The sequence below is a fragment of the Equus quagga genome, chromosome 8, assembly GCF_021613505.1.
Source record: "Equus quagga isolate Etosha38 chromosome 8, UCLA_HA_Equagga_1.0, whole genome shotgun sequence".
NCBI lineage: Eukaryota > Metazoa > Chordata > Mammalia > Perissodactyla > Equidae > Equus > Equus quagga.
The window spans coordinates 62,865,745-62,984,942 of NC_060274.1; the positions used below are offsets into that span (position 1 = coordinate 62,865,745).

At 38.0% G+C, this 119,198-nt stretch overlaps 1 protein-coding gene and 1 long non-coding RNA gene across 2 annotated transcripts; one reads left to right on the forward strand and one right to left on the reverse strand.

The window, feature by feature from the left end:
- The first annotated feature begins 17,838 nt into the window (after window positions 1–17,838).
- COL1A2 (collagen type I alpha 2 chain) lies at window positions 17,839–52,950 on the forward strand. The gene is made up of 52 exons (XM_046669132.1): window positions 17,839–18,111; window positions 20,666–20,676; window positions 21,275–21,289; window positions 21,930–21,965; window positions 23,106–23,198; window positions 24,481–24,528; window positions 27,427–27,471; window positions 27,560–27,613; window positions 27,705–27,758; window positions 28,072–28,125; window positions 28,357–28,410; window positions 28,932–28,985; window positions 30,534–30,578; window positions 30,871–30,924; window positions 31,021–31,065; window positions 31,430–31,483; window positions 31,999–32,097; window positions 32,220–32,264; window positions 32,378–32,476; window positions 32,914–32,967; window positions 33,090–33,197; window positions 33,577–33,630; window positions 33,728–33,826; window positions 34,741–34,794; window positions 35,259–35,357; window positions 35,752–35,805; window positions 36,261–36,314; window positions 36,466–36,519; window positions 36,783–36,836; window positions 37,816–37,860; window positions 39,025–39,123; window positions 40,325–40,432; window positions 41,099–41,152; window positions 42,092–42,145; window positions 42,853–42,906; window positions 43,004–43,057; window positions 43,154–43,261; window positions 43,628–43,681; window positions 44,513–44,566; window positions 45,547–45,708; window positions 46,438–46,545; window positions 47,271–47,378; window positions 47,778–47,831; window positions 47,919–48,026; window positions 48,171–48,224; window positions 48,613–48,720; window positions 49,192–49,245; window positions 49,365–49,472; window positions 49,802–50,060; window positions 50,468–50,652; window positions 51,342–51,584; window positions 52,482–52,950. Exons 1-52 carry the CDS (start codon window positions 18,042–18,044, stop codon window positions 52,626–52,628), a joined length of 4,095 nt encoding a protein of 1,364 aa, XP_046525088.1. The 5' UTR covers window positions 17,839–18,041; the 3' UTR covers window positions 52,629–52,950.
- A 15,350-nt stretch (window positions 52,951–68,300) lies between these two features.
- LOC124244148 (uncharacterized) lies at window positions 68,301–105,044 on the reverse strand. The gene is made up of 4 exons (XR_006889893.1): window positions 104,950–105,044; window positions 104,635–104,783; window positions 75,061–75,206; window positions 68,301–69,220 (listed from the first exon to the last, which is right to left on the reverse strand). It is a non-coding gene; the product is annotated as an uncharacterized LOC124244148 (long non-coding RNA).
- Between the last annotated feature and the right edge of the window lie 14,154 nt (window positions 105,045–119,198).

Sequence of the window (119,198 nt, forward strand, 5' to 3'; positions counted from 1 at the left end):
ACAACCAAAATGGCACTTTAGGAAGATAATTCGTAACACCGCAAAGGAGGGATTATTAGAAGGAGAGAGAAGTAGAGGCTGAGAGACAACAGTCACTGTAACTGTTCAAACAGGTGATGTGACCAGTCAACAGGATTAGGCTACCTCAGCGCTTCTCAAACTTGAGTGTGCGCCAGAAGGCCTGGAGGGCGTGTTAACACACAGATTGCTGGGCCTGCCCCCTAAAGGTTCTGTTGCAGTAGGTCTGGGGAAAGGGCCGGGTCTATTTCTAACAGGTTTCCCAAGTGATTCTTATTTTACCAGTTTAGGGACCACACTTTAGGAATCACTGGGCTGTACCACAAGTCCCACTTTTTAAAAATCTTTTTTTTTTTTTAGTTTGGCTTATGGCAAAAACAGGATTTATTTTTGCTTTTGATTTTGTTTTGGCCTGAATTATCCAAGATGTTAAATACACAAGAGGTCCAACTCAATGATTATTGATCATGCAAAATTCTGTCTTATTTGAGGCCATGTTAACCAGGAATTAGAAGCCTCAGAACCTAAAACTGAGGAAAAAGATTATGAATTGGTGTCTTCAAATCTGGCTACCATCTTCTTTAAGTTAAAAACCTAGGTGACTACCAACCTGTTCCTCCAACTTTCCCGCCCCAGCGGAGAATCATTGATTTATAATTTGCAAAGCCTTTCCACTTGATTTTCAAGAGCACTTGGTGAATTAACAAATAATAGTTTTCAGAAACCATTATGTAGGCTGAGAAAATATTACCCCCAATCTACAGATGAAAGAAATGAGGCTCAAAGAGGATCTTACCCCTGTCTCAATTTTGGTCTTGTCAAGATTTTAATAATTTGCCAAAAAAGCTCCAGAAGTTTCCATAGTTTCCAGAAGTTTAACATACATGATAGGAACAACATTACACTGATTATTAAATTCACACAACCAACTGAAAACAAATCACCATGGAATTAGAGTGCATTAAAAACAGCCAATCAGCCCTAACAGACTTCTCCATTGGTAAATTATGGATTCTGCTTGAATATTCATCCTATAGAATTGATCAAATTTCTGTTTCTTTGTGTTCTTGGAATTAATTTTATATAAGGTGACTTCAAGTCACAGATTCAGCAAATAGTCCCTTGCTAAAGGAGGAGAAAATAAGCTTCATGTTTCTGATTTCCTTCAAGTTCACAAAGAGAAAAATCCCAAGAACTGTACTTTCTATTAAATCAAGAAGAGAGATGTGTAATGAGGAAAGAATTTTGTTCAACAATAGCAGCAGTGCCACATAGCTGACCAGCTGGAGCCTAGCCTAGCTGTGGCCCCACAGCCCTCCCTTCCAGAAAGAAGCCAGCGTGGCTCCACAGAGGTGCCCTGACCGAGGGCGTCTGCCCTCAGCTTCCATCTGAGAAACTAGCTATCCTTCTTTGCAGCAGAATTTCTGCGTTTATAAAACTTTCACCATCTCTCTCTCTTCCTTTCTCTCTCTCTCTCTCCCTCTCTCTCTCTCTCTCTCACTTTCCAACTCTTATCTTTTAAATCAGTTTTGTGGCTTTCACATGAGCAGTTGAGTGTATTGGGTCCACCAGGCTATCCTTGGATTTCAATGAAAAATGAGTTGCTTTTATTTCCTTGGGGACTTAATTTTACTCAAAAGATGAAGGTTACACACTCACACTTTATCTTCATGAGAGAGAGACAGAGAGAGAGAGAGAGAGGCTGTTCTGAAACCAACATTTCGACCTTTCCTTCCTGATTGCTATTTAAAGCACTTATTCTGACTCGGAGAAAATGTAATATATAGTTCCTTAATGTGTTTAGTTAAGGACCTCATGAATCATGTGGATATCTCCACAACCTAAGTGGTTATTATGCTGACCCAAGGGTGTGCCATTTTGGGGACACTTCATCTTTGTGTCCCTGTTTATTTGTAGCGAGCAAGCTCAGTTCTGTAAGACACTGATTAGAGGGACAATGGAAGTTGTTATCTACTGTAAGTTTCGTACAGCAAAAAGCTGCCAAGCAGTGTTCACATAATTGAAGATGCCGAGCTTTCAGACTTGATTGTGATTTTGGTTTGGGGCTTCCAATTCTAGCTCAGGCTCTCAATAAGGCCAAGACTGCTCCTTACTCTGAATTATTCCTTTTCAGGAAAAACACTCTAACCATGAATCTTGCAGACTGCATAGCGGTTGTTGCATTTAAAACCTTCTTTTTTAACTACAAGAATCTCATCCTTAGTCCTCTCAAAACTAATGAACCAAAGCTGCTTCCTTTGCTTACCACTGGATTTCAACTTGGTAAGGAATTTTACTAAGTGGAGAGAGGCGGTGGGGGATGGTAATGGCGGGGACTTACACAGCTCCGGCGCTGTACTTTTTTACCAGCTGTTATAGATCAAGAAGAGACAGGATTCTGTAACCCTTTCCTGGCACACTAGTGCCAAACAAAAGCAGGACACTCGGTTTTGATAAAGATTTTTCTTTGAAAATACACACACAACACACATTAGGAATTGATTCATGTCCAAACATGATTAATAAAATGTAACACTGTGTCTGTGTTTTGGATTGTCACAAAAAAGTGTGAAAACACAGAGACATTAAACAGTGTCGGTATCATTGACATCCCCAAATGGCACCGCTATTTGCTTCTTTCTCAAGGAAAGCCACTCTTTCCACTGAGGTGGAGGTTAGGAAAACACGAATCTGAAAAATATAAAGCAAAAGGCTAGGGTTGGACCTGCTCTTGGTCAAATCCCAGAAATGTATTGAAATATGCTTCCCTTAAGGGTTAAGTAGAGGGCGCCTCCCAGGAAACGACAAATGGTTCCACAGCCAACGTTTTGCTCACTCCCCTGCCCCCAATATCCAGACTTCCCAGACTTCAAATAGTTAGAAAAAGTGTTTGGTTTGAAGCAATTCCTGAGGTTTAACTTGCTTCACAAACCACATTCTTTTTACTCTCCTCCCCCAGACCTGGAAAAAAAAAGAAGAAGAAGAAGAAGAAACGGAAAATGGCTTGGAATTCTGATGATATACTTTCGTAAAATTGTCCACGTTGCTTGTTGAGGGAAAAAAAAATCTACCTAAAGATTATGACTTCTTCTGTAGTTACTAAAATGTTTGTCTTCAATTAGAAATATTTAATTGTCTTCTATGTTTATTTCTTTACATTTTGCATTCTTACTGTAGTTTTCATTTTGCAATTTTCCATTTTAACAACTTAATTCCATTTTATTCCTATCCCCATGAAGACATCAACTATTTTGTGAAGCCCAAGGTTCCTGGATATACCAAAACCCTTAAGTCAGTGTCCGCGAGCTTTTTTTAACTTGCAGATGCCTGGGGCACATTCCTAAAAATTCTCATTCAGTGAGTCTGGTTTGGGGCCTTAGAAAATGCAATTGGTCTTCCAGTGATTTTTTTTTTCTTTTGATGAGGAAGATTGGCCCTGAGCTAACATCTGTTGCCAATCTTCCCCTTTTTTTTTTTTTTTTTGGCTTGAGGAAGATTGTTGCTGAGCCAACACCTGTGTCAGTCTTCCTCTACTTTGTATGTGGGAAGGGCCACCACAGTATGGCCTGATTAGTGGTATGCAGGTCTATGCCCAGGATCCAGGCTGGGGAACCCTGGGTCACCAAAGTGGAGTGCACGAATTTAACCACTACACCACCAGGCCAGCCCCTCTCCAGAGATTTTAATGCAGAGCTTGGCTTGGAAAACACTGCTACATAGTGTATACTCACACACATATCCTTCTTCCACTTAATGACTACCATCAGAGAACAACAGTCATCATCGAGAGTTCTGTTTGTAATTCTATTGTAGAGGATACCCTATTTTTCCTTTATTGCTAAACTTCTTGAAAAAATGGCCAGCCTTCCCTCACTACTACTTCCTAACCGCACCACCCACTTACACTGGGTACAATGTAAGTTTCTTCCTAATGATTCCTAGATCAGTGGTCAATGACCTCTTAATCATAAAGTTCAATGGTCTTCTTTGGTCCCCTGCTTCTTAAACATATTTTCAGCCTTAATACTTGACCATCTTTGCCTACCTGAAATTCCTTCCTCCTTTGGATTAAGGAGCTCTGCCTTCCTTCAGGTCTTTTCCTATCTCTTTCTTTGCTCTTTTCTGGATCCTTATATTTTTCCTGCTGCAAAAATTCCCCCCAAATCTGCCCTTGGCTCTTTGTTTTCCATCTCCACAAATTCTCCTCTGGCAAGCTTATTCAACCCCCCAGCTTTAGCTAGCACCCCCTCACCAGGAAGTTCCCAGGTCTCTCTCTCTAATCCTGACCTCTCTCCCAATCTCCATTCTTCTCCCTTTATTGTTTGCAAGACTCCTTCAGCTGGCTCCTCCACTACACCTCTAAAGTGACATGTTCAAAAGGGAATTAATCTTATTTCCCAAACCCACTGCTCATGTGGCGTTTGGTGATTCTGTAAATAGTGGCTCAATCCTCTCATCTACTGAGGGCTGAAGCTCCATCATCATCTCTGATTGATTTCTATCACTAGCCCACCACATTCAACCGGGTATTCAGCTCTGTTGATTCTTCCACCCAAACGTCTCCAACCCAGTCTCCTCTTTTCTACTCCTACTGCAAGACTATAAATGCTATTCTATTTTAAATATGGTTCCCTATATTTTTTGAGAACAAAAGTATTCAGAGAAAGATTCAAATGCTCAAGATGAGACTTGAATGGTCACTGAATGACAGACAGGCTTTAGTTAAGTTAAAGGAGAGGTAGAATGGAATCTGATGGGAAGATCAGCCTGGGTAAAGGCCCAGAAGCAGGAATAAGCATGGCATGTGCATGCGCAGTGAGAATTCATCTGACTAAAGCCAGTCATGTTTATTAGTCTCCAAAGCTTGCTCCCTCATAAACCCTGCTTCTAGGTAATGACAGCCTGTGGATTCCCATCCTCTGGAATCTCAGCCGGCACTAAGGCTCTCTTTGTGATTACAGAACGTAGTGGAATTGACACTGTGTAACTTCCACGGCTATGACAGAAGCAGTCTTGCAGCTTCTGCTTAGTCTCTTAGAACACTCTGTGGGAGCCAAATAAAAAACCTGACTGCTGTGCTAGAGATGCCACATGTAGGCATTTCTGTCAACAGTAACAGCTGAGCCCAGGCTTTCAGTCATCTCTAAGGCAAGATATACATATGGACAAAGTCATCCTGGACCTTTCAGACCAGACTAGCTGCTACCTGAACCCTGAGCGACCTCAGTCAATACAAAGTAGAACGGAATGATCACCTAGCTAAGCCCTACCTGAATTACTGATCCATAAATAAGAATTTGTTGTTTAAAGCCACTAAGTTCTGCGCTAATTTGTTAGGCAGCAATAGATAACAAAAGCACAAAGGCAAATTTTGTTGAGTAGTAGAAAATAAGATTAAATATGATGGTTCCAAATCGTAGAAAACCTTGAAAACGTCAAGCAGAGAGGTTCTTCTTGCTAATATAGGATAATAGGGAGCTATTGAAAGTTTTTGAGTAATAGAATAATCATCACAGCGTTGAATGATAGATAGTTTGGCAGAAATACATAAAATGCATAGATGAATGGTAAGCATCTGGCAATTTGATGCAGAATATCTAGGGTCTAAACTTGGCTTTACTGACATTGAGAAAGTTATTAACTTGAACTTGCTACCAACTTAAGGGATTGTTGTGATGGCTAAACGGGTCATATACATAATAGTACTTTGAAAGCTCATTCTAAATACCATATGAAGTAAGTTCTTAGTCAGATGAGGGAGAGACTAGAGACACCACAAGTTGGGACAGTAATCTGGGTGTAGTGTGATGTATTCCTTATTTAAGATGATTGATTTGGTCCCTCTCTAGCCTTATTTCCAGCCATTTTCTGCTACATAATTTGTGCTCTAGCCATACTAACCATGGAGGGCAGCTTCAACATGCTATAGGTTTTCTAAGCTTCAGCTCTCTTGCTCATGCTCTGCCCCCTCCCTCTGTCTTTCTCTTCTTTATCTACCCTGCCATCCGTATTCATCCTTCAAGACTCAGCTAGAGTTTTGCTTCTCTTGTAAACTTTTCCTTGATTTTCATAGTTTGAATTAATTGCTCCCTCACTGTGGCCTCCACTATACATTGTACTCTATAATTAAATGGCATTTGTTCATTTGTGTATTTGTCTCCTCAGTGGTACTACACTCTGAGCACCTTTGATTATCTGACACACAGTACGGTCTTAACAAATGTTTTTCTTTTCTTTTTATCAACTAGAACATTAAGGACAGCAATATAAGAAGGACTGAAATAAGTAGCATCTTCAAGGAAAAAGATAGGACTTTATGATTGAATTTAGGAAACAAAGACTATGAAAGAATCAGAAATGATCCTGAGGTTTCAGATGTGTATGACAAGGAGAACATTATTGCACAAAGGGACTCCAGGAAAATGATAAGGATTCTGGACATAACGGAAGAATCCTGGAAAACTTAGATGAGAATATGTTGAATTGAGAAAATGTCAAAACATCCAAATAGAAATATCCAGAATTAGTTGTACATATAAGGCTAACACTGAGTTCATAGAACAAGAGTCAACCTTTAGTGGTCGTGCTTACATTAGAGTGATGATATCCAGTTACCTCCTTGATAAAAGGTCTTTTCAGAGGAATAGTGTACAGAGAGAAGAGGAGCCCCATCTTTACGGACCAAGAGAAGGAAGTGAATTATAGAGGGAAACTGAAATAGGTCAGTATTAATAAGACTATCAATGGTGATGTCACAGAAGCCAGCAGCCGTTGCTTGCTACTCAGCAGCAGATGGATGTCCTGTTCCATCTCAAACATACCGTGTGCAAATCTAAGTGCGCATTCACGTCTGCCTTTCCCTCTATTTTTCCCATCTCTGTTAATGACACCATCATCCACTCAGTGTTCCAAAGAACATTTAGGAATCAGTCACAATGCTTCCCTTAATCCCACGGAATTTAAAGCCACTAAGCCATTGTTGTTCTCTCAACAAATTCTATAAACCCGTCCTTGAAATACGAGTCTCCTCCTCTTCTGCTATCCAACTCACCACCACCATGTTATGTGAGATAATTGCTTTTTAACTGCTCGCCTCCAATCTCAGGTTCCTATGATCCAAGCTTCCCACTGCTGGAATAATTGTCTAAAACCCAAATGAAGCCACAGAAGTGCCCTACTGAGAATCCCTCAATATCTCCATCCCTTACAAGATATACCTTTGTCCTCCACGACATGGATGTTACCTACTTCTCCACTTCTGTTCTGATTCTTTGCCATAAGCAGCCCCCTTGTTCTAGCTGTAGGAAATTATGTGCAGGTATTTCAAACACAACATGCCTGAAAGGGAATTCATGATTTTGTCAAACTCAGCTCCACTCTTCTGCCAGGATTCTCTTCCTCAGAAATGTTACCACAACAAGGCAGAAACCTGGCAGTCATATTTGATTCCTCCCTTTTCCTGATTCTCACATCCCAAGACCACCTAATTCTCTTCATCCCTAATGTTATCACCCCAGACCTGGCTACCAAATATCTCTCAGCTGGGAGAGTCTCAAAGGATCATGTTCCACTCACCTCTCTCCAATCTATTCTCTAGACTCCAGACAGTTATCTTTGTAAACAAAATCTGAACAGGGTTAGAGTTAGAGTGAGGATTAGGGTTAAGGTTTGGGTTAGAGTTTAACACTCTTCAGTGGATTCCCACTGGCCTCCATCCACTAGACGCCAGTAGCACACCACCCCCTCCAGTGATGACAGTCAAAAATGTCTCCAGATAGTGCCAAATGTCTCCTGGGGGCAGAATCATCCTGGGTTGAGAACCACTATTCTAGAAGGAAATTATTACAACATTAATTATTTTAAGTACAAATTATGATAAATGTCACCAGCCTGTACACATGTTGTACCATCTTCCTAGAAAGAGTTTCCTCTCCTTTCTGCCTGGGGTATTCCTCCAAGATTCAGTTTCAATGTTCCCTTCCCCTTCTCAACCTTCCCAAGCAGAAGCAGTTACTTCTTGGTCTTTAATCCTCCTTATGGACTCCCTTAGACCTTGTTAATACATCGTTCACTGAATAAATGCAAAATATCTTTGTCTGCGTCTACTAACGTGTTGCTTTCTCTGGTTAGGTAAAGTAATCTCTCTTCATTAGTGACTTGCCCCTACTTCGAATTTTAGTAAACAAGGAATTTCAGTTTATGCAGATTTCATTTTATATACTTTTTCCCAACCACAAGAATTTTAGTTCCAGCATATAAGAAATTATGAGTCGCTCCTGTTGAGGATAATTAGAAAAAGGAGAAACTGGGTGTCAGGAAGAAAAAAGTAAAGTAAAGCAGATGGCATGGCAGTAACAGAGGTTTTTGCCCTGAGGCTTTAGGGAATAAGAGAATCGGAGGAGACATAAGGCAGCACCTTCAAATGGCACTCCTGCAGCTGCAAGGAAGGAGGGAGGTGATGTTTGTGTAAGAGGGGCCTGGCCGCACACGCTGTGGGAAGTTATCTCTGGGACTGAGGATGCAGGACTCAACAATTCCAAATCATGAAATCAGAAAGGCATTGCACATTTGGATGGAGAACTAGATACAGGGGAGAAAAAATCCTTTCATATGCATATTATCTTCAGCAAAGCAAAGAAAATTTATGGGCATTTCATTGAAATGGCAGAGAAGAAAGACCCTGAGAAACTTCTATTGAGCAAAAGATGATAAATGGAAAGCAATTGTACCATAACCATTATTAGTGATTTAAGATGTGAAAATGTCACTGATACTCTATTTAGCATGCTCTCTTGATGGTTCTACTTTAGAGATGATTCAAAGATTTATAAGGGTTTGCACTTAGTTATTCTATAACCTTACTTCCCCCCTAAAATCTTAAGTGCCTCAAACTGAAATATCTCCTTGCCCTCACAACTGAGGAGGACCTACTGTATTTGTGACATCTCCTGAGACTGGAATCTGTATCTTCTCCCTCCATCTATCCTTGCATCTGCACCTGGCATACCATTGGAATTCCATCATCGCTTGCTGAGAATACAATCCAAAACAAGATGTGGCTGGAGGAACTGGCAAAACCATTTCTCCTCTCTCAGATAGAGATTCTGAGAGAAAAGTGGAGACTGGGAGTAGGCACAGTAGAAATGACCTCCGCTGCAGGCAATAGCTGGAAGTCAGGAAGCAGGGAAAGCACAGAGATGACTAGTATGTGCTTGGCCAAGCCAGGACTGCCGTCAGTGAGGGCCTGCAAGAAGGAATGCAGGTGTTGCAACAGGTGCTGGAATATAGAGCCCTGGGGAAGCACTACTGCAGATCCAGGCAGACGGGTCCGCAACAGTAACAGACATAAACATAGAGACACGGTGCTGAAGTTTAGGGGCAGGACTCCAGTCTCCAGGGTGTCGGCAGAGGGAGGTGAAGGGAGGGTTGCCAAGATCATGTGTCGGGCCCAGTCTCCAACATGGTATCTTACATAGACAGTAGTAGATTTGTTGAGTGAGTGAATGAGTAATTAAAGCCAGTGATAGAGGAAACAGATAGATGACGCCCAGACAAAAGAACAGTGCCACAGAGTCAGATCCGGTGACTTAGAAAATGTCAGAAATGTTAGAAAATGCCAGAACTAGAGCTTCTTAAATTCATCTTATACAAGGATAGGCCCTGTCTCCAGAGTCTGCGCAGGACTGAGTCTGCAGGTATGTATAAGTGGTCACTGTCGTAAAATAAGGACCCTGTTGGAAAACCCAGCAAAAACTCACAGTTAGAAACAATGACTTCTGTGATTGTTTTAGACCAGCATCTTTGACATTCTGAAGTTCTAAATAGGAAGATCCATTCTCTTACTTACTCTTTTGGGTTCTTCGGAAGGAAAGTCCGTTTTTTAAGTCTCTGGAGTCCTATTTTTATTCAAGTATTGAAACGTGACATGGGAATTACAGGGAAGAGAAGCACATGTCTGTGACGTCAATATACAGATAAACTATTTCAAAACATCATCTGGACCTTTGGGGGCATTTTCTAGAATGAGTAAGGGATTTGCAGTAAACCATGAATCTTTCCTGTCTCACCTGAACTGTTTAGTTATCCAGGGAATTACACCCCTGGTGCACAGAGTGGCAAATTCCAAGGTCCTGTAACAGGGAGAGGTTAATTGGTCCATAGAGGAACTGAGGCTACAACCCAGACTTTATTAGCACCAAGTTCTAACCATCAGGCCAATCACACTCAGTTTTCTTGAAGAGTTGATGTATATTCTTCAGCACACATTTTTCCAGTGTAAATGTTATGTTACCCACATAATCTTAAACAGACTTTGGATCAAAAAAGGGTTAAAACAATCTTCCTTTGATGTTACAAATACTGTAAATAAAGAACAATTAATAGATTTTCAGAATGTTCAGCTACCCAAACACTTGAACCAAGGAGAATCAAGGAAAACAGCAGTAAGTCAACAGATATATTAGAGAGAGAGCAAAACTGGATGGATGTGAAGGGGGCTTTTTGGAGTGAAGGAGAATAGAGAGAAGGAGCTAACACTTCAACTGGACCTCCCGCTTTTCCATCTTGTCATGCTCACAGCTATTCTCCCTGAGCTAGTTTTAGACCTATTTAATTCTATTCTAACCACAACAGTCACATTCCTCAATTCTAACTCACCTGGAGAGCTGTTAAAACATAGATTCCTGCTAACGCATGTCCAGAGTTTCTGATTTAGTAGGTCCAACATGGGTGCATGTGATTTGTATTTCTAACCAGCTCTAACAGGTGATGCTAATATTACTGGTCCAGGGACCACACTTTGAGAACAACTGACCTGGAGGAAAGCTTTAACTTTGTTGAGTCTCAATTTTCTCCTCTGTAAAATAATAACTAATCTTCAGAATGTTGTAAAGCTTAAACATTGCAAAATATTCCAGACGAATCTAGATATTATTTTAATCTAAAGGAAAGGGCAAGAGACTGGGAATCATGAGAGCCCCTGGTTACAGGTCTACCATAAGCTAGCCAGGCACAAAACCTCTCTAGGCGTGTTTTCTCATTTATGAAATGTATTAATTCATTCAACTAAAACTTATTGAATATCTGTTGTGTACCTAACATTTGCCAGACATTAGAAATATGGTAGAAAAATGAATCCTGGTTCCATACATTTATAATTATAATTATGATTTGGATAATATCTAAATTACCTTCCAACTCTAAAATTTTGTGACTTTATAATTAGTAAAATCAGCTTTTTCCTATTCTTCAATCACTTCATTCCTCACTAATTTGACTTAATAAAATTAAATGCTTATGGGATATCAAGGAATAATTAGGTGCTACTGTTGGATGAGTTGGCTAAAATACATTCATGTATTCAAGTAAATCCAATTTTCAAGTAAATTTCATGTGTTAACTGACACTCTTACCTATCGATAAAAAGAAATTTTAAAATATGTGGATTAAATAGTAAACCATTAATGAAGATAATAACCAGAATTTACACTTAAGTTCCATAATCTTCAGTTGTGTCATGCCAAATTCATCTTCATTTATTGAGAAAATATTTGTTGAGCAGCTATCATTCAGCAGGCACTACACTAGGATCTAGGATTGGAAGTGTGAATAAAACAGGCATCGTCTCTGCTATTAAAGACCTCACATTCAAGTGAAGCCAGTCAATGAACAATTAACTCTTTCAACTAATTTATCGATTATTGTTGTGATAGATAGCAGATATTAGAAGTATAAGGGATTTTGAAAATGTGCAACAGGGGGACGTGACCCATTCGAGGACACCTGGGAAGCCTTAGATAAGTCACTTCACCTCTTTAAGCCTCAGGTTTTTAACTTGTAAAATTGGAAATAATAAAACATACCCCACCAGGGTTTAGATAATGATTGCTAGAGGTTTGAGATAATTTATGTAAAATTCCTAGCACAGTACTTAGCACACTATATAATAGGTAGTTATGATGTCACATTAACTAACTGGAAGATCATCCCAGCAAGTAGAGAATTCCAAAGGTCAAAATCAAATTTTAAATTCTAAAGAGTTCATCAGTAATATCATTAACTTAATTTGCTAGTTATTTTTAACAGATGAAATGTAAATTATATAAATTCTCAATACAGTATCATATACAACTGTTCATAACTTTTTTCTATATGTAATGTAGGAACCAAAGAGAATGTATCTCAATTCAACTTAATGGGTGAATCAATCGATTACTAACACCCAGAATCTTTTTTGCAACTGAAGTAAAATTCTCCTTATTTTTTCCAGCCACTTGAAAAAAATTGAAAAATATGAGCCTGGAAACCAAGCCAACCAAGGTTCTAATAAGCCAGAGTGGACTTTTGAAATGCATCAGAATTCTGGTGCTCTTCAATTTAAAGATGGATTTGGAACTAGCTGAAGAAATGTAATCAGCATCTTCTCAAAGAAAAAGGTGGATTTAATTGAAAGCTGAAATTTGCGTGCCCTAATACATCCCTCTGATTTATGGAATTTGGAATAGTCAATAGCAAGATACCACAAAACAACTATGTCCATACAATCTGTACATGAGAATACTCAGAGTCATGTGTGAGCAAAGAAGTGACTGTCTATTCCATATTTCTAAACTTGAAAAATGAGGCACGGAATCCCAGATTAATCCCCCAGATTAAACTGAGGATTCATAAACTATGAGATAAATTGATTCTGTGTACAGATTTTATTTTATTTTTTTTTTTTTGAGGACGATTAGCCCTGAGCTAACTACTGCCAATCTTCCTCTTTTTCTGAGGAAGACTGGACCTGAGCTAACATCCATGCCCATCTTCCTCTGTTTTATACGTGGGACGCCTACCACAGCATGGCTTTTGCCAAGCGGTGCCATGTCTGTACCCGGGATCTGAACCAGCGAAACCCAGGCCTCCAAGAAGCAGAACGTGCAAACTTAACCACTGCGCCAGTGGGCCAGCCCCTGTGTACAGATTTTAAAGGGACCTCCTGAAAAAAAATTAGTCATTCACTACCAAGTGAAAAAAAAAAATCTGCAAGCATTTAAGTGCTTCTTGCTTCAGTAATAAAAAGCAAATGAGGAAGGCTATAAAGTAGGAAGCTAAAGAAGAAGAACATTTCAATGGAAGACTTCAAAATGGGATTCATGTTAAGATTAAACATGTGCTTCGAACAGTCTCATTCTGATGTACATAATTCTCTTCCATGTTAATCCTAACATCATCCTTAAGCTATATCCCAGCTCTCTCTCAACTCCTCTTATACTCCTGATATTGCTTACATTCTCCTCTAGATGTGTGTATACCTCACTCTTCCATTTTCTCTCAGCTAGATTCCATTCCATTGAAACCATCCTCACCAAGGTCACCAGTGACCTCCAAGTTGCTAATTTAAGTAATCTTTTTAGCCTCACTTGACCTCTCAGAAACATACGAAACTTTTCAGCACCCAGAAGGCTATGCTCTCCTCCTCTAACAACTGGTTCCCTTCTGTGACGGAGACATTGTGGTTTTCCTCCATCCCATGTGGCTGCTCCTTCTCAGTAGTCTTTATGGATTTTGTTCTTCTTCTGTCCATTGTTTGCATGCTGGAGCTCTTCAGGGTTTTGTCCCAGGCTCTACTATTGTCTACTTCCAGACACAACCTGGGGGATTTCATCCAGTCCCATGACTGGATCAATAATTTGATGACTCCTTTATCCAATATCTAATCATCTATGAGACCTATCCACTTGGAAGGTCCACAATCACCCAAAACTGAACATACACAGATAGACCTCTTTATCCTCCCCTCCTTCAACCCAAGCTGTTCCCTCCTCAAATGTTTCCAACCCAACGGGTGATACCTCCAGGCAGCCAGCTGCTAAGGCCAGGAACCTGGTGATGCTCCTTGAGTCCTCCCTCTCCCTCACTCCCCATAACCAAACAACACAATCTTTTTCTTCTACTTCCAAAATATTTCTAAAGCCCACTAACTTCTCTCCAACTCCACTAGAACTACCCTACTTCCGGCCACCAGCTTTTCCTATGGAATTACTGCTGCAGCCTCCTAACTGGTTTCTCTGTCTGAACGGTGTCCCCCTTCTAAGCAATTCTCTACACTGCACCAGAGCCATCTTTGTAAAAGCACTCTCTCATTACATAATATCTCTACTTAAACTCATCCAAACACTCCCCATAGCACAATTCAGAAAACACAAACACCGGAATACAGCTTAAAATGTGCACTTTGATTTGGTCCCTGCCAAATCCAGCAATCTCATCTCTAGCTCCTTCCTCTATTCTCCCCTCTTCCCTCCACACTCCCACCATGCTGAAATGCTTTCATTCTTCACAATGGCCACGTTTTCCAGGGCCTCTGTGCCTGCTTCTCTCCCTCATCTCTACTAAATCCTATTCATAGTTAAAACTTAAGCTTGTTGTGTCCACTAGAAAGCCGTCCTTGACCCCACCCACCTAAATTTAGATGAGGTGCCTATCCTAAATCCTCATAAACACACAAGCAGCCTATACCGTCCCCTCCCCCACCCCGAACTACTGCAGTATTCCCCACACTCTTCTCTACCTTCCAATAGACTATAAGCCCCCTGAGGGCAATGACCAGGTCATTCTATTTCACACTTATATACCCAAAAACTAGTACAGTGTCTGGCACAACACTAAATATTATGGGAGTGAATATAATCTGTTCTCATTTAAATAACCAGCGGGAACTGAATAACCCAACTGACATGATGCAGAGCAGGAATCTCCATGCCTTCCAAACTAATATCACACAGAGTTGTCAGCCCTCAGACCTTTTCAGTTGCCACTTAATTATCAGCTAACACCTTCTTAGCAATTGTCTGACAAACAACTCAACTAGAACTAGAATGAGATAGTGTAATATTAGTGCTTTCCACAGAGTGGCTCCTCAAAAAATGTTTAAAAGGAGATGTCAGTCAGATGCTTACTTTGATCAAGGAAAAGAAAGAAACAAAAGTATAAGAGGACATAGCCTTATCAGGCTGTTCTCTATTCCTTTATGAGTCAGACTCTCAGCCATTCTCTTGCCATACTTAAGTTGTGGCCCAGCTTCTCATTTGTGTGTTGTAGGGAGCTAAAGAGATCATCTTTTTTCAACAGAGAATAATTTAGGTGTTAACTGTCTAGCAACAAAATGCAGAAATCTTTGATCTCCACCTCCCTTTTCCATGCCTCCACTCCTCCACTCTCACCCTCTACCCAATCTACTCCCTTCCTCCTTTCTCCTCCCACTCAGTCTCCAACCCTCCTACCCCCAGGACCAAGGTTTGCCCTGCACTCACACACATCATCACAGCCATCACCAGGACGCTCAGTCTAGGCTTTGGGTCAGCTCTCTTCCCAGCCCCACCCCAATCCACAATAGAAGCTTCTCACTGTTTGGAGACACAAAATATTTAACAGAGATCTAAATGTAAGCATTAAAAAATTCCTCCTATAACACAAACATTTAATTAACTATCTTCCCCAAAGAGAGAAAGAGAGGGTCAACATAACGTGTAAAAACTGCTAGAACTGGAATATGTCTCCCACTTAAAAAGGAAAAAGTTCTTCGGTTTTCTCCATTTTCATTGTTCCATTTAGACCCAGGGCCTCCCACCAAACGCTGATGACGGACTGCCTGCTGCAACCCTGCCACATCAGCAGGGAGGGAGCCCGCCCGCCCGGCAGCATTTGGTATTTGCATCAGTTTTCAGGAATGCTTTTTGAGTTATCAGTTTACTCTGCAGAGATGTTTTTCCTTTAAGTTTATAAATGTGTGCTTGAACTTCAATTTTTCTAGTTCTCAACAACTAACTGAATGTTTTTTTATGCTAAAAGGGAAATTATAATCGCACTTCCAAAAAATTTAAACGATCAGATTTGACTGCAGATTCCTCCTTGTAAACACCCTCCGAGAACTGACCACCCTTTCAAATTCCTTCATTCCAAGTTATTTCAAAAAGTCTTCTAAAGTTATATCCCAACTCAATGCCTTTGATTAGGATAAAAGAAGAGTTTATTATAGTTTTTGGTTGTTCTCTATTTTCATTTACACTTTTGTCTGTTTGTTTTTAAGTTTAGAAGAAGTAACCAATTTAAGGATATTCAATCGCTTTGGTTCATAGCAGCTGCTGATGGAGTTAACTTGGGCAGAAATTCCTCCTGAAAGTATAGGGAAAAAAAGAGAGAGAGAGACAGGGCAAAGAAAGGAAAAAAGATTAGCAAGGAACTACAGCCCACTCATTTCTGTTTGGTGGAGTTAGAATTGACCTAAAGATGCCCCTTTTGCGTTAACTTCGGGGAGAGGATGGCACTCTGAGTGGGCCATGGCTACTTCATTGGGGGTGCTTGGCAAGCAGAGATGTAGTCCCAGACCCAAGCCCTTGTCTGCGTGCCTAGAATGACTTCTCAGGAGGGCTGGGAAAAGGGTCATCCACTGAAGTTGCCTGCACTCAGTATTTCACGATTCTCAGGAGCTCTGGCCTCACTCCCAATGCATCAGGGTCAAGGTCTCGGCTCCTCCTCTCCCCTAGTGGGGAGTAGAGAGTGGGATGGGGTGGCAAGAGGAGAAGGAGGTTGGGTGTTGGGGAGAGAGTTAACATCCAGGTTGGTGGGGGCGCTGTTTGGGGTGTTACCAGAGAAGACTACAGGTTACCCCAAGCTCTAGTTAGAAGCCCCTCTAGATGGGCTTGGCGTTTTCCCCCAGGTGTAGCGAGGAGTCGGGACACAGGCAGGAAGGTTAGGGCGTTGCCTGTAAGAGAAGGGTCAGCGAATGGGCAGCGACATCAAGAGGGATTAGGAGGCTCATTGGAGGGTTATCTACGTCCAGGCTCAGGATGGAGCTGGTAAATCCAAACAACGAGTCTGCGGAGAAAAGGGGGAGACTGGAAACCTGAAGGGGAGGGGGCGCATTCTCCACCGCAACCTCAGAAAGGAGAGACCGCGTAAGAGAGGTGTCCAGGTCGGTCAGTTGTAGTCATTTCGCAGGGCCATATAATCCCCAAAGCCTCAGTTTAGAATCAGCCTCAGCAGAGGGAAGCGAGGAGGTCGAAGGACTTGCCCGACGGCTTGGTCCAGCCTAGCGCGCGCAAAGCATATCCTCCCTCATGCTGGGTGCCACGCCGCCCCTAGCCTGCTCCCCACCCCACCCCCCAACAGTAGGCGTCCTCGGACTCCAACCCAATCCTCCACAGACAGAACCCCCCTCTCACCCTCTTCTGGAACCAGAAGAAAGAGAGAGGGTTACTGCTGAAAAAGTAGGCACACACACCCCCCAAAGCTGGAGAAAAGCTAGGAGGGGGCGGGGTGGAGGGGGCGGGGGAGGACGGCCTCGGGCTGCGCCACGCTGTCGACTCCTCGCCCCTCCTCCCCTGTCCGCTCTGCGCCCGCCGGACCCCCTGCACCCTGCCCGTGGCCCGCAGGGCACAAGGTGAGGCAGGGCTGGACAGCTCCTGCTTTGATCTCCGGGCTTTCGTGCCCTCTACAGCTGCCCGGCCGCCCCAGGATGTGCAAACTTTGCCCACGTCGGTATCTGCAGAGCGTTCCGACGTGTCCAAAAGTGTTTCCAAACTTGGAAAGGGCGGGGGAGGGCGGGGGGATGGGGAGGGCGGAGGTATGCAGACAGCGAGTCAGAGTTTCCCCTTGAAAGCCTCAAAAGTGTCCACGTCCTCAAAAAGAATGGAACCAATTTAAGAAGCCAGCCCCGTGGCCACGTCCCTGCCCCCCTTCGCTCGCTCGCTCCCTCCTCTGCGCCCCCGCAGTCTCCTCCCAGCTGTGGCTGCCCGGGCCCCCAGCCCCAGCCCTCCCATTGGTGGAGGAGCTTTTGGAGGCACCCTCGGGCCAGGGAAACTTTGGCCGTATAAATAGGGCAGATCCGGGCTTTATTATTTTAGCACCAAGGCGGCGGGAGGTTTCGGCTAAGTTGGAGGTACCGGCCACGACTGCATGCCTGCGCCCGCCAGGTGATACCTCCGCCGGTGACCCAGGGGCTCTGCGACACAAGGAGTCTGCATGTCTAAGTGGTAGACATGCTCAGCTTTGTGGATACGCGGACTTTGTTGCTGCTTGCAGTAACTTCGTGCCTAGCAACATGCCAATGTAAGTGCCTTCGGCTTCTTTGGGGCAGACGGGGGAGAGACGTTAGATGGGTGGGCACCATGGTCTGAAAAAGGAAAACCTAAACTAAGTCCGAGGTACAGCTCGAAGGGAAGGCTCTTTGGCATGTGGAGAAACGCCAGCATTGATAAGAAACATGGAAATTACTTTAGAAATGAAAGCATAAAAGGCTCAACTCTTGCCAAAAGTTGGGGAACTTTTCTCTTAACTCTTAACTCGGAGTGAGACTGTTAACTTGATCTGGATCCTCTGGTTAGTGAAGCTCAAGGGAAACAAAAAGTCTTTTCCCTGAGAATGAAATATTAACTGACGTGATGAAGGAACATAAGGGCCTCCGTCTAACAGGCCCCATCACTACACTGATGCCCACCTTGTAAAATTTGAGGCCTGCTTTAGAAAGCTCTTTAATTTGGTAATATAAAATTCATCCCCTAAGGGCTTTTCTCTACTGGACGTTTTAAGACTTGTCCCGATGGTGATGATGACTATGAGGCGCCCTCTGGAGGGAGGACAATGAAAGTACAGGGGACCAGGCCTTAGGCTGATTGACTCCCCTTTGAATACTCCACACGTTTATACAGGGAAGTGATCTGCACTCTGATTGAAGCTATTCCCAATAACTAGTCATTGTATCCTGGGAAGGAAAATGGATGCTACGTGGAATGGATACATTCTGAAAAGTAAAATTAGCCTCTCAATTCCTTGCCTGGTCATGGAAATGGTAACATTATTCAACTGAAATCTGCTCTGCCCTTTGGTGAGCCTGAGAGTTACCCCTTCAGCATGTTCTCAAGGACAATCAGACATTCAGACACAGCAAGTTGGGAAATATCAACACTGATCTGAGACTCAAGAGGCCCGGGTTTTTCCCATGACTTTGCCACTAATTTACCATGTGACCTTGGGCAAGTCAGCCTTTTCTAAAATGCAGAGATTAAATAAATGGATTCCAAGGCCACTTTCCAGCTGTAGGTTTTATAACCAGACTTCCATGCCAAGATAGAATAAAGAAAATCAGTCCGTTTTTGTCTTGAAAATGGCTGCCTAATTACAAGACAAAGATATTGAATTGATGCCGTATGAGGGGTATCTGGCCACACCCAACACTCCAAGGTTTGCTCCACCCACATGCCACGGTGTCTACCATTGCATCATTACTGGTGCATTTGTGTGTGTGTGTTCTCTCCCTTCCTCCACTTTGGTATATACACTACTGTGGACACTAAGGCATAATTGCATTGAATAAATTCCAAGTTTACCAAGTTCTTTTTTATGAGATCTGAGGGTGGGGGCAAAGTGTTGATTCCTAGAGAAAAGATGAAGACAAACCTAGGGAAGTTTGAAGGTACAAAAGGCAGCTCACCTTGTGATCGACAGCCAGCCAGAGTCTGGAATAAAAGTTACCAAACACACATTCTTCAAAATGGCTCAGTCTGAGTAATTAAAAGGCAAATTTCCAAAATCAGAAGGACTTCCGTTAATCAAGTCCAGGCATAATTATTCTTCCTACTGATGGACACAATGAAGTAAACATATCATTTTCCTAATTTAAAAGTAATTCTCATAAATTGCCCTTAAATGTCAGTGCTGGATGTGGTCCACCCTTCTGAATTGTGACTGTGGCAACAGATGTTCCCACTCCAAATGACACACTTCTCGGCCACCTAATTAAAGCAATTTTTAGGGGTGATTCATCTTGTTGCCAGCTTGGCCACATGTATATCTTTTGTTAGCCTATAATTTTTATACCATAGGAGAGGAATTCAGTCTTTAAGGATTTATAGCAATTATGGCCAAGGGGGGGATATTACTTTGGTGTTATTTTTTCCCATTATTTTTCAAGATCTTTAATCCACAGCTTTTCCATTTATACAGAGCAATTCTTTCTCAGGAACAAAAGTGATACATACTGGTAAAATGACCTTACCCAAGTGAACCAATTTAAAGTAAAATTTCAGATGTCCGAATGAATCCCTTATCATAGTGAATAATTTGCAAATTAGACCTTTTGAAAAAGGACATTAAAAATGGTACAGACTCAGTGAAGTGCTAACTTTAATGTTTTATGAAAAACAAAGTCTACTTTAGGTAACATACTTCCCTAAATTTTCTCTTTTTTTGATTTTTAAGTATCAAAAATTATCTAAACCATAAATTATTTCCTCATTCCGCCTCTGGTCTTGCTCACTTCAACGATCCACTTGTGCAGTTTATCGGCTTAATTACTAAATATTAGAAATATCCTTCAGACACATTAATATTTCACAGCATTTATAAAATAGTAAATAATTAACAATTTAATTCAAATTATATTTACGTATTAATATTGTAAACGAATCACCCCTGATCCCTGCCATGCTTTTGACCTGCATAATTTCCAAGTCATTAGAATATTCTTAATAAAAAATTGAAGAACAATTGGGCCTTCAATTAGGTGAGTCAATTTTGTAGACTAATATATCTATTTGTTAATTAGTGCTATTGATCAATAAAATGATACTAATAATCATTTCCTACTTTCCTTTTTCTTCTGCAGCTTTACAAGAGGTAAGAGAAATTATTTTTAGAATTTTTTTTTTATACTTAGATTGCCTTGGCCACAGTAATACCCTCCCTGGGGAAGGAAGGGGAAACTACATTGGTGTTGACCAACCTGGATTTCCAAGAAAATCATCAAGGGTTATGGTAGTCAAACCTTTCTGGCTGCGTAGAAAGTACCCACCCCAATTTCCAAAATGGGCGGGGCTACTGAAAAAGCCCACCCTCAGAACACTCATAAGAAATAGACAGTAAATATTCCAGGGGAAGTTTGGGGTTAGCATCAGCTACTACAAAGCCCAAGACTTCCCAGAGCTAGAGAATCCTGTCGTTCCCTTGGAATCATTTGCAAGAGTATTATGAACAAATTGTTAGCTCATGAGTTGAATTTGAGGCATAATTACAGATAAGTATATATTTCAGTTCTGTACATATTTTATTTGATTTATTGGTAAAATTTTAAATTGTACTTTGAACTATTAAGATATAGTTATGCACAATATATATACTCTGTAGATATATTTGTATACTTCTCAGAAATGGGAGCTATTTTAACCTATGCATATACAATTTTCCTCATAATCATATTTTTTTAATTCTTTTCTAGGCAACTGCAGGAAAGGTAAGAGTCTAGTACTTCTCCATAATATCTAAAATGATCAGAGATAAGTTATAATTTAACTAAATTTATAGTATACTATAGAAGGAAAATGCTTTGTCAAGATTTTGCCCACATGAATATGCATTAGTTAAACCATAAAATAAAGTAGCTTTGATATTTAAGATACCAAAGCTTTATTATCTTCCAGAATCATCTCTGATTACACTTATATTAGGCAAACTGATGATTTACATACCAAAGAAAAAACAAACTTGTTTTTATTCTGGAGATAGAATGAGTATTGTGTTAATTATAGGTAGTAAAAGAAAGTTTATTTTACAAGGCTTTGACTATATAAATATGCCATTAACGATGTAACAAAATAGTAATTTTATCCACAGAAATCTTTCTAAGAAGAGTAGTTATAATATTGGCCTAATAACTGGAGACCATAGCTTCTAGTCTCTGAGTTTTAAAAAATTACATTTAATAATAATAAAAACAATATACTTTTATCTATTATATGGTACCATTTTTATAGCTACTATCTAATAGCATTGTTAGATCAGTCTTACCGACTGATTATTATCAAGAATGCATTGCTCGTTCACTGGAAATTGCTTAGACATTTATGACTGTGCTGCTTGCATCTTCCCTGTAGGGCCCAACCGGAGATAGAGGACCACGCGGAGAAAGGGTGTGTAATTTTTGAACTATTAAAGGGCTTCGGCCTATATTTAAATAACTACATATTAGAAACTACAAGAGACTGACAATTTATAATAATATTGTGTATCCAGATAATTGCACCACCTTTTCAGCAGATAATACCCTACAGAAGAGGCGACTGGGCATTATTATATATAATCAATATTCTTTTTCGGTCAAGATTATCCTTTTAAAAAGCAAAACTATTACAGACAGCCATATTCTTTGCATGTTCTATCTTTCTTTGTTTTTAGTTGATTTGTCCAACACGTACATAATAGAAATGTATCTACCTACCACCACCCAGTCCTTCTCTTGTTAAAATATTTTGTTTGCTTTTCAAGTAAGATCTCTACGTAGCCTTGAAATGGTAGTGAAACAGCAGTCAACAACATCTTTCTGTCTACATTCATAATTGTGCAGGTTACACTTACGTTTTATTCATGTGTTTTTAGATCTCTGTGCTTATATGGCACGTATAACTACATGGTTTGCATTATATGACACTTTTGCCAAAATATAAATACCCATATCTTATATCTATGGGAAAGTGCAGATGTAAATGTACTCGGCTCACACAATCTATTAGAGGTGGTGTAATGTCAGTAAATTACTTTAACAACATAAATAATGTTAATGGTAGGAAATCTGCTTTATTATCATTTCAGTTAATCTGCTATTCATACGTAACATACCAAAACAATTGAATAAGTTCATCCCAGACAAATTCTGACAGTCAATCAATACACATAGTACATCACTGTGCACTGTTAACCATATGAAGTTTGTAGAATAATAAATTTTAGGTATAATTTCTATCTTATTTGAATGCTGGAGCTCCCTTATGAATTAACATTCATTGGCTGAGATATTCTTCTTCCTAGAGGAACTATCCAGTCTTATGTCTTTCTTCGAACATCACTTACTAAACCTCCTCCTAAAATAGACCCATATCATAAGTGAATTTCAATCGGTGACAAGTATGACATATTACATTTCCACACCACTTGCACATTTGAAAGGCCTGAACAACTGATCTTACCACATGTATTCTTAGGTCTCCTTTTTTCACGTATGGGTTTCTACAGGGTCTGTCTAACCCTCACCTAATTCACTTTTTACACAACAGGGTCCACCAGGCCCACCAGGCAGAGATGGAGATGATGGTATCCCGGGCCCTCCTGGTCCACCTGGTCCTCCTGGCCCCCCTGGTCTTGGCGGGGTAAGGTTTTTCAAGTATTGTGAACTTTCAGCTAACTTTGGTTTCTTATACCTCTATTGGAAGAAGGCTCATTGTGGAACTTATTTTTAGTAGTTAAGGGAGAGTCTGCTATTTGGATATTAGTATATTTTATTTCATTACTTTGGTTTCTTCATTCAAGATTCTGCTTTGCCCATTCTCTTTGTGAGCCCTTGTCAATTACAGGACTGACCTTTGTGTTCACTGAAGGTAGCTGCAGCCTTCGCAACCATTATTTAATTTGGGGATTTAATATCTTTTATCAGAAGGGCACAAATAAGAGGTGTTGCATTATTAAAGGGTTTGATTAGATTGAATTATAAGTGAAATCCCTGATCTTAAGCAATTTCGCAAACATCCTACTCTTTCTATTCTCCTTGGCTTGAAGTCTGCTAAACCAACATTCAAAGCAGATTTAGGCTTAATTTGCTTGAAACTAATTTGAGAAAAGTACATTTCCCTTTTTCATTAATATCTTCTTTTAGCTTTATGTCTTTAACAATGGTATGAGCGCCAAATGGCCTCGCTGCAGGAAGGAAAACATATTTGCTTAATTGGTTAGCACTATGAATCAGAAGCCTGGTTCTCATACCCCACTGTATGCCTGTAAAAGAAGACCTTTCTGCCCCAAAGATCTTATTATGATTGCTTATCTACTGAGTGTATTAAAAAGCACCTTTTTAAATAGATCTACCGCTATAAGAGAGATCTTTAACAGTAAAGTTATTACTGTGAAGTATTTTTTAAAAGTTTAATCTTCCAAGGGGCATTTTAATTTAATTTTCCTCTAAACTTGAAAATTCTTTGTATCTTTTTTGAAACTCCAGCAAGAAAAAGGTCTCTTAGTCATTTTGTGTAGTTCTGGAGGAGCCGGGCAACAGGTGGAGATGCAAAGTTGTCCTCTTGGTCTCTGCTTAATTTATAAGGAACGCTCAGCGACTTCTAAAGTTTGGAAATCTCCCCTTCCTCAGTGTAGAGGGGGGGCTTGGGGAGTGGAGAGAGAAGGTTAACAGGGCAGGAAAGGGTTCGAAAAATAAGGGAGGGAAGCTGCCCACCTCAAACTAGGTGTGGACTAGTTTTAAAACTTGTGTTTCTCCTGACCTTTTAGGAATTTAGCTGAATATAGAATTCTAAACTCATAATTATATCAAAAATATCGCTCCTTTTTAAATAACAGAAAAGTCTTTACTAGGAGAATGAGAAAATGAACTACATCAAGTATAATTATGATATATATGTAATATATGGGTTTTTCCCCCTCTAGAACTTTGCTGCTCAGTTTGATGCAAAAGGAGGTGGCCCTGGACCAATGGTATGCTTATCTTTTTTATCTTAGCCGAAAAAAATACTGAATAGAGAACTTATTTTATGTTAAATTTCACATTGCCATTTATTTAGCTACTTAGATTTACACTCAGTACTTAGATCAGATAAAAGCAGCAACTCTTTTTGTATTCAAATCTATGAAAATCTAAGCCTAGGTAGGGGGGTCAATTTTCTCTACAAAGATGCCTCCTTAGGATAGATTAGATATTTATATCCAAGAAATAATCTCTGGACATAGGAACTGTAACTTAGGTAAATCAATTAAGTTCAAAAGAGTGATCAGTCTGATAGTTTTTTTACTCTTTAACGTTGCTTAGAATTTTAAGCAACCCTTAGAGATGCAGAACTATTAAATCCTGTGAACTTGCTAGAAAGGATCAACCAGTTCTAGTCCGGTCCGTTCATTTTATAGCTAGAATTTTAAGCCCTTCCCCAAGGTCATGCAGGTCGTTAATGACAGAACTAGGACTAAGCGCCAGGCAAGATGTCTGAGATTCAACATCATGGCTCATGTGTCTAGGACTTGAATAAAACATTAATTTATTTGACAAATATTTATCAGTTGTCTTCGATGAGCCCCAAACTGTGTTATGCATTGTGGAGATAGCAGTGAATATTCTCACTGATTCTTATCTTCTCTCAAGGAGTTAACAGTATAGGAAATGTTTCTTTTTATCTGTTTTGATAAAAATTCCTTTTTTAGTATATTAATTATAAATCAACATAAGAGAATATGAGGAAAATTAAGCACTTAAATCACTCAGAACAAATATTAAGCAGTATATCCTATAATTTGAATCACATTTAGAAAAGTTTCATATGTGATTATGATCACGATGGTCTATCTTTAATAAGCAAACCTTCTAACAAGCATTAGTGAGATGTTAGGAAAGAATTGATATGAACATGCAAAATATTTACTAGTAGGTATAAGATAGAAGGGAAAATTGCCAGAAGTAAAAACTTTAAGTTAATCAAACACTGCAGTTCAGTACACATGCACACACAATTTAGTGATTTTAATTAATTACTTCCAAACAAAGGTATTTATCTGCCCGAAGTTAACATGGTCTTGAAAATACAAATTTTACCTGGACCATGCATTCAGCGCTCTATCTTCGAAAGAAGATGTTCTGCTGGAGCTAATGGTCCGCAATAAGCTAATACACTATATGGGCAAGATAATATTTTCTGTAAATTAAAACTCTCACTTGAGAAGTAACATGCCTTTAATTGATGATTTCCAATTTCCTGATTTTTCCTGGTAATTTAAAACATTCGTATGAAATGAAGAAGTAGTGATTTTCTTTTGGCTTTGTTTATATTGGATGTTTGAAATTAGCCATTTCAGCTAACGCTGGACATTAGTCAGTTTTAAAACAGTACCTATATTTCAAGAAGAAGCTAAAGGGAAAAAAAAGTAAAGTGTTAATAAAAAAGCCTACATAAGCCCAGAAAATTAATATGGATTTCAGATTCCCCTGACTTTGGAACATCTCTCTGTGAGGCCTAAAGCAGAGTGTTTTACTTTTAAATATTGGTGAAATAGAGTTTAAGCTTACACATCCACATAAATTCACAGACATATGTAATCAAGAGATATGTGTTTCACAAATAGCAAATATAGGCAGCAATAAAGTATCAAAATAATTTTCCATGTTGAAAAATCAATAACTATAAAACCCCACAGGGTTCTTCCCTGAATTAATGAGTAATCATCATCCATCTCACAGCCTCCACAAAATAAACTGCCTTTTATGTAAATGAAATTGTTGCAAATACACGGAAGAATGAATAAATATAATTAAAAATTCATGGTGTCAAAGAAAATTATTTTTAACGTATGACTAAAAAAATTATTTTGATTGAAAAGTGACAGTTTCTTTTAATGTTGAAGCAATTTCTAAAACCAAATAAGGAATTCTTATAATTAATATGATGCACTTTTTAATAAAATCCTTATTATTTCACTCTAGGCATTAATACAGTGGGGCAGGCTTGACTGCGGAATACCATGGTTGATGTGTCATGAACAAATTTCTCGAGACCTGTCTGTGCAATTTTTCAGCATTAGAGAAACAGGCCCCTACAGAAGAGCTTGCACAGGCATTGATTCCTGCAAAGGGGAGTCAAGAATGTGTACTTAGCTTGCAAACTAGTAACGCTGTTTTTCTCTACTTGTGTGCTACAGAATGAAGGACAAAAGGGAGAACAATATGCTGACATTTAGGCCATATTTTCAGTAATAATACCATATAATAGACTCTTCCAGTAGGATATTTCAATAATATTTTATTTTTCCTTCATCTCTCATTGCATTCACTTTTGTTTGACATTTGCATCAGTCACCAACAGGCCTTAAAGGAGCTGTAAGTTTATAGGAAACTTCCCTCCAATCACTAAGAAGGACTTTTGATCCTTTTCAATTTATGCCCTTTGTGGCAATAAAAATATCAATTTCTTGGCCAAGGATGACATAGGGAGATGACATACAACTGAGGGAATCCAAATGGAAATGCTTCATCAGCTGCATACAAGGTAGTTGTATATTCTGTACCGTGCAAAGACTGATTCACTTCATCGCATGAGAACTATCTCCACGTGTTCACTGTGCATGACTTTAAGGAACCACCTCATCCACTTCTCATTGAGTTCTGCTGATTTGGGTTAGGAGAAAACGAAAAGCAAAGACAGAGAAATAGTGAAGGAAACTTGGGTCCTTAAGTGTTTCCTTGGGAGGGACAAAAACTATGACAAAAAACCAGAACAATTCTATTCATCTGTCCATCACAAAATGTCTAGGGCACTCCTAAGCTAATCCTTTCTAACTCCAGCCAAGGCCATGACAGCTCATCAGCTCTAACTGTATCTGTGCTCTTTACAGGGTTTGATGGGACCCAGAGGCCCTCCCGGAGCATCTGGAGCCCCTGTGAGTACCGAAAGCTTGTCATCTCTCTTATGTAAAAAGACAGAGAATTAAATAAAAGCTTGGGGTATGACATATTATTTTCTTTTAGGGCCCTCAAGGTTTCCAAGGACCTGCTGGTGAGCCTGGTGAACCTGGTCAAACTGTGAGTACATTTTCTCCCTTTGTGATAAATTTTTTTTCAAGAAATTTATTACTATAGCCTTAACAAAATGATGCGTCTCCTCTTTTCTTAGGGTCCTGCAGGTGCTCGGGGTCCACCTGGCCCTCCTGGCAAGGCTGGTGAAGATGTAAGTATTTACTCTGACGCATTTCCAAAACACCCTTTAAACAGTCCTGCCTCAAGGAGAATTTCTAGATTCAAACTAAGTCTTCTGCCAAGAGGTGAACATGCCTAACATACTGTCCTCACGTGGAAAATATTATTTTAATGAAGTATTCATTAATTTGATTGTATTTAAGGAAATATAATTGTTATTTAAATATATATTTGCATCCGCATTTTTATGTGATGGCTTTTTCCCCTATTGTAAAAACTAAGGTGCCCCCACTTCCATCTGTTTACCAAGAAGAGCTTTCCCCTGTGACTCTTTCGTGTTTTAGGGTCACCCTGGAAAACCCGGACGACCTGGTGAGAGAGGAGTTGTCGGACCACAGGTAAGGCTTTTTACAACAGTTTATAGTCCAAACGTCTGAGGCATCTCAAATACCATAGTATTAGTTACTCAAATTAGAGCAAGTTAATTTATTGTTCTGTGCTTAAAAACATACCAGTCTTTGATTCCAAGTTTAAACTTTGATAAGAAGAAATACTTTGGAGGGAAGAAATCGTTGTATTTTTATTTACAACAAACACATTATTCATCTTCTTCTGTCTTACTTTTTAAGGGTGCTCGTGGTTTCCCCGGAACGCCTGGACTTCCTGGCTTCAAGGGCATTAGGGTAAGCACATTCTTTACCCCATGAGAGAAAATGTTGATTATTTTTAGGAAAAACCTCAACTATATTTAAACTTCTATATGATACTTACTTGCTTCCAAATTTCTGGGGTTCGCCAGAGTGGAGAGAGTGTTAAAGAGTAAGATCGCTGGAAAGTAAAATGGGGTGGAGGTTTTCCAATCTGTTCATAAACTTCCAACAGATGAGGATCCCCACTGAGAAAATGGTATACAGTGCATATAACTTGAGATGTTTACAACCATCTGAAAATCATAAAATTACTGAAGATGGAAAGGATGTAAGACAGCATCTAGTCTACATCCTTCCCTTTCAAGTCCAGGGAGGGAACAGAACTTAGCTAGAGCAGTGGAGCGAGTTTGCCTGGAGCTGGAGCACGGGGCTTCTTTCTACTGAAGCAGTCACAAGATTCACCCTGGAGATTTTAACTGCAAATAAATAAGATGTGTGATTTGCCCAAGCTGTCTAATGGGACAACATTTTAACAATAGGAATTTGCCTTTTAGGGACACAACGGTCTGGATGGATTGAAGGGACAGCCCGGTGCTCCAGGTGTGAAGGTAGATACTAAAACAGGAGCATTGTTTTTAAAACAATTCTTTGTAATTCTCTGTCACCATCAGGAAGTATGTTTTTACTGAAGGTACTCAAATTCTGAAGAGTATCTTATTTCCTCTTCTGTACTTCAAATCCCTCAATGATGGGGACTATGGGATTCTGTGACCAAAGGCCAACCATTAGTAATATTTATTTAATTCAATATCTATTAAACAATTGAGATCAAAAATAATGCCAGTAGTTTCTTTCTCTATTTCCTTTTGTCCTATAATTTCCATTGTTCTCGGCAGCCAAAATGAAAGTAAATAAACATATAATCAGATATTAGAACACTGTGTGTGATTTTAAACTGTAAATTCTCCTTTGCCATGCACTAATTAGATACATACATTCATGTCACAATACACTTTTCAACCTCTTTCCTGTGATTTATCTGTGCACACTCAAAAAATTTTTAATTAGGTAATTAAAGTCTCAGAAGTGTGTTATCTCTTGGCTAGGCTCTTCTTTGACAGCGTTTTCAACTATAAAATGTTCTCTCTCCTATTAAGGAGATAATGTGATATTAAAGTGAATACCAACGTAATTACAAATTAATGAGTAAGGAATACTAGTGGGACCAGAAATGAACATGAATATGGAGAATCTGTTCTAACTTTCCAGCTGCCACACAAATGGATAAGGTCAAACTCATTCTCCCAAGAGCCTAATATAATAGCTCAGACTACTAATCACAGCATCATAAAATGCTAGCACTTGCGAGGAGCTTTGGAGACTTACTCATTTTGCAGATAAGGGAAACCGAGGCTTAGGGAGAGTGAATGACTTGCCCAAAGTCAAACATCTGGTAGTTAGAAAGGCATAGGCTAGAATTCCTGACCCCCATGCTAGAGCTTCTGCCCAAAGAATATACTTCACATAGGATTCTAGAAATGAAGGGTCCTTAAATGGTCTCTCAAACCATGTTTCTTCTGTATCTAAATCAGATTATCTTGAAGTTAAGTTCTTTGACATGTGCCATTGTATTAAATTACCCCACCACTACAACCACTGCCATGGTTTTTACTCAAGAATATAGATTGGAAATAAATAAGACAGCTCTAAGAAATATTATGAGGCTTGAAATTTTCATGCATATTTTACAAAAATGAAAATATCGTGTTCAAAATAACTTTAAAGGGGGTAAATATGGTTATTGAAAGCAAATTTACCCTCTGCCATAGCTTTTTATGATATCATTCCTGATATATAAGCCTAATGTAAATGATATCCAAAATCTAAGGGGAAAATTGGGGAGGGGGTAAGTAACACTCAATTTAACCACATCTCCCTAGTACCGTGATATGTGGTATTATCCAAATATCAACCCTTACTTTAGAAATTTTTTAAATTTATGTGTTTGGCATAATTGAGAAACAGTCTATATGTGTAAGAAATACTACAAAATGTATGAATGGTTCAAATGGAAATAATAGGATAAAAATTATCCAATCAGAAAAAAAAATCAATATATGTAATGAACAAAAACTCAATCCTTCTTTTCCATGTAGGGTGAACCTGGTGCCCCTGGTGAAAATGGAACTCCAGGTCAAGCAGTAAGTACGGATTACCTTATTGTAAATCTAAATGTGTACACTCTTTGCAAGCTGGAACTTCTTTAATGTTTTTGCTAATTACTCTTTCCCTCAGCCTTGTATTCTTTGCAATTCTTCTAATAGCCTTCTGCATACTTAATTGAAATCCATTGCCTTTTAGTTGGAATTAGAACAAGACCTATTTATTGCTAGTGGATTCTTGCACATGTTGGAAATTGGACAAAGTAAATGATGCCTGTGCCTTTTGTTAAATGAGCATTCTGGATTTCATTGAAAATATTTCTGCTTCTAGGGAGCCCGTGGGCTTCCTGGTGAGAGAGGACGTGTTGGTGCTCCTGGCCCAGCTGTGAGTGCTTACATTTTTATCCATTTTTATACCTTTAAAAAAATCTTCTAATAACTTCCATTTAACTTCCCACTTGACGTCTTATTTTCTTTATAGGGTGCCCGTGGAAGCGATGGAAGTGTGGGTCCTGTGGGTCCTGCTGTAAGTTTTGACACTGAAGAATTTGGGAGGGGTTGAGCCTGTGAGATGGGAGCTATCTTCTTTATTAATTTCCTATGGAATAATAACGTTTTAGACACCTTACCAAATGTTTTATGAGGTATTTCGAAGGTTTCATTTGTAAGGACTACTATCCTTGGGGGTTTTGATTGATATATGTAGTAAAATCTACCCTACCTTGGACACCTTCAATGTCTTCCCTTTGATAAGATACTAATAACGGCATATCTGTCAATTTTTCCTTTGCCCATATTAAATAAGGTGAAGCCACTCTAAGCCATTTTGATCCTCTGTTGTTGCTATGTTAATTTACTAAGATTCTTACCACTCTTCTACTTGATTTCAGGGCCCCATTGGGTCTGCTGGCCCTCCAGGCTTCCCAGGTGCCCCTGGCCCCAAGGTAAAAACACTGATGACCATTGTCATTACCTTGATAAGCTTTTTATTGTGCTGTGAAAGATAGGGACTGTGTTTGCAGATAGAGGGATAATTACAGAACAGGTACTTTAATTAGTCCCTCCTGAAAAAAGGATATAGAATGACCGGTTTTCTCACTCCAAGCTTGAGGTAGATCATCTCTCTGCATTTGAGCATCGTGAGCATAGATATAGATGGCGGCGTGGAATTTGATTCCATGGGATCCCTCTGGGATGTACTCCCAAATGAGTCAGGGCTGACCAACTGAGGACCAGAGTCTCTACCACAGGGAGACAGAGGTAGGTGAAGATAGCAACGTTGCCAAGACGACAGAAGCAGGCCAGGAAAGCAGGAACTCAAACCTAAATTTTGTGCTGCCAAACCAGATAAGGGAAATGATTACAACTGAAGAAATTCGTACAACTTGGTGTTCTAAAAACAGAGATACGTTGTTTTGTTGTTTGCTGGCTAATGGCTCAGTGTCGTTTCCTCTTTTAGGGTGAACTTGGACCTGTTGGTAACCCTGGTCCTGCTGGCCCCGCGGGTCCCCGTGGCGAAGTGGGTCTTCCGGGTCTTTCTGGCCCCGTTGGACCTCCTGTAAGTAGCCTTGTCTTTAACCTTATTGAGTGAAAGAAAGTTAAAAAAAAGAATGACGATGAGGACAAAGAAAAGAAATATTCCTGTTAACAGATATCCTTCTCCCTTCCTTTTCCTCTTAGGGTAACCCTGGAGCCAACGGCCTTACTGGTGCTAAGGGTGCCGCTGTGAGTATATGGGGGTGGCTAAGATGTGCTGCTGTGGTTTTAAAGGCATTTAAATGAGTGCTGCCTCTCCTGCCGATCGCCTCATGATGAATGATGCTGTGTTTCCTTCCCAGGGCCTGCCCGGTGTTGCTGGGGCTCCTGGCCTCCCTGGACCCCGTGGTATTCCTGGCCCTGCTGGTGCTGCTGGTGCTACTGGTGCCAGAGGACTCGTTGTAAGTGGTCATGGCAGAGGCTTTCATCATCCTGAAGTACCAACTCCACCTTCATTTCAGCACTATCTAGACTTCCTCTTGTAGTTTTATCATTCTTATTTTCTCCTTTCTTAGCATTTTTGGTTTGTATTTCTCCTATCAGTGCATATACATACACGTACACTCTCTCCCTCTCTAACCTCCCCCCACACACACACACCCCTCCTGCTATCCTATACTATTACCCAAAAGTCAGTGAGGCACATTTCTACAGTATCGGTCATGTCCTTTGAACCAAGACCATTTCCCGATAAGTCACTTAAATATGAACTGGGTACATCTTTTAGAGAACTCGAGCTTCTCTTTACCTTGATCCATAAGTATTTCAAGATGTTTGCCTGCGAGAGAGTTGTGACAGATGTTAGTCATTTTGACCACTGTTTTGTCTTGGGCCCTAGGGTGAGCCTGGTCCAGCTGGTTCCAAAGGAGAGAGCGGTAACAAGGGTGAGCCTGTAAGTAGTTCTAGAATCACAATTTTACGAAATTATTACATTTTCAATCCATTTTTCTCTAGCTAGATATGACAAAAATTATTTTTCCTGTTTCCTCTTCTTTTGTTTTTTTTATTAAACAGGGCGCTGCTGGGCCCCAAGGTCCTCCTGGTCCCAGTGGTGAAGAAGGAAAGAGAGGCCCCAATGGTGAACCTGGATCCACTGGCCCCGCAGGACCTCCTGGACTGAGAGTAGGTTCCAAATGCTCTTGACACTCAGACACACCGGAGGCAGATGATGACACCCCTTCGCTGGGAATTGGTCAGAATTACTGAGTACATTTTCTAGAAGAAGGAAGTATTTGCTTTCCATCTGCTTTGTTAAATCAGTGACTCTCGACTTGGTGTGTTATAAAATTGGCCTGGAAACAATATTGACCTACTTTTGCAGAATGCCTCCTCCACACATTCCTTTGGGGTTTGGGTGAAGTTTTTTGGCACGGTTTGTGTTTATATCTCCCTCTTAAGGGGATCAAGATTTCTTGCATACGTGCCATGTTTCAGTAACCTCGGCACTATCTGATTTAAGCGTTTTCTCCAATTCTCTTCTGTTTCATGTACTTTCTTACAGGGAAGTCCTGGTTCTCGCGGTCTTCCTGGAGCTGACGGCAGAGCTGGTGTCATGGTAAGTTGTCCGTTACTCATTTGCTGGGAAGGAACCTGATGCTTCTGGTGGGGGTATCATTTGCTTTGGGCTCCCTCCTCCGCCTTCTTTTTGATAGGGCCCTGCTGGTAGTCGTGGTGCAACTGGCCCTGCTGGTGTCCGAGGTCCCAATGGAGATTCTGGTCGCCCTGGAGAGCCTGGCCTCATGGGACCCCGAGTAAGTTTCAGATTGATTCTGAGCAAGTCACACATGGCACTGTTTCCTTTTTTAAAAGGCCTGATTAATATTTGAAGACAACAATAAAAAACATCAAAAGTAAATTTGTTAGTAGGCTTGCTAACAGTTGCCTTTTTAGTTTAACTTTATCAAAGCCCAGTAGATATTTTTACAAATTTGGTGAGTCCATAAATTTCCTATTTATTACTTGAAAACAATGGCTGTGAGGTTTTTGGAAGAATAAATTTATTTTAATATATATCCAAATTAGGTTGATTCTCCTATCAGCATGAATCTTTTATCTCAATTTGTGAGTTTTATATAAGGTGTTCATGAAATGTATTAGGACTATATATTATCAGTTTATTAGATTCATAGGAGAAATCATTTTTCCAGCAATCACAAAGTGCTGTAATGTATTCAGCATCACACTAGCTGTGGAGAAATGACCTTTAGATCTGTAGACACTCTAATCCATTGCAATAGAGTAATTTTTTTGCCTCCATTATCTCTTATGGATGAATATAAACTGTAATTGTACCATAAACAAGTAATAAAGACACCAAATATAGCAATAAAAATTCCACTTTGAAAATTGCTTACTAAAAGTATTTGTTTTTCTATTATGAAGTAAATAACATGATATGTTTTGCCCATATAGTATGTTGCTTAACAGTTTCTTGAGATATCTGTAAACAGATCAGTGGCACAAAAATTCAATAAGAAAAAAGGCATAAAGAATAGAAAGAAGAAAGATTTCATACCTCCCAGCTAGTGGCTAATACCCCTAATGATTTGCCATAGGCAACAAACAAAAAGTGGAGGAAAAGTGCTTTTGTGGGATTTCAATTAATCAGAGCCTCGAGTATGTGTGTGAAAGTGCCAGTATGAAAACATCCTCGCTTATTTTATAGGGTTTCCCTGGTTCTCCTGGAAATATTGGCCCAGCTGGAAAAGAAGGACCTGTGGTAAGTATGGCCCATTTTCCATTATATTTTCAAGGACACTTATTGTGCCTTTATCAAGTCTGTCCTGCACCCCATTTATACATGAACACATTGAAAATAAATATCAGCCACATACATCATCTGGGAGTGCAAAATAATAGATTGTAATTATGGAGTCCAAATGAACACAAGGACTGAAAGAAAAGAAGGAAAAAGAAAAACATGGCAAAGAATATTGAAGACGGTGACAAGGGTATGGAAAGAGAGGGGAGAGGGAAATTGTGTACATATGAGATTGACTTGGCTCTGTGTGTCCTGACATTCTGTTTAGAAAAGGAAAATGTATTCGTAATTTATTGACACTTTATACAGGAAGCTCTATGCATTCAGAAAATGATTCTGTTTCATCTCGTGGCAGCATCACAAGCCTGAGGTTGTGAGACCCTGTCGATGCTGAGTAAACCTTAAATAAACTCTGGTTTCAGGGCCTCCCTGGTATAGACGGCAGACCTGGACCAATTGGCCCAGCTGGAGCAAGAGGAGAGCCTGGCAACATTGGATTCCCTGGACCCAAGGGCCCCACAGTAAGAATCACCACAACCTCCTTTCTCTCAGCATTTTTTTGCCATATTTCACCAAAACTCTAGTATTTCTCTCCTGGCTCAGTTCACTCTACCTCAATGGAGCTCTTTTCAACACTGGAAGACTGCAAGCCACTTAGTACGTTAACGGCTCATCTCCAATATATCATTGTACACCTGCTGAAAATCCCTCTCCTGAGTCATATGCTTCTGTAGACACAGGTGTACCTTGTTGTACATGGAACTGCTTCAGGATGGATTATGCCTTAGATAACAGAATTCAAGGACTAGGAATGTCAGAGAAAAAAAAAAAGCAAGCAAGCAATTAACATTTCAAAATTGTCGTGGTTAATTTGACATTAAATGTGTAAGGTGTTTTTTTTAATGTTTGTTATAGGGTGAACCTGGCAAACCTGGTGATAAAGGTCATGCCGGTCTTGCTGGTGCTCGGGTAGGTGATGACTTCTGTACGTATCCATCCACATAGTATTCACCTAGGAAACACACACCCTTTGAGGCCATCTGATGTCATTCTTCCCAAGATGGCATCCCCAAGGCTCTTTTCAGCATCACAAATGTCTTTTTTTAACCACACTTACAAGGCAGTCAGCTATAACAAATCAGAATTTATATTAAGTCAAAAATATTTATGGACTGGTTTAGTTTTTGTTTAATTAACTTTGTGATTAAAAGGCTATGAATATGCTAGTAGCATTCTCTGACCTTCATAAATTGCCCTCCGTCCATGGACTTCCATGAGCCATATTAAAATTAGTAGGCACTATTTGGGCATTGGCAGGGAATCCACAGTGAGTTTAACTCATGTTAAAATGACAAGCTGGTTTTGAAGAAGTAACACCTGAGGTTTTGAGGCATCTTAAACTGCCTTTCTGTTAAACATTTTAGGGTGCTCCAGGTCCTGATGGAAACAATGGTGCTCAGGGACCTCCTGGACCACAGGTGCGTATTTCTCCCACTCCTGTTCTTTTCTGCCCTAAAATGAATCTAGTCTCGCAAAAGGACCATCTCCTTTTTCCAGTCTAGAAGTTATATAGCTAGACAGAAATGGTGGCATACGTTTCTATTTATGCTATCTTTCTCTCACTTTCAGGGTGTCCAAGGTGGAAAAGGTGAACAGGGTCCCGCTGGTCCTCCAGGCTTCCAAGTAAGTCAACTAAAACATACAGAACACTGCCTTTGGTCAGACCATCCAGCTGTATGTCACCACACCACTCTCTGCCGCCACACACAACATGACTTCAGAAATGAAGCAAAGAAGGGTGCAACAGGCAAACTTTTGTGTAATCCTTCAATAACACACAATAGTTAGTGATCATGTTGCTATTAGGTAGTTCCCCCCAAAACCCAGTGATTAGCAAATTCCCTAAATATAGCCATAAGATTGAGATTTGTATTTCTTTCATCTAGGGTCTGCCTGGCCCCGCAGGTACAGCTGGTGAAGTTGGCAAACCAGGAGAAAGGGTGAGTAACACAAGAGATAGTAAATTCACCTAAAATTGGAACTTTCTCCCTGTTTAATACCTTACTGCAGTGCCATTATAATATGCAACAGGAAATTTCATATTTCATATGTTTGTGAGACTCTTTCACATATGTTGGTACTGATGGAGAGAATGAGCCAAGTTACTCATTTTCATTCACATTCCTTTGTTTTAAGGATTGAGTGAAACATCACATTATGGAAGTAAATATATCAATGAACATTCCATTTAATAGCCTTACTTTTTGTGCTATTCGTGGTAATGTTAAAATACAAATTATTTCCTTCCCCATAGAGAAAGTAAATGCACTGATTTTCCACCAAACTAGACCCTGAAAAATTGCTTTTAATGTTTTTCTTGGCATTCAGACATGACACTGCCATCCACAATCAGGGCAGGAGTTCTGAGTCATTTTCTCTGTAATTGTGATGAATGTGCCTCAATTCAGTTACATACTGTGGCCTGGTCTCCTTTGTCAACAGTGGGGCACATTAAGGAGACAGCTGGTCAGTAATAAAGGAGACACACTTGGGTATACAATTAACTAGGTAATGTGCAGAATATGATCATTTCTATTAAGAAAGCAGTCTGTTATATAGCTAAAAATAGGCAATGTCTCATATTGTTCATCATTATTTTTCATATTATCAAGGGAGATAGTCTGTTTTATCAGTTTTTTTAAAAGCAATAACTAAATAATGGGAAACTTAAGTTTTCTGAAACCAGTTTCTGGGATAGATGCATCTTTGATACCAAGAGAATTCTCACTTTTTGTATCTTTCCATATGCAACTGAAAATTCTCTTATTCCTAATAGCCTGAGTACTTATACACTCATGTAGGTAGAGCCTATCCGGCCTTATTTCACTCTTTCAAAACCTTTCTAAATATCATAATTATAAGTGGATTTAGAGAACATACATAAATTTCATGCTTCAATTATTTTCGTGTTTTTCCTAGGGTCTCCCTGGTGAATTTGGTCTCCCTGGTCCTGCTGGTGCAAGAGTAAGTGTTACTTGATTAACCTTCATAAACTTCTGGTGATGTGCGTTTAAAACAAGGAGTACTTTGTCCTAAAAACCATTGATCAAGTTCCTGACACTCTTCTGTTGTCAAACATAATCTCTAGAAAGCATTTGATTTCTAAATTGATAGTAGACTATTTTACTTAATTGCTCATATTTCCTATTCAAAAACCACATGATTATAAGAAATATAAATGAACTAATATATGTATTATATTCAGTGATTTATGTAGACAAATATGAAGTATTTATGACAGTGGCTCAACCTGAGCCAAAGAAAAGTAATGACTTACTAAGATTTAAAGCCAATTTATGCAATGTATGTTGATGTTCAAAGTCTAAAGCTGAAATCTTGAGTCTGCTCTTATAAAGAAAAATAAAATAGATTGTTTGTCTGTTGTCATTAAAATAACTGGAATGATCAGTTTGTCCTAGAGTGTCCTGTTATGTGACTAGTTACCGTATATCTAGGATGCCCAAACAAGTTTAGTACCATAGTAACAAGTTATAACAAGGACCTTTGAAACAGTTGCAATGTGAATTTCCATGTTAAATATTCTGGGCCATCAAATGCCATGCCATAGTGATATTTACATGAAAATTTGGAAATATTTAGATAGATAGATAGATAGATAGATACACATATATATACAAATACACAGATATATATATATATGTCCTGTGTTAAATATTATAATTGCTGTATCATTATTGTATGCAATTGTAAAAGGAAAGCACAGATATGAGAATATATGATCTTATCTACACCTGGCATTGCTATTCACCTAAAACGACACAATCTTTCCCTTTGAATACTATGCATAAGTGGCATCTCTATTTTTACCTATAGATCTATCACAGAAAAGACCAAAAAGGAAATGAGCTCCCAAGTTGGAATATTATACTCTAGCAGCAACAAATTTTGGATTTGTAGCCACAGAACGTTAGACCTGAATGAAACTTTCGAGATTATCTCATCCCATCCTTTCATTTTATTAGTAGAGAAATTAAGGCAAAAAAAATTATACTTTGCTAAGAAATAGCAGAACCAAGATTCAAAAGCTCAACAAGCGTGAACTCTGAGGTGTAAAGTGTCTCCACAGCGAGGAACAGTAGAACACTTCTTCTAATCCCTTTTTTACAGGGGGAGCGTGGTCCCCCAGGTGAAAGTGGTGCTGCTGGTCCTGCTGGTCCTATTGGAAGCCGAGGTCCTTCTGGACCCCCAGGGCCTGATGGAAACAAGGTAATATGTTCTCTATTGATGTTTTAGCCCAGGACGCTCTAGAATGAGTAGATCCTTTACAATAGTGCATGAATTATTTTTTAGGATTTTAATTTATTTCCAGTTCTTTGATGATTTCCATCTCAGTAAATAATCTGATTCCAGTGGACCTGAATTATCCCAAAAGAAGGGAAATCCCAGTGTTCCAGCCACATAAATGAATTAGTGTGGGTGTTCGCTCTTTTCTCATCAGACCGCTCATACTTTTGTTTTAATCCAGAAACATCATATACATTTGGACACTATTTGTAGAGAATAAACTTTTACCTTCTCAACATCCTACTTAGTAGAATAAAATTTCAAAAAGTAACCTAAATTTTAATAATAAGAGAATTTATGCTGATAAAAATTAAATGAACAGTGTATTCACCCCAGAAACATAAGCCTGAAAACTTGTGTTTCGGAATAGAATCTGTGGTTTCAATTTTAGAATAGATGGAATTACATACTTCTGGAAAACAAATTACTTTAACCACAATAAAGAGAAGGCAATTCATGTGACTTCTTATTCTTACCCTTAAGAAAAAGAATTTAAAGATTAGCTACAAAAAGCTATTTTGGTATGTGGAAGGATATTGGAAAAAAGTAAAAACAAGTTAAGAGGGAGAAAGGAAATAAGAAAGGAAATATGATTCTATTAGGTAGTACTTTCAAAAGGTTTTATATCTCAGAAGCTAGTCAACAGATTTTAAGTATATGGAATTGTAGGGTATATATAAAAATGGGACCTTTAGTCCCCACTCTTAGGGAGATTAAAACAGAAACATCTCACCAGTTGATGAGGTCTCTTTCTGTATTTCCTGTCTGGGCTAAGAGTCTTATCCTTGAAAAATATTTGTGGGCAAATATTTTTCATTCTCTGCCTCCCATTGTCCTATCCTCTTCTTTTTCCATGCCTGCCTGCCTTAAAAGAATTGGGAGCAGACTATAGAAAAAAAATCACGGCCACCCACTCCCACTACCCTCTTCTCTTTTGTCACTGTGTCATTAATAGCATCTCCCTCTGTTATATTCTCCCTTCTTTCAATAGCCTTCCTTTGTGTCTCTAAGCAGGCAAGAATGCTTTCTATTAAATGTTTAAATTGGAATCCTTCAAGAGTTTGAGTCTTCGTTTTCTTCTTTTGCCATTGAAATAATTGATTTCACATGTCTTTGATTCAAGGGTGAACCTGGTGTGCTTGGTGCTCCAGGCACTGCTGGTCCATCTGGTCCTAGTGGACTCCCAGGAGAGAGGGGTGCTGCTGGCATACCTGGAGGCAAGGGAGAAAAGGTACCCTCTCAGTGTTGGACCCTGATACACATTGTTGATGAACTCTAGCAAAGAAGGCTGCACAAGGTTGTCCAACTTTTACAGTTTTTGGCAGGTGGTCTGGTAGCATTTTGATATCTATCTATATACATTTCCCTCTGCCACCTAGCACCTACGCATTTCTAAACTCACTAATCTGGCAAAATTCCTTGCTACCATGGAATTTCACACAAACAGATGGTGTTGAGTAATACATGAGGCTCATTTTAATGCCACTAACAATAATGCCTCATCCTGCCCTAATTAATGGGAAGAAGCTATATTGAACAGCTGTCATCCGTGCTGCTGCATTAGCTATGCCGTAAGAGCCATCAGGCACTGCAGCCCATTGTAGTGCTGCCTTATAATTCTGTCCACATGAATTTTTACCTTGCTTGATTATGCTTCAGGAGGGTGTATGGAAATTGGAAAAGAATATTGAACGATAATCTGGAAAGGGCCCTGAATGATTTTTTCCTTATTTTTTTCCTCATTCAATGTCCTGTAGAATGGTAGGGAATCCAGACATTTCTAAAGATCTTAAATGACTGACGGTATTATAGCATCTTCCATAAAAATGCTTCAGAATGATTTTGACTCAAAAATTTGGCCAAGAAACAAAAAGTTGCTCTTGCTTTTTACTTTCAGGGTGAGACTGGTCTCAGAGGGGAAATCGGTAACCCAGGCAGAGACGGTGCTCGAGTGAGTAGAATTTTCTTTGTTTATTTGTACTTAGATTGTTTTGTTTTTATGTTTCACTCAATTTGAGTGGAGAAGCTTTCCAAAATAGAACTGATGAAAGATGGATTCAGGTTTAGTAAAAGAGTTTCCATTCCTTCCTGGACCTATGACTAATAACAGCATTTTACGTGTTCCAAAAGAAAAATTCAACAGGACTTATCCCTTTGAAAATCAGAGCCTGAATTTTCTACCTTCCTTAGTGTTAACTCTTCCAACTACAAGCTGCAGACCGAAAGCCCTAGGTTAATAGAACTTTAAATGATTAAGTTATTGTGGGACTTTAGAAAAAACACTAATTCTTACATTTGAAGATGCCGGAACCTCTAACAAGGTCCTATTTATTCAAATGTGTAAATTCAAAGAATTTACCACTCAAAGAGCAGTCCCAAAGATGGGCTGTTAATGCCATGGAGATGCCAAAGATAATCCCATGCAGGTGTCACAACCGTACCTAGAGTATTGGCTTCATGACTCTTCAGGGTCATGAGCTGCCTTGGTTCTTTCTCCTCACCTCTCCCTCAGAAAGGATAACTTGCTGTGGCACATTCGTAACAGACCTTTCTCTGAACCACGCATCCTAAGAGTTCCAAACAAGGCTACTCATTTCTGCTCTCCAGGAAATTTTACAAGTGCAGAGACTTCAGATCTCCCCAGTTCCTAACCTGCCCCTGACTTACACATTTCCGTAACCTTTGTCGCTGGGGTACTGTCATCCTGAGAGTGGCTTCTAATAGTCTTGGTAATTAGGACTGAAATGCAGCAACGGTTTTCTTGATGTCCACCCAAAGTGTGCTGTAAAAGCGTTCAGTCACTGTAGAAGCGTAGCAAGGGGAATGGCAAGGTTCACTTTTGATGGCATGGGGGTGTCATTACTAAGACTTGTTTCCTTTTTGGTACTAGGGTGCTCCTGGTGCTGTAGGTGCCCCTGGTCCTGCTGGAGCCAATGGTGACCGGGTAAGCACTCATTTTCACTGAGTTGCATCTCTTTGAACCGAGAGCAGTATCTAAAATTTCCTGCTTGCCCCAAAGAGGCCCAGCAATTCATTTATGTGGCTTGGTATAAAGCCCACTTATTTAAAAACCTGTCTGTTGTGATGCGGCAGCAGGAAACAAATGCTGCGTGTTTAAAGCTGCCTTTCCCTTCCTGTAGATGTGCCAGCCATCTGATCTATACTTTAATCCCTATCATTTGTTTTAAAGTCTTTCCCTGTTGCCCGTTAACAATATCCTAATGCACTGAGCCTTCTGAAAGCCTTCAATTGTAAAAAAAAAAAAAAATCAATAAAATACATAGTGTGCCCATTTCACATCGAGCAGTCCACTTAAAATAGACCTTATTTATTGTATTGCACAGATTGCAGCAAACGTCTCAGCCCTGTGTCCATCTGAAAATTAAAATGTCCTCCCCCTGGTATTGTGGGCACTGATTTATAGTGTTTTTGCAAGTATGTGACAATACCACTTCAGCCCCCAAAATAAATGCAACATAAGGCAGAGTAAGAATTCACTTCATTTTACTCAGTGAGATGTGTATTCGTTATCTCTTCCCGTACAACTGCAGGCTCTGACAGGAGCCCGCTGTCTACCACTGTTCCTTCTTGCCTACCTCTTTGAGGATCTGTGTGAAGCACATTAACAAACTCATCTTTGGTCCATTGTAGGGTGAAGCGGGTGCTGCCGGTCCTGCTGGTCCTGCTGGTCCTCGTGGCAGCCCTGTAAGTAGAAACCTGGGTCATTTTGGACACTCATAACTTTGAGATATTGATGAATCCAAGATTGCTAAAACATTTTTAAATCTCTTCTCCCACCCAGGGTGAACGTGGTGAAGTTGGTCCCGCTGGTCCCAATGGATTTGCTGGTCCTGCTGTGAGTATCATGTAATGAAGGTTAATCTGAAAACATCTCAAGTTGGCAAGTAGAGCGACGTGGAATACCTGAACTATAACTGTTCCTTTCCAACAGGGTGCTGCTGGTCAACCTGGTGCCAAAGGAGAGAGAGGAACCAAAGGGCCCAAGGGTGAAAATGGTCCTGTTGGTCCCACAGGCCCCGTTGGAGCTGCTGGCCCATCTGTAAGTTGAATTCCTTGGTGGTCAACACAGCCTGTGAAATCTTATAATTCAACATAAATCAATCAAGTGCCTGCTGTACACTAGACTATGTACCAGATAGGAGATGATTGAAAAAATAAGAATTAACATTTGCATACTGCTTTACAATTTATAAAATTTTCATAAATGTTGTCTTATCTTACTTCAGTAACCCCATAAGGATGATAATATTGAAGTAAGGACGTTTATTTTATGTGACACAGATAGTCATTTTAAATTTCTGGATTTGCTTTTAATGGACATAAGAATGATCCCTTTGAAGAAAAGAGTAACATTTGTAAGAATTGTTTTGTGATTTGATCTCATCTTTTTTTTGTTTCCATTTAGGGTCCAAATGGTCCCCCTGGTCCTGCTGGAAGTCGTGGTGATGGTGGCCCCCCTGTGAGTATTTACAATGGACTCTCATAACTTTTTTCTTCAGACTCTATTAGGGACAACTTGAGAGTTTGGAAATTTTTGGTAACTTTGGACTGTAAAAAGGATACTCTTGAAATTCAAGTTGACTCTATTCAAAGAAATTCTGCTATTGAAGTTAAGGTCAAGTTCACGGGATGTTAACTGAATTCCAGTGCAGTGTATGTTGCTACCACCTCACTTGAGGAAATAATCAAAGATAATCTCAGGTAGTTTAATTGTGAGATGCATAAAATATTTTTTTGGTGCCCTTTATCCTTTTGTAGATGCCTCCCTTCTGCCTGATGAAGTCCTTGCCCTTGGCATACTGACTTTTTAGAGACTCAGAGCTCCCTAGGAATGAACTCCACTGACTCCTTCCTTCTTTCATTGGACAGCAATTAATACTCTTCATCTTTTGTTGTACCTTCCTCTGTAAACAAAATTACTTATTCAGTGTCCATTCACTTAGCACCCAGCCTGGTTAAGACAGTTGCTAATGTCCACCCATCAATGTGTAATAAGGGCCTAGTGTCTTATCTTCTTGCTCTTACAACCATCGGGTAATATGTTAGCATTTCTAAAAGGATCATCAGAGCCTCACTGCAAAATATGGTATTGCAACTGGGAGCATGCTGGTCAGGAAAATGTGTAGAGGTGGAGGGTCTTTGGGATCCTGGTTAAATAATACCATATATGAGGCTGCCACTAACTACTCTTGGTCACGTGCTTGAGGATTTGCCAGAGGAGAAATTTCTGTCTTACCCAAAGCCCTGGAGTTGGTGTTGACTGTGGAATTTTAATGTGCTTGGTTCTTAGGGTGTTACTGGTTTCCCTGGTGCTGCTGGACGGACTGGTCCTCCTGGACCCTCTGTAAGTAAATCACTTCAAAATACGTTTTCATTCACTCTAGCCAAAAGATCTGGCCTTTAGTAGGAAACCGCTCAGAAACTCTATGAAAACATGCTCCTAGTACTTTGCTATTACTTTCCTGATCTGAAATCACTTTTTCTGAACCATTAAGGCAAAATCATCACAAATTATATTTTATAATATCAATTTAAGAGGTTTTTTATTCATGTGAACGTAAGTCCTCTTTTAGGGGCAAGTCTCTCTGTTAAAAATAAAAACCAAAACAGTTTTAGTCACATATCAGATATTTCTATATCTAATTACCCTTTATGGCCAACATTCTGCCTCCATTGTTAAGGTATAATTGTTCCTGAATTTAAAGGTGGTTTGGCCTCTAATTTAATTCTGATTCAGACTCTCCTGTCAGGACTCAAGAGAATTTAATTAATTACCAAGGATTCAGTCTTCCGGTTAAGGTTTCAGAGGAAAAAAATGGCAAAGATGTTGATTTCTTGGAATCCTTTTACAGGTTCGTAACAGAAAAATCTTCATCCCTATAGGCATTTAATTAAAGCTAGTTGAGAGCATATGTGATTCCTCAATTATGAACAAAATGCCAGTATTGGCTTTCTTCGAAAAGAAATGAGCGGAGTCCTCCAAAACACAATGTCTCATTCATTTACAATTCAGTCTTAGAACGCTACACAGTTCTGATTCCAATATGCCAGGTTACTGGTGGCACAGCATTGCTTTCCCTCACATTTGCCATAGCCTCTGTCTCAGCCGTTCACTTTATTACAGCCTCATAAGAAGGAAGACAGGAGTTGCTTCTTTCTACAAGACAGAATGTTAAAAAGTCTGAACATTTCCCCCAAATGGCCAGGATATTATTTTGTTGCTTCACACTGTTTGCATCTTACTACTAAGTAGAACCTCAGCATCTGTTTTCCAGGTCCGTGATGATTAACCAAAAGTAAATGACCTTGTACGTTTGCTCACAGGGTATCTCTGGCCCCCCTGGTCCCCCTGGTGCTGCTGGTAAAGAAGGACTTCGTGGGCCTCGTGGTGACCAAGGTCCAGTTGGCAGAGCAGGAGAAACAGGTGCATCTGGCCCCCCTGGCTTTGCTGGAGAGAAGGGTCCCTCTGGAGAGCCTGGTACTGCTGTAAGTGATTTCAAAGTCCTCTTTCCTAATACCTTGTGTTGAATTAAAATAAAGCTCTTCCACAAATCTTCAAGTGGCATATATTCATTGACGAGTATTGCGGGCTCTCAAGTAGAGCTCAGTTGAGCCAGGAAATCCGCCCAACAGATATTGAGGTGTCATAGCTTCAGCAGATGCTCAGCAAGCACTAGATGGGGATGACAATAAATGAGAGAACTCATTGTTTTATCAAAATGGCCCTTTAAGCTGTTGAAGGCACCTTACTGGTACTGGGATTAGAACAGAATCCCATTGCTGTGCTCATCCTACTGTAAATTAATCAATCTCAGTGAGTACCAATTCCTTAAACATGTGCTGTCGATATTATTGCTACTCTGAACATGGCTTTACTAGCCCTGGTAGAGTTAGAGGCCAAGATTGAAATTTGCTTCCCAGTATAGATTCCGTAAAAACTATTCCATGACTCAAGATGGCTTCATTAATCTCAACCACATACTTTTTAATGCTGTTCCACTGGTCTCAAGGAGGAACTATGCACAAAGAAATATACATGCCAAGATGTGAACTCATTTTCATCACTAGAGAAGATATCCAAGGATATGTCCTGCTAATAGGAGGTCACTAGCCTTTTTGTAAACTGAAGATAGCTCATTCTCACAATCCTCAAGCCAACCTCTGTTATCATCTAGGGTCTTATGAGTAATACTCAGTATTTTTCCTCTTGTTCAGGGACCTCCTGGCACCCCAGGTCCTCAAGGTCTTCTCGGCGCTCCCGGAATTCTGGGTCTCCCAGGCTCTAGAGGTGAACGTGGTCTACCAGGTGTTGCTGGATCTCTGGTGAGTGTGTGACACCATTCTTATTCTCCTTAACATAATAAAAGATTTTAAAAGCTGCCACTTCAAATCTGACAGATTGATCACTGAATAACTCCACTTAAGATTTTCTTATTCATGGCATTTTCTTTATACAGATCACATGTCACTTATCTAAGAAGCTTTAATACCACCTTACTTAGACACAAGCTACAAAGACACAGCTTAACATTATGCAGAATGATTTTTGTTCCTTTTACATGCTTAAGAATGATATAAACTCTAATTGCATTTACTCCTCTGCACTATGAAATGCTGGCATCATTTATCCTGTAGGAAGAATGAAACTCTGGAAGTTCTGAATCATTCCAGTAAACCTTATATGTGACAGCAACTAGGTACCATCTCATCTCCATAAACTCTCTCAACTTTGTGAATTCATTTCACTTGGGATATGGAATGAAACTAGCCTCACTTTGTACAGAGCAACGTTCTAAAATTACCTAAAGCTGACCATCTCAAGTGTGTAGGAGGAGGGCAAAGATGACACTAATGACACTTCTTATCTTTGTGCCAATTAAGGCACAGGTCAGGCCACAATGGCCAACCTTACCCTACTTTGTGGCCCATTCACTTGCAATTTCTTCTCTCTTCAATCTGGAATCTCTTGGCTAGGTTTGTTTTGGGAAGATGATATTATCATTCAATCCAATGAGAGAAATGTTGTTTTGTCTTCTCTGCCTCTTTAGGGTGAACCTGGTCCTCTCGGCATTGCAGGCCCACCTGGGGCCCGTGGTCCCCCTGGTGCTGTGGGTGCACCTGGAGTTAATGGTGCTCCTGGTGAAGCTGGTCGTGATGTGAGTCTGACACTTGGTTTGTAAAATAAAACCTAGGAGTATTTCACTATTTGAAACTTTATGTCCTGAGCTGAGGTTCTCTTGTTCCAAGTTTCTGGACAAGATGGTCTGTTTTTCCATAATATCAACATGTACTGACCACTCTTAGGATTGAAAATATGAAAAATTACTTGGGCTTGGGAATGGTTCTTTAACTAGCGTACGTTGAAGTTGGCCAAAATATTAGAAACACCTCTAAGAAAAATCTAGGTTACCAAGTTCTTGTTCCTATTTTTTAACAGTCTGAAAGGGGTTTCACTATTGAGCACTGGGAATGATGAAGGCAAAGTAGCTGAGCTATAGGGGCTGATGGGCTACAGCGCCTCACTAAGTTCCTTAATTGGCATGGTGTCTTTACAGGGCAACCCTGGAAGTGATGGTCCTCCAGGCCGCGATGGCCAACCTGGACACAAGGTCAGTACATGTCGTCATCTCTCCCTAATTTCAAAGCAACTAAAATACAGTCCAGATTGATGCTAAACTTCATTTTGTCTTTGGTAGGGAGAACGTGGTTACCCTGGCAACGCTGGGCCCGTTGGTGCTGTGGGTGCGCCTGGTCCTCATGGCCCCGTGGGTCCCACTGGCAAACATGGAAACCGTGGTGAACCTGTAAGTTTGTAAATACCAGTGCCTTACTGATGTCATCCTCATAGGCTTCACTTCTGATTCCCCCACACTTGGGAACTATGGGAGCCTGGAGAGGAGGATCTTGGGCTTGGCTGATGAGTTGCATTTTTCTTTTCCAATTCACAGGGTCCTGTTGGTTCTGTTGGTCCTGTCGGTGCCGTTGGTCCAAGAGGTCCTAGTGTATGTACATGGTGAAGATTTCTTTACAAATTAACATTTAGGGAGGATCGGTCCAGACTGCCCATTAAGAAAATACATAATATAGACTAGACTTCATATTTCAAAAACAAAATTAATCCATGTTGAGAATTTCTACAAATAGCTGTTAAATCTCTTCTATTTCGTATGTCTTCTGCTTATTTGTACCAAATACTCAAGAAGATCTAGCCACTTTGCAGATAGCTCAACTAAAGCAGATTAAAGGAAGAGATGGGAGTAGCATCCACATGGCTTTTAGACTTTTGAATGTCTTAAGTTATCTTTATAAACAGATTAAACAATATTTGTGGGGAAGTGAGTGTCATTTTTTAAAGAAGGTAAATGTCCTATCTGTCCTCTTTCTTTACAGGGCCCACAAGGTGTTCGAGGTGACAAGGGAGAGCCTGGTGATAAGGGGCCCAGAGGTCTTCCTGGCATAAAGGGACACAATGGATTGCAAGGTCTTCCTGGTCTTGCTGTAAGTAAGATGTGGACATCCAGCATGTATACGGATCCTAAAGGCCTTCAACTCAGAATGATCTTCCTCAAATTTTCACTGCTGTTGTTTTAAAATGTCCTGCATTATATCCATTTCCCATTTTCTGGCTAACTCCATCTCTCGGAGATAATGCTATTTCATCCCAACATGAAAAGGTGAAGGTCACAGGAGATAGAAATATACAGATATTAAAATCTCTTGGCAACAATGTCCTTCAACCCCACTTAAAATAAATATAATTAGAAGAATGACTAATATTGCGCTGCTGAAATTACTTGTAGAAAAAAATAATTGAATGTAATAGACATAACGGGAGAAAAGAGCCCCATTTTACATTTTCAATTTTCTCAATCCAGAGCCCATTGAAACTAAAGTTTTCCATTCAGTTTCCAAAAATCTATTTATTGACACATGTTCTGAAAGTGTGATTTTCCTGTTCTCTCATTAAAGGGTCAACACGGTGATCAAGGTGCTCCTGGCTCTGTGGGTCCCGCTGGTCCTAGGGTAAGTCAATCTGAGACTTTCTCTCTGAAACAGAGCCTGCTACAGGCAGCAAACCCCAGCCTCTGCTCCCTCGTGGGGTTTTTGCTGACTCACACAGGCTTGATGTCCTTCTTCCCTAGGGCCCTGCTGGTCCTACTGGCCCTGTCGGTAAAGATGGTCGCAGTGGACAGCCTGGTACAGTTGGACCTGCTGGTGTTCGTGGCTCTCAGGGTAGCCAAGGTCCCGCTGTAAGTATGATTTTGGGAAATAATAAAGGGCATCACTAACTCAAGGAATATTTTCTTCATACTAAACAAGATAATTATGACAGCACATTAAAGTAGTTCTCCACTTCCATGTTTTCTAAAATATATAAAAATTGTCTGTATGTAATGAGCTGCTTAAGCCCATCCCTGCAAGTATGCCTGGGAGCAAGTTGTTTATTTACATGAACTTGATTCTTTTTCACTTATTAGAACATGCTTTTGTGTGACGCTCAACTGAAAACCTGCTGTCATTGATGTGTCTCGCCGTAACCAAATACAAAGCCTCTTCTTTCTCACTTTCACCTTTGCAGGGCCCTCCTGGTCCCCCTGGCCCTCCTGGCCCTCCTGGCCCAAGTGGTGGTGGTTATGACTTTGGTTATGATGGAGACTTCTACAGGGCTGACCAGCCTCGCTCACCACCCTCTCTCAGGCCTAAGGATTATGAAGTTGACGCTACTCTGAAATCTCTCAACAACCAGATCGAGACCCTTCTTACTCCCGAAGGCTCTAGAAAGAACCCAGCTCGCACATGCCGTGACTTGAGACTTAGCCACCCAGAGTGGAGCAGCGGTAGGTCAAGGTGTCCAAGCCAGACTGACCCTTCTCACATGTTGAGCTTTTCAAAATCAGTTGCCAGTGACATTTAGAATGAAAAGGTATTTGGGTAAAAATTGCGTTATGTGAAATCAAAGCATTTTCTTCTCCCAACTGGCACCCATTCGCAAGCTTCTCTTAATATATGGTTTTGCCCTTTTCGTGGTAGTATGTCCCCTGATTTGATTTTTTGTAGAGGAGAGGAGAGGAGGAACTGTCTAATCTTGAAAATAGCCACTCTTTCTGTTAAAAGTAGGCTAGACAATATAGCAGTACAATCAAAAATGTTATTTATGGGAATCAAAATCTTTGACTAGTAGTTATTAAAACCTAGGCTCCACTTAATGAGAGGTTTTATGATCTGAGTCTTGTTTTCTTAAAAGGTTACTACTGGATTGACCCTAATCAAGGATGCACTATGGATGCTATCAAAGTATACTGTGATTTCTCTACTGGTGAAACCTGCATCCGGGCTCAACCTGAAAACATCCCAGCCAAGAACTGGTACAGAAGTTCCAAGGCCAAGAAGCACATCTGGTTAGGAGAAACTATCAATGGTGGTACACAGGTGAGGAATCCTACCAACATTCCTTCTCCTACTAAATAATATGTTGTTAGGTTTGGTTGCTTTATAATTATCTACATTTTAATCCCCTGTCAAAATAGGCTTATTTAAAGAGCCTGCTCTTTTCTTGGATCCCAGTTCTATCCAGGATTGCACATTAACGATGGATTGATTGGACATATCCATACAATTCAAAGTTATTATTTCAGATTTGACTTAACTGATAATCACTGGAGAAACCAACTCATGTCACTTAGTGTGTAGGAGTCCTGCCAGCATGTAGCCCCATACCCATGCATATGGATTTTCAGAACATGAGCCTTTCTGAATTTTTAATCAAACGTTTTCACCAACTTCATTGAATGCCTACTGGTGAGAATTACAGAAAAAGAAAGAGGTCGAAATCTCTATCTCCTTGCTCTCTTATTCTAAAGAAGTAGCGTACATATGAAAGCTTATTGAAACAGGTACCTTTTTGAGATGACCTTGTCTCAACCAGGTAGTTCCTGTGTTCCTTCTCGGTACCTAATACTTCAAAGCCAAGTGAATTGAGTTTCCTTGAATCGTACCTTTTTTCAGAAGGTTCAGATCTGAGTCCATTGTTCCTCCTTATCCAGACTTTTTTTTTAATTTGACTCTTAGTATCTGAGTCCTTCTCCATTTAACTAGAATTTCCATCTTATTCTCTGTAGTTTGAATATAATGTTGAAGGAGTAACCACCAAGGAAATGGCTACCCAACTTGCCTTCATGCGCCTGCTGGCTAACCATGCCTCTCAAAACATCACCTACCACTGCAAGAACAGCATTGCCTACTTGGATGAGGAAACTGGCAATCTGAAAAAGGCTGTCACTCTGCAAGGCTCCAATGATGTTGAACTTGTTGCTGAGGGCAACAGCAGGTTCACTTATACTGTTCTTGTAGATGGCTGCTCTGTAAGTAAAAGTGAAATATGGGAATAGCATTTATTAGGGGAATTGGGAGAGGTGGAGTTCTAGCTTGGACCATTAAATGAACAGATGAATGAGAGAGATCTAACTTATTTGATCTTTCTTCATAAAGGTATTTATTTAAATTCAGATAGTAGATCCAGAGTATTCTTATCAGATCTTGCCTTAAGAAACTATCTGAAATCCTAAAATATATACTATGTCCATGTATTAGTTGTGTGTCTTTTAACATGAGTTTCTTAAATGATGATGTGTGCCCATAACTTAAAATTAGTTGAGGTTAAAAGGGCCCAAGCCAAAATTTATAATTATGTGTACTTTATTTTCCTTATTAGTATGGCCTACATTTAATTTTTCTTTATGCTTTCTCTACGATATGCTATAGATTGAAGAAAAAGTAAAATTTACTAATAGCAGCATGCATACCCACCCAACTCTCCCCACCCCATACACACACATCTGGAAAATGAAATATAGAAATAAATCACCTGGCATATGTATTGAAATGTTTATTTTAAAATTAGACTGATAGGAAACCTCTCACCCTAAAGATACTCCTAATGCTGGTTTTTCAAAGATGAGCTTGTTGATCTGGGACACACATCTTCAGAATGACATAAGCCAAAAAGTGGTTTTCATGATATCTAATGTTCATTACATAACATTACATAATATACAATATTATATATTAATGATATTATAATATATTATTATATAATAATATTATATAATATACTATAGTATAGAGTTACATAGTTTGTAATAATATAATATAATAAATGCAATTGTATTGTATTTAATAATAATTTAGTATTATATAATATATTAGATTTGGAAATAGTGCTGCTTTATGCATATTTTTTCTTCTCTTTTTTTAAACAGAGAAAGACAAATGAATGGGGAAAGACAATCATTGAATACAAAACAAATAAGCCATCTCGCCTGCCCATCCTTGACATTGCACTTTTGGACATCGGTGGCGCTGACCAAGAATTCGGTTTGGACATTGGCCCAGTCTGTTTCAAATAAATGAACTCAACCTAAATTAAAAAAAAAGAAATCTGAAAAAACTTTCTCTCTTTGCCATTTCTTTTTCTTCTTTTTTAACTGAAAGCTGAATCCTTCCATTTCTTCTGCACATCTACTTGCTTAAATTGCGGGCGAAAGAGAAGGAGAAGGATCGATCAGAGCCTTGTGCAATACAATTTAATTAATCCCCTCTTCCTCTCCCCTTCCCCAAAAGATTTGGAATTTTTTTCAGCACTCTTACACCTGTTGTGGAAAATGTCAACCTTTGTAAGAAAACCAAAATGAAAATTGAAAAATAAAATAAAAACCATGAACATTTGCACCACTTGTGGCTTTTGAATATCTTCCACAGAGGGAAGTTTAAAACCCAAACTTCCAAAGGTTTAAACTACCTCAAAACACTTTCCTGTGAGTGTGATCCACACCATTAGGTGCTGACCTAGACCAAGATGAGCTGAGGTACTTGTTTTGTTTTGTTCAAAATACAAAGGTGCTAATTAATAGTATTTCAGATACTTGAAGAATGTTGATGGTGCTAGAAGAATTGAGAAGAAATACTGCTCTGTATTGAGTTGTATTGTGTATTTTTTTATTTGATTGAGCATCAGTATTTTACATCTTAACCCCAAATAAAAGTGTGCAGAGCATTTGCCCAACATTGTCCTCTTCTTTAAATTCAGCATTTGTTCTTCTCCAGTCTCATTTTCATCCTTTCCCATGGTTCCAAAGAAGCCTTGTTTCTCAGACAAGCAGAAAAATTAAATTGTACCTATTTTGTATATGTGAGATGTTTAAATAAATTGTGAAAAAAATGAAATAAAGCATGTTTGGTTTTCCAAAAGAAAATATTGAGTAGAATTCCTTACTTCAATGCTCTTTGCAATATAAAGATGGATTATAGCATTTCTACCAGCTATTAGACCAAGTGTTTCTTGTTAGATAGAAACTATGCAAAAAAGGCAGTTTGATATGGTAGAAAGAGCAGAGAACCAGGACCCAGAAGATGTGAGCTCCGACTCTGACTCTGCTCCTTGTGGCTGAGTGACTTCGAGCGCTTCGCCTTTCTGAGTTTCAGTTTCCATGCCTACGATACCAGTAAGACTCCCTCTCTGAACTACTAAACATTTGCCCTACTCAAAATGCATAATGCTTAAGCAACATGACAGTGTTGACCTAAATTTACTCTGAGCAGAGGTCCACGGAACCTTTTGGTTTATTATCCATTAAGCACATTGAAAGAGTGGCTGAAAGTTGGTCTATGCACAATTAATACTATTAACTAAAACAGTTTCCAATATTCAGTAAAAATGCTGTACACTTAAATCTAATGCAAGTGAGTACAATGCCTGTTAAGAGGTAATGTGTGTGCTGTCAATCAGCATAGACAGTTGTAGATAATAGTACTGTGAACACCTACCTGCCAAATCAAGTTCATTTTCCTCCCCTGCTCCTTTCAATGACATCTTTAATACACTTAAACATAGTAATGTGTCAAGTAAAATGTTAAGATTCATTTAAAGCTTATTTCCTGTTGCAGAATAGAATTGTGATTGTAAGATTTGCCTCCTATTCTAAGTCGCCTCAAGATTCAATTAGTTTTAAAAGCAAAAGACTGAACATGATGAAAATCTAACATTAACTTTAAAAAGTTAGCAAAGTCTACTAGCCAAATGGCAACTTCAAATTATGGTCCTTCTGCCGCCTGAATCAGAACACTGGGATGCTTGTTAAAATGCAGATTCCCAGTCCTCATCCACCAAATTAAGATTTAGTAAGGAATCAGTATTCTTAAGCACCCTGCAAAATTCTGATGTGCAGCCCATTGGAAATCATTGGCTAAGGTGATTTCCACAATCCTCTGCGGCTCTAACATTCTGTGTCTGGTAAGAATGAATCAAAGTACCTGACCAAATTATATAAAGAAAAGTAAACCCCTGGGATCAGAATAACAATACTGCCCACAAATTAGAAATTGAAATCGCCAGGGCAAACTTACATGATAACGTTAGAAATCTCTGGATTAAATATATGCCATGCCCTCAGGCTTGCAGTACAAGAAATAATCATAAGGTTGGTATAAAGAAGAGAGAAAGAGAAGAAGAAAGAAGAAAACCAACATTACTTGAGTGCCAACTATAGAGCCAAATACTATGCTAGATGATAATAATAATGATCTTTGCCAACTGAATCCAAATAGGATTCAAATTCCTAATCCAAATTCCTAAACCAATAGTCACTTAATAATAATTTAATCATCTGTGTGAGACTATGAGAAAATAGGTAAATAAATAGTGGTATAGCTGATAGACAACAATAAGAAAATAAATGATGGTATATCCAGTAAATACCAATGAGGAATAAATAATGTTGTTTCTAAGAGATAATAATAGGAATATAGTGAAATAAAGTTTGACATCCTAATAACATTTATGAGGATGATTAAACAAAAGAAAAAATGCTTAGAATGGAATATTACAATCTTCAAAATATAATATTCAAGTACACTGTCCTTAGAAATATATTAAAGATGCGTATAAAAGTGCTGAGTAGCTGCATTCGTGTAGTAACGACAGGAATGATTCTCACACCTAAAGTGTCCAAATTTGCTGTAATATATTTATATTACTTTTATCATTTACAACAAATTTACTCTTCAAATTTGTGAAAAGAAATAAGCGGTCAACACGTGAACACAATTCTGGTTGAGGAGCAGTTGTCTCCAAGGAAAAGGTGGTCAACCCCCTGCCCATTTATCGTCTGGAAGAGAAGGAAAAGCCTAGCCTAAGAGTCATCATTCACCATGTCCCAAGGGTGTACAAAGCCATACCAGGCAGCCTCATCCTCAGGGATCTCGTAGTTGAGTTGCAGAGAGAATAAAATAATGTGTGAACAGAATTTTAAACAAAGTGTCCCCTGAGGATGGCAGAGGACACTATTAATTAATGAGAGGGAATCTCAGGAAATTAATCTTAGCCTCATGCAGTAACTGTGATATTTGGATTGAGCAGACCAGTTCTTGCCAGAGATCTCATTTCACCTTCAAGCCCTCTTTCTGGCTAAAGCTTCTTTGGAAACCACATATTAGAACAGTCTGGTACTTACCTAGGCAGGAGATCCGCTGCGAGTGTTCCCAGGGCCTGGGCAAAGTACTGAACGCTTGACCCTTGCACAACTAGCCCCCTCTTTAGATGCTAATCTCCGGGCCCAAGAGACCCTCCTCAGCACATGTCCTGACCCTTGGTCCTGGGAAAGTCGGCCGCCTCTAACATGTGCCAGTGTGAGAGGGAAGACAATTGCACATGAGAGAGGGAAGGAGCAGGTAGCCAAGATGAGGGGAGGAGACATTAATCAAGTCTGGTAAAAGGGTCATTTAAAATTCTAAAATCAATACAGCTAATGCACTGGCAAAGAGCAAAGACACCTGAGCAATGCTGAACACATTTATTATCTTTAATGCCAAAAGAATTTTTTCTGCTATTCCACTTAATATCACTGAAAAGGAAGTTCAGAAATTGGATTATATATAAGAAAAGTTGGAAATGTCGTTTTGGGTCAGAACAACAATCCATCTAGATGAATACTTTCCCTTGACAGTGGCACCAAGGGAAATTTGGGAGAAAGAGTGGTTGGCACTTCCCACGGAGCCAGCCTCAAAATTCCCATTTAATAACCCATTGTAAATCTTTTTTGTGCATAGATGTATCTAAACCCTTCCAGAGCCCTCTATCTGTTTTGAAATATGTTGGTATTACAGCACCAACAGGAGGGAGCTAATGCTGAATTGTTAGCTCAGCTTCCTGGCCCCCTGATCAAGTAACTAAAATATGTTTTCTATCCCTGTGCCTGGATCAGCCAGGGGTTCAACAACTCAGTGTCCTCAGGGAGCACTAGTAACTGCAGCAGTGGGACCATAGACAGCCCATAACAATTGACTTATCCCTGTGGTTCAATGAAACGAGCACATAATTTGTGGTCAGCAGCCAAGGTTATGAGCACCAGCTCCACCACTGACTAGCTAAGGGCCCTTGGGAAAGTCTCTTAAGTTATCTGAGAATCTGGTTAACATCCTTGCTCTCAGAGATTTCCGTTAGCATACCTGCTCTACCTATCTCATGGAACCACCAGGAGGACCAAATGGGGCATGTGTGAGTGTACTTAGTGAAGTGTGGGCAAATGTTGCTAGTCATCATTAGGTCCAAAATTCTCAGTCACCGGTAGTCAACTCTTGGCTTAATATCCTATGCCTGGCCCTCCAATTTAGGGAGGGGACAGCCTAGAGTTTAAATATAATTAGCACCACTCTCTAAATCGGTAATCTATCAATTTTGAGTTGTGCTTCCCTATCAGTAAAAATATGGGGTCTTACAACTAATTTCATGAACCCATTTATATATAAATGTTATACGTATACTATGGTATTCATATACTATGTGCGATACACAGCCTCACGGAAAAAAAACTTTAAAAGACAGAAAATAAATACAAATAAAAAGTTCCATACTCCAGGGGATCGTTTTGCACACACCCTGGAGTGCAAGCATCTCCCACTCCCCATTTTAGAGACGACTGCTCCAAACAAGGATTCACAATGGACTTCCGGGAAGGTGCAACTTCAATGAGTTCCTGAAATAGAGGGCTAAATTTTGTGTATATGTGCATTTTTCTTGAGAAAGAGTCTATAACTTTCATCAGATTCTCCAAGGGGTCTGTGACCAAAAAAGATGTTATGATCTACTGCACAAAAGAAATCTTACCATTAAACCCTGGACTTTTCCGAACTATGACTTTCATATCTCATCTTGGGTCTCATACTCAGAACATGCTGCTTCTCCTATCCTACGACATGAGAGAACCAACTAGCATCGATCCAAATTAAAATAGAGGTTTGCCTTTCCTTCTTCCACTTTCCTGAGGTGGGCCCTCTGCCCTACACTTTAACAAGGCTTAGCAGATGTCTGATGACCCAGCCTGTACCTTACAACATCAAAATGCACCTGTCCACAGAAACTTTTCAAATAAGGACAAATTCAATAATGGAGATCGATTAATGAGTTATTACTTTTAGGTAAAATACGTATATGTTAGTTATATTGTTTTTGTAAAGAAAGTTTCACCTAAAGGATGTTGCAATTCCTGGTGCCATAAAAGGTTGTAAGGACAAGAATCAGAACATGTTTTTCAGGGAGCCTCAAATCACCTCAGGAATCGAATGTCTCCTCCTCACCTGGTTGCTCCCAAGCAGGGCTATTATTCTGAGCCTAAGGTATAAGAGTAATTTCGTCCAGAACTAGCAAGCCTGGTGGATTGTAGAAGGGTATCTTTAAAAGCAATTCACTACACATTTATCTTTAAACACAAAATGCACTACTTTATTACCAAAGTGAGTATTATTTTCTAGTGCAGCATGGTTCTTGGAGTCCAATGACTTAATTAACCATAAACACCATGAAATAAAAACAGAAACAATTTTTTAAAGTGGAATTTTTTAATTCCAAGCAGGATAAGAACACCCACTCATAAACCACTTCATGGAATGGGGGCCGGATTTTCTCCCCACGGGATGGCAAGTTCACTGCTCCCTCTGCTGACTGGATAATAGAACACCCCAGTCTTCTAACGGCCACACGCACACCCTCGGAGAAAGAAAACTCAAATTTCCAGGAAGAAAATGGAAGAGCTTCCTGTGCTTTTTCCTGTCTGCCCCAGACACAGAGCTTTCTCTCCAGCCTCCTAAGCAGTCTACCTTCATGCCCCCCAGGCTCCCTATTTTTTCTTACCTTCTCTAACCTATTCTTTATATCTCTCCCATGGAGCTGGTAAATGAATGTCACAAGGAGGCAAACATAATCGCAAAAGGAGAATGGCCTATTGGATGAGTAGAGCTGTCCAATGCTACAAATGCTGCCCCAAAATGTAGTGAATAATCCTTCAGGATTTAAGCAAGGAGTTTTAGGAATTATATAGAACAGAAACAAGAGGATGTGACAGAAAGAACAGGAGCTTAAGAAGCAGAGCTATCTGTTTTGAATCCTGTCTCCACCATTTCCTCCTCTGTGAAATGGGGATAATGGTGACACTACCCACTGGACTGTTAGGATCAGAAATAGGAATGCAGAGCAGCTTGTAGGGTTGGTGGAGAGTTGGCATTCAGCACCATTGCAGTCTTTATCCCCACAAGGCTGTGTCTTCCCTAAAAGCATTTAACTCCATAGCTAAGAAAAGTAATCACCTTTCCACAAGTACTAGCTTCTCTGACAACAGTGGCCTAAAATGAGAGCACATCTACAATTCAATTACACTTCAATTTCTTCTACTTCAAATAGATTCCAGCAAACTTCCAAACTCTCGCAATTTTGGTGAGTTCTTCTCCAAAATCCAATAAAAAATTACCTAGCTTTTATCAAAGCTTGAACATCTTTTCATTTTTTCACAAAGAAAACAAAAAATTCCACCTTAACAATTCCATCTAAAAAAAGAAAATTTGTTTTTTTTTCAAGATTTTACTAAATATTTATGATGTCTATTATGTGAAAAATATTTGGATTCAGTGGTAAATAAGAGAGATAGTGTCCGTGCCCTCCTGGAATCACATTCTTTTGTTGTTGTTGTTTTCTTAAAGGAAATTTCTGACCAAAATAACCCCAAATTTGCATTCAACTGGTCTCTACCCTATGTCACACGGTGCATCCAGTTTTGGAGAGAAAGCTTTCAGAGCTTAGAAATGGCCCTTGTGCCTACTTGGAAGCCAGTTCTTCCACACAAGTGGACCGTAATTCACACACGTTGAATTAGCCAAACTTCTGACACTTAATTTTTACAATTTAATTTTCTAAAACTTTGTCTCTGGTAGTGGAAATGCTAGCTCAAGAGTTATCAGCACAAGAAATGATCATAATTATTAAATCCATGTCCTCAGGGAAATGTCTCGGCCTATGTGAATTTACTCAAGGGCTTTAAACACCATTAAATCACCTATTATTGCCAGTGCTTTGAATGTCCATATGAGTAATATTATAAGAGGATCCACTTCAAAGAAATATAGAAGAAGCTTTGATTATAGTTATTTCCAACTTGGTTTTTCTATCACTGATTATAGGTCTCCTTTCCTTTATAATGTAGAAGTCTAATATAATTTCAAAAACTTTATCAGTGTAACTAAAGTTTCCATCTACTACTTTGCTCATCATGATAAGCGGTGCTCCTCATCAAGAATGAGAAAAGATCTTCCTCAGATGCCATCTAGAAAATTGCTCATTTAGCCATTTCTCTGCCTTACTCATAATGAATATTTACTTTTAGTTATTACTGGGCACACTATAAAATATAGTAAACTTATGGTCAATTTGAAACTCCACATGTTTTCTGAGATTTTCTTCAACTAAAATATCACAATAAACACTCACCTTGCCACTATAAATTATAAAAAGAGTCTTGCTTTTTCTCTCTCAAGCTTGGGAAGGCTATCTATCAACCAGAGAACAAAGTCCACTAAATCCTTTGAACCTTTGAAGAGAGAAGGACAAATCAATGCCAAAAATGATGTGCATTCTCACCAATACACAAATTAAACTGTGCATTTTATAAGATTTATAGGGTAACCGGGTTTCTTTCTATGATCACTTTTGCTAGGTATCTGTCAAGTGAGTCTAATGCAGTCAAATAGATTGATACATTTCGAAAAATCTCTAGTCTCCATTCTAGGTTAGGGAACAAACCAGGCAAACAGTTTAGTCACCCTATACCACTCATATTATGATATAATTGGTCTGAAATATTGTTTAAAACTTTCTTGGTAATTGTAATATGCAACCAATCTTGAGAAAAATTGTACTAGACTAAAGCCACAGGGTTCTGAAACCCTCCCTTAAAATTACTGGTAAAGTTGGAAGTACCTGCATATGTGCCTTTTTCTAGAAAGACAGAGAACAATACTTCTCAAAGTTTTCCCAGACCCCATACGATATCTCCCTAACCAGAATCGCTGGGGTGGAGCCAAGGTATCCGCACGTTCAAGGAGGACACTGAGGTGATTCTCAGGTACTCTCAAAGTTTGAGAACCACTGGCTTGTTGCTGTCATCACATTACTGACATATTCTTGCATGATTCTGTGCCCTTCTCCTCAAAATGTTTAGGACCACAGCTCTAAAATCATGGGCTCTCTAAGCTGCTTTAAATGAGAACATGTAATGGCTCATTGAACACGTGAGCAATTAATTTGGGAACAGTTGCAGTATTATAAATGTGATTACTTATTGCAAACCCAATTAATCCAGTCAGGAGGAATGTTAATTACAAAGGAGTATGAAAATTAGCATGAGTGCATGACTAAATGCCTAAATTCTGACCTATTATATTGTCTGTCTGGTAATTTACTTTAAAAATACTTTCACATGAGGTCTCATGTACATATGTGCCTGCAGACAATAAGGTAATACTAGTCCACACACCAGAGCTTACTAAGTAACCTTGGAAATATCCTAATTAGGAAAATCCACAGCATGAGAGGTGGCTATTCTGGTATTTCAAATAGCATCAGTGGAATCTACACCAGGGAGTATATTAAGAAGCATAAAAGATGTGAAAAATAAATTTTCATTGTTGAAGTAATGGTCTTGAAGATGTATGACTAACTAATAAACATTTAATATTAACGAAATTTGGGCTAAGCTTTACTATCCTTGTAGCATACCACATAATAGCAAGATTGAGAAGATCAAACAGAGTTCAGTCTATCTTCAACCATCAGAGGCTACCTATCTTTACCCAAAACTCTTGAATCACTAACTTGGCTTAGATCAGTTCACGAAATGACTCCAAAAAAAATTTTGAGAAATGGCAGAAGATGGCCAAGAAAGTGACACAAAAAGCAAAACTCTATTTAATTGATTTTTAAAAAAGAAATGGAATTATGCTCCTGAAAACAATAACTGTATTTCTCTTATAAGCAATAGAATATCGATCAGAACAAATCTAGATACAGTAGAAAGCAATTGGGAGGGCTTCCAAAGCTCCCAGGAAACTCCCCCTCCTAATTTGGGAGCAGGCGCGATTTACCAGATCTGTGTTTTCATGGCCCTGGCCCCCTGGGCATGACTGAAAAGACAGAGGCAGAGCCTCAACCAGGCTGGGCCATTGACTCTTCTCTTCTGAGAATTTAAAACTTGAGTGGAGACTCACAGATTGGGAGCCGCCGCAGTGGAGGCATGCTAATGACAGCACTCTAGAGATGACTAGGAACTCCTGCTGCTGAAGACTCAGCACAGTACTAGGTTTTGGGTTGTTCGTTGAATTATGAAATAATCCAATGTCCTTCCGCTCTCTTTTTTGCTTAAGCTGGAGAAAATTGGCTTCTATTACATAAAACAAAAAAAAAAGTTTTAACTAATATACCTAGTAAACAGGATATGGCAAAAACGAAGGAACATAGGACAATCTTAGAGTAGGTAGATACTCAAAGTTAGTAGAAATAAGAATCAAAAGTTTGGGGGCTGGCTTCGTGGCCGAGTGGTTAAGTTCGCGCGCTCTGCTGCTGGCGGCCCAGTGTTTCGTTGGTTCGAATCCTGGGCGCGGACATGACACTGCTCGTCAGGCCACGCTGAGGCGGCGTCCCACATACCACAACTAGAAGGACCCACAACCAAGAATATACAACTATGTACCGGGGGGGGGCTTTGGGGAGAAAAAGGAAAAAAAAAAATCTTTAAAAAAAAAAAAAAGAATCAAAAGTTTGGATAGTTTTGAGGCTGGCCCCGTGGCCGAGTGGTTAAGTTCTCATGCTCTGCTGCAGGCGGCCCAGTGTTTCGTTGGTTCGAATCCTGGGCGCGGACATGGCACTGCTCATCAAACCACGCTGAGGCAGCGTCCCACATGCCACAACTAGAAGGACCCACAGTGAAGAATATACAACTATGTACCAGGGAGATTTGGGGAGAAAAAGGAAAAAATAAAATCTTTAAATAAATAAATAAACAAATAAATAAACAAATAAATAAAAGTTTGGATAGTTTAAAAAAGTATCCAGAGAAAGAACACTGTTGGGAGACAATTCTCCAAGGGCCTTGGCATTTCTGTGAAACATCACTCAAGCAAAGGCACCAACAGCCTTTGTTCTGCACTATCTTTTCAAGGATATTTGTGTAGTGATAGTGAAGAGCCTTGACAAAGAGAGATAGTGTGTCTTCTTGGAGTGTAGGGCAGGTTACTACCAGTATAATAAAGTTAATGTTTCCTTCCAGGGCAAATGTCAGGCAGGTTTGCTTGCAGCCCATTGTAAAAGATTTGGGTTCCCTGTGCTCGGTGTTCTTCAGTTGTGACACATCCACCTGGCTTGCTGTACTTTGCCCTCATGGGACTTGCAGACAAGGGGACCAGAAGCAAACATTAAGCTTCTATTGCTTGCCGTGTGGTGAATAATAAAGTCCTTTGTCTCTAACGTTGAAGTCACACATCTACTGCCAGTGTCTATTAAACTGTGGCATTCTAATGTCTTAGCTTTAAAGCAGAGAAAATTTCAGACCCTTCACAGTTCTAGACAAACATTTCGAAGAAGAATTCATATCAGAATGAAGCTGCATCATTTCTGTATTCCTGTCTTTCAAGTTGCCTAGCAACAAGTTGGTCATCATTGATCTGACAATCTGCAGTAATGAAAGACGATGCCGTGTAGAAAAGTGTGATTGAACTATATGCTTCTAGATGACAGAGATTGTCTAACTCATCTCTATATGTCCTTTACCACCTAGCCCAATATAGACTGCATGTTCCATGATTTTATGCTTAACAAATTATTAAATGAAAAAATTAACTATAAAAATGACTGCTGGGATATATATGGAATTGTAAGTGAGATAGTTTTAAACTTGTATCATAGGTACTTTTCCTCAGAATCATTCTGTTTCTTCAGGTTCACTTAACTGTAAATAATAGAGATCCACTCAAGGAAGCTGGAGAGACAGGGACAAACATTGAGAAATGAGAGTGGGAAAGGTAAACAGCTCGCTGAAACTGGAGCTGGAAGGTGGCTCTCTATTTAAGGTGGCTTTAGAGATCTCAGGAGCGGAAATGGGTGACTTCCTCGGGAGCTCCACCACTAATCTGGCTCATTCCTATTCTACATGTTTGTCCTTTCAGATCTGCTATTAATTGGCAATTTTTTTTAACTTGCTATTCTAATTCCTTAGAATTAGAATTCTTAGAAATTCTTAGCAGTAGGTACATGCGCAAAATTAATGGCGGACCATCACCTTGCATCTCGGGTGCAACAGTTGTCATAGCCTTATTTATAGCAAAACATTGGAAATTAACCAAAGGTCTAAAAATAGTGGATTGGTTAAAGTAGATATGGCACATCCATATGATGGATTGCAATGCAGTTATTAAAAGCATTCTCAGAGAGTACTTAATAATATGGGAAAATATTAATAACTACAGACTAAAACAAGCAGATTACAATGAAGGCACGTCTCTTGCAGGAGATAGGTTTCAAAATCAGCACATGATAAAAAAAACCTTATATAGTTAACATTACCCTTGAAAATCTCCAGGTTGGACACCAAATACCATAATTTCAACATAGTATTTCTTTTTAGTATTAGAATAAATAACTTTCTGTGATTGAGCATCAAAGCAGTTGGCTTGAGTTTTGACCATGTTGTAGAAAGAATATGCATTTTTACTGTTAAAATCACAGTCACTGTTGCCAGAGGCTCGTTGAGATTGACTGAGGAAACAGCAAATTCCTATTCCCCATCTCCTGATTATTCCAAGGCATAAACTCATGAACAAAATGAAGGGGAAATTTTAAAAATCTATTTAAATTATTCTCTTCCTCACATAAGCAAAGTAAAATTCATGTAAGTTAATTGTGTGTAGTGATTGATCTGTATAAATCATTATATACGATATAAGTCCAAGTTTGTTTGAAATTTTTCATTTTATAGGGATACACATAAAAAATTCAGAAAGGTATGCAAAAATTTCAATAGCCATCCTCTCTGATGAGATTATGGGTATTGTCAGGTTTTTTCTTTCATCTTTGTGGATTTTTCAAAAAATTTTAAGTGAACATTTATTACTTCCATTATCAGAAAAAAATACTGATTATTTTTAAATGGCATTCACAAAACATAGACGATATCTTTAAAAGTAAGTCTTATTTTATTACAAATGCTTATCAATATATAGTTTTGGGTGTGCAATTTCTGTACCCAAAGAACAAGCACTTGGTTAAACTATCGCTAAACACGACAGAAACATGAGTACACGTCTATATTGCAGGAAGTTTCAATCAACAGAATTCTATTAGTCCATCGGTAAAGCATTGAACAGCACGTGGAAAAAGCCTTATATTGAACCAGACGTTAAATGTACTTGTCAAAAGAATAAAAAAGGTTCTGTCTAGATATGGATTATATAAATATACATACAGAATCTGCAGTAAATTACCTCAGGAGCTGCCTGCAGAGCTTCCACAAATTCCTACCCTTTAGGCGCTTCCCTAAATATCATTAAAATACCTATTACAGCAATACTTTGCTTCATTCATAAAAGATGCATAGACGCGTTCATGTAATAAAGGAAATTTCTCACTGAAACACATATATCACTCTAGTAAGTCTGTTTTAGTGATTGAAAAAAATAAATGTCTCACATGAGAAGGATTTAAAAGACAGGTCAGTTAAATTAGTTCTTCGATTATGTAAAATTACTGGTGGTTGATCCATTGTGTCAGATGCAAAATGAGATCAAACTGTAAGAGCAAGTTTTAAATTCTCGGCATTAAACTGAATTAATAAATTGAGCAAAGGCACGGTTCAAGTAGGATTGAAAGGTTCTGCTAAAACCAGACTGTTTAGATCCATTAGCAACAGGGCTACAAAGAAGGAATATCTTATCAGAAAGCAGTGTAGGCTGTGGAAAATTAATAGAGAGTGCTAGACCCAGTCTCGGTGTACAATTACAGGGAAGGGATTAGGAAGTGAGGGGAAGGTAATTAAGTCGAAAGAACAGCCGGAAAGAACTGAAAAGTGAAAGATCAGATGGTCTAAGGTTGAGCCCCTCACCATCTGTTGGCAATCATCAAAATTTATTTGATCTTATTGTGTGTTTACTTTGTAAAAGGAAAAAAAATAAAACCTCATTCTAGTGAATGAATAGGTGAGATACGAGGCGAATGCCCATTATAACACAGCTCATTATCACATCAAGTGAAATCATTCCCATTGCAACATAACAAAAACAATTAATGCAATCTAATTGTTCCGTCTTTGTCCATGTCCCTGACATCAGCTTCATGAATAGGTTCTTATGTTTTCCTGGACTTTGTGATTTAGTTGGAGGGCTTTGGCCGTAATTTTATTGTCATTGTTTATTGTATGTCTGTCCATACAATTGTAAATTGTAAATCTCTTGTAAATTTCTAAGTGACTGCATGTATCCATTAGGAAAGTAGGTCAACCCGCCACTTACGTTTCCCCTTCTAATCAGCCTCAGCACCTGCGATTTCAATATCAGTTAAGGGTGTTACTATCTACTCAGTTATGTAAAGAAGAAAACTCACTTCTTCCCTCTGCTTTACGTCTGGCCCCCAGATTCACTCAACTACCAAATCCTGCTAACTGTTCTTCCTACATGCTTTACCTTTTAAATATTTTGGTGCTTCTTCCCCTCCTTTTCACCTGTACCACAGCTTTTCAGGCTTTCATGGTCTTTCACCTTAACTGCTTCCTGCCTCTTTTCCCGTCCCCCCTCAAATCCATCTTCCATCATACAGGGAAAATACAAATCTGACCTTTCAATCCCCTGTTAAAAGATTTCTGTTTCCACAGCACTTAACAGGATAAAGTCAAAAGGCTGCTGTGTGGTATACGAAACTCTTACCCACAGTGTCCCCTGACAATTTCCTCTCTCTAGCTCTTCTTTCCCATCTCACAGTTTATACCCTTCAGCAAAACCACAGTGAGTAATTTATAAAGCAACTACCAATAAATAATTAAGCAATTTTTATTATAATCAACTCATGACATGCCTCGGGGATGAGTATTTTCATTCATTCTTGAGGCCTGTGCCATGCATTACTATTTTAAAATTAGCTGCTTGGGTAGAGTGCTAGCCTTGCAAGTAAGGCGGAACAGACTAAACAGCCAGCTGTCACCCAGGAGCATCTGTGCAAAAGGTCTCCACATGGCTCAGCAAGACTAGCAGATATATCACTGTATGTCTGGACACATATTAGTATTGCCCACCAGTCAGCCAGTGTGCAGCTACACAGGAGATCTGTATATTTTCCTTTATTAAAAAATGATTGAGACAGTGTCATTTTTTGTCTAGCATCATCTTTCATGTACCTAGCAACACTCTTTTAATATGATGGATATTTGAAAGCTTTATCAGAAAAGGCTGGTTGCCTCAGATCAAGGATTTTATCTAATTTAGTTCTGAAGTTGCTTAAGGCAAATAAGTTGATGTCAGGTTTTTAATTTTAAAGCTACATTCGCATTGCAGATAGACTATTTAACAGTTCACATAATCAATAAAATTACTGCTGAAGCCAAGGATGTGTTAATGAGATACTCTAATATCTGAGTAAGTGGTTTCCTTCTGAAAAGTTGAATCATGTTGACTTGCCTGTTTGTTTGTTAATCACAAGAAATCATCTTCTTTTGATGAAAAAACAGCTAAATGTTTCCACAAGTAGTTGGCTCCTTGCACATGACATTAATTTCCTCTTCGGGACTAACATATCCTGATAAGTGGAAATATTCTACCCCACTCTCCCCACCCTCCCACCATAGAAATGAATGTGCAGATCCAAATTTGTGTAAACTGGTTTAACATGCTAATTCATTACTTGCCAAATGCCAGTGAAGAAATATTTTTAAATGTCTTGAGTATTCTACATACCTACAAATGGGATGACATGAATACTGAACTAATAAAAAGTGAAAACTGCATTTTTAAAATATTTTCTTTTCAGAAAGAAAAGATGAGAGTTTCCATTTTTTATTAGACAGCACAGTTTTATACTATATATTTTTAACAGCTTTATTGAGGTATAATCAGCACCAAGTAAACTGCACATATTTAAAATATAAAACTTGATGTATATATTTGATATATATATACAGACTTTATTGTTTCTTGTTAAAAAAGTTAAAATGAATAAAGAAGAAAACTATCAACTAGATCCATAGTATTATAAATAATCACAATTAAAACTTTAGAACATGCCCTTCCAAGTTTTTAAAAATCTGTTTATATACATGTATGAATAAAATAGATACATGCTTCTACTTCTATCAAATTGTCAACAAACTGCATCTACTGCACATACTTTTCCCTCTTTATAACTAAAGTCTTCATGAACATTTTTCCATGTCATTAAATATCTTCCTAAAGATGATTCTTAATATATATAATGCATATTAATGTTTATCAGTAGTAAAATAATTATAAAATGAATGATGAAGAAAATAATCACCTATAACCATAGAAATGACCATACAAATAACCACTATCACAACTCTGAAATAATTTTAATCTACATATATGAATTACAAATAGAGAGCAGCGTATATACACACACACTTTTATTTTTAGTAAAATAATAATCAAACTACATGTATTATTTTATACCCTAATTTTAAAGGAATTTTAATGAGCATTTTATACGTTTGCAATGTTTCATTTTCAAAAAGTTAAAAAATACAGAAATGAATGAAGAAGGAAATTATCATCAATAACTCTGGTAATACAAATAGTCACTATTAAAACTTTCGAGTAATATCCTTCTGGAGAGAGAGAGAGATAAATCTGGATTATTATTTAAACTCTATTTGTAATCTGAATTTGATATGAACATTTTTCTATGTTATTGAATATCTTTTAAAGAAATAATTTTAAATAACAGAATAGTTCTATACTACAAAGTACTTTTGACAACATTGAGTGTAATAAATTTTTTAAAATATTGTCAATTGTATAGCTGAATTTTTCATCTTAAAAAATGTGCAATCCTTTGATTAGTAATAAGATGAAACTTTCTTTTTCAAATGCTCATAGACTTTTTAAAAAATGTCTCACTTATTTTGTCAGTTGTCTATGCTACAAGTATTTTTCCCAGTTTATCATTTGCTTTTATGGCAATATTCATACACAGAAGTTTTCAACATTTTCCTTTACAATTTTTTCCTTTGCTTTTATGCTAAACCTAAATATTTATTTATATGTTTTTAATTTGTTTCATTTTATATTTTTAATTTTTCGCATCTGGAATTTATTTGGCAAATGATGTGAGGTAACCAAGCATCCTTGCACGTGAATTTGAAATGGCATCTTTATCACATAATAAGTTCTTCTGTATGCATTTGAATTTAAAATTTGTGCCAGTGGAGTGATGAAAGCTGCAGTTCAATCTCCGCGCCTTTGCTCCTTTTGTGTGTGTCTAGTTTAATGTGGCACTGATTTAGGGCGGTGCTTTTTTTAACACCCCATAAAGTCCTGTTATTGAAGACTTACATTTTGATCCATATACACACATATAGTTATTTTTCCTCTTCAGATTTATATTTTCTTTTAAAGCAATACAAGCTTTCTGTGGACAAAAAAAAAAATGTGACTAAATAAAGGTGTAAAGAAGCAACAAAAATTATTTTGCTCCCTCTTAATCTTAGTATTCAACAGCAACCGCTGACCGCGCTTTGGCATATTTAATTCCATGATTTTTTTTCACTTCCCCCCTTTGTCGAGGCTACAAGACAGGTAAATAAAGGTTTTTAAGTGATTTCATAATGATGACTTTTTAATTTTTCCAATGGAGCTCTAAATTGTTTCATAGCAATGAAATTTGTTGTTTTTCTAATGAAGTCTGAAATTTTAAAGAACCTAAACGTACAAACTCATACTCTGGAAACAGAAAACAAATATGTTTTCTTAAATTACTCATTAAAATGGAAATTCTCTATTTCACCAGCGGGTGGCAATCTCAACATATACACGACCTGGTATTTTCAATAGGACTGTTTCATGCAAAGAAGAAAACTATCTAAAATGTCTGACAACCGTAACTCCAGCAGCTGTTTGTTGCCCTTTAGTTGTTGTCATTAAAAAAAGAAAAGGAGAAACCTGCAGGAATAATCACAAGTGAGAACATTGCACAAAATGGAACAAAATTACCTTGGCTTAATGTGGGCTCGGTGAAAATAAAAGCTTTGTGTTAAAATATCATTCCTCGTGTTCTTCCAAAGATCACAGTGTTTTAAATATTTCCAGATAGGACTAAGAGTTTACATCAAACAAATATCCTACGACTACATGAATTACAACTATTGCTAAAAAACAAAACAAAATGAAAGTAATGGAGAATGTAATTGTGATGGGAAAACAGCAAATGTGAATTATCAGCAAAACATCAAAACACGTAGCTTAGCCACCACTAGAGTTACAGGCAGTGGGGCCGGTAGAAGGCTTGCGAGGGCAGGAGAATCCACACAGGGAAGTACTTGCAAATAGCAGTCTGAAATTGCACTTATCTCTGATTTTAGAAACAAAAATGAACATAAAATCAAAGTAATTGGTTTTTTAAGAGTGAAATTCAATAATCCCAAACATCAGATCATGAAAGAAAGCAGTTCTTGGCACTTTCACTGATAGTTTTGATCTACATATTTATATACTCAGTCTCCAAATCAAACATACTATAAATATGGCAATTTCTTTTATTTTGTAGAGAAATCACACTCTTTTTTTTTTCAGGGATAGATTCGCCCTGAGCTAACATCTGTTGCCAATCATCCTCTCTTTTTTCCCTCCCCAAAGCCCCAGTGTGTGGTTGTATATTCTAGCTGTAAGTCCTTCTGGTTCTTCTGTGTGAGCCGTGGCCACAGCATGGCAACTAACAGACAAGTGGTGTGGTTCCATGACTGGGAAACAAACCTGGGCTGCCAAAGCGAAAGTGCCAAACTTTAGCCACTAGGGCATGAGGGCTGGCTCACCATACTCTTTTTTGCACTGGTAACTCAAAATAAACTAAATAGCAAAATTACCTGAGAGAGAGAGGGAATCTTTGAAGTGTGAGGCAGGCTAAAATTGAGAGGAGTCTTAGCAGCAAAGTTGTAGAGTTTTTCTTCAAAACAACTGCATGCGCTGAGACAGATGGGGCTTTGAATCCTCTCTGTCCAACCCAGTCCTCTCTTACCGGCCATGAATCCTAGTCCCTTGGTTATCTGCAATTTTAATTCCAATTTCCCACCTGTTTCTATTCCACAGCTCTGGAACTTCCTAAGCCCAGGGGAGCAGGGCATAGTAAGAGTTTGACTCAGGATTCAGCAGTATTGAGACCCTCTGGCAAAGTGGTAGGCACTCCCTCAAGCTCATAAAGACTGAGGAGCCTCTAGGGACAACTATTTGGGGGAAAACAAAATGGTCAGGGGACCGGGCCGGTGGCACAGCAGTTAAGTGCACATGTTCCGCTTCGTTGGCCTGGGGTTCACTGGTTCGGATCCCGGGTGCAGACACGGCACCACTTGGCGGGCCATGCTGTGGTAGGCATCCCACATATAAAGTAGAGGAAGATGGGCCTGGATGTTAGCTCAGGGTCAGTCTTCCTCAGCAAAAACGAGGAGGATTGGTGGTACATGTTAGCTCAGGGCTAATCTTCCTAAAAAAAAAAAAAAAAAAAAAAACAAGGACAATAAAGCTGACCTAGAAACAAAGCCACAGTAGCTGCAAGAGTAAGGATTCTAAAGTGTGGTGCGTCTGGATGGTAACTACCCTCAGTCCAGGCTCCGGGACTCATATTAAAGCTTGACTGTATCTAGAAATCTAAAAACTGCAAACCTCTCCAACAGCACCTACCACCAAAGAAAGAGACATTCTCATCCCCTGTACCATCCAGTCTTTTCAACCATTTCTCCTGCTTTTCAGACCATCCTTGACCTGCTTCTTGTTGTCAATGTCGTTCTCACAGTGTAGATTCCCATATTCAAACTCAATATTCTAGCACTGAGGAATAAAGCAGGGTTTCTATAAGCTGGACAGTTTTTTTCCATTAACAGAACACAAGATTCCTTTAGCTTTTTTGGTATTGACCTAGAGCTTTGAGTAAATATTTATCATTTACTGTTTAATATGAGCAGCACTAAAATGGGCAGTTCTCCCTCTTAAACCCTATGTGAGCCACATTCAGCAATCTGAGGGGGATTAAAATCACCTCAACAGGTGATGATAGATGAATTAACCCATGATCAAGTGCCAGAACAAGCACTGCAGATTCCAAGAGCGTTAGTAGTTGACAGTCAAGGAGTAGCTACGGCAGACAGGACTTAACAGCTAACATTTATTGCTTATTCGGTGCCGGGCTCTGACCCATGCTCTCTTAGTAGCATGATCTCATTTAATCCTCACATCAACCCTGTGAGTTAGATGCTATTATTATCTCCATTTTAGAAGTGAGGGAACTGAGGCTTAGAGATGTTCAATAGTTTATCCAAAAGGACACATTAGGAATTGGAAAGATCTGGTTCTTGAACCTAGACAGCCTGACTCCGTTCTGCGACGCATTCTCCCTACACAGCTGTGGCATCATCAGTTTCTCAGTCATGCCCAAAAATTCAGAGGTGTCTCATTTAGCTTAGTTCATGGTGGCTGCTTTCTGATCTTCAGGGACTCACACTTCCAGGCTCCCTTTTTTATGTGAAACCAGGTAAGCTGGCCATAATGAAACAGTCTGAAGCTTTGTCACATCTGAGTCCACTGCATTCCTGAGGATCCAGCCCACGTTGGCAGGCTAGGGCTCCGTGAAAATGAGCAGCATGAACATCAAAATAACCCATAATGGAAGATTTATGAAAAGAGCTGATATTTCGATCCATTTTTGATTTGGGAATAGCAACACAGATAATTCAAAACTGTTTACGTCTTTTCACTCAAATAATAAGCTAGACAGAATGCATATTGTGTGCAAGGTGCTGCAATAGATGCTATGCTTATTTACTGCGGGGCTTTGGGAGATGTTTATGGATCTTTAGAAACAGATATACTGCTTACGATTTTTCACTGTGACTTAAGATTTTTATTCTAAGCACACAAGGCTATCGTGAGCAAGGTGAGTATGGAAAGTACTATATACCATCAAAGGGAAATACACCAAAAGGACAAAAACCTCTCCCCAAAATTAGTTGAGACTGTGTACATTAATTGAAAGCCAATAACTCTAGATCTATCATGATCTTACTCACAGCCTCAAGAGGACAGTGCTCTGAATAATGATAAAGTAGAAAGAGTTCCTTCTACACTAATAAAATATTTGGTCTTTCCATACTGTTCTGAGAGGGGGAGCAAATCAAAAACTTTGTCAACAAACATGAATAATTCCTATTAGACTAATGAAAAGTGAAAAAAAGCTACCAAGAAAAAGTAGTTTTATGTCCTTTGTTAAACAACTTAAACATTTACCTAGACAAGTACGTACTATATTTAAGGGGACAAATTCTGCCTCAAAAGGAACCAGCTGGCCATGAAATATAATCTCTTTAGCTGGATGGAGGATAAACAAAGTTTAGTCCTTCGTGCAGAGCATGCAATGAAGATAGAAAGCACACTGCTTGGGATTTGTCCAGAGCAGGTGTCAGCAGCCTCTGTGAGACGGCTGCCAAGTCTTTATTTATTCATTCTCTCATGAGCTGGAGGAGGGAAGGATTCTAGGAGCATCTTCAGGTCACTCACACACACATGCCCAGAAGGGGATGCGCTCTGAGGCGGCTAGGTTAAATCTATACACTGAACAACACCTGGTTTGTGTTAGCCACTCCACCGAAAATGTGGAGGAAGGACACCTCCCCCAAAGAAGCTCCCTTTCCACAGTTGCAGGGACTGCTCCTAGGGCTTCTTTAGAGTCCTCCAGCATTTCCTTTTATCATGCACATACTCTTAAGATAGACCACACCTTATATTACTGCAAAAGCCTTAGTGAAACTGAAAGACAGATAATCCTGGAGCATAGTTACGATCTTATGACCCGAGGGAAGAACAAATCAGTTCTGCGGTTTATCTGGTCCCATGGTGTGAGTGTGGGGGCAGAGTGGCAGGGAAAAGCGAAGAGAGTTGTTGGTTAAAAAAGGAAGTAGCTCCTGATTTTCTTGCTGTTCCATTGTTATCCGTTTAAGATCTCAGAAGAAGGTGTAATACATCAGCTCTGAGGCTAGAATACCATTCTATAAGCACATTTTACATGTATTTATGCTACCAAATGGCTCAGTAAACAGGAAAAATTGGGTTCTGACCAGCAGCAGCACTCCGTATCCAGGATTTATGGGAACAACAAACAATACAGTTTGGTTTACCCTTAGTTTTCTAGCAAACAGAATTTTTTTACTACTGTTCCCTACTCACCAGAACTAAGTGGAGCAATGTAATTATTAAAGCTTTCCGGGTCATCATAATAAATAAAAAGAGTCTAAGGTGCACTTGGATCAATTAAGGAAACATTTACTTTTTCTATTTTACTCCCATATATTTCTTTCCTTTCTTTTTTTTTCAGTTTGATCCTAAATAAATTTTCCTTAGTCTATATATAAGAATAGAATTATTATGTAAGATTGATGACAGAAGACTAATTAGAGACCTTTAAAAATTTTTATAAATTAATAAATTCTGTAATCAAATAGAAACTCACAGCCACCTTCAGACTCTCTACAGTTGGGAGTTTTCAGCCTGTTCTCTCTGTATCTTCCATATCCAATCATATCTTTAAAACATTTTGTGGTTGTTCTTGACTACCCAGTATCCGTCTCCTGATTCTTTAAGTTAAATTGCAGTTTTCCTTAGCAAACTATTTATTCACCCCCAACTCTCAATCTGCGTATTTTGAGTGGCAAACCATCCAGGTCCCTGGCTAGTCAGAGCAACAGATCCCCTAAAGATTGAGTCAAGGACCACATGACTCAAGTTGGTCACATTACAATGGCTCCAAGGATTTGTGCGGAAACTGCTAGAGAAGGCAGTTTCTCTCTTTTCCTCTGGACTTGAACCTTGGAGAAGTTAGGCCAAGAGCTGGCTTGAACTTGAAGCCAACACAGGGGATAACAGACTGGAGAGAGATGGCAAAACTAAGTCCTGATGATATTATTTGAGTCCTGTATTAAACCCCTAGATTTTCTGTTACAAGAGCCAATATATTATTTTTCTTAAGCTATTTGGAGTTAACTTTATTTTCCCATGCAATCAGAGGAGATCTATCTGATACAGAGACCAATTGGGTTGCTTCTTTTTACCATAACCTTTTTGTTTCTACTCTTTAATATAGTATATTAGATATTTAACAAAAATATCATATTTCCTTGACTAAAGCATACTTTTTTCACACTTTGTGTCCAAAGAAACTTTCAGGAGTAAGTTGTGATACAGCTGGCATTGCCTGCCCACAGACAAACTTACCCAAGTAAAGGAGGAATCTTGCCATGGAGTTGTGATCCCGTTTTTGGCATTAGGTGTCCCACACTTTGCAGCTGCTTGTTGACTTAAATTCAGATTCCAATTTTTAACTTAAAATTCTTTCAAAATGATTACATCAAGAAACAGCACTGAAATGAAACAATATTGTGATAAGAAAAGGTAAAGATTACCTGGCAGAATCAGGCAAAGCAACAAACGCAATAGAAATTGCCAGATCTTTTTAATAGATCATCAAATTTTCAAAGCTAGGAGAGATTGGTGCCCCAAAGAGCTATCTGTCAAAATCTTTGGCTGACTTTCAAGAGAAGCCATTTAACTTCCAGAAATACGTAATTCAATTAAAAATAAAAAGAAAGTATGAGTTTAATCAAATAGGAAATGCAGACAAAATCCCAGTGCTCTCCCGTGTTATACTATCAGCATATCGAACCCAAATGTGTTAAAGAAGTTTGTCTTCTAGGAAGTATTTTCCATTTATAGTATATGACTGCCCATGGGAGAGAATGATTCGAAGAGCCCTAAGACTCCAAATATGGAGAAGAGTTAGATTGAATCTTTATGAAAAGAAAGATAAAATGTAATTGTTTACATAAATTTATTAACATACAGGTACTAAATTTTATTTATAGATTCTGGTTTCAAGATGCAGACTAACACATGCTGATATCACTTCCTCACACATAAAACCAGAGAAAGAAAGAAAGAAAGAAAGAAAGAAAGAAAGAAAGAAAGAAAGAAAGAAAGAAAGAAAGGAAGAAAGGAAGGGAGGAAGGAAGGAAGGAAGAAAAAGAAGGAAGGAAGGAAGGGTCTTGAGAGAAAGGAAACTTTTGGTGGGCATGAAACAGTGAGGTGTCATTGAATGAAAGACTGACAGCCATAGCAGTGAGCCAAAATCACAGCCATAAGATTAAGAGTCATCCACTGTGTTGGAAGCTATCATAATTGGGGGTCATTATTGAAAGGAAATCTTTGGGGCCTTTACATCTGGAGCATGTCACAGCTGCTGTGCTAAGAAGTCAGGACACGCATCCTGAAAGAAAATCCTGCCCTTGCTATAGCCACATCATGTTGTATCAGGAGAACTACGTCATCCCCACTGGGCGTCAATTAGGATACCATGCAGGAGACTGCCACAGCCCAGCATATATGCAGGGGAATTCTGTTACAGAAGATGAATGTCTAAATAAGATTTACTAATCCCACGGCAATACCATAAAAGATTGTCAACAAACTCAGGCCCTCAATTCACAAGAAAGAACTTACACCTGAGGAACTGAGTTAATAGAAGTGTCTTCAAAGAATATTTAATTCTGTAGGAGAGATAAAGCAGGGAACTTAATCAAATACATAAAAACAAGAACAAGTGGCTATGAAACAAGAATAAGTAGTAATAAAAATAACCAGTTAAAGCTTTTAAAAATGAAAGATACACTCATTAAAATATAGAACTTAATAAATAGACTGAAAAATATATTGGATCTACTGCAGAGTAAATTGGTGAGCTGGAATACATTGCTGAGGAATTTTTTCAGAACGTAAAACAGTGGTAATGAGGTGTAAACTCTAGAGAGAATTCTAAGAGACATAGCAAATAGATTCAGCAGTTCTAATGTCTGACTTAAAGAATTCCCATAAGAGAATAAGAAAGACAAAAAAAAATAGCTATGGTTGGAGAAATAAAGGCAAAGAATTTCTAAGAATTAAATGACAAGATTCCTTTGTTGAAAGAGCTCGCCAAGTGCTAACAGAAAAATCATTCAATGAGAAAAAATCCAAGTCTAGAAACATCAGAGTAAAATTTCAGACATGAAGGATAAGAAGAAAACCCTTCTATTTCTCCTCCTCTTCAGTGTCATTGAACAATGGACACAAGTGAGTGCCCAGATTTTAGTTTCAAAATTCTATCTTCCTTTAAAAGGAACTCAAGATCCTTGAGGAAATAACTGAATTCAGGATGGGAGCAAGAAAGTGTGCAAGATGACCCTGGAATATCTTGGTGTGCCAGAATGTAAGAAGGTACTTAAAGAATAACTGGGCATGTCACAATGTCACAGAAGCCAGCTTTGAAGGACTCCCCCCTGGCCAAATCTTGAACAATTTAAACATTAAAATAACGATAGGAATTGATTACAACCCAGTGAACAAAATAGAAATTCCTGTGTTGATACAGACATACATATAAGGGTGCTGAAAGCAAGCTCTTCCTTAGTAGAAATCCTGTTAACCAATGCTGAAAGACGGAAATAGAAAATTACCCTATAGAAACCATTATAGAAGTAACTGATCTAGATGGGCATAGTCAAGAGATGCTAAGTCTCCTGAGTTTGATGAACAGGCTATCAGTATAATCTAATATCTTCTTCCAATATACCTAACAATTACAAAGGAGAAAATGATGACATTATAATGGAGAAATCTTGTGGAAACCAACATGATCAAGGTCAGCATCATCAGAAGAGGGTCAGGTAGACACTATGTACCTCCAGATATTAGAAACTGAGAAGAGCACAGCATCATTTCTGTGGTATTCCTACCCAGTATGCTAGGTGTAAGTCTGAACACAAAGAAACATCAATTAGACCAGGAAGGACATCCTAAAAACAAATGTCCTATATTCTTTCAAACTCTCAAGATCATAAAAGACAGAGACAGACTGAGGAATTGCTTCAGACTGAAGGAGACTAAAATCACATGACAATTAAATACATCTTATCCTGAACAATAAAGGGGGAAAAATGCAAATACATATACACATTGTTGGGATATTTGACAAAATCTGAATGGACTCTGTGGATTGGATTGTAATCTTACCTCAGTGTCAATTTGAGTTTAACATTATCTGAATATTAAAAGAATATAACTTTGAAAACAGAAATCTGTATTCAGCCAAATTTATACCAAAAAGTGAAATGAGGCACTTCTGTACATAGAACTCAGTTTACCGTTCATTGGCCGTCCTTGAAATAATTGCTAATAGCAAAACACCAAACAACCCCAAATAGATTAGAAGGAATTAGTGATATGTGAGAAGCATAGAGGGCTAGTAAATCATCATGGTTATATCCATACAAGTAAAGATTTTTTTTTTTTTTTGAGGAAGATCAACCCTGAGCTAACATCTGCTCTTTTTGCTGAGGAAGACTGGCCCTGAGCAAACATCCGTGCCCATCTTCCTCTATTTCATATGTGGGACACCTGCCACAGCATGGCTGGATAAGCAGTGTGTAGGTCCACACCTGGGAATCTAAACTGGCAAACCCCAGGCTGCTGAGGCGGAACATGTGAACTTAATCTCTGTGCCACAGGGCTGGCCCCCAAGTAATGATTATTTTTAAAACTTGACTTCAATGAAAAACTGGAACTACAATCGCAAATGATAGAAAAATTAGTCTTAGTGAGGCAGTAGTTAGGGACTACAGGTGAGTAAAAAAGAAAAGAAAAAGGATGCAACAACCCTAGATTCTCGTCTTTTAAGCAGTAAGGGGGAAATTGAGACACTAAGTAACTTCATAAAATATAAGTTTAAGTATATGCTAAAAATGTGAGGATAACAGAGAAAAATGGAAGCATCAATCTATAGTTTTTAAAAAGTTAAAAACATGACTCACAGGGGCTGGCCCCGTGGCGGAGTGGTTAAGTTCACGCGCTCCGCTGCAGGCGGCCCAGTGTTTCGTTGGTTCGAATCCTGGGCGCCGACATGGCACTGCTCATCAAACCACGCTGAGGCGGCATCCCACGTGCCACAACTAGAAGGACCCACAACGAAGAATATACAACTATGTACCGCGGGGCTTTGAGGAGGAAAAAAAAAAATTCTTTACAAAAAAAAAACGTGACTCAGAAATACAGAAAGAACATAAACATTTATAAACTTTTATTTTTAAACATTTTGAAAATGTTAGAATAAAATCGATCCGTTGGATACTATTAAGAAAAATTATCCAAAACTTGGAAATAAGGTAGCACATCCTTTCAGTGTCAACAAAGAGCCAAGATCTACCCAGGGATAATTTAAATCAGGGCTCTGCAAGCTTTTTCTGTAAAGGACCACAGAGTATATATTCTTGATGTTACAGGTCACCGGGTCCCTGTCACAACTATTCAACCCTGCTGTTGTCACACAAAACCAGCCATAGATAACAAACTAATAGGAATGGTTGAATTTGGCCCATAGTGGGTCAGATTGCCCTGCAGGCTGTAGTTTATCAAACCCCAATAGAGAGAAATATACTTTGTTTGATTCACTGTTTATTACTGATTAAAGGTCCCAGACTGTGTGAGTTTACATATTTAGTGAATTTACAAATGCATATTTAATTTACATATTAACTTGCACTTTTTTTTCCAGTGGAAATGTAAATAATTTTTGTTAGAAAATATAACCTCAAAGTTATGGTTTATTGCCCTGTAGAACATTAACCAGTTTGCTATTTCACCCAGAAGGTTTATTCTAATAACATTTAATTAAATAGGTATAAATACATAGCTCCTTAAAAGTTCTCTGAACTTGTCTTAATATCTTACTGGTTCCCTCATTAATAAATAAGTTGAATAAAATCTTTGACAAGTAACCATTTTTTATGAGAGTCACGATTTTACGTTTTTGAAAAGTATACTTTAGTAATACAAAGTATACTACGGGGCAAAAAAAAAATGGGGATTAGTTAAATAAAATATCTAAATGTAAAAAAAAAAATGGGGAGAGTTATCATTTATAATAGACACAAATCTATAAATTAACATGTAACTTCAAAGTGTCCAGACTCTAGTCAAATAGTAAAGAGCAAAGTTAAGCACTGGTACATTTCCCTAGATTATAAAGCAATCTATGGATCGTCCTTTGTGTCCCCTCGTATGACATGAAAGGATATACTTTATTCTGCCTTATTTCGAAGTTTGGGGGAAAAATTTAACAGGAAGAAAAAATGGAAAACCCCTTATTTAATGTAACATAAAAGAAAATCAGGGGAAAAAAATGAGACATAATAAATTGAAAATTCAAGATGAGAGCAGAAATAATTCTAAACATATCAGTAATTACAATAATATGAATGGACTAAATTCTCAAAATAAATTTAAACTAAGCCTTTATTTAAAAATTTAGTGTTATAGACATAAGACACACCTTAAACAAAATGACATGGGGGCAGGTTTTAAAAAGTAGGAAAAAACATACCAGGCAAATTCTACCAGGCACTATCAAGACACTTGATAGTGTCAGATAAAAAAAGAATTTAAGGCAAAAGTCATTAGAAATGAGGGAATGACTTCAGTCATATAAAAAGCCATAAAATGTTAATCACCAATCAATATAACATTTATCAGAAAGAAAAAAATATTCAGAACTCCAAAGAGAAACTATAATTATACAATTATAGTAGGAATCTTTAAGATGCCTCTCAGATAGCAAAAGATCAATCAGATTCAAAATAAGTGTGGACAATGTGTAAATAACACAACATTTGTTAATAGATATAAATATATACATGTTTCTATGTATATACTTATACACATACATACACACACACTAGTGTATGTGTAGATATGTATACATATATATATGAATACATACACATGCACTCTCAGAGAATAAACATTCTTTTCTAATATAAATAAGAAATTTACAATAAATAACCATGTGCTGCCCACAAAGGAAGTTTCAACCAAATACAAAAAAAATGATACTATGCACACCATGTTCATTGCCCACAACACAATGAAATTAGATATATACAACTAAGATAGCAAAAAAAAGGTAAAAACATATGAAATAACCATAAATAGAACATTTATTTTTTTGGCTTTCAAAACCATCATTACATGGATAGTGCATTTTATAATTGATGGCACTTAAAATTGAGGAAATGTAAGTCCAAATCTCTTACTCGCAATTGCAACACCCAGGAAGCTCTGAAAATCTAAAGTAACTTTTAAATTCATTCACCAACAAAATATGATCTCATCTGAAATCATTCAGTAGCAAAAGCTCTTCTGAATTGACAAGAAGCCTTTGAAAGACTTTATTCCACAGAGTGTGAATATTCATATGTTGGTGGCAAAAATAATTAACATTTTTAAGTAAGCAGTGCTATCCTAGGCCCCTCTAGAAGAAGTTATATGATAACATGGTATATGAATTTATGTTATTATTCTGAAATGTAAAAATTTTTGAACTCCAAAACACACACCAGACCTCAAGTAGTTTCTACAGGGATTGTAGACCTGTACAGTATTTCTCCCACATTCTGAACCTAAGAGTAAAGAGTAATGAGGCAAGCTTTTCAGCTCCAATGTCTTTTTTCTACCTCCTAAAGCTTCCCAATCAAGTATTTTTCTGCAGAATTCCAATTTTATGACTACCATAAAATGCAAACAAACTATTTAATTGTTTCTTTTCTTTCATGCAGAGAATAATGGAATGCAAATATTTTCCCTTGCATATGGGCAGGGTTTGAATATTAAGAAAAAGAACTAATATTTTGGTTGTTAATGATTCAGCCATTAAGGGTAAGGAGACACCAAAGTATATTGTGGGGGAAAAAACAAGAGAACTAAATTTGAGGAAGAGAAAGTACCTGTGATGGAAGTCTGGATAGAAAGGAGTGGATTATCCCAACACCTTCCCCCCATCCCTGGCTAAAAGGAAGTTGGAAAGAGATGAGTAAATGAAAGGTGGGAACAGAAGGCACCCAGGAGCTTTGGAGCCCAAGAAGAGAGCTTGCTGTCTGAGACAAAATAAGCGGGTAGACCTAGTTAAGAACCACTGCCAAGAGCACTATTTCAGGGCCCAGATGGTGAAGGGTAGATGAGTACGCAGGAGCCTTGAGTGAGAGTGTTACTACCCCAGTTGATTTGCACTTTCAGAACGAGAAAGGGCTTAATTAGAACCCTGTACTTCGCTATTGATTTGAGCAGTGATGATGCCTTGTGGGTTATAGAGCTTCTGAAGCCCTGTCTGAATAACCCATGGAGGAAATCTCCCTCCTGATGGTGATACTTCAGGACCCTAAACCCAAGACAGAAGAGGTGAAATCCTGGACAACTAGTGTGGTAGTCATGATGGGGAAACCACTCCTTGCATTTCTGCTTCAGGGGAAGGGGTAGAGAACTGAAGAAGATTTTATTTCATAAGTGGCCTAAGAGACTGTCTTATGTCAGAATGATTTGCGAACATATAATAATTCATGCCCCTAGTATTCCAACACCTCTTATATTGATAGTTGCTATCAGAAGTGTGGGTAGTTTTAGTTTAGGAACCAATCTACAGACTTTGAAATAAAAAGTGGAACAGCATATCACATTAAAAATGACTACAGCATATGTAACAGATTTAATATAAAAACAGGTTTCGTATAGGCACTACTAAAACAAACAAACTACAACAACAAACCTTGGAGCAACCTCTATGATCTTCTAGCCCTATTTCCTACGTTGAGTGGGCTTATATCTTAAGCCTGGAGAGGAAGGAAGCACTTTCACGGACCATCATTCCACCCATTCAAATCTGCCTTAATTCCATCCACACCTGAATTCATCCCTTCCTTAAGAGTTTCCATAAGTGACTGAGCCCCAGGAAGCATTATGTTAGATGATAATTTTCAAAAGAAGATAAAATCATGACTCTCATACAAATGTAAAATTAACACATGTCAAAGATGTTATTTATCCCATTAATTAAATGAGGGGCCTATTTCAATGGGTTCACAAGGAGACCTCAAGGAAGACACACTTATGAAACTGGAAAATTGAGATGAATTTGCGAAATTCACTTTTCTACAGAAGGGAAAATGTTTTCCCTCCATTAGATAGAATTTCTTTGCATGTCTATAGACAAGAATTATTTGCATTGCTGTCCATTTTCTACAACTTAACTTTACTCTGTGCAGAGTAGTAAAACAGCTCAGTCAGAGACAAAGTTGCATATCCCTAAGGGTTCAGATAATCCCCAAAGGCTCTAGCATTGCATTAAATATATAGACAGTAATCTCCTTTGCTTATTCTAAAGTCTTAAATTTCCCAGTCCAAATATTACTTGAATACAATTTTTAAACTGTCACAGCTCTTTCTGCAATTCTATAAGTCAAGTTGAAGGGTCTGTTTTAGAGGAAATGTTTATCATTCATGTGGATTATAATAAAATGTCAAGGCTTTTGATAATTGTCAAAGTATCAATGACAGTGAGTAGGCAGAAATGCTAAGTTCCTGTTCTGATACTTAGTAGATATAGTTTGCAAAAACTTAGGCAAAGCTAAAGACAGAGAGAAATATTTTGTCAATCATTACATTAAAAATAATGCTCAGTGGAAGAAACACCTTGATGGTCATCAACAGCAATGTCAATAAATATTTTTCTACGTGCTGCAATGTTTCTGGGTAGAACTAAGATCAACAAAGTATTTGGTTAATTCTCAAGAAAACTTACTGAGAAAAAAATGTGGCAAGGAGTTCAAACTCTATTAGAGATGTTTTAAAGAGACCTGGGCCACACAAATTGTCATTCTTGAAATATTTTTTGCATTCTAAGACAAACAAAAATATAGTGAATCAAATGCCAAAGGTAACTGACATATTAACTATAGACAAAATACTGGCACAATAAAGTTTTCCTTTAATATATTACATATCACATATGCTGAGGTCTTTTATATATAGCACAAAGAAACCCAGCCTGCTTTTACAATTTCAAATTATCACATCTTTGTGTAAATTTTATAGCACTGATATATAATTTTGGGGGGTTCTCCTTGGGATTTATTTGATCCCGAGTCTTTTGGTCACAAATAAAACACTAAATTATAATACCAGGAAAGTATCTGGTTTTTTTAAAAAAATATTACTTGTTGATATGAGAGAATTACATTACAGTGAAACGTAGGGATTTCTTTGTATATTTTTCCAAAGAAAGCTGGGGAAACTGCTTCCAACTATTACATAAAAGCATATATCAGAATAATCCTTTTGCCAAAATCAACCATAAAATGCATGAAACAACATTTTGACATCAGGGAGTCCTGACGGCAGGCAGGACCTGAGAAACAGCAGCCCTGGAGAGAAGGTAAGCACACTGAGGGGAGCCTCTGCGCTGCGTTTTCCCACAAGGCACCTGCAGATTTGCCGCAGAGAGAAACAGAAGCTAGACAGAAAGACGAACTTGGTTGGCAGCACTCTTACTGGGCTGAAGAGAGAGAATTTGGAGTTGAGGGCAGCCAAAGGGGTTAAGACTTGAGGAAGAAGGGAAAAAGCATAAAAATGAGCCTGAAATTCTGCATGCAATTTCCCTGCAAAGAGTTTGCCATCTCCAAAACTGCGCATACACAAAGCAACACTCCTGGAAAACTAGCCAAAGGTAGTGATAATAATAAAGAGATAGGCAAAGATTTGGCAGTATGGTCTTGAGGATGGGTGGATTATAATTCAGCGCTCACTAGAGTAGAGGGGATGTAAGGAACACCTCATGATTCCACTTAAGACCATTGAAAGGCTATACCCTAGAAATAAGAGCTATGCTCTAGGAATGAAGGCAAATTAGAACTAGACGAGTCCCATCAAAGTAAAGACTCCACTCTTGACTAATCAGGATGATCTGCCATATCACTACCTTCCTGTCAAAATGAAATTAAATTGTCTTTAGGGAATGGCATCATCATCTAGGACCTCTACAATTTTTCATTCAGGATGTGCAATAGTCCATCAAATATTACTAGAGAAAACAAGAAATTGGAACATATAACAAAAAAGTTAGGAAAAACTTGAGAATAGAAATAGAACTAAATGGGGGACGGCCCGGTGGCTCAGCGATTAAGTTCGCATGTTTAGCTTTGAAAGCCCGGGATTCGCTGGCTCGGATCCCGGGTGCAGACATGGCACCACTTGTCAAGCCAATGCTGTGGTAGGCGTCCCACATATAAAAAAAGTAGAGGGAGGTGGGCATGGATGTTAGCTCAGGGACAATCTTCCTCAGTGAAAAGAGGTGGATTGGCAGCAGTCAGCTCAGGGCTAATCTTCCTCAAAAAAATAAATAAATAAAAAGTAAAGTAGAGGAAGATGGGCATGGATATTAGCGCAGGGCCAGTCTTCCTCAGCAAAAAGAGGAGGATTGGCAGCAGATGTTTGCTCAGGGCTGATCTTTCTCAAAAAAAAAAAAAGAAAAAGAAAAAGAAAAAGAAATAGAACTAAAGGTAACCCAAATATTGGAGTTATGATTAGAGACTTTAAAATAACAATGTTTAATATATTCATCAAAATAGAGAAAATAATGGAGCATTTATAAGAAAACAGGAATCTACTAAAAAGAATGAAGTAGAAAGTGTATAGTTGAAAAAACAATAATTGAAATTATGAATCCAATACGTGACTTTAAAAGATAAGACAAAAACAAAGTTTAGTAAACTGGAAGAGAGAAACTAGAAAACATCCACATGGAAAGTCAGAAAGAAAATTCAATGGGGACAATTCGATGGGAAAAGAATAGTCATTTTAAAAGTGGTACCTCATAGCCACATGCAAAAGAATAAAGTTGAACCTCTAACTCAAAATTTACTCAAAGTGGATTGCAGCCCTAAATCTAAAGCTAAAGCTACAAAACTTTAGAGGGAAACATAGGTGTAAATCTTCCAGATCTTAGATTTGTCAATGATTTCTAGATATCCTACCAAAAGTACAAGAGACAAAAGGAAAAAAATAGATAAATTGGATTTTATCAAATTATAATGTTTGCACTTCAAAGAACATCATCAAGAAAATGAAAAAAACAACTCACAGAATGGGAGAAAAAATTAGCATCATGTATCTCATAAGGGACACATCCAGAATATATATAAATAACATTTACAAGTTAAGAATAAAAAGACAAATAACCCAATTTAAAAATGGGCAAATGATTTCAATAGATACAGCTCCAAAGGAAATATACAAATGACTGATAAGCACCTGATGCTCAAAATCATCACTCAAATGCAAATCAAAATCACAATGAGAAACCATCTCCTAGCCGTTAATATCACTAAAATAAAAAGACAGACTATAACTTGTTTTGGTGAGTATGTGGAGAAATTGGAACCCTCATACATTTCTGGTGACATTATAAAATTTTGCAACCACTTTCGGAAAAAAGTTTGGCAGTTCCTCAAAAAGTTAAACTTGGTACTAAATATATGACCCAGTAATTCCACTCCTAGGTATACATATCCAAGAGAATTGAAAACATATGTCCACAGCAAAATGTGTACATGAACGATCATAGCAGCATTATTCATAACTGCCAAAAAGTAGAAACTCCCAATGTCCACCAACTGATGTGTCAATATAAAAGATGGTATATCTATACAATAGAAGAGCATTTGGTTAAAAAGAAATGAATTACTTCTACATGCTACACATGGATAAATTTTGAAAATACCATGCTGGGTGAAAGAAGCCACACATTGGTCATATTTTGTGTGATTCTATGTATACTAAATTTTGAAAGTTGGCAAAATCAAAGTGACAGAAAGTAGATTATCAGTTACCAAGGGCTGGGGAGGAAATGAAACATAGACTGACTGATAATGGGTACAGAGTTTCTTTCAGGGGTCGTGAAAATATTCTAAATTTAGACAATATTTAAAAGTCTGTAAATATAATAAAATTAGTATATTTACAACTCTGTGAATATAATAAAAACTGCTGAATTGTCATACTTTAAAAGGGTGAATTTTGTGGTATATGAATTATATCTCAATAAAGCTACTGTAAACTTAATTAAATTAAAATTCAAAAATAAAAACAAAAATGAGAGAATTCAATGTAGATATTAGCTAAAAGAAATACTAGCAAGTGTTTTTCGATTAGGAAGAAAGTGATCCATATAGAAGTTTTGTGATATAGGAATTAAGGAAAAGCACCAAAAGTTCCGAATGTAAGTAAATCTAAAGTAACATTTGTTGATTTTTTGAATTTTGTAAATAATTTACAAGTTACTTATTAGAGTTTAAGGAATTTTTCATTTTGTGTAATTACATATAATTGTTGTCCTTAAATTACAACTACACATTGATGTTTATCATACTTTTTTTTTAGCATTCTATTTATTTTTTTGTTAAGGTAACATTGGTTTATAACATTACATAAATTTCAAGCATACATCATTATATTTCAGTTTCTGTGTGGGCTACATCATGTTCACCACCCTAAGACTAATTACCATCCATCATCATACACAAGTGCTTATTACCCCTTTCACCCTCCTCCCTCCCCATCTGCCCCTCTGGAAACCACCAATCTAATCTCTATATCTATGTGTTTGTTTGTTGCTGTTGTTTCTTTATCTTCCACTTATGAGTGAAGTCACACCATATTTGACTTTCTCCATCTGACATATGTCACTTAGCGTGATACCCTCAAGGTCCATTCATGTTGTGACAAATGGCAAGATTTCATCTTTTTTTATGGCTGAGTAGTATTCTATTGTGTATATATACCACATCTTCTTTATCCATTCATCCACTGATGGGCATTTAGGTTGTTTCCAAGTCTTGGCTATTGTTAATAATGCTGCAATGAACATAGGGGTGCAAATACCTTTTCAACGTAGTGTTTTCATGTTCTTTGGATAAATACCCAAAAGTGGAATAGCTGGATCATATGGTAGTTCTACTTGTATCTTCTTGAGGAATCTTCATACTGTTTTCCCTAGTGGCTGTACCAGTTTACATTCCCACCAGCAGTGTATGAGAGTTCCTTTTTCTCCACACCCTCTCCAACACTTGTTATCTCTTGTGTCTTTAATAGTAGCCATTCTGATGGCTGTGAGGTGATATCTCACTGTAGTTTTGATTTACACTTCCCTAATAATTAGTAATACTGAACATCTTTTCATGTGCCTGTTGGCCATCTGTATATCTTCTTTGGCAAAATGTCTGTTTGGATCCTTTGCCCATTTTTTAATTGGGTTGTTTGTTTTGTTGTTGTTGAGTTGCATAAGTTTTTTTATACATTTTGGATATTAACCCTTATCACATATGTGATTTGCAAAAAGTATTTTCTGTGATTTAAAATATATGGAAATTAATAGATATCACAGCAACAGCACAAAAGGTGAGAGTTAATAGAATCAGAATGTTTGTGAGATCCTTGCATCGTCCAGAAAGTAGGAAAAGTACTAATTCAAGGTAAATTCTAACTTAATGTAGACAGTAATAATTCAAGGGTGCATGTTATAATCTATAATTAACCACAAAAGAATATTTTTAAATGTTTTACTACCAAGCTAATAAAAGCAGAAAGAGAATAACAAAATATACTTACTAATTCAAATAAAGTTAGGAAAGGAGGAAAAGAGGGAGACAAAGGCAAGAGGAAGTAAATTAAAATCAAGCCTAATATAGTAAATGTAAACACAAATATAATAGTAATTATATTAAATATAAATGGGCTATATACTCCAATGAAAGGACAAAATTATTCAAAACAGATTTTTTAAAATCTGTGTATTGCTTACTAGACACCCTCCTTAAATATAGAGAAACAAAATTTGAAAGAAATATATGGAAAAAGAGTGATATGCAAACACTAACCAAAAGAGAAGTATAGTAGCTATACTAAAATCAAATAAAGTAAACTTTAAGGAAAAAATAAGAAGAAATTAAAAAAGACATGGAAATGTAATTTAAAGAAATAGTCAATTCAAGGGGGCCAGCTCAGTGGCATAGTGGTTAAGTTCGCATGCTCTGCTTAGGCAGCCCAGGGTTCACCACTTTGGATCCCAGGTGTGGACCTACACACTGCTCATCAAGCCATGCTGCAGCAGCATCCCATATACAAAATAGAGGGAGATGGGCACAGATGTTAGCTCAGGGCAAGCCTTCCTCAGCAAAAAATGGAAGACTGGCAATGGCTGTTAGATCAGGGCCAATCTTTCTCACAAAAGAAAAAGGGGCCAGCCCAGTGGCATAGTGGTTAAGTCTGCGTGATCTGCTTCAGTGGCCCGGGGTTCACAGGTTTGGATCCCAGGTGTGGATCTGCACGCCACTCATCAAGCCATGCTGTGGCAGCATCCCACATAAAAACAAAAGAAAAGTAGAGGAAGATTGGCATGGATGTTAGTTCAGAGCCAATCTTTTCCACCAAAAAAAATAAAATAAAATAAATAAAAATAGTCAATTCAAAACTGGACTATAATAATCTATATTTGCATGCACCTAGTAACAGAGTGTCAAAGTATGTAAATCAATAACTGAAAGAGCTAAAAGGAGAAACAGATAATCCACAATAATAGTTGGACATGTTAACAAAATTTAGTAATAATGACAGCAGACAAAGATATTAATAAGGATATAGAAGAATTGAATAACACAGTTACCACACTTGACCTAATTGAACTAAATAGAAAACTCCATCTAACACAACAGGATTCACATTCTTTTCAGGTGTGTATGAATCATTTATCAAAATAGACCATATGATCTCACATAAATTTGAAAGGATTGAATCAGAATAAATTATTTGACTAATATGTCATTAAGCTAGAAATCAATATACGTGGGATGCCATCACAGCATGGCTTGATGAGCAGTGTGTAGGTCCACGCCCAGGATCTGAACCAGTGAACCCCAGGCCACTGAAGTGAAGCACACAAACTTAACCACTACACCACTGGGCCAGCTCCTTAATGCATATTTTTAATCTCTGACTCTCAACTCATGCATGTGTCAGAAAAATTCAGACAAAGATGTAAGAACTTAACTATGATTTTAGCTGCCACACAAGAGACAGAGTTTAAAGTTTGAGTTCCAATCAAGTTTATTTCCTACTAAAATAAACAAAAAAGTCAGAACTTTTAGAAGACTATAACAGAATGTACAACATAACACTGACAATGTCCAGGATACTATATATATATATTAAAATGTTAAAAGCAGTCAGGAAAAAAATGACATTATTACACAGGGGAACAGTGGTTCAAATGATCACAGACTTTCCATCTGAAACTATGGAGGCCAGAATTTCATGAAACAACATCTTCAAGATGTTGAAAGAAAAAAAGTGCCAACCCAGAATTCCATATGCAGCAAATCTACCTTGCAAGAACGAAGGTGAAATAATGCCTTCAAATTTTAAAAAACTAAGAAAATTTGTCAGCTAGTAAATCTGCTGAAATGCTAAATAAAATTCTTCAGGTTAAAGGGAAATGATTTCAGATGAAACCTCAGATCTTCAGGAAGGAATGAAAATACTTGGAAATGTAAATATCTCAGCTAATACAACATATATTTTCCCACTTAATCTCTTTAAAATACTTCTAGGCATTTAGGTTAAAAATTATAAAGTTTTCTTGCGGGACCTATAATGTATGTAGATGTGAACAAATGTGTAAATTACTATTTAAAGAATTGATTGGGAAGTAATAGACCTATATGGTTGAAAGGTTTTTACATTTTATATGAACTAGCACATTATTAACTCTAAACTGAGGTAAAAAGTTAAAGATATATATATTAACCCCCAGAGCAACCACTTTCCCTGGGATCATAGTCTCCTAAAAAGCTTTTATTCATCTTTCATCCTGAATCATTAACCACAAAGTAACGAATCTAATGAAACTGAATAAATATAATGACACAATGTTTGTTGAGATGTTTTTAATTAACCCCCTTTAACTGGCACTTGCTCACAGCTGAGTTATGATTCTACTCTTGGTAAAATGACATATAGTAAAGACATAATAAATGCTAACTATTATTATTATTAGTGTTCTTAATGATGTTTTTAGAACACAATAATGTCATGGGTCACAATTTTTGAATCATTAAAGAAGAATCAATTCACACATAAGGGCACAGGTTTTCGAGCGCCCAGACTTGGGTTTGAGTTTCACTGACTATCTACATGAACTCTCGATTTATTTGTGTGTAAAATGAGAGGATTATAAAATTCACTTTACTGGGATATTTTGAAAATTAAATGAAAATTCATGTAAACTACTTAGTACAGTATTTGGCACAAAGAATGTGCTCAAAAATTATAGGCTATACTTAGTAAAGGAGTCTTCGGGTTGACAATACTTGATACATATTCTAAAAATTTATAATCCATGGATAATCACATATATCAACTCTGTACTAATCATAAGATCTGATTAACCAGAACATCCATTCACCAACCTTGGTGGATCACCATGTTATATAATCCCATTGTGTTATGAAGCATCCAGATTTTCAAACTGTTTGTTTTGTGTCCACAAATAAAAAACAAGATGGCTCTACTACCCTATCAGATGAAATAACAGCAACACAGATCAACAATCTCTTTGCAAATCTCTTGAGACCTGACATCTTTTGGAGTTCAGAATGTCTTGGATGGAAGAAAGTTGTAGATATCTCATATATCAACCCTAGGGAGGTCTGATAGTAGCTCTTAATCAAACACATAATAAGTCTTCAAGCATACATGTGAATATTGACACAAAGTAGAATAAACAAAGTCTTAAATTGTCCCAGATTAGTTCATGTCAGATCTTACCACTTAATGAGTTCACTACAATATGTGCCATCCTTTTTCCAGCTTTTAAATTTTAGAATTGCAAATAGGGGATTGTGGACCTGTGATAGCAAACACCTAAATTGCATTTATCATGCACCAGGCGTGGTGCAGATGCTTTACCTATCAACATATTTGATCCACAATAAGTCTAGCAAGTAGACACTATGATTAGCCTCATTTTACTATTGAGGAAACTGAGGCACAAAGAGGCTAAGTAATTCACCAAAAGTTACATAGCTAATAAGATGTAGGATCAAGATTCTGTTCCAGAGCTTCTTCCTTAACTACCTTGCTATGCTAGCTCTCTGAAATCTAATTTATGTCCTAATTTTCTGTAAAGCAACACATTTAAAGTTCATCCTAAGTAACAATTTCTAGATTCAGCTGGATATCAGTCAGTTTCTGGCCAAAGGGACCATCTGAACTATAGAAAAACTCCCTGCTCTGTGTGCACTCTGACACTGTGAACAGAAATAGAAAACCTTACTCAAATTACCAATATGTACAATATCCACCAACATGTACCAATAAACACATTTTTTTGTCTCTGCCATCCAGTGAAAGAAATAACAGGGAGTGAGAAATTGGTTGGGGAGGCAAGCAGAAGGGAAAATAACGTGTGAAAATCAATAGACTCCCAAGCGGGTAGCCTTTTGTCATTCCCATGTGTTCATCGTGTCTCCTGAGACAATGAGGTGGCAAGTTGTCTGGGCTTGACTAGAAGTCACATTGCATTGGGTCTCTGAGATCTCCTCTTGAGGAATTATATAAAAGTCACATTAGAATGCTGATTATTGATTTAGAACATTTCTCACCTCTGATTCACTCAGTGTATTAAATACAACTTGAAACACTTTACCAGAATTTTCTATAACTTAAATTCAACCACAAACATACAATGGCTTCTTTGAGGCCTCTATATTAAATGCAGCAAATTATTACCTTGTATTTGAAAATCAAGTGATCAACTTTTTCCAAATTAGATTTCTTTATAGTATACAGTAACCATACTCTGTCCAAATATCTTCTGTGTGGGTGATTGGCTTTGCAGTCTAGGATATTACTGTTGAAAACGTATTTTTTTTAAATAAGATGTTTTCATTGTTAGTCAAAGAACAAGGCATTCTTTGTGTCCCTTGCCATCCCGGATATAGTCAAATCTAAGCTGTCTCTGTAAGGTTGAAAATCATTTTAATTATATGTCTATATTCCTGTTGGAAAACAATCTACCTTATTTAATACTCTTGTTTTCCTATTCTCATTTCATGCCCTAGGCCCCCAGGCAATCACAGCATTGGCTCTTACATTTGAAAAACAAGTTTAGTAAGATTAGATTTGATTCTCCTTGGTGGAAATGTTGGTTCACTGTAATATTGTATTTATGTTATTCAGAGCACATAAAGAAAGTAAAGAAGCCTAAGAAACAAAGGCTCCAAGAAGTTACTTAATTCTAAACAAATGAAAAAGCTAAGTTAGCCAGACGCATATTGAAAGATCTAAAAAACAAAGGAGAATATAACAATAAATAAACCACCTCCAGACCCCAGCCTTGGACGCCATCAAGTATTAGAAGAAAAAAAAGCTTAAGATCAAATGCGCAAAAGTGGAAAAGGGCAAAACTACATAGATGAAACTTTCAAATAACTCAGTGGCCCCTATTATCTCTCTCCCCAAGGGCAGAAGGGCCATTACTGCAGTTATGGGACAGTGAAATATTCTCCCCATTGCGGAACTGAGCCAATCTCCTCTCTTACGGGTGATGACAGCAAGGGCAAGTACACTAAGTGAATCAGGGAAGGAAATGGCTGGCAGGGATGTCTGCAGACAAGGCGTGAAAGAGCTGTTCTCTGGGTTTTACCAGGGCAATCACATTAAGGGAAGAGAACCTTTCAATCAACTAGGAAGAAAAGGTTATTATCCTGAAAGTCCTCTTTTGTCACCTGGTTACAATTAAACATCATGGGTTAAGATGAAGAAGGAAACTAGCAATTGAACATCACAGTGGTCTAGGCACCTTGATGGGTACTTGGTTCATGTGATCTCGTTTCATGGTATAGTAAATGCTGTGACTTAGATGTCTTCTTCCCTCATTACACTGGTGAGAATAAAGCAGAGAAGCTGAGTAGCTTGCCCACAATCACTCTATTAGTAAGTAATAAGATGGGATTCAAACCTGGGTCTGTGTGACTTCAAAGCATGTGCTCTTCCCACTGCATTTGGGAAAATTTGCCTCCCGACAAACAGGTGCCCTCCTTCTAGCCTCTCTTCTCAGATGTATAAGCTCATTCTCCTCTCCCTTACTTGAGGCAGGAATTCTCCTTCAAACTGGACTATCCTTGCTTCCCCTCAAAGAGAGACTCCTCTTTAATCAATTGTTTTCCCTCGAACATCTTCAGGAAATCCCATCTACAAAAACAGTGGACTGGGAACCAACAAAGTCAGGACAAAATCCTTTTAAAATGTGCTTTTTGTAATGGAGGGAACAGACATTATTTTTATTTGTAATACAAATGAATCCTGGTAGTTTGGGTTTAGGTCTACTCTAGTTTACCTCTCAAAATGTACCCAAGTGTCACTGATGGCCTAGAATGCCTAGACTGCAGGCCTCCTTGGTAGATGCTGCTCCGCAAGGATCTCTGCATCTGGGGATGGCAATGTGGAACTGGACACTGAGCAATTCTCAAGTTCTTTCCTCTACTTTCTCATTTGCCTTCACATCAGACTTTACTAAAGAGGTAAGGGAAAATTAAAGTGAGTATGGGGTAAGAAACTTGAAACTGCATACTAAATATAACTTTTCTAACAGTCCAGAGGCCAACCAGACACAATCCACAGCAGAATTTACTTTTTTCCTCATAGTAGTTCCACCATAGTTTGCACAATTCAGGATGCCTCCTTTGCAGCTACTAAGGTATGTGAGGGGCTGGCCTGCAAGGAGAGTTACATGGACAGTGTTTATGGATATTTCATCCAGCTTGTAAAGAGGCATGATGTATTCTTGCCACAGAACACTTTCTTTAGAGACAGAACTTCTCTGCCCTTCAGAGTTAGTGTCTCTCTCTTGGTCTGCAATTGGACAACCCCTTCTAGCTTTCTTTCATAGAGGATAACAGTCAATTTATTTTTTTAGAAATTCAGTATTACTCAACCTTGTAAAACTCTCAGCCTTCTGAGAATATTTGTGACTTCTGTGTGCTGCCTATATACACATGTTTAAAACTGTGCTTGGAATCTTAATTTATACTTTACTGTATAAATGATACCTTGTTATGGTAAAGGTTAAAAGCAAAATTCTCCTGAAGTCAGTACATGAAGGATTACAGTTTTCCATAAGACTGGGAAACAAGGGAAGATGGACCTTAAATGGTTAAGCCTAGTGTGCAGTAACCAATAAGAAGAGATATAAAAGAGAGAAGAAAAGCTCTCAGGACAGTAAAATTGACTGTGTCCTGAATGCAATAGCAATTAAAGAATGTTTATTTAACCAATTCCCTTTGTTCTGATTTCATGTTCATCAAGTAAGCTTCGGGTTATAATTTGACATCTCATGTTCATGTATCCACAGAAAGAGAATGGATTGGTTATAGACTATAGTTCTCTGGCTAATGTGACAACTATATTTTCCATTATAAATCAATAAATTGTCACTCAGTTTTGGATATCAACATTGTGAGCTTGGTTTCCATGAAATTGTCACTGAGAAATGCATTCATTCTCATGAGTCAACTAAAGCTTCAGGACTTCAAGCCTAGACAAGCTCAGGGCCAGATCATCTACTGTAATAAATTCACCAAAATAAAGCTCCCTCACAGGGTTCTGTGGGGTGTCTAAAAAGACAGCTGCTGCCTTGGCCCTAACAACACACCTCTCACAGATTGGGTCTGTCTTCACATATCTATTTCTTCCATGCACCAGTGTTAATTTTCATTAATTTTTGGCATCCTAATCAGCCTTATGCATAGGAATTTGCCACAAGCAGAATATATTCTTCACATTTAATTGGGGGAAAAGCACACTTTTTTTGTTTTCTCATCCCACTTATGTCAATTGTCACTTTCAGCAAGAAAAATGTAAAGAAGGGAAAGTCAATAATCATTACCTTCCCCTCACCACCAAGAACACAAAGCTAATACATAAGAAACATCACTTAAAAAATATTCTAGATTGGAGATCACTGCTGGACTTGAGGAGCTGGCTGTGTGAGCATTTGCACCACCTTTTTTCTCCACGAACAAAGAAGGAGATTTATGCTGCCAGAAACACCCTGTGTAACGGAGCTGAGGCTGTTGATTTGTGACAGAGAAGAGGAGACTGAGACTCCAGGCAGGTCCTGCACAATACCCTGTCTCCTTTGGCACAGCCACAACAAAGAACAGGAAGCCTGAGTCCATACCAGGGACATTTGAGAACCATGTCCAAAGTCACCAGGTCTGGAAAGGAAAAGTTAGATTAGCAGTCCTCAAACTCAATTCCAAGTCTGCAATTCCACACCTGTATGGAATATTGAATCCAGGTATACAATCTAGCACATTTGTCTGCAAGGAAGAATTTCTATTGATTCATTTACTCCACACTGTTACTTGGGAGATGTGACATCAGCATCATGGTGGAGTGAGCTCTTACCTTAGACTCTCCCCCATAAGATACAATGAAATGTACATTCATAAAACAACAGAGGACATTCACACAACACAATAGACATCTGAGAGACCCAGAGGCCACACGTCTGAAGGTGGAGGTGCTGGACCCCCTGAGAGGAAGTGGAGGAGGTAAGAGGATCTCCTCTCCCTCACCCTGGCAGAAACCCATGCACAGCTCTGAGAAAAGAGGGGGAAAGGGCAGGTTTCTGTGGGAAGGCCTTCACTCTCCAAGTTCCCTCACAGCCCATGGGAAAGCTCCACACAGGGGGCCAAGCTATTGCAGGAGTGTCTTCGTCAAGCCAGTACCCCTGGAGAGCAGATAGCAAAGGCAGAGCAAGAACATACCTGGGATCAAGCATGCAAAAGAAAGCACCCCTCCCCTACAAAGCGCTCCATCTCAGGTAGTTGACCAGAGTACCCATGCATATGTTAGAAAAGTAGCAGTTGTGAGCAAGTGAGCTGGCAACTGCAGACAGGTCCTGTCAGCATAGATTCCAAAGGACACACACAGATGCCAGAGATCACAGCAGGCTCAGAATACACAGCTCCTGACCCCTCTCCCCAAGTGACAGCAGTTGGAATCTGTGACCAGATACTATCACTATGCACATGCACAAATCCACAACATCAAACAATATGAAGAAATACGTTATTACTCAAGACCAGAAGGAAAATGACAAGCACCCACAAATCAATCCTGAAGGTGCAGAAATTCACAATCTAAATGACAGAGAATTCAAAATAGCTATCATAAAAAAAAACAACAAGTTACAGAAAATTCAGATAGATGGTTTAATGAAATCAGGAACAATATTAATGAACAGAGGGAATTCTTCACAAGAGATTGAAACTAAAAAGAAAAATCAATCAGAAATGTTGGAGATGAAAAACACAATGGATGAGATAAAGAAAAATCTGGACTCCCTGAATAACAGAGCTGATATTACGGGGGATAGAATTAGCAGTTTGGAGGACAGAAATACAGAAATGCTTCACATGGAGGAGAGAAAACTAAGATTAAAACGAAATGAAGACATATCTGACTCAATTAGGAAAGGCAACATAAGGATTATAGGTATTCTACAGGGAGAAGAGGGGGGGAATGGAGCAGAAAGCTTGCTCAAAGAAATAATAGGTGAGGGGCTGGCCCAGTGGCACAGCAGTTAAGTTCACAGGTTCCACTTTGGCGGCCAGGAGTTCGCTGGTTTAGATCCCAGGTGCGGACATGCCACTGCTTGGCAAGCCATGCTGTGGTAGGTGTCCCACATATAAAGTAGAGGAAGATGGGCACAGATGTTAGCTCAGGGCCAGTCTTCCTCAGCAAAAAGAGGAGGATTGGCAGCAGATGTCAGCTCAGGGCTAATCTTCCTCCAAAAACAAAAATAGTAGTAATAATAGGTGAGAACTTCCCAAGCCTGGGGAAAGAGCTAGAAATTCCAGTAAAAGAAGCTACTAGAACTCCTAATTATATCAACATAAAAAGATCTTCTGCAAGGCAGATAGTAATAAAACTGGCAAAAGTCAATGACAGAAAAAATATTAAGGGCAGCAAGGTAGAAGAAAATAACTTGCAAAGGAACCCCTATTAGACTTTCTGTGGATTTCTCAGCAGAAACCTAACAGACTAGGAAAGAGTGGGATGATATATTCAAAATTCTGAAAGACAAAAACTTTCAGCCAAGAATACTCTGTCTAGTGAAAATATCCTTCAGATACGTTGGAGAAATAAAAACATCCCCAGATAAACAAAAGCTAAGGGAGTTCATTGGCACAAGACTCCCTCTACAAGAAATGATCAAGAAGGCCCTCATACCTGAAATTAAAAAAAGAGTTTACAAAGCCTTGAGCAAGGAGATAAATAGGCAGACAAAATCAGAAAATTGCTGCTCTCTGTCAGAACAGGTTAGCAAACACTTAATTATAATATTAAAGATAAGGGGAATGAAAATATCAAAAATAACTATAATCTTGTCATTTTAACCACAAACTCACAACACAACATGGAATAAGTTGTGACAACAATAACTTAGAATGGTAAGAAGAAAGAGATGGAATTGGCTTATACAAAGGAAATGAGAGGCTATCAGAAAATGGACCATCTCATCTATGAGATTTTTTAATACAAACTTCATGGTAACCACTAAACAAATAATCAGAACAGAGACACAAATGGTAAATAAAGAGAAAACTGAGAAAGCCATCATAGAGAGCCACCAAACTGAATTGGTAGTCTGAAATACATGGGAAAGGGACACTCCACCAAGAAGACATAACACTATAAATATGTATGCACCCAACACAGGAGCACCAAAGTACATACGGCAACTATTAATAAACCTAAAAGTAGATACTAACAACAACACAATAATAGTATGGGACCTTAATACCCCACTTACATCAATGCATAGATCATCCAGATAGAAAGTTAACAAAGAAATAGTGGAACAAAATGAAAGACTAGACCAGATGGACTTAATAGATACACATAGAATGCTCCATTCAAAAACAGCAGAATACACATTCTTCTCAAGTGCACACAGAATATTATCAAAGATAGACCATATGTCAGGATACAAGGCAGGTCTCAATAAATTTAAGAAGATTGAAGTCATAACCAGCATCTTTTCTGACCCTAAGGCTATAAAACTAGAAATCAACTACAAGAAAAAAACTGGGAAAGGGACAAAGATGTGGAGACTAAGTAATATGCTACTGAACAACCAATGGATTGTTGAAGAAATTAAAGGAGAAATCAAAAAATATCTGGAGACAAATGAAAATGAAAATACACCATACAAACTCATATGAGATGCAGCAAAACTGGTCCTAAGAGGGAAATTCATAGCAATTCAGGCCCACCTTAACAAACAAGAAAAATCTCAAAAAGAAATCTTAAACTACACCTGACAGAATTAGAAAAAGAACAAACAAAGTCAAAACTTAGCAGAAGGAGGAAAATAATAAAAATTAGAGCAGAAGTAAAAGAAATTCAAACCAAAAAAAAAAAAACAGTAGAAAGGATCAATGAAACTAAGAGTTGCTTCTTTGAGAAGATAAACAAAATTGACAAGCCATTAGCCAGACTCACTAAGAAAAAAAGAGAGAAGAGTCAAATAAATAAAATTAGAAATGAAAGAGAAGAAATTACAATGGATACCACAGAAATACAAAGGATTATAAGAGAATACTATGAAAAACTATGTGCCAGCAAACTGGACAATCTAGAAGAAATGGGTAAATTCTTAGACTCATACAACCTCCCAAAACTAAATAAACAAGAAATAAAGAATCTGAATAAACAAATCACAAGAGATTGAAACAGTAATCAAAAACTTCCCAAAAAATAAAAGTCCAGGACCAGATGGCTTCTCTGGTGAATTCTACCAAACACTCAAAGAAGATTTAGTACCTATCCTTCTCAAACTATTCCAAAAAGTTGGAAAACAGAACACTTCCTGGCAGATTTTATGAGGCCGACATCTCCTTGATTCCAAAGCCAGACAAGGACAACACAAAAGAGGAAAACTACAGGCCAATATCACTGATGAAGATAGACGCAGAAATCCACAACAAAATATTGGCAAACCAAATAGAAAATAAACCAACATACGGATAAAAAGAACAGATTAGTGGTTACCAGATGGGAAGGGGGTTGGGGGGTGGGCATAAGAGGTAAAGGGGCACATTTATATGGTGACTGACAAATAATACTGTACAGCTGAAATTTCACAATGTTATAAACTATTATGACCTCAATAAAATTTTTAAAAAATATTGCAGACATACAGCCTTGTTCCAATTTATTATACATGTTTACTTTCACCATTTTTGATAAGGAAATACAAGATTTTTGTCTTGTGCAATTTTTCTCTGTCTTGAACATCTGAAGGCAGACAGATTTGCAAATCCATCATCAAGGTAGGATACTGTAAAAATATTTTATTCATGTTTGCCCATGTTACCTAGAGAGTTGTTTGCTTTTCCTACTGTTTCTGGGGGAAAGTGAGAGCTCTACTTTACAGGACTACCGCAAACAATAGTAATGTAATTTCATGACAGCCAACATGAAGAAGCACTTCTCTATCAGTTCCCAGATGTATTTTGAATTAAATCAACAGATATTTATTGAGTCCCTAATATGCACGCTTAGAACAGAGGAATCCCCAAATTTATATGCAAGAAAGTGTTATATTTGAAGTAGGTTTTATGTGTTTATTTGAAATTGTGCTGAGACAGAGACACGTGGGGATCTTCATTTGTTCTCATGTTGCTACCATAAAAAGGTGTGTTTTTTTCTGTGAAAAATGAAATAAGATCTATAAGACTCAGTTCTAACTACATTATGGGTGAAAGAGAATCAAAATTTAACTTGAATATCAGCCACAGAAGTCCTATGTATAGTCCTATTGATCATTAATAACCTTTGAAACTAGTTAATCAAGGGATGGCTGCTGAAATATCACCATATAAACCACCCTAAGCCAATTCATTAATAATATCTTGATGAAAAGGGAGGGAAAAAAGTGTTACACAAATAATAAATGGTATCTGTAACAAAAGCATACAATTTCTTGCGTGCTGGCCTGGTGGCAGAGTAGTTAAGTTCACGTGCTCTACTTTGGAAGCCTGGGGTTCACAGTTTTGGATCCCAGGTGCAGACCTACACACCGCTCATCGAGCCATGCTGTGGCAGTGTCCCACATACGAAAAACAGAGGAAGATTGGTAGTGGATGTTAGCTCAGGGACAATCTTCCTCAAAAAAAAGTGTATAATTTCTTACCTCTTATATTAGCTCTTTCAAAATTTATTTTTGTGTTTATTGTTTCTATAATGTAGGGGATGATGTATCTTCTGAATGGGTAGGGAGACTGAGGAAACATAAAGTCCTCGGTGTCCTGGAAAATGTGCATTTTCAGGATGCCTTTGGGCAAAGAGTGATAGTGATCTCTGACTAGAAGATACAATTTTGCAAGTATAGTCTATGCCAAGAGTTACACTCTCTCTTTGCCACCAGTGACCATAAAGTTCCTCTGAGAACTAAAGATGCAATGTAGCTGATTAGAAACAATATTGAAAGTCCCACACAGTTAATTTTGGTGGTTTAGATACATTTTTCTTTGTTTTCTTCTTCTTTCTTTCTTTCATGTAGCATTTTTAATCTCCCTTCATCAACCTCATCTCAACTTCTATTTATCCACCCTTTTTCATAAAGTCTTTCAATAATTCCAGTAAAAACAGAACTAGCCTCTCTAGTCTCTGCAATTTAATATATAGTGGACGTTTGTCATTAGCCATTCTACTTCTTAAGAGCACTCTAACATCCTTCTAGGGAATGATTTCCCCTCTTTCTGAATGGTCGTAGTTGAAGAGTAATTGTAGGTGCCTGCCCTGTCAGGCTCCCATCTCTAAGTCCAGCCAGAGGGTGGGCAAGTGACCTACCATCAGCCTATTGAATGTTCTCCTCTACATTTTGAGTCTGAGCAAGTGAGGCAAGAACAAAACGAATGATTCACAGTCATATACAGCAGCGTCAACATAACAGCAGAATCCTGACCACACTGTTCCAGCCATGATATGGTGGCTGTACTTCCTGCTTCTCTGCTCTTCACAGCTTCCTGGAAGCCTCCCCATTCCCCAGCCTGCTCCCCTACCTAGCCTCCAACTGATTCTGAGAGCCTCTGATATATTTTGAAACAACTTCAGTTTTTGCTTAATTTAGCCAATGGACTTCAGTTGCTTACAACCAATATCCCTTACTAACACACTGTATAAGTCAGTACTCGGTTATATATTTTGCCATGATTTCTGTGCTTTAATTTTGACTCCCCAACAGCATTTTAAGTTACAGAGTTAATATTCACTAAATGCTGAAAATCTCAGGATAATAGAAAACACAAACTGAAGGAGACTTTAAAAATAAAGGTATCGATGAAGAAACAGACACTATTGCTAAAGTAACTTGCTATAGGTCACTTTCTTAGTGGAATCAGGACTCGAACAAGAATTACATGCTCTGCTGTTTATTACTGCTTCCACCAGAACAGGTTCCCTTCTTGTTCATTAGGTGATTTTTTTGGAAAACATTAAGATTAAACTATGAATCATATTCTCAGATATTATTCAAAGAGAATATAATATGCATTCAAACAAGGAGCTTTAAGAGCAGTTATAGAGCACTCTAACAAAACAATAGAACTGCATCCGTCATCTTAGGATGTCATCCCGCAGAGCTAATGGAACACAGGAAATAATTCCCAAGAATGTGCCAAAGAAAGTAATTTCCCATAAGAACCCAAGGAAATATACTGCTATAACGATCACTGCAATAACTGATATACTATTCATAAGCCTTCATTTATCATGAGCTTTATAGAGTTATTTCCATACTGAACAGAAATTTTTCTCTCAGTTTCTTCCATGAGACAGCTCCAATACCTAATGTTCCACGATTAACTAACAGGTATCATGTTGGATTCAGAGTGACTATTTGCATAAGTGTCGAAGGAAGAAGTTTAAGGACTGTGCTGAGAGGTTTGTAATTCACATTAGAGAAGAACTAGGCACATTGCTGCGAGAGGTTTGAGCACATGTCCCTCTCGGTCTGTGCATTCTTTAACATGGTTGTGGAAGAAGCGGGCTCTAATGAGTGACAGCGCATACTAGTCCTGCCAGAGATTTCCATCTCTGGAGTATAAAGATAAGTCCAAGAGGAAAGTTTTCCTGTTCTGGAGTTTAAATCATAAATATCAAAGAATAGAACTTTTGGCTGCCATGCTTTCAATATTTTTCACACATTTTCTATATGCTAACAAATTAATTGTTTGCTCTCCTTTCTTTGGGCATGACTAATATGACCTATTTACAACAACACTGCAACCCATCATTTCAATCTTACAGCAAACAGATATATCATCTAGAATCTGGATGTCAATTATAACTCCTTAATTACGTGCACCCCCATAATGGGCAAGAATTTAACCCTCAGGTCTGCAGAGTTGAGATAAAAACGAATAAATGAATGAATTTTTTATAACTATCTTGATACAGTAGTAGCAATGAGGTCATAAGAAAACAAATACGTCTTAGTAGTTTCTTACCTCTGAGACCAGAATTTAGAATTATGTGCTACATGTGATCTAGTAATAGAATTAGGTTAACAAATCCAGAGCCTTCTACAAGGCAGCTAGGGCCAAGAAAATACTTGAAAATTTTTTTGAAGACAGCAAAGTTGCCATCAAAATATTTTGCCATGGCCTTCAGAGCCTTCTGTTACTTGACCTCTGCCACTATGCCAGAAGTATCTTCTATCGCCACCTGCCTCACTAACCCAACTGCATCCACACTGACCTTCTTTCTCAATCTTACCTTGGGGCATCTTTGCCTCTGAGTTTGGAATGAGAGAGTGGCTCTTTCTCATCATGAAAGTTCTCAACCCAAAGAGGCTTCCCAGACCACCACAGCTAAAATAGCCTTCTACCCACTCCCATCTTCATAGTTACTGTCTACTTATTACTCCATTTGCTTCATAGCATTAACACCAACAAAACATTTCCCCACTTCTTTGTAATCAGTTTACTTACAGTTTGAACTCTTTGGAGGAACAAACATGAAATGGTTTTAATTTTTCCCCAGTCAGTGCGTTCAGCTTTGCTCTGTTCAGTTTTCCTCTCCTGCCTCTGAACACTAACTTAGGCAGCTCTCAAAGCAGTTGGGTCACTTTCAGTTGTTAAAAATCCAGTCTAGATTATTTTTTTTTTTTTAGGAAGATTAGCCCTGAGCTAACATCTGCTGCCAATTCTCCCTTTTTTTTTTTTTTTTTCCTTGTGCCTTGCTGAGGAAGATTGGCCCTGAACTAACATCCATGCCCATTTTCCTCTGTTTTATATGTGGGATGCCTGCCACAGCATGGCTTGATAAGCAGTGAGTAGGTCCTCACCTGGCATCCCAACCCTGGGCTGCTAAAGTGGAACATGCAAACTTAACCAGGTTGTGCCACTGGGCTGCTCCAGTCTGGATCATTTTTAACCTTTAGTCTCATTCTCTTTCTCAGGATGTTTCTTCCCAACATCCTCCTTCACACTTCCTCTCCATTCCTTCCAATATTAGGGTTTCTGGAATTGGGGATGAAAAGGAAAAAAATATGAAAGATAGCCAACATCTTATGTAACTGGCTGCCTGCCAGGGGTTCTCTCTTGGTCATTGAGACTTCTCTGAGTAACAATACATGGCCTTTGATGTTCACCTTGCAGCAAGCCTCCAACTGCTGGTCCTTCAGAAAACCCTGAGGGATCTCTGACAGACAATCTCACGCTGACTAGCTTCTTCCAAACTTCCCACAGCAGCTTAGCAGTCACCTTAGCAGTCACCACAAAGCTCTTGGTATCAAGACCTACTCACCAACTGAGGTACCAGGGGCCAGTTCAGGGCCAGTGACAGTTTGTAGTGTCTATTTGAACTGGAACATTCTCATATATTTGCCGTGCAAAGGTTCAAGGACAGGCCACACCCTCTCTCTCTCTTCTGCCGTTTGTTTCCAATTTTTTTTCCTGTGTGTTAAAATGGCATGGAGACAGATCAGCAAGGACATGTATAAGCAGAAGATCCAATAAAAAAACAAGATGCAGTCTCGCTTTCTGGCTGATACCCCCGATCTCTAAGGATGGCTCTCTTGCAGCTCCCCTCTCTTGGCTTTGGGGATTAACAAACACTCACGTGACTTTCAGGAGATACCTCCGTAGCTCCACCAATAGAGGAGACGAAAATACCAAGCCGTCTCACTTTAGGAGGCTGATTCTCTCTCTCTCTCCTCTCTAATTCCCTCTCAGAGAGACTGCATAGGAATGAAGAAAGGGGAGCTGGCCTGACTTTTGGGAGAATTACTTAAGCAACCACAAGCCTTGAGGGGATGTCTGTCTCCAATTCTTTGCTGTTGACTTTAGAATCCAGAGCACTCAACGCATTCTTTAACCTCAGATTTGGCTTCTAGCCATCAATTTAGAAGCAACAAAAAAAGGTCTCTTTTACTTACTGTCCTGTATTACGTTTTATTTTACTTATGTCTGTTTATTTCTTAGCACCTCCCACCAGAGCAAATGTTTAAAGACAGCAAGGAAGTCTTAATTCACAATCATATCCCCAGCCTCTAGTTTAGGGCTTGGCACATGAGGCACTGAATAATATTTATCGACAGATAGTATAAATGAAAGAATAACAGAGTTTAAGAAAAGTGGTAGTTTGAGGGTTTTATTACTAACAGTTTATTACTGTTCTGTGCTCAGAACAGGATAAAGGGGATCCTAGGTTCTCAGGAGTGTCCAGACTAACTCTTCTGTAACAATCTAGTGACCAAAGTGGAGCTAGAATCAAGGCTTTTTTCCCCTTTTCTCTGTCTCTCTCTTCTTCCTCTATTCCTGTCGTCCCTCGGCTTTCTCTCCTTTCCTTCCTCCCTCCCTTCCTTCTTTTCTTTCTCAAAGAGGAAACAAAAAAATGTAGTACCTTATATCCATATTGTGGGGTAAACAGAGATTATTAATTTAAGATGAAATTTTGACATGTTGGGAAACCAGAAGAGCAAGTTGACTAGTTTAGAGCAGATCTTTAATATGAAACTGAGTTTCAGAGGACCTGAAGCTAAACAAACAGTAATGTAGCTACAAACAAAGAACCTAGTGTTCTTTATATCTTTAATATGAAAAAGATCCCTGGTTACATAATTGCCTTCTCACCCAAACTTCTAGAAGAGAGGATATCTCTTCAGTTCCTCTCCCTACATCTTTTTTTTTAGCTCAGAATATTCTCTTATCAAATGCACACCAGGGAAAAAGAAAAGTACTGAGCAATGTCTCCCTCAGTTCCTTTCAGGACTTTCCTAAATTCTCTCCTGAATTTTTTCTGTAGGTCCACAAATGATTCCTAATCAAATGCATCAAAAAAGGTGATATATACTAAGTCAATTCCAAAAGGGAAAGCCAGGAGCTGCCAGGCAGAGCAAGCTTACTCTTTTCACTTAGGTTGCATGATTATTTATCTGAGGTGGCCTTAAAAAGGAGGGTCTAATGATGATGGAGACAATGGCAATGTCCTCCCACCAAGACTTCTTTTAACCGTCACAGAACTTGAGTTTCTAAAATGATCCCTTCTTAAAACATTTCCCTGCTTTTCCCTTTATTGCCCCCAATACCATACAGGTCACTAACCTAGCCCACAGGAAGCAACCACTAAACATTTTGGCAACTGCCGCACTTGTATTGGATGATCTTTGAATCCTCCTTCCCACTTACTACGTCTAAGCGACTACCAGACTGTGCAGTTTCTACCCCTACAGCAGTCCTCAAACCTGTCCTCTCACTTTCCCGTTTTCAAGCCAGTCAAGCTCATTATGGGGGAAAAATTAAGCTTCCGTGTAAAAAAGTGTGTATTATTTAGATCGCACCCGTCCAGGTATCTGATTCTAGTTTTTCATTGTCCTTGAGTTATTTCACAACTCTGTAAGTTGTAGATAACTGACAATCATTCACAATAATTATTGTCTATAATTGTGTAAATTTTGTCTGGTCCATTAACTTTCTTCTCTTCCCACCTGCCCCCATGAGGCCAGTTTTACCTCCATTTGCACATTGATTTCAATACTGCTGATTTGTAAATGTAAATTTGCCTTTTTTTTAAATTCTCCCTAAACTTGTAATACCTCAGTAGTTTCCCCATTAATGAGTTAAATAAAATCTTTAACATCCATTCGTTTTTTATTGGTATGAAAGTTATGATTTTATCTTTTTAAAAAGAAGTATATTTTAACGTATTCAACAATAATACACTGCGACTTCTTAACATTCAAGGTCTTCGGTAATATGGCCCCTTGGCCATACATGGGTGTTTACTCCCCATGTACACTCTTTGATACTAAAACAGCCTAAATCCTGTTTTCTGAGTACACCGTGGGAGATTTTGTTTTTGTTTTCTGATTCTTGGCCAAGACTATTCGTCTGTTCATGTCTTGTCTGACTGCACAGCTGGACTCGTGGACCAGTAGGTACCTCGGACCACTGGGACAGTTTTGATTTCATAGTTAAGGATGCACCCTGTGTATATGTAAGTCTGGTTGTGCACATCCAGCAAGTTATTCCTCATTGGTGACAGCGGAATTTGAGAATCTGGTTCTATGATCTGATCATTGGGTGATCTCTCTCTCAGGATATAATGGATATCTGTTAAGTGAGAGATGATAAAGAATCTGGTTTGCTAGTCTTTTTTTTTGCTGTTTGTCTCCGACTATATGTGTACTCAACTCAGTCAAGAAAACATTTTATGCTCACTGAAGCTACAATGTCTCTTTGAGATCAACTATGGTGAGTTTTTATGATTCTGCGTTTACTGTTAACCTCTGATTGAGGTTGTTGAACTAAAGTTGCAAGCTCTCAGCAAGTCTGTGTATCTGTAACTAAGAAAAACCTTTACCTCTCATTGTGTGTTTGATGTTTTCCTACCTCTGGAGTATATAAATAAATTAAATTAGAAGTCCCTCAAATCCAAATAGCTCCATTCTAATTGGTTTATAAAGAAAAATAAGCACTTACCTAAGTCTAATATTCCCAAATTTCTCAAGAAATAAAGAAATTGGACTGTAAAACTAGGCTTAAAAAATTCTTATAGAAACCACAAGATCAGAAGCAGTTTGGTAAACACAAGTTCATATAATAAATTTGAATCTTTTACAAACTAGGCTGGTTTGATAACTTTTGGTTTGAAAACAGCTATATGATTCTTCCCTGGTCTTATCAGTGTGGTTGTATTAGCTTGCTATTGCTGTGTAACAATACTACCACAAACTCCTCACCTTGAGGCAATGCACATTTATTAACTCACAGTTTCTGTCGATCAACCAAAGCTAGGTTTATTAGGCCTACTGCAGTAAGGGAGAGCACCCCCTTGAAAGATCCTAGTAATGTCTCAAAATGGGGAGGATGGGGAGGATAATTATAGGGCTTGGGGATCTGGGCTGAAGTGGTTGAAGGTAGATTTGTCAAGACAGAAAACTAATTGAGATGGGGGACAGTCCTTGACATAATAGTTTAGGATTGAGGAACGTAGCAAGGCCAGCTTCTTGACACGAGTCTTGATAAGTAAACGTTTTTTTAAGCTACCTATCTGGCCAAGGGAGCAATCTGTTATCCTGATAGGAGATAGAGCTGTTTGACCGAATGAACAAACTATATGGGTAAATTGCTTTTCAGGAGTTTCCTGAAGCAAATAGTGAAATTGTTCACTGGCTTATAGCTTTATATTTCTGGGCAAGAGTTTCCTGGAACAAGCATTAAGTCAAATTGATACAGGGGATCTCAGTTCTCAGTCCTAATCATTAAGCTATGTGAATACAAATGGTCTAAATTCTTAAAGTATAATTCTGATAGATAATTTCCTAAGTTGTAGTAGATCAACTTAACATCACCAAGATCCTTATTTAACTTTAAAACTTGGACTATTCTTAAATCAAGTTATTTAATGCATAACCTTGGACATCTAGGTAATTCCTAAGCAAAATTAGTTCAATATATTTCTAATATATATGCTTTTCCTTCTTACAGTAGATATATTTGTTGGTCATGTTCATTTTTGTGTTCATTTTGCTAATTGAAAAAGGTGAAAAGTGGATGTGTGTGACTCTAGAGGGTTTTATGTGTGTATTCATGAGTTTTGATAATTTACTAAATTGGGTATGATAGATACTTCTACACTCCATTCCAGTATTCTCCATGAGATACAAACTAGTTAATTTGACTGAAAGTTACAATTCATATAGGTAATCAAGGACTATACTGAAACAATAATGGCAGAAAAGCACAATCGTGAATGCAGGGTAATGCAATGTATTTTTGTTTTCAAGGAAACGAGAGTAGTTTTGTCTTAAAGAAAAAAGCCTGGTTCTTCCAGAATGTGAAAAAGGATTGTGTAAGATAAATCCTTTTTATTATTGAAGTTTAATTGACATACAATATTATGTTAGTTTCAGGTGTAGCACATAGTGATTCAACACTGGTATACATTACTAAACAATCACCACAGCCAGGTCTAGTTTCCATCTGTCACAATGCAAAGTTATTATAATATTATTGATTATATCCTCTGTGCTGTACATTACATCCTACAATTTGTTTATTTTATAACTGGAAGTTTGTACCTCTTAACCTCCTTCACCTATTTCACCCATACCTCCCACCCCTCCCATCTGTCAACCGCCAGTTTGTTCTCTGTATCTATGAGTTTGTTTCTGTTTTGTTTTCTTTGTTTTGCTTTTTAGATTCCACATATAAGTGAAATCATACAGTATTTGTCTTTCTCCATCTGATTTATTTTAGTTAGCATAAAACCCTTTAGGTCTATCTATATTGTCACAAATGGCAAGATTTCATTCTTTTTTATGGCTAATATTCCATTATATATAAGACAAAACTTGAATAGATATAGAAAGTTATAGAATGGCAAAAAAAAAAAATTGTATTTGCCTCACACTGCAAATGGTGAATCTGAAAATAAGCAATGAAATGTATTCAAATTTTGACAAAGTTCACTCAGTCTTGTTGGGTTTACTTGCAAGATAATTTAAAAAGTAGGGTGGGGAGCTCATAAATCCTTTTACTGCTAAATATAATATTAATGGAAAACTAGAATCTGGTCTTCTATATATTAAAATGACAATTTATCTTAAACTATTTGGTCTTTTTTTTTCTTTTTCGGTGAAGAAGGTTGACCCTGAGCTAACATCTGTTGCCAACCTTCCTCTTTTTGCTTAAGATTTCTGCTGAGCTAACATCTGAGCCAATCTTCCCCTATTTTGTACATGGGCCACTGCCACAATTTGGCTTGATAAGCAGTGTGTAAGTCCATGCCTGGTATCTGAACCTGCAAACCCAAGGAAGCCGAAGTAGAGCACACGAACTTAACCAGTATGCCACCAGGCTGGCCCCTATTTGGTCTTTTCTTAACAAGGGATAGTAAATAGTTATTCTTTTCCATTCTGTGTGATCCCTCTGCATGGTGGAAACTCTATATCCCACCAGAATAGTTTTCTATGTCTTCTGCTGACTTTGTCAAGTCCTTGATTACTAAGCAACAAAAACATAAAGTTCCTCATTTCTGAAAGAGCTAAGATTCTTTTCAATTGTGTTACTTTCTTCCTGTTATTTAGAATATTGTATTATCACTTTGATTAATAGGTACCATTTTATTGTTTCTCAGGCACACCTGACCCTGTCTTCAGAGGCAATCTAAGATAAAGCACTGACAACTCTTTTGATTTTTCTTTCCCATGATCATATCCTAGATTCAGAAAAATAAAATTTTCAGGATTTTCTTTACACATAAAACTTCTTTGAAATTTCCCACTGGGCCAGTGGAAATTCATGAAGATTTATACTTTTGTCTTATAAAAGTAGTGGCACCCAAAATAATTGTTTTCTTGACATGTTCTTTATCTCTTGATTAGTGAAAGACTATTGTAAGAACGGATCAAAAAAAGTGGTCAAATTAAGGGGTAAATTTTATAGATAAAATCTTACTCATATATATTTTTCTGAGATTGTACACATTACAGAGTGAATCGGAAGACCCTGGAGATTTGTCCGTGATCTCACTGTCCATAACACATTCTTACTCCCAGGGAAACATTGATTAAATTTTTACAAAAACAGTTATGTGCTGCACTCAACAGAGAATTTTACTGCCTTTGGTTTTGACATTGTTGGTTACCCCAATAAATTAATTACAATCATTTAGTGTCATTGACAGGTGATTTCTGATGCTTGCCAAAAGGCTCACAGGTTAAAACTTTCATCTTCAACAAAGAAGGACAATCTCAGAATTTCATGGAAAGGACTATACCATGTGCTTTTAGTTGTTGATATTTCAGTGAATAGGCTCATGAGTAACACCTTTGGACCATAAAGATACCATTGTTTGCACAAATGTGAGACAAATGTAGGAACAAGTTGAGATTTCCAGGACTCTTTTTAGTTCAGAAAGTAGCCTGATGACCCAAGATGCAGCGGAATAAGAAATCAATACATAAAACTAAATGAACTGATAAAGGAAATTTAATTATATTTATTAGGTTTGGAATACTGTTGGCATTTATTTGTTAATTGTCTATTTTCTTTTGTTTGTATCAAGTCCTTTCTTTTACTTGGTAATTGAGCTTTAACTTTTAACATCAAATGTAACTCTCAACATCAAAAGAAACTTTTAAAATGGCTTCTAATTCTCAGTGCCTCCTTTAGAATTTAAAACCAAATACCTTTACTAAGTCTCCATACCTTACATGGAAATAAAGTTACCTATTCAGGGTCAGTAAGAAGCCTCTCTTCCTTTCACCAGGTATCAAATCTTTTTAAAAAAATTATATATTGCACATCAACAGAGAATTTTATTGTCTTCAATTTTGATGCGGTCATACAAGGTCACACCTGAGAGTCCTATTTGAAAATAAATGACATTTAAACAGATATGGAAATCCCATCATTAAGGAGCAAGTGTTGTATTTTATGTGTGAAAGCAATGACTACAAGTCCCACCCAAGATAACTGGTACCTGTTTTACAGTTAAAGCCTCACAGGTCATAAGCAACATCACTTACTGGCTGGCTGGGAACCCCAGGGTATTTGGGACTTCAGGTAGAAAGGAATTCACTGGAATCTATAAGCAATGAAAGTGAAATCTTGGTGGAGAGATTTTCTTGGGCTTGGTTTCCTAATCCTGGGATAAGAAAAAAATAAATAATAGATGCTTTTAAGTTATTGAATCCTATATGCTTTAATGAAATCACTCAGGGAAATTTAATTCTTTGGCCTCTATAGTTGCTCAATACCACCAAAAGCTCAAGGAGGCATATATGGTTAGCTAATACCTCTTGCTGAACTGTGTAAACAATCAGGCCAAAACAAAATGAAAGCAGCCTTTTGTGTGTGTGATCAAAAATAATTTCTAGAAGTTATTTATGATCAAAAGAGTGAACTTAAGCAAAATTATTTAAAACTTGGAAATAAGGCAAAAAAGGTGGTGGCAGGACCTTTCAATATTGTTTAACAGACCAAACTAAGAATTATTTAATTACCTAAAGCAATCTGTGCTTGACTTGGCTACTTTCCATTAATTAAACACCTGTTCTCTGTGACCTATGTTAACTGGTAGACATTGACTGGTAGGGAACAAATTTAAGAACAACTGCTGGTGAATTTACCAGTGACAATGAACTTTGAAGGAAGAAAGAAAAACTCTTTTATAGAGCGTCAAAGTGTCAAAAACTATACATTACTCAGTCATGAAAACAGCCTTGAGTGATAGGTGTTATTATCTTCATTTTACAAGTAAGAAAGTTGAAGTTCAACAGGTAAAATGATTTGCCACATTATTGAGCTAGTAAATGGTGGAGCCAGATGTCAAACCTGAATGTTCTTCTTTCAAAACCTACGCTCTTTTTACTACATTATTCTACCCCCGTAGTAAAAACTTTTTTCTAACCACCATAAAGTTATACCTGCCACTTCTGCAAACCAAAAATGATATCTAAATGTCAGCAAAAAAATAATATGCTAGTTAGAAAGGCAGAATTTCTTGATGGGAAATGTAAGTACCCGTTCTGTGTGCTTAGAGTAAAAGATCTATGAGTCATCTCCTGCAACCCACTAAGTGTTTGGTTGAAGATTGCTCTTTATCACCTACCTAGATGGCAATTAGAAGTGTGTGACAAAGTATCCCTTAGGAAAAACTGGCTAAAGAATAAATCATTTAAAGTGTTCTACAGACATTACCTAATACATTTTCACACATCCCTATGAGCTACACAGCCCTACACAAAAAGCAATCCTAATTTGTTTACAGACATTCAAAGGTGATATAGGATAAAGCGGAAGGCCAAGATGCTGCTAACAACATTAGACTTCACTGGGACCTAGGGCAGTTTCAGCCATTTCACCTGAAACACCACTAAGTTAATTAACCTCTATTGTTTTCCTTAACCTGCTTAATGAAAATGTCAGTACCATTTGGGCCAGAAGGCTGTGAAACCAGGCAGGTCATTTAGAATTTTTTTCCTCCTTTCAACTTGCTGGAGTCTCAAGTTGCTGGAGTCTGATCTGATCAACGGTTAACATCCTTTACCTTAGAAACAATGGGAGATAGTCACATTCGCCTTCCCTAAGGGACACAGCGCCTTTTAAAAGCAGTGAACTGTGAATTTCCAGCTAATTTAAAGCAACTCTTCTACAGAAAGGAGAATCTGTCTTAGCCTTTGAGGAAGATCCAGGGCAAAACAATTGCCACACTACCATCCCTCTCCCCCTTCATTTTTTTACTGTTGATTTCACCTGGAAAAAACAGTGTGCAACTTGGGAATGGAATGGGAGATGCATTTTTCTGTCCTAGAGAAAGGGTATTGAGGATGGTGGGGGGTGGGGCAGAATTTCACAAATGAAAATGTAATATGTATTATATTTTCTGGATTTTAATTTTTAAACATATTGCTTCAATGTAAACAAGAAGAAACTGAAGAAATGTTATGATACTCTTGCTCAGTTTGTCCCCACTCTAGTCTTTCCCACTTCAGTAAGTCTTTGCCTGAAGCCACCAGTTGCTCAAGCCAGAAACAGAGGTCACATTTGTCCTTCTCCCTTATCTCCCACATGCACTCCGCCAGCAAGTTCTGTCGATTTTACTTCTAAAATCTGTCTCCAATCTGTCTACTTTTTATCATCTCCTCTGCTTGCACCTTTGTCCAAACCAGTAGAGAATGAGGCTACTAGGGTAGGAAGTAAAGAGCTTTCTCAGAAGTGCGGATATTTGAGAAACACTACAATTGGTAGCAGAAGAAAAGGAGACAGAAGAGAAGCTGAAAAGGTGGGAGAAACAAATACAGTCAGGAAAAGCAGAGAATTTAGACAAAGGACCAGAGACCTAAGGTTGACTGTTAAGCACTTTCCAATCTGGCGAAAAGAAGGACAGGTGTGAATATAAGGCACATTCAGGATGTTTCTTATATTGAAGACTATTATATCATGAATGAAACTTTTACTTTATACAACTTCCAAATGATTACTGAGAAGATTTCTGCGTAATTTTTTTCAAGGTAAAATCTTCCAGATTAAAAAAAACTAACACAGGGGCTGGCCCCGTGGCCGAGTGGTTAAGTTCGCGCGCTCCGCTGCAGGCGGCCCAGTGTTTCGTTGGTTCGAATCCTGGGTGTGGACATGGCACTGCTCATCAAACCACGCTGAGGCAGCGTCCCACATACCACAACTGGAAGAACCCACAATGAAGAATATACAACTATGTAGCGGGGGCTTTGGGGAGAAAAAGGAAAAAATAAAATCTTTAAAAAAAAAAAACTAACACATAATAAAATAATTGAGTAATACATCAGAATTTCTTATTCTTTTGTATCAGTTTTTGAATATTTGAGTAAATACAAATCAGAAATTTGGTTTTTGTTTCATTTGTTTTGGATATACTTAACCTGATCAAAGAATCCAAAGGCCAATGTTCAAATTCATTGCGACAAAAACAGGCTTTCAATCTTCTATGTGAAATAGTTCACTTGTTCAGACCAGCCAAAATTCAGTTTGGGAAATATTTCTCTACCCAGTAATCTTAAAAATTCTAAGAAAAGTGTCTCAAATTTCTCCAGTGCTCTTCAGGAATGATCTTTAATCTGAATTTAAGAAATATTAATATTTATTAAATTCAAGGCACAGTCATGTATTAAAAGATAATTTTTAGAAAAGGATATAGCATGACTTTCATACAGATATAAAATGAACATGTGTCAAAGCTTTTATTTAACGCATTAATTAATGAGGGAACCAGTAAGATATTACAACTGGTTCAAAGGAGAATTCAAAGAACCACACATATATGGGCATTAAGAATGGTGGAATAAGTTTGCTTAACAAATGTAAAACTTCAAAACTATTCAACACCCAGGCAATAATCAACTGAATCCCAATGAGATACAATTTGCATTTCCGTGGACAAGAATCATTTGCATTACTCTAAGTATTATATAATTTACAGCAATGTAGAATAATTTAAAGACAATAAAAGATTCAGAGACCCAATAGAACCAGGTAATCTGGACAAGGCCCAGTTTTCCATTGAAGGCAACCATAATATCTTAGTCCATTTTTAAGTCTTTTGCAAGTTTTCCCTACAAATAATACAAAAAGTACTAACTCCCTATGCCCCAATACATAAAATCTGGAGGGAGGGGAATGAAAAATAGGATGATAAATACAATAACTAAATAGATTATAAGGCACAGTGGGACATATCCCAAAAGACAGAACTGATATTTCCCAATGCACACACTCTGCACAAGTAAGAAAGATATTTGTTCTGATTGGATGGTGCCTGTGTTGAATGCATACTTAAGCATAGACAGAAACAAAGTACTATGAGAAATCAGAAGAGGGAAAGAGTTATTTCCCCATAAGGAGCCATGGGGCTTACTTCGTGGAAGAGACAAAATGAAGCAGGTCTTTAAAGGAGAGAGTTTTTCTGATTGTGGTAATCATTTCACAAAGTATGCATATATCAAATCACATTGTACACGATAATATATAAACAATTTTATTTGTCAATTACACCTCAATAAAGCTGGATGGAGAAAAAAATGAACATTTTAAACAAGTAGAATATGAGGTGTGGGGGAAAAAATATTTCAAGCTAAGGGAATAGTAAGAGGAAAATGACAGATGACTAATGTTCCTGGCTTGTAGTTTATCATGACTGGATGAAATGAGAGCTGAAGAAAAGAAGCTGAGATTTAGGCTGAATCACAGAGAACTTTAAACATGTTACAAGTCTGGGAATTCATTTTGTTCCAATAGGGAACCACCAAAGTTCCTAAGCAGGGAAATGATGAGATCAAATATAAGCCTTAGACAAATAATTCCAGCAGCAATTAGGAGCAAAAGAGATTGAAAAAGTGAGAAATTAGAGGCAAGGAGGCCAGTAGAAACCTGTTTGCAATGGTCAGGTTGGAGCCTAAACCAGAGCATTCTGAGAAGGGAAGAGCTTTGAGGAAGACAGAAGAAAAAGGATATGGGAATTCCCAAGTGATTCTAGGTTTCTGACTGTGTATTGATACCAGTTGAAATTAGAGCACGCACTCCTCTAACTTCTGATATTTAATTATAAAATACGTACTCCTCTACTAATGAACTAATAGATGTAATCTGAAACATTCATACACACTCACAAACTTTTTTTGCTCTTAAAGAGAGAGGTTTAATTCATGTTTGGATGCTTAATTTATAAGTATCTCATTAATTTTGATGGCTTCATATCAGAAGTAACTCTCATATCAAAGCACCATATACTTACAGCAAGATCCACAGTTTACAATGCGTGGGTGTAAATTCTTAAACTATCTTGATAATTTCAAAATTTTTTTCGTATTTCTTGCATATTTAAATTGTCCATATATATGTATGTTGTAAACGATACATAAACTGTGTATACATCAGATATATATAGATAGATATAAATCCAGATGTATCTGATGTATACACATACTTTTTTTAAACCATGTAATGTAGCTGATGAAGAGATTTTATTAGGAGTAGAAGCTTCCATTCTGTATACTCTCCTGATTTGCTAGTGCTTGTGTGATTAGAGTCATCTTCAATTCACATTCCCCATAGCATGTTTTAAAGTCACTTTCCATTTTGTGAGCTTAAGTGACAGTAGATAATATAATCTGTGAATCCATTTGATAGGCTCATAGGAGCACTATGCTGAAAGTCAACAAATAAGTGAGCCACTGTCAATCTCTCCACAAGTGTGAATTCCCACTCTCCCCTCAGGATTCTTCTTCAAGTGCACTTGACATGATTCTACATATAGACCAAATCAGAGTACCAGGGGAAGTCCTCATATTAAACATTAATGAAGCCTTATTTTATTATAATTAGGAACGTTGAAATGACTTTCTGGCCCAAGACAGCACCATTCCTTCCCCGGGGTGCCACATCAGCAAACCAAAGCTTAGATAACTTTTGTGTCCCTGTAAATGTTCCACTTGACCAGAAATGCAGTGTATCCAGTCAGCCAATCCTCAAACACCAAGCCAACCCTGGGATCTATACTTACATCCTTGTTTCTTCTCATTCCAAATGAGGTTGACTATGTGGCTCCAACCAATCTGATATTTTCTATTTTTCTCTTCCTTATTCTTTATTCATTATCCTAGAAAGCCCCATTTTTTCATTTCTCCAAAAGGAGACTATCTACTTCATGAAGTGTTAAATAAAGTTTTTTGGTATTGCCTTAATTGTCTTCTTCAATCATTTTGTAACAGGAATTAACTATAAATAGAACTTTTAGTACTTTGTCCTTACTATCCAATGGCTCATCATATGAACACACCCTCCATTAAAAACTCATACTTTAGATAAGACAGAGGAGAAAGAAGATGAGTCAAAGATTAGCAGGAATAATACCAAGCATCTTTTCCGACCACAATGCTATGAAATTAGAAATCAACTGCAAGAAAAATATGGAAAAACCACAAATATGTGGAGATCAAACAAACTACTACTGAACAACAATTGGGTCAATGAATAAATCAAAGGAGAAATCAAAAAATACCTCAAAACAGATGAAAATGAAAATACAACATACCAAAATTTATGGGAGATGGCAAAAGCAGTACTAAGAGGGAAGTTTATAGTAATACAGCCCTACATGAAGAAACAAGAAAAATCTCAAATGAACAATCTAACAATGCATCTAGAAGAAATACAAAAAGAAGAACAAACAGAGCCCAAAATCAGTAGGAGAAAGGAAATTATAAAAATCACATGGAAATAAATGAAATAGAGACTAAGATAAAAACAGGAAAAAAATTCAATGAAACCAAGAGGTGGTTGCCTGAAAAGATAAACAAAATTGACAAACCTTTAGCTAGACTCACCAAGAAAAAAAGAGAGAAGACTCAAATCAGTAAAATCAGAAATGAAACAGAAGAAATTACAGCAGACACCCAGCCACCACAGAAATACAAAGGACTATAAGAGAACACTATGAAAAGCTATACATCAACAAATTGGATAATCTAGAAGAAATGGATACACTCTTAGAATCATACAAACTACAAGACTGAATCAAGAAGAAATAGAAAATCTGAATAGACCGATCACTAGTAAGGAGATCAGAACAGTAATCAAAAACGTCCCAAAAAATAAATGTCCAGGACCAGATCTCTTCCCTGGTGAATTCTACCAAACATTCAAAGAAGACTTGATACCTTTCCTTCTCAAATTCTTCTAAAAAATTGAAGAGGAGGAGAAACTTCTTAACTCATTTTATGAGGCCAACACTACCCTGATATGAAAACCAGAAAAGGACAACACAAAAAAAGAAAATTACAGGCTAATACCACTGATGAACATAGATGCAAAAAATCCTCAACAAAATGCTAGCACATCAAATACAACAATAAGATCAGACACCATTATCAAGTGGGATTTATTCCAGGGATGCAGGGATGGTTCAACATCCGCAAATCAATCAACATGATACATCACATTAACAAAATGAAGAATAAAAATCACATGATCATCTTAATAGATGTAGAGAAAGCATTTGACAAGATAAGCATTCATTTATAATAAAAACTCTGAGTAAAATGAGTGTAGAAAGAAAGTACCTCAACATAATAAAGGCCATATATGACAAACCTGCAGCTAACATCATATTCAATGGTGAAAAATGGAAACAGGAATAAGACAAGGATGCCCACTATTGCCACTCTTATTTAACATAGTATTGGAAGTCCTAGCCAGAGCAATCAGACAAGAAAAAGAAATAAAAGGGATCCAAATTGGAAAGGAAGAAATAAAACTCACTATTTGTAGAAGAGATGATTTTATATAGAGAAAATCCTAAAGAATCCACCAGAAAACTATTAGAAATAA

Bases quoted from the DNA above. Each gene is read 5' to 3' on its own strand.
- COL1A2 (XM_046669132.1), top strand. From the start codon at position 18,042: ATGCTCAGCTTTGTGGATACGCGGACTTTGTTGCTGCTTGCAGTAACT. The intron at 24,529-27,426 runs GTATGCTTATCT...TGCTCTTTACAG, and splicing joins GAGGTGGCCCTGGACCAATG to GGTTTGATGGGACCCAGAGG. The intron at 48,027-48,170 runs GTAAGTTTGTAA...TCCAATTCACAG, and splicing joins ATGGAAACCGTGGTGAACCT to GGTCCTGTTGGTTCTGTTGG.